The 144,179-nt window shown below is 45.6% G+C and overlaps 1 protein-coding gene and 1 long non-coding RNA gene across 5 annotated transcripts; both read left to right on the plus strand.

The window, feature by feature from the left end:
• Positions 1-6,548: 6,548 nt before the first annotated feature.
• NR2F2 (nuclear receptor subfamily 2 group F member 2) lies at positions 6,549-19,413 on the plus strand. 4 transcript variants are annotated; one of them, XM_080808497.1, is made up of 3 exons: positions 6,549-6,812; positions 14,612-15,139; positions 17,939-19,413. In XM_080808497.1, exons 1-3 carry the CDS (start codon positions 6,770-6,772, stop codon positions 18,211-18,213), a joined length of 846 nt encoding a protein of 281 aa, XP_080664623.1. In that variant the 5' UTR covers positions 6,549-6,769; the 3' UTR covers positions 18,214-19,413. The 4 variants fall into 4 exon arrangements, with proteins under 4 accessions (XP_080664623.1, XP_080664622.1, XP_080664625.1 ...); XM_080808496.1 differs by lacking the exon at positions 6,549-6,812 and adding an exon at positions 12,437-13,027; XM_080808499.1 differs by lacking the exon at positions 6,549-6,812 and adding an exon at positions 13,060-13,109.
• Positions 19,414-35,109: 15,696 nt separating this feature from the next.
• LOC308346365 lies at positions 35,110-74,352 on the plus strand. The gene is made up of 4 exons (XR_013967170.1): positions 35,110-35,264; positions 62,402-62,549; positions 70,242-70,354; positions 73,810-74,352. It is a non-coding gene; the product is annotated as an uncharacterized lncRNA (long non-coding RNA).
• The last annotated feature ends 69,827 nt before the right edge of the window (positions 74,353-144,179 follow it).

Raw genomic sequence — 144,179 nt, forward strand, 5'->3', positions numbered from 1 at the left:
TCCTCCTCCCGAAATTCACCTTGAGTTTGTGGCTAAAGGAAATTAAACCAGATAACCCCCCTTTGTTGTTCTGTTTGTATTTTATTTAAGTACACTGATGCAGTTAATGAACAATATTAATTTATCTGGATATCTGCCTTGCTAACACTTTCGCATTTAAGTGACTGGCAGTTGATATCATTTGATTAATGCTCTTTTTGACATACCAAAAATGAACTGTCATTTTAAAGGTTTCCCTACCAGGCTCTTGCGAAAAAGGGAGAAAATATAGAATTAGATGATCTTCCCTCACTCTGTCTACTTTTAAACAGGAGCTAATGTCCACATGGCTTTAGATGTCTTTAGAACTTTCTCATTAGGAACTGTCTTGCACTGTAATATTGAAAGCATGGATAGCTCACATGAGACTTGGTTACATGGGCAACAAGCCTATCTGTATCTAGAACCTATTCTCTTTTAATTCTTCAGTTCACTGAAAAGTAAATTAGAGGATCATGTTGTTGAATTTTTAAATATATATTACGCAAAAGATGCTCACCTTTTCTTTAAGTGCCCCGCCAAAGCTGTCAAACTGAAAATTGACGTTTTTACTTTGAAGTGTCTCTTTATGATTCTGCGAGGCACAATAGCTTTACCCTTACTAACTTGCTTCAGCTTGTATTTCAACAATAGTGATTCCAAGGAGCTCATTCAAAACTCTTTTTTTGCGCTGCTTTCTGCCAGACCTCGGCAAGAACACATGAGTGACAGCCTCTATCTAGTGCTTGAGTATATGAACCTTTAATCCATCATGGAACTTCTAACACCCTAAGGATATATACACACCCATACACATACACCTTCATGCACAGGACTATTATATAAACTACCCATTAAAATGCCACCAGGTTTAAAGCCAGCAGAATGAATATTTTCCTAATCTCATCCAGATTTTATGGCTATAATTTGGCTACTGGCATGATTCTAAATTAGCTTTTACTTAAATGAAAGAAGGTAAAATATGCAGTAGGTTTTGGGGTTTGAAACCCCCCCCCAATGCTAATCTACTGTTGTAGACATGTTAGAAATATTGTTTAAAGTGAGCTGGGTGGTCAGTTAAATGGAAGAAAATATTTCACTACATTATGTTTTTCTATTCCCTAAAGTCCACCTCCATGGAGTAGGATTCCTTGATGGATGAGACTGTTGTCTCCCTGAATGGAAACCTGCTTTCCTAGGAAGGATGGGGGTGGGGGAGACCATTGAAGGGCAGGGGGCAACTAGAGGGAATTTTCCTTCCCCCCACCCCTCCCTCCTGTCCTTCCTCCCTTCCTTCCACTTTCTTTCTTCTTTGCTACACCCCCTTTTGGTACATGAGTGTAGTTAACCTTCGCTCTGGCCAAGACCAAGAAGGGCTAATGGAGACCCGATTCCTGACAGCCTCAGGTCAGTGAGAGCCTAGAGCTCCCATCCCAGGAATGAGAGGATTACCAAGGAAGGAATTCGAGGCACCAGTCGCCTCACACCTGAACACATCGCTCCAGTCCATGAGGATCCATATTAAAAATAATAATAATAATAATAATAATAATTACCCCTTCTGGAAAATGGTTAATTGGATCTGAAGTTATATTTCCTGTTGCATTGAGGGGCCAAGCAGGGCAACCTGAGCTGAATTCCTCAAGCTGCCAAGAAAATCGAGGAATATTGGGGGGGGGGGGTAGGGAAAAGTAAGTAAGTGAATAAATTAATCTATCAGCTTCTTCAGAAAGAGCAGGGGTTTTTTGTTTGGTTGGTTTTTTTTTTTTTTTTTTTAGGAAAAGGTCAGGTGCTGGAAAAGGAAGAAGAAACGAAAGAGATTCTCCCGTTTCCTCACCTTCCGCCCCTCCTTTCCCCCCCAAAATTGGTGTCCTCTTGATTATTTGCAGCTGTGTCGAACCTCGAGGTTTGTTCATAGGAGCCCGCGAAGACTCCCGCTTCTAGAAGTGAAAAGCCATTTTCACGCCAGGACTTTGCTGCTTGATTTTGGGGGAGGAAGGTCTCCTCTCCCTCCCCGCAAACTGCCTCCCCCAAGCCTTGCTAACTTTAGGGAGCCCCGCAAGTCTTTGCTCCTCAGCCACTTGAGGCTCTTGCCCCCAGCCTTGGGGCCACAGACCGATTTCCATCGCTGGAGCGTGGCTTGATACCCCCCAAAGCTAATTTCCCGCCCTGGAGAGCACGGAGACGCGCTGGCGGCTTCGCTGGTGTGTGTCACCCTGCCCCCGCCTTCCTTCTCGGCCTCACACTTCCTCCCACCTGCCCAGGAGTCCCGAACCTGCCATCCACTAGCGCTGTGGTCCGCAGCGGGTTCCGCCACCCGGCGGCCGCCCTAGACACAGGGTGGGTGGGAGGGACACACAGCCCGCGGGGCTGGGCCGCTGCGTCCTCTTTGGGAACATCAAAGGAGAAAAGGGACAGAGATAAATCAAGGAGAAAGTTAGGGGATGCTGCGTGTCGCGGCTGGGGCGGCAAAATGCAACCCGTTTGGGTCACACCTTTGCTCCAGGACACTGCCTGCAGAGACCGCGCTGTGGGGGAACCCGCCAGCCTCCCCGCGTCGGGCCTGCGTTCCACTCCGGTGGCCACCTGACCACTGTCACTCGCAGCGTGGAGCCCGTGGCCCCCGAACCCCTGGCCCCCGTGGCGGCCCGCGCAATCCTTCCGTGGTGGCGGCCCGGACAAGCCGGGCCGCGGCGGACACCCTGCGGACAGCGGCGCCCAGGCGTCTCCCGTCGAGCAGGGAGGGACGGAGGCCTGCGCCCGGGAGCTCCCTGGCGGTGGTCCGGCCGCCCCCCTCGAGGGCTGCTCCCCCTTCTCAGCCTCGCCAAATCCCTGAAAGCCTGGGCCCCCTTCGTCACCCCGGGGGCTTCTAATCACTCCGTATCGATTTCCCTAACTCTTTTCATCCCGTTGAAGACACATCTTAAAACACTCCAGCCCGGAGTGTGCTCTGGGCTTTATCCACACTAATAAAATGATTTACCCTTCTCTCTGCGCTCTCCTCACAGAGGAAAATCGTTCAAGCCCCGGCTACTTGTGTGTGATCAGTAAATATTTAGTGCGGTGACATCCTCAGCTAGGCTTCGGATCGATTAGGGGACCACCGGGAGGTGCGCACGGTCCGGGCGGGGCCGCGCCAAGCCCGCCTAGGGGGCTCCTCCCGCCCTCGCCGCCGGCCGCTGATTTACGGCCTCGGCAACCAGCAAAAGGGGGCGAAAGCGCGCCGGGAAAATTGGCTTTTCAACCTTTTTACTTTTGACATTCAGCCACCTCCCCAGGCTCTAATTCTCGCCTCTTCTCCTTCCCACCCCCCTCCGCCCCCGACCAAAGGCGCCCTGTGCGCCCCGCGCGCCCTTCCTGCCGCAGCGCGCTGCGCTCGCGCCCCCGCGGCCCGAGGACCACCTATCACAGCCCTGCGCCGCGACGCGGGGAGGCCCAGGCCCCTGCTCCAGGGGTCGTCGCCTTCGGGGCGAGGTGCACTCTGCCCGCCCACACCTCAGAAGGCGGAGAGAGGGTGGAGAGGCCCACGTCTCCGTTCGCAGAACAAGGAGCCCCTCTGGCTACCTTTTCTCCGGCCCTCGGTCATTCCCGTTTCTGCGGCTGGTGCTCGACGCCCCTCGGGCCGGAGGGCGTCGGGTGGGAACTTTCCTTGCTTCGCAGAGGAGCTCCTGTTTCCTTAGAAGCGAAAAAGCGTTGGGACGTGCTGGAAGGGGGTCTCCTACCCAGATCTTGGCTGCCACAGGGCTGCGGGCGCCGCAGTGACAGTGTCCGCGTCCCCCTGGCCTTCCCAGCCTCCCCTGGGCGCACACTCTCACTGCAAGGCCGCGCCCCGGACCTGGACCCCGGGCAGTGGGCCCGACCCGGACTCGCCTGTCCTGCGGGACCCGCCACCTGGGACGACTACACTGTCCGAGTAGGGAGATGTGAGGGCTACTAAGCTCCTGGGTTTCCACCGCTCTTCAGCCGGGGGGGCTGGGGCCTGAAAGACTCCAACACTGTTGTCCACCTGTTAGCGGGCCTGCTCTCCTCTCACCTGGGGCCCAGGCCTCTGCAGTTCCGTCGGGCCCAGGGAGGAAGGTGAGCGACCTTGCGGGGTCCGCGCACGCCTCCCCAAAGCTAGCGCCCTCTCCTTTGTCCTACTCCTGATTTTCTAAACTGCCTTATCTGCAGACTATATCTTTATACTAATGCATACTTAATTGGTCCGTCTTGACTGTCCATATAAAACAATTTAATTAGGGTGCTTTCTTGCTTTGGAGAGCAAAGAAAAAAAAAAAATCTGCCCAGTGCTTATTGTATTTAGCACCAATACAGGCAGAAAATGTAGCACAAGTTTTTGGTTGAAAGAGCACCTCTGTGCCCATTGAAGGGCGTTGATCCGAAAAGACAGAAAGGACAAGTAAAATCGATTTGAAGCGACCCTCTCTGTCCCTTTCACACCATTCAGAAACTCCATTCCTTCTAAGACAAAGACCAGCGCCTTGGGAATTCTCAGGGAAAAAGGACTCCAGTCCCACAAGCCTAAGGCACTTTTTAAAAATCCTCAATATTGCCCTTAAAACCGGCTCTCGGTCCTGTGTCCCCCGCATGTGGGTTTCACAGACACCCCCTCCGAAGCGTCAGGCAGTAAGGCTGACAGCACCCCACTTCTGTGCACTTTCGGCCTTCTGGCCAGGCCAGACAAGGCTTTTAGGGTTAGTGCAGCCCTCACCTTTGACCCCCAAGATCGGAGTGACTGCCACGCTACAGAGCGCAGAGTTACAACTCAGGCCAAAGTTAAAACAAAACAAAAAACCACTTCTCTACTCCCCACCCAGGGAAGCCGGTTCTGGTTCCGCGGCCTGAGCCACCTTTACCCAGTAACCCCCTCCACCTCAACTTTTTTTCCCCCCCTTCTTCTTCTTCTCTTGCCATGAACTGCCCTAGCCACCTCTGAAGGAAGGAACTTAAGTTGTCAGGGGAGCATGGCTGGGTTGCGGTGGGTGAGTTGTCCTCCATAAGGAAACCGAATGCCAGGTTATCCGCCGGGCGCCCAGGCTGGGGAAGACGGTCATCGATCAGACCTGGCAGGGAAGGGAGGAGGGAGAAGAGGAGAGAGGAGGGCAGGGGAGGGGAGAGGCTGGGCCGTGATCACCTTCACCTGCTCTGAGCCCAGCCCCCCTGTTGAACTATCCCTCGACCTCCTGCCAGGATTAAAGGGGGCGGGGGCGGAAGGGAGGGGGCACCCCCCGAGTTACACAAGTGGCCTCCTTCTATAAGAGAATGAGTTCACCACCTCCCCAGAGAAGCTTCACCATCCATCCACTCGATATAACTGATGAGACAAACCACAAGGAAAAACTTCTGTAGCCCATATTTATGGTATTAATGAATAGTTAAAAAAAGATTTACACTTCTTATGATCAATATTCTGAGTTATTTCCCTCAAAGTATATAATTACAGTGTCTTCAGAGTTTTCATCATTGTTTGAGGTGGCAAAACCATTTGTAATTTTCATTAGCCAGTAAACATGTAATTAACATTCAGCACTGTGTTTAACTTAATTCCTGTTTAAGACAAGGACAAGAAGCAGCCGAAGAGCGTTAGTTCCATTTGTCAAGTCTGACATACATCTTACCATAACAGTTTCCTAAAATAAAAGATCCGTGTTTCCCCATTATTCTTCTCTTAAAACAAAACAAAAAAATCCATTAGTTAAAACTGTATTAAAACTGCAAGAGGCAAGATAGTTTATTCTCAATTTTCTCTAGTTACTGTATTCCTGCTTCCTTTTTTCATTTGGGAGGGTGGATGAAGGGAGGGGGTTAATTAAGCATTCATTATTTGAAGACTTGAAATTGGGAACCCCTCCCCCCGAAAGAAATAGGTTTCCTCCTCAGGAAAGTTCTAGAATGGAGACTGGAAAAGGGGGGCACGGATCTGCAGGGGAGAGGGAAAAATCACTTGGGGGGACCTGAGTTAAAAGTAGAAAAATGAGGATTCCAACGGATTCCTAGGAAAAATGTTGCCCTCCTGTTTCAAGTTCTATCTCTGTTCCAGGGTGAGGGGAGCCTGTCTGCCAGGCTGCTAGGCTGCTGCTTTTTCCCCCTCCTCTCCCACCTCTGTTTTTTTCCCAACTTGCTTTAGGATTAGCCTCCATCCCTCTCGACCCCAAACAGTGGAATTTGGCTGTGCCTCGGGTCGTCTTGCTTTGCAATATCGCCTATAGTTGTTGGCGGTTTTCTGCTGCGGCTGAGCCGTTTTGCTCCAGCCTCCGACTAAACTCATTAAGTTGGGAGATTTTTTTCAATTGGACGGGTGTTTTTAAAGTCTCGTCTTTCCAGCCCCAAACAAGGTGTAACAACGCACTCTTCCTTCTAAGGAATGAGATGAGAGACAAGGATCACTCCAGACATCTCCTACCTACGGTTTGGGGTTTTTTTTCTTAAAGGCGAGGCTTGCATTCCTCAGCAGCTATGTACAAAGCTCCCTGAAACCTCGTCTCTCTAAAGTTAGTGTGCAGGGTTTTCCAAGGCTGAGAACGCCTAATACATGGGGAAGCACTTCCTTAAGGTGGAAGATCTCTCCCTTCACCTTTCCTCTTTTTCCCTGCAGGCTAGTGCCTACTTTTTATCAGTTTGCACAATCGCTTAGATAAACACCGAGGAGGAGATTCTCTTTAATTATCAAAGACACATCTTTTCAGGGGGCCAACAAAGCGTTTATTTCACCCGCCAAACTAAAGGAGAGTTATTCCAGTTTAGAAGGAAGATGCAAGCGGTTTGGGACCTTGAACAAGGCAAATATGGTTTTGGTATGTTTACTTACAGTATTTTTTTTCTCTCTCTCTCTCCTTTCTCACTTTTTTTTCCTTGTGCTGTGTGGGGCTGGGGATGACTTGGGGCTTTTCAAAATATCGGTTTGCTAACGTGTATGAAATGCCTAGGACTGTGGTTTCAGGGGTTTGGGGAGGGGGGGGACCGTCAATTCAATGCATTGCCATATTTTATTACAAGTGTGTGATAGGAGAGGTGGTGGAGGGGAGAAGAGGGGGAAAAATACAATTGCAAAGCTGCCAAAATATGATTAAACCGAAGCGTAAAGACTGCGGTGCCTCCCCGTCTCCTCGTCCTGTCTCCTCAAACTCATTTCCTTCGATAGAGCAAACTAAAAGCCAGTCCTATAAGCGTGTTTTTTCCAAGCAACTGACGACTCGGTTTTTCTAGCAAAGGAGCTGCGAGGCTCGCACGAAGTATCAGAATTTACTGTTCGATTTGCCTCTGCGCTTTATTTTGCAACCTTGTGCAACTGACAGCCAGCCAGGCAGGGAGGGAGGAAAGCTCTGCCCGGCGCCCTCGGCCGCGGCTCGGGGAGGAGAGCGCTCGGTAAAAGCTAGGAGGAGAATCGCGACGAGAAGGGTACTCACCATCGGGCGGGGTGGTGGAGCTGGCGTGCGGATTTCAGGCAAACGTTTACCTTTTTGCTGTCTATTGCAACCGCGTCGGGCTGACTTAAGAAGCAATTCTGTGCTCTGTCCAGAACGTTCAAGGAACGGTTCCTCATTTTTAAAAAGCCAGCGAGAGAGACGACAGAGACAGAGAAAGAAAAAGAGAGGAGGGGGTGAGGGGGGACGCACATAAACCCAGTTCAGGGGGAAAAAAAAAAAAAAAATCATCACCTCTCCGCCAGTGACTCGGGAAGCGCAGAGGTGGCGAGATCCGAGTCCGGTCCAACCAAGCCAGAGCCAATTAATTTTAAATCCGGAAGAATTATTTAGATTAAAATGTACAGAACTTTCATTCTGCTATGCCTACGTGAGCTCAAAGTCGTTTCCCTTTAAGAGCTCCTTTTCTTTTAAAGTTGAATTTTAGGCAGCGAGGACTCTTACACTAGGGGGCAGACAGATACTGTACTTGCTCCAATCTTAAGCAATTTTTTCCCTCCCAGCATATGCTCTGATTTAGCACTGTAAATTTTTCAGAGGACCCAACTCTGACAGCCCCTGGTGATTTTCAAAGTACCACAAGCCAGTGGTTAAAAATTGCATTGACTTGGAAGTTCAGAGGGACACAATGGAAGCCCCTTTCCCTATTCATGGAGCTCCAGTGTGGTGGAAGAGAAAAACACACACGGACTAGATTGAGGGAAAGGAGGAATTCAATGAATCCTGGTGGACAGAACTGGTTTCTACTGAGTTCAGAGCTAAACTCGGCATTTGCTGGGGTCTGTATTCATATTGTGATTTAATTTGTGGAGAATTACAGCCGTCAGGCCACTTTCTGCAAGAAAATCATATTCCTGGGTGGGTTTACTTTTCTTTTTTTTTTTTTCTTTTTTCACCAGAGTAAAACAAATGTTTTTCCAACTTTCCCCGGCCAAATTAAAGCTTGCCATTCCTCTCATTAAAATAAATTTACATCTACAATAAAAGACTGGGCTGGATTTTTTTTTTTTGAACACGACATATTGATATTTATCTGTTAGTCTTAGAGCTGTTTATTCAAGGGAAATGAGCATCTCTGAAGAAGATATTTTAAAATATTCCGGCCCCCCCCCTTTTTTTTCCCTCAGTCTGCAGTCTTTCTCTTCTTGTATGCAGTAAAATTAACTATAATTGATAGGGTCATTTATTTATTTATTTGGAATTTTATTAGCATCCCCAGAACTGAATGAATCCTAAAATGCAGAGTGAAATACCTCTGATTTCATGTCAGCCCTGTGGTCATGTGTGTAGCAGGCTTCAGTTCTGTAAGAGATGAGGAAATTCTTCATTTTAAATCTGAGGCCATCAGAGCGCACTTCAAATACCAAAAATCTCTAAGTGTACCATGGAAGCTCTTTCTCCTCAAAAACTTCCCACTTCACTTCTGTAAAAGGTGATCTTGCTATGGAAGTGTCTGCACTCAAAAGGCGAGATTAAGATTTCCCTACAATCAATTATTCCCATCTTCTATTAAACTGAGATGGGTATGCCCATTAGATTTCCTATTTCAACACAGCCCCGCCACATCTCTGCTGAGTTTGCCCCTAATCTACTGACATTTGTAACATTAGGCAATCCCTTGAATCCTAGGGGTTGAAAGGGAAGGGGGAAAAAAAAAAAACACCTTCTCTGAAATGATTTCTTTTCCATCCTTCTGTCCTCTTTAAGAGAAAGTTATATTGTGTCTCTAATCAACCTGAAATTCTCAGCCTGCTTCTCTCTGTGGCAATCTCATTACACACCAGGTTTATGATAGTTCAGTGTCCACTATGTTTTTTTGTGTTTTTTTACAACTTTCAAATAATCCCAGCACCTGCAGCTTTAGTGAAATACGTGATTTCAGCAGAGAAGGGGTGAGGGCTAAGGTTTCAGGAATGAAATGTAAGGGGTGGTGGTGTTTCTCCTTCCCTAAAAACTAGCCCCTGTCTGCCTACATCTTCACTTAGTACCTACCTTGTATTCTGCCTGTGTGTAAACGGTATTGAGTGCAAAATGCACACCAGCACAGGTCAATTATATGTCTGGTTTATTTTTTTTTTTTTAATCTTTCATCTCGTCGATTTTTTTGAACTATCAAGGATGCTTTCCTGTGGTCATTAATTTAGCCTTTATATGTGTTCATGTTTCCTGAAGCTCAGTGTGTTTTATGTCAAATATTTTAATTGTTCATAAACCTGGTTGGCTTCCCAGATTATGGTTTTTCTCGGTGCAAAAATGTGTATGATGGTGTCAAAATTTTGTTCCATAAATGTTGAACAATCACAATTCACTAACTTCTCATAATCAAACCAAAAGGCTACTACGTTGAAATATAGTGTATTCTGTGGGGGCAATTCTAGATGTTTGATGTTTAAAACCAAACGCTCTGGAATCCAGAGACACATCCATGTTGATGACTTTAGCACACTGAGCGGAATGGCTCAGGCTATGAAGTTGTTCTGACTGCAGTGAATCTCTCGAGATAGACCATGGCATGTGTGTGGTTTTTCTGAGTTGTGCTTGGTATTATTCCCAATTTGGAGCAGAATCTCTGGTTGTGTTTTAATGACTGTATGGATGCTTAAAAGGAACTTGAGGAACAATGAAGTTCGTACTCAACTGTTCCATGACCTAGAAGCACAGTCGCTGAAGTCTTTGTCTGTGTACATTGACAAATGTGCATCTGATACATGTGCGCTTACATGTGTGTACAGAGGGTAGGCACAGGGGAGCCTGGGAAGCTGCTTCCGCTTGTCCATCAGCGCGCAGAACGCTCTATTCACCTCTCTCCACGACTGGGTGTGTGGCAGGACGCTGGGCTGTGAGTTAGCTATAACTAATGAGAGAGGATAAAGTTGAGGAAAATTGATTTTAATTGCGTCATGACAATGGGATGAAGTCTACTTGTGCTTCTCAGCATCCGAGATGCTTTATTTGAGCAATTAAAATGTCAGGCCACATACCTGGGAAATGTTAACCCTACAAGGAAAAGATAAACGCTAAACAGCTTTTTTTCCTCGAGAAGGGAAAAAAGAAATAAGCCACGAAACCAAGCAAGTGGTCAGAGTCGATTACGAGAAGGGTCTACCATCACCCGGATTTGACCAAATCTTTCGTTTGGTAAATGTCTCCAAGCTCGGTTCGCGGCACCTTCCTACCCCCCTACCCGCTACCCCTCTGCAAAGAAACCGGGGAACTTTTCTCTTTCTCTGGCATTGTGGGCACAAAGATGCGCCGGGAGTCCCGGGTGGTGCGCGAGCGACAGATTTCGTGGCATCGCCAAGTTGCGGGAGGCGAAGTCCTCGATTCCATCCAAAGCCTCTCGCGGAGCCTTTAAGAGGCGTTGTGTGTGCGCGCCGCGCTCCTCTCCCCGCTGGGGCGGAAACCTCCGGTGCGGGGTGCAGAGAGCTCGGGGGCCGCGTGCCCGGGGCCGGCCCGGGCCCATCCCCCGCCTGGCGGTGGTGCCGGCGCGGCCGCCCCCTCCCCGCCCCCCTTGGCCCCCCGCGCTCCCCGCGCCGCTGACGCTACGCCGCTCGCGCTAGGACCGGGCTGAGCTCGCGGCCGCCATGGCGGGGCCGCCGCGCTCCGGCCAATGACGACGAGGGGGCGGCGCGCGCGCGCCTGGCCAGGCCAACCCCGGCTGCTGCCTTATAAGGCGCGCCGTCACCATGGCAACGTGCGCTAAGTTGCAGCAGTCGTGTCAAAGTTCACTATATAGAGAGCTCAGTGAGCTGATCGCGGAGAAGCCACTTCTGCCAGCCCCGGCGCCTATAAATCGCATTCCCTCCCGCGCCCCCCTTTTTAGCATATTTGATCACTTTGATTCTCTGTTCTTTTCTCTCCGCGGTGTGTGTGTGCGTGCGCGCGTGTGTGTTTTCTTCTCCTCCTCCTCCTCTCCCCGAGTTGCCTCCTTTCTCCGGGTGCCGTGCTGCCTTTTTTCCCTTCTTTCATTCTTTCTCTCCGTCTTTTTCTCCCCCCTCTGCGCACGAAGGATGTGCTTCTAGGTGGTGATCTGCCCTCCTCTCTCTCTTTTATCATTTCTCCCCCGCCGCCGGCGAGTTGACTCTTTCCCTATGTGTGTGAGGCGGCGGCGGCAGCAGCAGCAGCGGCTCCGGCGGCGGCAGCAGCGGCAGCAGCGGCTTCAGCGGCGGCGGCGGCGCTAGACGCGGCGGCTCCGGGCCCGACCCGGCGGCTTCGGCGGCGGCGGCGGCGGCTCCGGCGGCGGCGGCGGCCAGGGCGGCCCGCAGGGAGCAGCGAGCGGCCTCCATCCGGCGAAAGCGGGCGGCGGCGGCCAGAGCGAGCGAGGCGCTCGCCGGGCGCCCGTGGCAGGCGGCGGCGGCGGCGGCCCAGCGCCAGGACGACGCCGCGCAGCGCCGGACGCGGACCACTTTCATGCTGATTCCCCCGGACCCGGGCAGCGCTCCGGCCACTCCGCGGGCCGCCGGCCTCCGCCCCGGCCTGCCCGGCTTTCTGGGCGCGCCCGCGACCGGCGCCTCCGCTCTCCCAGTCCTCCTGATTTCGATGGCTTTCCTGAATGGCTGACTGTGGGCTGCCCTGGACTTGGCCCCCGGACAGTCGCCTCTCCTCCTCCTCTTCCTCCTCCTCTTCCTCCTCCTCCTACTCCAACTCCTCGGCACACCAGCTCTGAGAGCGAGAGAGTGAACGAGAGAGGGAGGGAGAGAGTGAGAGCGAGCGAGATCTTTGGAGAGATTTTTTTTTTTTTTTTTTTTTGCCTCCTACTTCTGTCTTGAAGCCAGACAATCGACTTGCAGCTCTCCCTCCCCTCCCTCTCTCTCCACGTTCTGCTCCCACTCTCTCTCCCCTGGCCCCTTCCCCTCCCCTCCGGGCGGAAAGCCCCCCGAAACCAACAAAGCTGAGCCGAGGGAAACAAACAAAACAAACACACCGGGCCAGACAAGCCATCGACAAAACTTTGCAAAAGCAGAAACAAAAAAGGAAAAACTAATCAACCTCAACCAACCAGCCCCCGAGCCACCCGGGGCGCCCTCCCGCGCCCTCTCGCACCCTCGCACACACAAAAGGCGGCGCGCCGGAGCCCGAGACCCGGGAGCCGCCGCCGCCCGCAGCCAGGGGAGCAGGAAGTCCGGACGCGGCCCCCATAGATATGGCAATGGTAGTCAGCACGTGGCGCGACCCCCAGGACGAGGTGCCCGGCTCGCAGGGCAGCCAGGCCTCACAGGCGCCGCCTGTGCCCGGCCCGCCGCCCGGCGCCCCGCACACGCCACAGACGCCGGGCCAAGGGGGCCCGGCCAGCACGCCGGCCCAGACGGCGGCCGGTGGCCAGGGCGGCCCCGGCGGCCCGGGCGGCGACAAGCAGCAGCAGCAGCAACACATCGAGTGCGTGGTGTGCGGGGACAAGTCAAGCGGCAAGCACTACGGCCAGTTCACGTGCGAGGGCTGCAAGAGCTTCTTCAAGCGCAGCGTGCGGAGGAACCTGAGCTACACGTGCCGCGCCAACCGGAACTGTCCCATCGACCAGCACCACCGCAACCAGTGCCAGTACTGCCGCCTCAAAAAGTGCCTCAAAGTGGGCATGAGACGGGAAGGTATCGGCCTCTCATTTCTCCCCACCCCCCCCCCTCGCCTGGGGTCCCGGGGCCCTGGGTGCGTTTGGCTAGCCTGCTCTGGGTAAGGACGCAGAAGCCCCAAGCTCTTCTCTTCGTATTGCAGTTGAAAGGGGTTTTATACTAGAAACAAGTTCTGCACTGGAACCCAGACCCCCAAATCCGCATGCTTTGGCCGACTGATTTCCTCCTCTACTTTCTCTTCGGGCTGTTTCATTTTCTTTGCATTGATTCCGAGTTCATTCGAGTTCGCCTTTCTACGAGGGATGGGGTGTTGTCTGTTGTTGTTTCAAAGCCTGGTTTACTTCTCTGCCTTTCCTCTCTCTCTCTCTCCCCTTGTTTTTCCTGCATGTTCAACATATGTCCCTCCTCCCCACCCCTCTCCCCAGCCCCCACCCTCTCAAAAAAAAAAAAAAAAACCAACCTGAGATTGTACTTTTGTACAGGAGGTTCAAATTACAAATGGCAATTTTATGCACTTCGCCGTATTAACGCTGCTGCCCGGGCAGCGCTCATGTGACCCTCCGTGGATTAACATTCTGCTAAAAAAAAAAAAAATACCTCTGTTTTCTTTTTTTCCTTTCACTTTTGAAAGGAGGAGAGCGCGCTAGGGAGCAGGGAAGGGTGGGCGAGGGGCCCTCGGCGGCTGCTTTCGCTCTGCGCGAGTTGGGTCTTTGTGATATAAAATTCGCCGAGCGCCGTGAGCCGTGCTCGGCCAATGGCGCGCTCGGCGCCGGGCGCGGGCTCCGGGCTAGGGCGAGCGAACGCCGGGCTTTCTTTGTGTTTCTGCGAGAGCGACTCTCCCGGTCCGGCGTCAGATAACAGCCCGAGCCCCAGCCTCGCCAGCTCTCCCCGGCCCTCTCGGGCCCTGCCCGGGCTGCGCCGGCGCCGGCCGCCTGCTCCCCGCCTCTCCCCGGCTTCCTCTCGCCTCGGCCGGCCTCTCTCTCCGCCCTCTCCCTCCGTCTCTCTTTCTTCGAGCACACTGATTAGGCTGCCGCCAGACCTCGGCTTTCCGCTCCTCTCTCACCGGGGGGTTCCCCGCCGGGCTGAGGCTGCGGGGTTTGGGGGAGAGTTGTTCCGGGGTGGCCGCAGGCCGTCTGGGGTGAACCCTGGTGTCTTTCTGCAAAAGCGTCTCACCCTCCCCCCCAACCCAGACTCGCCCCTCCCGCTCCCTCTCCTCCAATCAATAAGAAATATCAGCTGTTTAGCAGTAAAGAAGAAAGATGCCCCCAGAACGCTACCTCCCGCCCCCAGTGCCGGGGACCCCGAGGCAAAGCGGTCAATTCTGGGTCCTCGGCGGCCCAGCCCCGAGCGGGCCTCGGAGGCAAGTGTGCCGCTCTGGCCGCCGGAGCCTGCTTGGGTGGTGGTTTGAGAGCAGCGCTGCCGGGCTCCCGGCGACTTCCAGGTCTGTGGCCCTGGCGCGCCGGGGAAAGGGGCAGGCCTGCCGGTTGTGGCGCGGCGCGGGGGTCTGGGTCAGGTGGGGGTTGGGCCGGGGCGGACCCCGCCGGGGGAGCTGGGGGACGAGGCTGGTCATTAACGGCGGGGTGTCTCCTTTCCTCCCCGCAGCGGTGCAGAGGGGCCGGATGCCGCCCACCCAGCCAACCCACGGGCAGTTTGCGCTCACCAACGGGGACCCTCTCAACTGCCACTCGTACCTGTCCGGATATATTTCTCTGCTGCTGCGCGCCGAGCCCTACCCCACGTCGCGCTTCGGCAGTCAGTGCATGCAGCCCAACAACATCATGGGCATCGAGAACATTTGCGAACTGGCCGCGCGGATGCTCTTCAGCGCCGTCGAGTGGGCCCGGAACATCCCCTTCTTCCCTGACCTGCAGATCACCGACCAGGTGGCCCTGCTTCGCCTCACCTGGAGCGAGCTGTTCGTGCTCAATGCAGCCCAGTGCTCCATGCCCCTCCACGTCGCCCCGCTCCTGGCCGCCGCCGGCCTACACGCCTCACCCATGTCTGCCGACCGAGTGGTCGCCTTTATGGACCACATACGGATCTTCCAAGAGCAAGTGGAGAAGCTCAAAGCACTGCACGTCGACTCCGCCGAGTACAGCTGTCTCAAGGCCATAGTCCTGTTCACCTCAGGTAGGAAGGAGCCCTGCCCTCTCAGTCCAAGGACTTCTAGCTCAGAGTTAGGGACCAGAGAACTTGGGAGTCCCCAGCCTGAGCCCAGCCTCTCCCCCCTCCCAGCCCCCTTGAAAGGCCAAACTGTTGAGAGCAAACTTGGGAGTGGGAACTCTGTGTAGGTGCTGGGCCTCACCAGGCCTGTCCAGGGCACAAGAGAGGAAGGCTGGACTTCAAGATGATTGCTCCAGACACAGGCTCTCAAAATGGGCCATGGGAAAGCCTCTTGAGCCTGCCAGGCTGGGATGCATGTTCCTGCTCCCTCCCTTAGCCTCCGGCCTTCTGGGCCAGCTGGGCCTGTGCTGTCTCCCCTGCCCCATGGCTCCTTTTCTGTCACCCTGGCTGAGCCTCTAGGAGATGCCTCTGGGCACTGGAGCGGTCCTGGCATCATCTCTGCAGGGGAAAGTTTGCCCCTGCAGGGGAAAAGTTTGTCTGCTAACTCAGTAGGAGTTGGAGCTCCAGGCACATCCAACCTGAGGGCAGCAATTTTAAAAATCATATTCTTATTAAAACAATGCAGACTGCCAGGAGAGGAGGAAGAGCTGTCAGGAAGGGACAAGAGGAAGAAAGGGGCCATCGTAGGTGTCCAGAATGTCTGCGAGGGCTGGAAGACTCTGGCCTCCTGCTTCCTCTGCCCAGGCAAACACTTAAGGCAATTTTCAAACAACCCAAAGTGTATGCCAACTGGGGCTGGATATGAATGTTGCCAGAGATATAAAACCATCATTGACTGCATTATGAAATCTAATTAGTTTGTATGTAGTTTAACCTGTGTGAGTAATAGATCTAATATTAATTAACTCTTGAGGCCAAATGATTTTTGAAGGTGTCTGGCTTTCCACTTTGGGCCACACCTGAGCCTTTTGGCTGCCTCCAGGCTGAGTTCAGCCTACCCCAGGTGGGTGGAAATCACCTCCTCCGCCTTCTGGGTCTAAGTTGTCAGCTGATCCCTTTGTCATGCCTGAGAGGGGAGAGGGGTTCCCAATTCAGAATAACAAACATTTGGGTGTTGGTAGGGCTTGGAACCTAGAAACTGCAGTTTTTACAGCTTGTAATCTGGACACTGGGAGTGCTGAGTAGTTCCTGTGGCAGACAAAAAGATCCACAATCTCTCCCTTATTGTTTGAAGGAAATCTAGGGGCCCAAGTCATTAGCTCAATTGATGGCAGGTTCTGAGCCCTTAACCCACTGTCTGTTATACTTTGCTGTTTCTCACACATCACCCCCCCCACCAACAGCCACCCCAAATTCTGCCTTTGAAAGTCCTCAGGTAACCAATGGAAGGGCAGTGTCTGGGGGAGGAAAAGCTGTGTGGAGAGAGGCTTGGATCTGGAGTATTTTCCTCAGGGGAACTGTCATAACTAGAACATTTGCCGGATGCAAATGTGCAGGCAGGATATTCCCATACCCCACAACCACCTTCACCCCCATCCCACAACCCTACTACGTCCAGCCCACGAGCCCAGATGATGGGGGTGTTGTTAATTTCTCAATATCATTGTTAGCTCTCAACCTTACCCTTGGTCTTTCAAGGAAAGAAATGCCTGATACTGTCGTAACAGTTTAATTTATTACTATTTGCAAAATGTAGAGGCCTGTGTGGAGAATGCAAATCGTCTCACAAAGAGATAAAGGTCCCTCTTATCTGATTCATAGGGAGACACACAGTGTACCAATGCAGAGGGAGGGAGTCCTGTGCAAACAGATCTTTTAATTCCTGACCACAGACACCTATGCGTTCTTTACGTGCAGAGTCCTAGATGCACACAGGAGGAAATTGCATATGTGTTCTGGTTCTTGGGGTGGAGGTAGTGGCGGCCGTTTTCAGATGTCTGTTTTAAGGATTCACAATATGCATGTGTTCACCCCAGTCTTGTCTAGGGAGCCCAAAAAGGTCAGGTCACAACCTGCACCGCCTTCACTGAGAAGCCTCTCATTTCAAAGGCACTTACTGTATTTTTCACATATCCGAAAGAGAAAAGTGTTTTCCTGAAGATAACAGGGGAGGGGTTTCTTCTTGGACGGACCTGGGTTTTATAAATAAATAAATAAATAAATAAATAAATAAAGGGGGGTAAGAGAAAAAGGGAGAGAGAAGAAAAGGGGGGAAAGAAACAGCTCAAATGAACAGAGAGATCACAGTTTGCATGGCTGCCCTTCAATAGGGCTATACTGACAAGATCAGTTTTAAAGGGCCACTTAAATCAGTTTCAAAGACTGGAGAAAAAATGAGTCGCCCTCTTTGGGGAGAATCTGAGGCTGGGTCGTGGACGCCATTACTAGAGGCTGGGCCAGGTTGTTGCCCTCCCCCCCCCCAACTATATAATTATAAGCCAAACTATTATTTACAGACGAGGAGGGGGAGGAGCCCTGGCAGTTTTGGTTTCATCTGTTTGTCTGTCTGTTTACTGACTTGAGCCAGATTTCACCCAATGCACTTTGCTTGGGGCCTCCCAGGGACCCAGCCTGAGGACTGAGACAGTGAAAGCCTGCAGTGCACTGAGCTTGTGTTTGACTTTAAAGCAAATACCCCAGGATCATCTCCTGCTCTCCCCGCCACCACCACTCCGCTCCCCTTCGCCCAGGTTTTTAGCACAGAGGCATTTGCTCCAACTCCGGTCGGGGCAGTTTGACAGCCCTGTACACACACCTCATGTGACCCTTTTCAGACCTCTTAATCTGATGACTGAATTCTCCTTCCCCGTTCTTCTTTTTCTTCTTCTTCTTCTTCTCCTTCTTCTTTTTTTAACTTTCTTCCAGATGCCTGTGGTCTCTCTGATGTAGCCCATGTGGAAAGCTTGCAGGAAAAGTCCCAGTGTGCTTTGGAAGAATACGTTAGGAGCCAGTACCCCAATCAACCAACGCGATTTGGAAAGCTTTTGCTGCGCCTCCCTTCCCTCCGCACGGTCTCCTCCTCAGTCATAGAGCAATTGTTTTTCGTCCGTTTGGTAGGTAAAACCCCCATCGAAACCCTCATCCGGGATATGTTACTGTCCGGCAGCAGTTTTAACTGGCCGTATATGGCAATTCAATAAATAATAAATCAAAATAAGAAGGGGGCAGTGAAACAGAGAGAAAGAAAAGGCAAAAGACTGGTTTGTTTGCTTAAATTCCTTCTGTTAAGAAAGGATATAAAAGGATGTTACAAGTTTGCTAAAAGAAGAGAGGGGAAGAATTTAATGGACTGTGAATTTCAAAAAAAAAAGACTGTCAAATGAACTTTTACAGAATGCATTAAAAAAAAAAAAACTCCTGTGTCGGTCAGAGCAACTTGCTACTTATCATTTTTGTATAAAAAGGAAATTAGTCTTTTTCTTTTTTTGGTAAATTTTTGAAAAATATTGCTAAAAGTGCATTTAAGGAGATTGGGAGAAAATTAGCAGAATGGAGAAAGTAAGTCTTTTTTTTTTTTTTCCAAATTATTAATTGTCCTGTGTCTATGTACCTCTAGCTGTTCTTTTTTGTACTTTTCTGGTTCCAAACCAGTTTATTCTGTGGTTCTATAATAAGTTTTGATATAATCTTGGCTTCTTAAAAACTGTGTATCCTTAAAATATTATGTTCTGCAAGAATTAAAACTGAGTCCATGAAAATATCATAGGAAGACATAAAACTTTAAAAGGCAACTCAGAGATGATGGAAACGCACTTAGAAGTGGTGACCAAAAATTTTAGGCGAAGTTGAGCACTCTTAATTTGAGAACTGGAGGAACCACATACACTTAACTTCCCCACCCTGCCCCCCCAAAAAAGACACCATGACAAACCTAGCTTTTTAAAAATATTTTAAGAAAGAGAATGAACTGTGGAATTTATTGGCAGCCAAGGAATGTGTCCAAGACACATGCTGAGGTTTTGAATAAAAAGTGAACTTTTGTAATTTGAATTGGGTCCCGCTTAGTTCTTGAATTGTTACGAAAATCCTATATCTGTTTGTATATTTGCAAACCCTTTGTATTATAATTGTTGATATTTTCCCTTTTTAAAAAATACCATTGAAATCAGCATGACAAAATAACACTGTTGGCACTTATAGGTAACGTGATTGATTCAGTATCTTAGAGTTTACAGTTTGTGTTTTAAAAAAAACTGAAGGTTTTTTTTTTTAAGTGCAACATTTCTGTATACTGTAAAAGTTATAATAACTGAACTGTTTGGTCGAGTCTTTGTGTGTTATATTCCAAGGAAAATTGAAAGTATTCAGAAATTAAAATATTATTTGATATCTGAAATCTGTTTGGCTGTCCCCACTCACTGTCTTTCTCATCGAGAAGAGCCCCTGTGAGCTCTCGCTGAGCCGGGCCCGGGGGTCCATTTGTTTACTGCCCTCAGTCAGTTTGTTCAAAGGTGGACTAGTGTATTTGCCTGTTTAATTTGGGCGTGGGGGGGGGGAGAAGCTGAAGTTAATGGTTTATCTATGGTTTAGGAAGTGCCATACTGATATAGTAAACCACCCCCATTCACTTAATCCTCCTTTTAATTAAAAATGGATTTTCCAGGAAAAAAAAGGCCCTTATATTTGTCACACTTAAGTGCCTGCTTAGGGAAGGTATTGTGGAAAGTATTAGAAATCTTGAGATCAGTATCTATTTTATGATCAGAAAAAAATACTGTTTTGTATATTTCTGACAGTTAAGCGGAAGACAGTTCTAGCAAGCTAATCACAGCATTGTAAATAGAGGCAGTTGTTTGCAGTGAGTTTTTCCTTAAGTAGGTTTGATTTTTAAAAATACTCTGTGGTTCTCATCTAGCTTGGTTGTTGAGAGGATTTCAAATTCAGTGATGTAGCTTAGAGTGCTGAAGGGTCTGTTTTTTAGTGTATATATGATAACTTGCCGTTCGCCTGCCTTTCCCCTCCCCCCTTTACGTTCATTCTGTGAGAGCATGACCACAGGTCAAGGGAGTCTTTTCCACTGGAGTTATGTACATAAAAACACATCGACATTTTGACATTTCGGATTGTGTAGATACAATCTGTACTGCTCTTGGGATCCTTTGTCCTTAGAAGCCAAATTAAGGAAAAGAAGAGAAAGAAAGAAGGAAGGAAACTTTACAGAGTATGCTGATTTGGAAGTAGTAACTTTTGTTTTGGAGCCCCCCCCCCTTTCTCTTTTCCTGGTTTGAAGGAAGCTCAGTGTGTGGGAGCTTCCAATTTTGTTCTTACTGAGGCTTTCCAGCATCCCCTCCCCACCATACTTCACTATGTTGTGGTTTAATTTTAAGAGCGGGTGGGTAGGGGAGATGGAAGAAGAGGGATCATTTTGTAAAGTGTATTAAACTTTGATACTCAGTTCCAGTCAATACATGCAGACCAGAAAAATCTGTCTGATTTGTGCATTTGAGCAGAGTCCTCCATCTGACCCCCAGCTTCTTTCTGTAGATATATACATACATAAATACAAGTATGTTCTTAGGGCAGAATATCGCTGACCTTTAGCTCGAGGTTTGTTGTTTATTTTCTCCTCTTGCAAGTGCTATCCATGTGAGTGTGTGAAGTTTCTCTAATAAGTAAAACACAGGCCCCTTTCCTTGTTTGTTTTGTGTTAGTTTATTGTAAACAGCCATTTGTTGTAAATTATTATTGGCATTAAATTATAATTTATGATTTTCAAAGCAAAAGACAGTCCCTGTTTTATTATGGTTTAAGCATGTGTTCTAGTCATTGGAAATCTCTCTCTCACTCTCTCTGAGTTTCAGCAATGAGCTTGGGGTCTGCAAGGCAGAAAAACAGGACCCAAAATTTTTCAAACGGTTAAAACAAAACCCCTTGTATATGTTTAGAGTGGCTGGAGGAGGATCTGTTTAGAGTCTTGAGTTTGGTTTAAGTTTATTGCATTTAAAGAAAGTTTTTCTTTTCACGCTGAGTTAGAACAAAAGATCTTTGCTGCAACTGAACTGGACAAAAGACGAGGGCTGGGACCCAGCGAGTGCGTTCTGTGTGAAATTGACGAGATCTTTAAAAAAGCTGCTAAACATGGCGACTCTTTCCCTTTAAGTGTCTCTTTTTCCTTGCTGGTTTGTTTTTTTTTTTTCCTTTTTTTTTTTTTTTTTTTCTCCATCTGATCTGAGCTCGCTTTATTTCTTTTCCCAACCCGCTCCCCCTCCCTCCTCTTGGCGCTCGGGGGTGTGAGAGAACCCAGTTAGACGCGAAATGCAACAATAGTCCGAGGAGAGAGAGAGAGGCGATCGCTGCTTCTCGCCACTTTCAAACAAACCTGGGGGAAGACTGAGCTGGGGGTGTGTGTGGCAGGGGAAGGGGGGGGGGGGTTGGGAATGTAGCCCGTTCGCTCGGCTCGCGGTCGCCCTGCCTCGGCCTTTCAGCATTAGTCCTCTCCGGGCCGCGAGGGGCTGGGGCTCAAAGTTAGCGGGCGAAGTCCGGGGCTGGTTCCGCGGAGACCGCTGCGTTTGCATCCGGCCGGCTTGCAGGGACGGGGGCCTGGAGTTGGCAGCAGCAGCGGAAAAGTGCCTGCCCCCCCCCAGCCCCCGCCCCCCACTTACGTGCGGCGGAATTCCGCCAGCGCCCCCGGAAAGTCCGGGGTGCCGGGCGCGCGGAGCTGCACTCCCTGGATGTGCACGAAGCGGCGACAGGCGGGGGGGCCGGGGCGGGGGGCGGTCAGGGGGAGCTCGAGCGTGTGAAACTCTGCCTCGAAGCTCGCTTTTGACTTGGTCCTATGAGCTGAGCCAACATGGCGTCTCCCATTGCACCGCGAGCGCCGGGCTGCCAGGCACTGCAGGGCCGGGTAATAGAAAACACATTGGTTACCAAAAAGAAAAAAAAAAAAGGCGGAGGGGGGGGGGGCTAAAGGCCATTCCATCTGCAGGCAGAAAACCCTCTTTTAAACTCTTGCTGGCGAGTGAGTGCGGTCCTCGATTGTTCTGTAATTAAAGCAGAAGTCGTAGGGGAAATATTGGTAACGCAGTATCCCCTTCTCTCTCTTGCCACCCCCTCCCCTTGTAATTAGGAGAGTTTATTTCATGTCTCCCTTCCCAACAGGAGCCAAATTAGGAAAAGCAAAAGTCTGTATCCTCAAAGCATCTGAAATGTTTGAATGGTAGCGGGGGAGGGGGAGAAGCCAGTATTTACAGACCTGGTCAGTGCTCGCGCTCATTAATGCAGGGGCTGCGCCGGGGTTTGTGCGGGCCGGGTCCAGCTGGGGGGTGGAGGCTGGGCCGCGGACCCCGCCGGGCGTGGGCAGAACTTGCTGCTTGCCTGTCAAAGTTACCGCAGAGGTGGCTTTCCGGGCCGGGAGCTGACTGGGGGGCGCGCCGCGGCCGAGGGCGGGTTCCGGGCGGGTGGTCGCGGGCCCTAGAAATGTGTGAGCCTGCGTGGACGGCGCCCCTGGCAGGAGCACGCCCGCAGCGGAGGATCGCCTTTCTTTAATAGGTTTGAGCGGGCGAGGCCGGCCGGGACAGACTTGGCCTCCCAGAGAGGGTCTTCGGAGATCCTCTGGAGAGACAGTGGATGGGCCCGGGCCGAGCTCTCAGCGGATGGGGGGAATCGCCCCTGACATCCAGTTCCAGGCCCTGCCCGGGTCTGGAGACCCCTACCCTCAGCCGCCTGGGAGGGGAGCGAGGTACTCTCTGAATTCTGGGCCTCGTCAAGATTTATTGAAGTTGGGTCTTAAAAAACGTGCTTCAGATGATTTTTCCCATTTTCTCAGATTTCAAAGGCTCCCTGCAGTGCGGCTGCCTAATTAATGGTGAAATTCAACTAAATCTAATTATGCAGTAATTTTAAAGCAGTTAGTGCTGGGCGTTGGTTTGTAATAGGACCCCAGTTTTTTAAAGTTTGCTTACTGTGTTGGTTTAGGGGAAAGCCATCTTTTGTATGGCAAAGAAAGACGGGGAAATAGTTTTGCTGCAAGAACCACAGGGCTGAGAACCTCCCCCACCCCCTCACCTCCATCCCCTTCCCAGTCTCCTGTCTGCGCGCGCTCTCTCTCTCTCTCTTTTGCCCTCCCTCAAGGTCCAAAACTGAGCGAGGTGCTCACCGAGCAAAGAGACCCGTTTTCATAGCCAAAGGCGAAAGAGAGAATTTTTCATAAGGAGACACAAAGGGGCTTGGGATCTGCTCTCCTGGACCCATCTGTAAGTGCCCGAAAACAGGGGACTCTCATCTCTAATAGAGAACAGATTTCCTCCCCTTTAACATCCATTGTCATTAAGGCGAAAAGCTCACTCTTGGAGTTATAAATCTTATCGTCCTTCTGATAACACACTTGTAATAAGTTAGCGTCCTATTCAAAGTGAATTGTAAAACTGCCTCATTTAATATGGCATCTGTGTCATTAAAACTTTTATTATTTTTTTTCCCCCTCGCGTTTTGCAGGCCTGGCATTCTGTCGAGCTCTGAGGTGACTGTTGGGCCTCTGGGGTAGGGCCAAGGGGGAGAAAGGTGTGAGAGATGGGCTGCCTGGTTTCAGCCTCTGGATCTTAGTCTGGGGTGAGAGACCCCTGAGGCAGAGAGGGTCTGGGGGGGGTGCTGTGTCCCCCTTTCCCATCCCCCGGAGCGGCCCCCTCGAAATGACGTTCCTTGAAAGAAACATGCTTGTGATTAGCTAAGCAAACACATCTGCTTTCGGAGTTGGGCCTTCGTTAATTAGCTGAACAAAGGGCCGTTTTGCTTTTTACCTTTTGCTGGGGGAAAGTGTGTTATTTCAGGAGTGTCGCGGGCCCTCCTCTTTTCAATTGCAGCCACGACGTTAATTTTATTGGGATTACTGATGGGAAATGAGGTGGCGCAGGCTTCCGAGAGGAAAAGCTTGATCATTACCCCCTTTGGAACTATATTTTTCCACCAACCTCCTGCTCGCGAGGAGGGGGTTGGGGGGGTGCAAACTGCGCAGCAAGTTCGGAGCAATTGGAATCAGGCTCGCGGTACGCTGATCTCGGGTGACAGAGCGTGTGTTGGAGCTGAACTCTATAATTTGCGCTTCTGTTCCTTTATTAGCCCTGGACAACGAACTAATGAGCTTTGGCCCAGCACAGTGTCACTTGTATTTATTTTCTTATGGCAACTTTGAGATAGCGGAAGTGTTCTTACCAAGAGCCAGGGAGGGCCGGGAGTCCTGACCGCTGCCTTCCTGGCCCAGGTCGGTGGCTGCGTCCCAGGGGAGCGAGGGCACTCGCAGAACTGACGGAGCTTGGCTACTGGGCCTTTAGAGGCCTTGGGGGCGCTCGGGAAGGCTTTAGGCCCTTGGGAGGCCCAGGCGTTCCTGCAAGCCCAGCTCCTGAGGTTGAGGTCGAGAGACACATGCTGGGCAAGTCCAGGACAGGTCCCCAGGCACGAGATCCTGGAGGTGCAAAAGTGGCCTGGAGCCCCCCTGGTGCAGGAAGGAGGAGGGATCCATGGGCATGGCTAAGTCAGGCCAAGGAGCCCTTGGAGCACTGGGGCTATCGGGCTGATGGCTGCGGGGACTGTTTTGTGCTGAAGGAAGCCTGGCTCAACTCTCTGGCTTACTGTTTTGGGGAGTGAGAGGATGCTTTAAAGGAACTCTTGGGGTCCTGAAGCGTGATGGCTCCTCTCCCCCTGGTTTGGCTGTTCCAAGCAGTCTCAGTTGGAGAGGCCTGGAATCCAGTAAAGGAGAGGTGGGGGGTGGGGACAGAAAGGGGTCGATGGAGGCAGCGCAAACCTCCCTTGTGCCCTGGTAGAGAGAAAAGGAGACCCCCCCACGCTGCCAAGTGGGTGGAGGAGGGGGGCGCCAGGGAAGGGGAAGCCCAGGGAACTGCCAAGTGAGTGGGGACTTCTCTCTGCTCCGCAGCCGGAGACTTCCTGCGGCTCCTGCCTTGTTCCCCGCCAGGCAGCCTTTGCTAATAATGCCCGGGCTCCGTGCCCCCGCCCGCCCCATCTCTCCTCGCCTCTCCTCGCCTCTCCTCGCTTTATCCCTCTGCCTCACTACCCCCCTCCCCACCTCTTCCTTCCTTCCTGCAAATGGGTGTTAACGTGGGTCTTTATGTTCTGTCTATAACTAGGATGTAATCACGCGCCCCATGCCTCTCTCTAAAAGCATTTAATAAATGTCTATTAAAGCGCTACAAATGTAAGATGAATTTAGTGGCGCGGCTGCCTCCCTGAATCCGAACGGTAATGATGGATTTATCAACGGGGATTCGCCTTCAGCACAGCGAGGGAGGTTTACTCAGCAAATATGTCGGCGAGCACCCACCCAAATACAATCATTTGACCCCCCGCAGGCGCTAGCTGCCTCACCCTTTCTGCCGGGCCAGCGCCGAGCAGAGAGGACCAGAGGGCCATCACCCCTCTCCTGGCCTCTCGCCCCCTCCTCTGCCTCCTCTTGGCCTGCAGGTCTCCTGGCTGGCGTGGGGGACCTGCCATGGAGGTTTGGAGGTGGGGAGCTGGCGGTGACCGTGTTAGATCACAGGATGGAGTGTGGGCTGTCTTGGATTTGCCGGGAGACATCAGTGGGAGCTCTCCTGACCCTCTTGGTTTTGAAGGGGTAGCAGTTTCAGTCTGCAAGTGAGCTCTTGAGTACCCTGACTTTGACCAAATATTAGGTCACGGGATCTTCGCTGGTCGCGCAGCCCAGCCCTGGGCACTGTTCTAGGGGGTGGCAGCTCCAAAACAGAGACCTCGGGCCCCAGGCCCTCAGAGAGGCCCCAGTGTGCCCAGAGCGGGGTGCCTGGTGTACCCACCTTCCCTGGGTTCCCTGAACCCCGCCAACCCAAAGCAGAGGCGGCTGTAATCCAAGGTTACCGTGTACGCTCCAAGGCAGGGGCAAGACTCCCATGTCTCTTCCCCTAAGCAGATCTGGCTTCTCTCCCACCTGCCCCAGCAGAGCCCACCTGGCCGTTTTCAAGTTTTTGTGGCAGTGGATTTTTAGAATTTGGTTTGGACTGTGATTGTTAAGGCACACCGTCCCCAGTGGCCAGCACCTCTTTCTTTTTGTCTTTTATCTTTCTTCTCGAGGAGGAGGAAAGTGCTAGCCTGTTCCATCAAGCCCCGTTCACATTTGCTTTGGCCTCTGATTTCTCTTTCTTCTTTGGAAATTTCATTGAGATGTCTCTGTACTTCGCTTGTCAGTTATCTTTGTTCCTTTTAAATAAAGGGCTTTTAAATGGACTTATTGCTCCCAGCGTGGGTTCCTCTCTCTAAATGTTAGAAAATTGTGCCATCTACCCGCTATGCTGAGTACTGTCACACTCGGAGACCTCGGGGACCTCCGGGCCGGCTTCAATGCTGCCGTGTCAGGGGCCGCCGGCAGCAGGAGGAGGGGGCGGCTCACGTGGATTTTTACAGATCTCCGCCTGCAGCCGGCCCGCGTGGCCACGCCAGGGCACGGCCCGCAACCGGCGCAGTCGCCAGCTTGCTGGCGGCCTCGAACTTGGCGGCGGTGGCTGCTCTCCGACCGAAGCGCAGGCGTGGCTGGGACCCTTCTCTTCTCGGAGATGCCCCGGGCTCTGGAAGGGGCGGGAGGCGGGGGGCGGGCGCGGGGGCTGGTTTAGATGGAACAGCCGCTGGGGGGTCGGGGAGAGCGGGGGACAGTGTTGGTGGGGGGAGCTGCCGGGGAGGGGCAGGGGGAGATTTCGTGGCGCAGCTTTGGCGAGCTCCTGCCCGCGTCCAACTCGCCCTCGCCCTCTCCCTCGGGAGAAGCCTGGCCGAGGCCGGTGGAGAGCAACGGCCGCCGAGTGGCTTCCCAGTCTCGGGGAGACAGAGAGGAGAGCTCGGGCCAGGCATTCTGGCTGCAACTTTCAGCTCTGTTTCCCAGGCTGGAGAAATTTCTGGTGTCTTTCGGAAGGCCAGAACTTGCTTTCCTTTAGGGCACTGTGGTTTAGATGGACCGCGTTTGAGCAAGTCAGATGGCTGATGTGGGGTCTCCTCACCCCGACCCCCCCCCCGCCCCCGGCAAAACGTGCCTCTCGCAACCGCAGGTTCTTTTTTTGAATGAGTTAAAATGGATTAACAGTTTAGATTTTATTATGTGGCTACCTCTCTCAGATGGCTTTTTTTTTTTTTAACCCATTAGGGGTATTAGCTAAGATTTCCAAGTGTCAGTTGGGTATTTATGCTTTGTGGGGGGAAAAAATTCTCCGATACGGTTTATGACTTTTATTACATGTTTCACACTGTTCGAGAAATGGAGTTTTAAACAACATACAATTAAATCTATATTGCTCTTTGGAGAAGGGCCAAGGAACTCGACAATCAATTAGTTTAGATCTTTTGATACTTGTTGCTAAAATCAAAGTGTAAAACTACAACCTCCAGGTATAAGCTGCTCCCTCGTTTCCCCTGAGGTCATGGAGCACCACCGAGTAGGAAATGACAGTGCTTTTTCTTCCTCCCCAAGTTGTTTTTCCTGATCATTGTGCATGGATTAGTCTTTAAAGAATCAGGCTGTTTTCTAGGTTTTCCTTCTTTTTCTCCCTCTTACTGGGCTCTCTCATCTCCTGCTTTTCCATCCAGGTTTCGTTTTTCAAAATACATTCATTTTAAATTTGTATGATTTGAAAAATGAATTTTCCATTCACCCTCTCTCTCATCCACCCCCCCCCACACTAAGAAGGGAAATTGCGTTTAATAACCACAATAATACAGTGGTTTCTAGACAAAGCAAAATTATATTCTTTATAACCACAACATGATGGGGGTAGGAGGATTCTCTCTCTCTCTCTCTCTCTCTCTGTCTCTTTAAATAAGCAGCTTAAGGAGTATAATCTCTGCCATTGAACAGAAACTGCTTCCTTCTTGAAAATGCCACCATTCCCACCGCCCTAGTTGTCTCTGGGCAAATCCCCTCCATTGCCTGGCAGGCATCTGCTTGCCCTTGGTCCTGAGCAGGGATGGGGGTGGGCCTATGGAGATTCCAGCACTCAGGAGAAGGCTTCAGGGTCCTGCCCACCTGTACCAGGGCAGCTGAGGCAGGGCTGATTCCGAGTTCCAGAGAGGGGCTTGCCAATTTATTAAATAATTCTCACTTCCCCTCACCTTCTCCGTGCAGCCACCCAGAGTCCTAAAAGGATGGGGGAGGGGTCTGAAACTACACCTCTATCCCCCCTATTTCCTTTTCCTCTTTCCAGCCCATCCCCCACCCCCATCCCTTCACCAGCCTCATCACTAATTTAAAAACCCTGTGGCTTTAGGACTAAGCAGGCCAGTCATTGAACTGTCAATCTCCACCAGGATGGAATGTCTAGAATATCCTCTCTTCTCCGAAAACAGGTTCTAAACCAAGTGAAGCGATTGGGCAGAGTGCCATTAACCTCCCTCCAGAAGCCTTCCTCTTCCTCCCAGGGAATGAGGACCCTGGGGACTGGAGGGACCTTTGCCTCCATCCAGTGCGGTGGGCCTGTTAGGTCGCCTTCGACCTCACCGTTTGCCCATCCATATGCCACTGCCCTAATTGTAAAGAAGGTCTGGGAAACATTTTCTCTGTGCTAATTTTATATTTCCCCTTTCCCCCTTGCAACATTAAACATAATTTTGCGCTGTCACTGTCACTAAGACTGTGGTTTGTTGATGTCTCTACTTGGAAACACGACCCCTTCGCCTCCAAGAGGGAGTCCTCCCCACGCAGCCTCTGGGAGGCTCCTGCCCCACCATCCCGACTCTTGGGGTTTCCTTGAAAAGGCTGAGGGGGGCAGGGGAAAGACCACAGCCCTAAAGACCGGAAGGATCCCTACCAGAACCCCACGATCATTTCAAACCCTCTTTCCCTATGACAGCAGGAGCAAATGTGTTTTTGATGTGCGTTTGGTTGTTGGCTTGTTTGTTTAATAAAATCCCTGTGTATGCGTGTGTGTTTTAATGTCTCCATGTCTGTGACGTGTTACCACAGCCACTCCACTCTACAGATCTCCTTTTGAATTTCTTTTTTGTTTGTTTTTGGGGCTCTCCTCTCCCAACTTCCCTCTCTTTTCTTTAGCCCTCCTCCCCGCCGTCCCTACCCCACCCCCATATATTCTCTCTGCCTAAGCAATAATCCTCTGGCCCAGTGGCCACGTTCCTAGAGATAAAATCCATTTGTCCCTTGTGTTGCCTTGCCAAGGCCCAGTTATCCGGGGCCTTTGGTGACAGACTGGAACAAGAGAGATGAAGATATTTCTCATTTCCCGGGCCCTGCTCCTCCCTCCCACTAATGTGCCAGCCTACAGGGCTTCCACAGTTGAACACATGCACCCAGTGTCCCTAGGTTTGCTCTCTGGGCCTGGTTGTGGTTCTGCCTTCTTTCATTTGTCTTCCTTGTCTTTGGTTGGAGCTGCTAGTTACTCTCCACAACAGGGTTTCAGAGCTCCTTTGCACCAGGACTGGTGGGTTTCAGAGCGATTATCTCATTTCGCTGGTGCCGAGTGAGGCGGCTTGCAGCCCCTGGGTCAGGCATTCAGGGGAAGGCCCATGTCACAGACCCAACCCGAAGGTTAATTTTCCCTCATTAGCATCTCCATAGTTCTCTCCTTGCACAGGATCTCAGGTCCTTGCCTGCTGTCTTCTCCCTGCCTCCCCCCCCCCCCCCGCAGTTTCTGGTATATTCTCTCTCTCTCCTGGTCCCCTCTACACATTCTGCAGGTTCCTATTGGATCCATAGACTCTAATCATTGAAAACCCATCTCATCAATTTCCAGTTTGCCTACTTTTATCCTAGAGCTCCCTTCCTCCATCCACATCTCTCTTGCTCTCGCTCTCGCTTTCTCCCTCTCTCTCCCCTCCACCTCATTTACAAACGTATTCTGCTTTATTTGAATTAGTTCTCTTCTCCCCTTTTACTTTATCCTCCCCCCCCCTTATTCTTTCATTCACTGCTGGTAAAAGCAAAAGATACAAAATGGCAAAGTTCAGCTGCGTGTGACTGGGGGGAGCCAACCATCCCAGCCACCTAGAAAGAGGCTGGAGATTTGTAATGACAGAAGAAACAACAAAGAAAAGAGAATTGCATTCGAGGCTTAAGTGGGCGAGTGTGTTTGTGTGTCTGTATCTGTGTGTGTTTTTAAGATTTCTTCTGCTTCTGTGCTGACTCCACAGAGTGAATTTGCCGAAGACAGGCACGGTATAGGAACTTTGAGTTAACCTCTTCTATCAAATGAATCTTTTCATTTAGAGACCAATAAATCTCAATCTCTAGCTACCTTTTGTAGCCTGAGCTCAATGAGACAAGACTGAGGCTTATAATAAAGACCAGATAAAGTTTGCCAAAGTTATTCCCTCCTACCACCAACCATCCTTTTTTAACCAATCTAGAAAATGCCCCCATCCAACAAATAAAAGTTGAGGGAAGTAGCAGCTTTTCCTCCGTGAGCAGAAGGTTGGAAATTTCTCTACCTTTTCACAGCAAGCCTGTTGACTGAAGTGGCTTTCCAAGCTCAGACATGGAAATGATTTATAGTTTTTCAACAAGTCATTATTTTGGTGTGTTGTTTAGATGGGGCTGAGACAATCTAATAATCAGTGTAAGACTGGGGAAGGGGATTGTCTGTGACCAAGAGGAGAGTTAACACCAGAAACATGAAAGCCAGTCTGGTCTCCAGGGATGGAATTTGGGAAAGAGCCTGCACACGTCTGCTCCTGGGCTATAAAGAAATACATTGTTAACAACAACAAAACAGACAATGCCCTGAGCTCTGCCTTGATTCAGAGCTGAGCTACTTTCAAGATTTTTTAGCAGCACTGTTCATTTTGATGGGGTTTCTGGGCCATTTGAAATTCAACCTTTAGCCAGCCTGCTCATGGGGTATGGTTACTACCCTTATGATTTACTACCCCTCCTTCTATATTTTCTTTATTTCCTGATGGCCCCCCATGGGGCTAATCTTTTTTCCCCCTTTCTTTTGTATTTCCCAGTTTTGTTCTCCCCACTAACGACTCAGTGTTTTTCCTGTTTCTACTGATCACTCATTTGCTTCCTTTCTCTCTTTCCTTCCTTAAAAGACAAGAAAAATAAAAAGGATGGGAGGGGGATTTCCAAATGGTTCCTCTCTAAGTGTTATTAATTACTGCTACAAGGCAGGCAATTCTTAACTAATAACAAAGTTGTAAATTACCACTGACTTTCAAATATTTCTCATTTGTCAGCTCTGATTAATTCGATTAATATTCCGCTCTTTGAAATAATTTTAGCCACACTTACGATCAGCTTTATCCATGGAGCAAAGAGCAGATCGTCACCCCTGCGCGGGACCCTGCCCCTCTGGTTTTACTCTTCACGTGAAGTTTTCATTTCCATCCTGAGGCCTGCCTGATTTGGACTGGAAAGCAGTGCTGGAAAGGTTCACAGGCAGTTAAAACTGAAGAATGGAGGGGACTGGCATATACCTGCAGATGTTCAGTAATGTATACGTAATTTCAGAAACAGTATCCAGGAAATTAATCCTATTGAAAAACAAACAAACAAACAATATCACTTCCTAGGTCTCCCTGAACATTTTTTTTTTTCCGCCCTCCAGACTCAAGGCTGAAGGAATGGACTTTTAAAGGATTCCTAAATTCAGGAAACCCACCCAAGCCAAGCCCCATCTCTCTTTATCGTACTCCTTAACATTTCTAGGAAATGTTCTCAGCTCCCCTTCAAAAATGGGGATTACTGGTGTGTGTGTGTCGGGGGTGTATATGTGTGGGGGGGAGGGGGGCAGGGCCAAAGGGCTCCCAGGACAAGAGCCAAGGGAAGACCTCACATTTTGGGAAGGGGGTTATATTTCCCAAAGGTCCCTTTCCCTTCTACCGTCATATCCAGAATGCGATGTTTGAAGCTATCAATACACGCTGCCTACAATACCTCTGGAGTTTTAATCTTAATTATATTATTAAGTGAAGTACTGTGCTGTCAGGGAATTGAACATGATTTATGACGTCTGCCTATTAAAGGATCGATTGTGAATATCGCTACTATCATCTATCAATATTCTTAGGCCGGGGGTATTTCTCGCTCCACGGTTGTTATTTGTAATACCGAAATGATAGACTGTAAGAAAAGACTATTTCTTCTTCGCAGGACTAGCTCTCCGGGGGCAGCAGGGAGTCCGTGTGGGAAGCATGTTTCAACCACATCTCACACCCAGAGAGATTCTAAAGATCTTTTTTTTTTTTTTTTTTTTTTTTAAATCTTAAAGCCAGTGAAGTTTCCCTTAGGTCTCCTAGAGGAAGGAAAGCCAGAGTCGTTTTTAGGGAAAGAAGTAGCCTCCCTAGGTCGATATTAGGGGCGAGCGTTTTCTAGCTGCCAGGTGATTTGCAAGAAGACTAGACAGAAAAGAAAAAAAAAACAGCAACGAGGGGGCCCCTTTATACAAGGATATCTAGATGAGGGGTGGCGGGGAGTGCTGGGGGCAGACTATATTTTTGGAGCAGATGCCGAGACCCTGTCTCTGCCCTTGGACTTGGAGGTGTCCAATTTCTGGGATCAATCAAGGCTCTCTACTCCAAGCCACCCCTGCCACGACACTTCCACCTGCTCCCGCCTCCTCTGCTTAGGTGGAGGCGGGTGCGAAACGCGCCGGGGCTAAGCCTAGAGGAGCCTGAGCGCGGAGGCCTTTTGTCTCCAGACAGAGCGCAGAGCCTGCTTTCTTCCACCCTCTCCGGGCACGGCACGGGGTCACCGGCGAGTCTCAGCCCCTGCTTTAGGGGGGATGGGAGGGAGAGGCAGTAAATGCAGCAGAACTCCCGCTCTCGGGAGCGGCCTCGGACTGCGAGCTGGAGAAACCCTGCGGGGTGCGGCGGGGCCGGGAGCGGCCTGAGTGCTCCCGGGGCCGCCAGGCCCGCGCCCTGCTGCTTGCCCAGGGCGCGCACCAGGCCTCGGAGGCCGGAGACGTCCCTCCCCGGCTGCCGGCTGCCGAGGTCCCGGAGTCGGTCAAGCGCCCCCTGGCACCGCGAGGGAGGCGCCCCTCGCCTGGAGCAGTGCGGCCGCGACCTGAGCGGGAGGAGGCGCAGGACGCGGGGCCCCCGGGCCTGGCCGTGAGCCTGGCCTTGGCGCTCAGAGCGTTCACCATCCGCCCGGGCCTGGGCTTCGCGGCCCACACTGCCCAGTCTACTCTCTTCCGGGGTTCCAGTGAGAAGAAGTGGGAATGTCACTGGAACCTGGTTGGCCTTGCCTCTGGCTGGAGACAGACGGCCGCAGGCAGGGAGGGAAGACGCCTTGGCCCCGCTTCTGACAGCCGGTTACGGCCCGCCTCTCCTGGCCGGGAGAATATGTTTTGGGGTAGAAACCTCTATCCCAGCCACCCAGTCGCACCCACCTAGCTACCTGCCTGCCCCCGCCCCCCATCCCTTGCTCCCTGCTCCGAGGCCTACCCTTGGCCACCATGGTTTGCCTTCAGATTTGGAGGCCCCCAGGGGTATGGGCACAATGACTGGTACATAGTAAGCACTCAATAAATGTTAGCTGTTGCAACCACGAGGCTCATCAGGTCTCCTCCGCGGGCATCTCTGTCTCTCACACAGTCTCTCACAGACCAATCACTGCCTAGCTGGGGCCCCCAAGACCCCTAACTCGTGCCCAGGGATTGGCCAGCTACCCTGGCCCCCTATGAGCCCTAGAACCACCGCCTTCCACCCTAAAATGCCCGTAAAACACCGAGATCTCTGCGGTTCTTCCCCCAGGGTGTTTGTCCAGGCCTGGATCACCGGGAGCAGAAGAGACCGAAGCCTGAAGCAAATGTTAGCAGGTCCCTATTGCACTCTGCCTCGGTCATCGCCAGGGCGGGGGAATTTTGGTTAAATAAGAACATCCTGGGACAGGGGATGGTGGTTCGTCGTTTAAAAACAAACTGTAAAAAAGGGACCCTTCGGTGAGGGACACAGAGTGTGTGTGTGTGTGTGTGTGTGTGTGTGTGTGTGCAAGGAGGGGTGGGGATCAGGGGCAGGCTGAGGCAGGAGGAGCAAGAGTGGATGAGTCAGAAGCAGCGGAATGACACCTTTTTCTTCCAGAAACAATTCTTTGGGTGAGCTTTTAACCGCCAGGCCGAAAGGAATGAGTTGTCTGAGACAGCGCCCCTCAATAAATGTACAACGAACGACGTGTAGCCGGGTTTTGTTTTACGACCTTTAATAAATACAATTCCGTCTTCCTGATTCTTCTTATCTTCAGTCATACTGAAAGTATTGTCGTTATTTTGCAAACATTTCAGTTCTAGAGGGTCCTTGGAGCAGGGCCGGAGCCACGCCCAGGACCGGGATCACCTGCTGCGCGGCGGCTGGGACTTGGTCCCCTCATCTCCGCTTCCCTCCCCCACCCCCAGGCTGATGGATATTCTTGGATGTGGACCCCTTTAAAAATGACAAATGTCTTGTCAATACAGACTATCCATCCTCTCTTGCTTTCTCATCATTTTTCGGCGCCGAGGAGGGACCCAGGCGCAGGCCCAGCGGCGCGTGTCACGCGGCCTGCATTGTAACGTAATCGCCAAAACCTTGGCCTAATTTGCAACTAATGTATCTCGAGCGAAGGAGTCGGCGAGAAATCAGTGGCCCAAGGAGCTAGATTTAAGCTTTGGAGGGATCGGAAATTAAGGGACTGTAAGGAGGATTATCATTCTCCCGTCTCCCCCTCCCACACACGACCGTAAGTCTCTCCGCTCGGCCTTGGGGACGCGGCCCTTATCTCTCCGCGGCCTGTGTCCCTGTCGCTTGCTTCTGTCGCTCCCGGACCACTGCGTCTGGGGCGTACTCCGCCTAGCCCCCGGGAGGAGGCGCTGGTGCCCGGGTCGGCCACTGGTCCCTCCCAGCCGGCGTCCTGGAGCCCCCATTCACAAAGCCCGGCTTGGAGAAGGCGACATGCACACACACACACACACACACACACACACACACACACACACACACACAGCGAAGAGGGGAGTTTGATCTTGTCTCATTGGCGTCTCGGGCCTGAAAGGAAAATCGTTTGGGTAAACAGCCAAGCTTCCAGGCTTAACGCCCGGCTCCCGCCCCCGCCCCTCCGCCCCCTCCCGCCTCCCCCACTCGCCTTCAACCCCACCCGCCACCCACACTCCGCTCCGCAGCCGGGCCCCGAGCGAGCTCCGCGCGCCCGGGCGGGAGCCGAGGGCTCCCCGGGTTCAAAGGGCCGCAGCCCCGAGGGAATGCCCTCCTCGCTGTGCCCCGGGGGGCAGAAGCGGACTGCAGGGCGGTGGGACCGGCCTAGGCAACGGTAGGAACCGCGAAACCTCCCGCTTCCCTAAGTAGAGCTCGTCCCGGGGGAGGGCGCCGGGGTGTTCGGAGCCCGGAGGGACCTTTCCGCCAAGACCAAGCAGAGGCCGAGTCCGGGCCGCAGGCTGCGCCTCGGCGCTCCGCCACGGCCCCGGCGGGGCACCCCGGGCGCACCAGGCTGTCACAGGCGTGTGTACGTGTGTGGCACCACCACGGGCGGGGTCCGTGAGCCTCTGCAGGCCTCGCTGCGCTCCGCACCCCCTTGGAGGATACCGGGTCCCCACCTCCTCCCGAGCGGCCTCGGCTCCAGGAAAAGCCTTTAATCAGATATTAAGCGTTTTTCCGAAGTTTGATTCTTTCCAAAGGACAGTTCTTCAGCTAACTGGCTGTAAACGTAATTAATAGTTATTAACGTGCAAAAAAAAAAAAAAAAACCCTCCGTGGTGCTTAAAAGGATATTGGTCTCTCTCTAGTTCATTCTCAAGCTTGGGGAGAGCACTGAAATCTGAAAATATCCTGGTCAGATTATTAGACCCGATTCTATGGTGTTTCCCCTCCCCCCTTTCTCTAATGAAATTCCTCTCTCTTCTCCCTTCCTCCGTCTCTCTTGTTCTTACTCTCTTTCTCCTTCTCCCAGTCTCAATCTCACTCTAATCCAGGAGTCATTAGTAACACCCTCTGGCTACATGTTTTGCATCAGTGAAACACTGCGACATAGTTGTAAGACAAACTCTGCCGCCTTGCACTGCATCTTGCGGTAGGAAGTGTAATAGCAATAAAAATCATTTTTCATCTCCAGGCATTATTCCGTGAAAAAAAAAAAAAACAGAAAATCTGAATGTGAGAAGGGGAGGAGGTGGGAGAGAGAGAAATGAAAGGAGGTAAAAAAGGGGAGGGGAGAGGAAGAGGGAGAGAGGCAAACCTTTCTAATAGAGACTCCCCTTCTCAAAACTGGAGGCAGGTAGATTCAAGCATTTCATTTTCTAATGCTCTACTCTCTTCTCTTTTGGTCCCTGTTCCTCACTGTTGTCCCTCTGTGGTCCCAGGACCCTCCCAGCAGTTGCCTCTTAGCTCCCCAGATCTCTCAACAGCTTCCTTCTCCCCAAGGTAACATCCCTCCAGGCAAGAAGACCCCAAGACTCCTAGGGACCAGGCCACCCCTCCTCAGCTGGCCAGGGTGAGGGATCCTCATTCAAGTCCTGCTAAGAAATTGGGGCCTCTTTCCTGTATGGTCTGTCAAGAATCTCTCTAGCCTGATGGAGAAGGGACAAACCATCAGAAAACCAACTTGTGTGTTTTTTGTTTGTTTGTTTGTTTGTTTGTTTTTTCCTGGCTCAGCCCTGTAGTTTTTGAGCAAGGGTGGGAGGCTTTTTGAGAGTCTGCAAATCTGAAACGGGGAGTGTTAGTTACAGGGCAAAGGAGAACTCCCCCCATGGCCACTCTGTGAACTTACGGAGGGCAAAGACTCAAGAAAGGATCTATATATTGGGTTTGCTCAGGCAGGAAAATGCCCACACTTATACATTACCACGCATACACTGTCCCCCACCCCCATGGTCCCCAGTTCAGGCATCATTCCATGTGGGATCCCCTGAGCTCCTTAAAACCAAAAACAAACTTGTAGTTTAAACTACATTAAAAAAGGGCTGTGCCCCCCCCCAACAACAACAACAAAAAAACCCCACACAAATCCTTTCAGGACCACAAGATAGACTCCTTGCTTTTAACATCATGTTTGGAATCGCCACAGAAAAAAAAAAAAATTGTTCCGTGAAATTTGTTTTTACCTGAAACACTTATCTCTGGAAGGATGCAATCTGAAAACAAATTGAAGCAAAGACTCACCATAAAAGTGAATTAATTTTTCTGTATGTATTTTTTTGTAGTCCTGAGGTAGTCAAATGTAGTGCAATTTGTACCTCTCACCGTTGCTCTTTTACCTGCTGACAGGTGTATATGATTAGGGGTCTGCATTTTGTGGTGATTCTGTCAGCAGACCCCAAGGCTGTGGGGGTCCGAGGTTTGGTGGGCTGGCCACTGGAATGGCCTGGCAGAGCCCCTCTAACGTCCCACCCACCGGAATGAATGAATGAATTTGGGTGCAAATGTAATTGGGAAGGGATGACTTCTTAGGCCTCCTTCGAAATATTTGCGATGGCCCCGGCCCGAGTGGCCTGCACTCAATGGCCCGAACCCATGGCCTCCAAGAAGACATCTCTCATTTATTTTATCTTTCCTATCAAAGCAGCTTCACCACTTAGACTTGCTGAAATTGTACCTACATATTTTTCTCTTTCTCCTATCATTTCCCCTTCGTCCCGGTGCAGACATTGTGCAATATGTCGGTCACAAATAATGGCTTTTAATCGACTGGGAGGAGGCCTTTGCGTTTCGGCTTCTCGTAAGGTTTTGATGAAGGGGAAAGTCCGGCGACGGTCAAGTTAGGCTGCAGAAGGCTGGGAGTGTGGCCATGCAATTTCAGTTTCTGCAGCGAGGTGGCGCTCCAGGGCACCGCAGCGCACCCAGCCGCGGGCCGCCGAGCGCTCCGACCGCGTTCCCGCAGCGAGGCAGTGGCCGCCGAGCCAGGATCCCGTCGGCTTCCTCTCGTTTGGGCACCAAAAGTCGGAGAGCGCTCAGGCCTTCTGGGCCAAGCGGCCCGCAGGGTGGGCGAAGGGCTGAGGCCGCGACCGGGGGAGGCTGGCGGCGGCAGGGAGCCAAGACTCGGCCGAGGCCGGTGCGCACTCCCGGCGCTCTTGCTCCGGGGAATCTGCGAAGTTGTTGGACCCTGGCGGGGCCGAGGCGAGCGTGCGGGGACCTCAGAGCCTCCGGGAACGGCGCGCGGGGCTTCGGCCTCTGCCCAGTTGCGGGGAGGACAGACCCTAACACGCTAGGGAGTCGCCCAACTCCTTCACCCGAGGGTCGGGAGACTTTTCTTCTTTCTTTTTTCTTGCTTTAAGGAAAAATAGAGGAAAGAAAATCTTACGCACTCGATATTGCTTTGTCCTCAAATTAGGCAGTTTTCCTGTTTGCTAGGTTTTTCTTTTTTCTTTCCTGTAATTTTCCTCTCCTTTCCTTTTCGTTCTTTACTTTTCCCCCCTTCCTTTCTTTCCTAGTCTTTCTTTCTTTCCTTCTGTCTTTCCATTTCTAAGAGATGGTTCTGTGTGAGTGGGTGGGAAAAAGAGAAAGAGAAGGGGGGTGGCACCAGCCTGAGAGGACCCAGCATTGGCAAATGGCAGCAAAACTGAAGAAGAAACTATTTCGATTTATTGAACGCACTTCCGTCCTAGCGATTTCGTTTCCACACTTCTGCCTTCCCCCGGTATCCAACAAGCTCTAGGTCAACGATGACCGGCAGGAAGTGCCTTTCACCAGGCCATACCCAACCTGTGGCCGTGGGGGCCCTTTAAAACAGTTTTTGAAGTATAGAAATAATAATAGTAATAGTCAAAACGAGCAGCATTTCCATTCTGCATCAATTTCCTCCTGAGTTTCAGGCTGGCTCTGCGAAGCCGGAGCAACTCGAGCCGCGGGTTGGTTAGGCTGGGCCCTTTTTTCGTTGCACCGGAACGCCTTGACCCGGGAGCCGCCGCCCTCCCCAGTGGCCTCGGGCGCGGGCCTGGGCCGTGGCAGCCGCTGGGAAGCTTTGCTGAGCCTGCACCTACTGTCTACTCCCTACCCAGCCGCACTCCTTTTAGCCGGTCTTTCTGGCCATCTCACTTTCCTTGAAGTTTTCTAGTATAAATGCAGGAATTTTCGGCCCAATTTAGAAGTCTACAGAAACTCAGAGGGTCAGGTCATTAGGAATGTTAACGTAGCAACCAAGAATTATAAACATGATCTAAAAGTCTCTTCCAATTCATTTCTTCAAGTATTTATTTGAGTTAAGTGATGAAAAGTGACAGTTGTGAAATAGACAGCTTTTAAAAGTAATGAAGTCAGATGAGGCTTTAACCTGTCGATTGCTATAAATCAACTTGAAAAAGACGAATGAAGAATATTATTTAGGTGCCTAACAGCCAACATTTGCTGTGCGCGTGGCAGGTCCTGGAGCCGGCCTGTAGGAGCTGCAGGCTGGGGGGACCCCCAGAGGCCCTGTGCCTGGAGTGTGGCCCTGGGGTGGTAGAGCCCCCTGAGACCCGCGGTCTGAAGCCACATTTTGTTGAGGGCGGGTCTCCATTTCCACCAAGACTTTGATCGTGGATTTGGGCCACCCGAGTATGTCTGGGCAGGTCACCCAGCCTTCAGCACAATTGGAAATTCAGGAGACTGAATGCCACGATGTAGACCGGCATTCAGCCTGGGTCCCCAGCTGGCTGAGGGTGTCCACTTCCTCCAGCCCAGCGGTTCTGAAGGGCCAGGGCCTGAATGACACCCTGATCTTATTAACTTTTTGGAAATGGTGGCGGCAGAGGTGGGGGAAGAGGAGGGGAGGAAGATGAGCCCGAAATCATATTTCCCTGAGGCTCTGGGGGTGGGGAGTGGAGGGGGGGGCTTTGGGTTCTCCGTGACATCAAATGGCCCTAATATGGGAGGAAACTCCAGGAAGGAGGAGGACTGGGACAGGCATATGGAGGTCTTCTGATGGGAGAAGGATCTCAATTCTGCACAGAGTCCAGATATGTTTTCTGGAGGGTGAACTGGTGGGGTGTTTTAAAATAAATTTTACACACTTTCTTGTGGATCTCATTTCCCCTCAACTTCGATTTTCATCATAGCAGGACTTGAGGCATGGCCCTCTTCCCAGTGACTTCAACCCCATGTCCCTATCCCATTCCAAGTCTGAACCGGAGAACATGCCCAGGGTGTCTGGCCTTCTGGGTCGGCTAGTTCTCTCTTTCCTCTAACGCTTCCGGAGGTGGGGAGGGTACAGACGATTCCCCCTCTCCTTTGCCACCCACCGTCGTTACTTCTTAGACAAATTGGTCATCCAGTGTCCTCCCTAGACTCCTGGAGCACGAGCAACAGGTGCTGGTGCACTTCCTTCCTTAATTCTTCCACCCGTTTCTCTCTCCATCCTTCTGTCTGGGTCAGCTGGGAGGGCCGGGGGCACCCCCGGCCCTCCTCCCGTTTGAAGGCGGAGAGCAAGCCCGGGCGGGCGAGAAGGCGGTGCCCGCGTCTTTGGACAAGTGCCTGTCTGGCTGGCTCTAGGGACGGTCTGTGGCCCCGCATTCGCCTGGCTCAAAATTCCCAGCTCTTGACTGGAGGCTACCACACCGAGGACCCTCTGAGGATGTGAGACCCAGAAGAAAGTGGAGGTGGGGGGGAGGGAGAGTGAAGTGGACCACGCCCTCCCCTGGGACAGACCCTAGCTTCTGGGGGGCTAACTGCGCTGCTGGCTCCATTCGGCCCCATCCCGGCCTGCGACGTCTCCTCCCGGCGCCTGGGAGCTTGGTGCGGACCTCGGGCACCTTCCCCTCCCCCCTTCAGGTCCGATTTCCCTTTTTCTGGAGACCCGAACGTGGACTGGGAGGCTCTCGCCCTATCTGTGCCCAACTTGCCCTCCGGGTCAGCTGGGGCTGGAACCTGCGCGCCCGAGACTCCGCAGCAGGCTGCGCGGCCACCGCCCCCACCCGCCCGGCTGGCGCCAGGGTGCCCGGAGTCCCAGGCTGGGGCGCCGAGGGCGCGGGGGCCTCCAGGACCCGCCTGGGTGGAAGGTGGGGAGGAGGGACTGCAACTTCCAGCTTCCGGCGGGGCGGGGGAAAACTCGGCGGGGGAGGCCGGTGGAAACTCCTCCTCCACTCCGCCCCGAGGCAGCCGGGACTCGGCTAGCAGCGCGTCTCCGCCCGCCCGAGCGTTTCCATAAATCAGGCCGCTGGCAGGCTGCTAATTAGCTCAGGCCGAAAAGAATAGGAAGAGGGAGAGTCCAGTAGTGCTCGGTGGGGTGGGGATGGGGGGGGTGGGAGCGCAGTAGGTGGGAGATCAGAATTTCCCCAGGACCCGGGGGCGACTGCCTGGGGCACCTCAGCAGCCCCCCGCCGAGGCCACTGCAGATCACTTTCCCCCAGCCGGGGCCTCCAGCCTGGGGCCTCCCGATCACACGCCTTCCGCACTGCGCGCACCCGGGTGTTGGACCTGGCCCGCCCACCCACGCCGAGGCCCCCTCTCCCACTTGCTGAGCAAGCCCGGCGTTAATTAACTCTCCCCTCGCCCCCTGCAATATCGGAAGACTTTCAAAACTCATCCCCAAATGTTTCCTTCTTAAGCCTGAAGCCTGCGTTTGGAACAACCGCCAGGAAAAGAGGGAGCTGGGTCTGGAAGGAGGGTCAGTCACCTCAGTGTTTTGGGGTATCAGCCCCCCTCCCCAAGGATTGTGGGATGGGTTGTGGGATGGGACGCTGTAACCCTACTCCTCCTCCCCCAGTGAAAAGACCAGACGGGTCAATCAAGATCAGAAATAACACTAAAGTTGGATTTATTGATTTCCATGTAAATCCGGAGCAGAGGACGCCGCGAGTGAGAGTGATTTCTGTTTATTTTCTTTCTCTTCCTCCCCCACCCTTCTCCCAGCCCGCCGGGTTTCTGCGCCCCTCCCAGTCCTCTCCGCCCTCCGCCGGGAAGGGACTGTGCGATGACATCACCGCGGAGACCCGCGGCCTCCCCGCCCCCGGCCCCGGGACCCCGGAGCGGAGATTGACAGGTGTCGCTCGCAAGGACAATGCCTTCCAGGTGTCACCGTCACAGTCTCATCCCTCCTAACCCGCCCTCTCTGCCCCCTTCCCTTCCAACTCTCCTACCCACCCCACTCCCCTCCTTTTTTCCTTGGAGGGAAGCGCTCTCCTCCTCCCCCAGCTCTGCGCATCTGGGCACCGGGTCCCGGGTCCAGAGATGCGGGTCCAGAGAGGTCGGCACCGAAGGGCAGGGGTGGCGGAGATTCCGCCTGCTGTTTGCTTCAGGGCGGCTGGGAGATCCCAGAGCTCCGGGAAGGGTCCGAGCCCGACCGTGGGCAGAGAGGGAACGTGCGTGTATTTTAAAGGAACCTGCGCGGTCTCTGGACATCCTACCTTTGCTCTCCATCCGAACCCCCCACACACATAATATAACAGACGCTAAAATAATCCTGCCATCTGGCAAATCCCAAATTTGGCGACCTAGCTACGAAAGCAACGGCAAGGTGTCATCTCCGGAGTAGGTGGCTGGTCCTGCCCGGCTTTTCCGAGCAGGGCCAAGGGCGCGGAGCTCTGCCTGCACCTGCCCCCAGCTCGGCCGGACCGTCCCCCACCCCCATCCTTGCCCTGACCCGCCGACTTTGTGGAGCTTTCCTCCCTCCGGATCTGGGCATCGGCTGGGGGGGGGGGGGAGGCGGGAAAGGACGTGCAGGAGTTAGGGCTTCCGCTCTGGTTTCCACCAATACTGCTCAATGAGCTAAAACCCAAATTCGGCTTCATTATTTAACACCGAATGTAATTTATAGCCGGGCGGCCTGTCGGGGCGATTTACATCATTTGGTGCTAAGGATCACACATATTAGATTTCTTCAAAACCGATGGGGGTTTTCTTTTACTTTCTTCCTTTTTTTTTTTTTTCTTTCTTTCCTTCTCCTTCTTTCTATTTTTTTTTTTTTTTTTTAAGGAGGGCATTTGTGCTAAATTGCCCAGTGCTGGTGTGATAACTGTCAAAAGTTTGACATCAAAGGAGCTAATATTATTCAGTTACCAGAGAAGCTGTCTGTCTAAATAAGAATATCTTAATTACTGCATCACAAAGGTAGGAAAGGGGTCGGATCTGAAAAGGGGAGAGGCATTCAGCCGCTGCTTTTGATGGGCTATCTGTATTAGACCGATGCGCCTCTCCTAATCAGGCCTAGTCCGATTTCCTTTCCTCTCCCCGTCGGTCCTCTGAACTTTATAACTATATGTAAACACGTTGTCAGTGGGGACCTAATCTTCTCGGGTTCTTATTAGAAGAAATTTCCATCCTCTCTCGTTCTAGATTAGGCGGTGGAGTCCTCTCCATCAATGAAGGGACTAAGGTTTCGTGGACAATAATGTGGCAATTGTTGATGGTTTGTGACCCATAAAATGTGGAGGTGACTGTTCTGGCTTTGGTATGTAATTATGCAAAACACTTTCCATAAAGACTTGCCATTCGATCTAATGGCAGTCCCTGCGGTCTATTTCAAAAAGGGAGGGTCTATGTACAGAGAGAGAAAAGTAACATTTGTTTTAACACAGGTTTTATGGGGGGGATGGATGAATACAAACACATCCCAACACCGCCCAAAGTATTTTTTGGAGTCAAATTAAAATAATTACGAAGGGGTTTAATAAGTTAATCATAGCAACACGGCCCATCCAAACGCAGGGTGTGGGGGGGTTCGGGCTACAGCCCACCACCTCCCGACCTGAATCTGTACTTGAGGGTGGCGATTCACCTCCTGCTTGTGCAGGGGTGACTGGCGACACTGTCTCAACTCAGTCCACCTGGGTGCCCAGCTGGGATCTGAAGCCCCAGTTGGGGACTGAGATTGGGGGAGGGGCGGGCCGTGTCATCCACCCCAAAATCTTGTCTGCGGAATTATTTGGCAGAGGGCATGTTAACAAAGCAGCCCTTTCCTGAGAAGCTCCCCCTTTCCCTGGAGTGTCCCCAGTGCCCCAGATTTAGGGATTTCCCCAGAAAGGCAGGTAGGAGGGAGTGCCTGGCTGATTTGGGTGAGAAGTCTAAATTCTGAGCCCAGCTTTAGAGACTTAAGGACTGGGGCTGAGTCTCAGCTGCTGAAGCACCTTTGCAAGGCACCTGAGGTTTTGCTTTATGTGGTGGTTTAAAAATTAATAATAATAATAATAATAATAATGTAAAGAATTTGAAAGGGCCTGAAGAGGAAAGGTGGAATGAGGAGGGTCATCACTGATCCCGACCCAGCTCTGACTGCTAGTTAAAAGCAAGCCTTTCTCTGTCACCTCAAGGGCCCCCATCCCGCCTGGATCGGTGCCCCCCCCCCCACCCGGAACCACTCAGCATCCGGCTCTGCAGCCTCGCCGGCACACAGTGACACTGCAGCGTGAGCCCTGCAGAAGCCGGCGACAGGGGATTTTTCAAGGGGGAAATAATGATTAAAAGAGAGAATCATCTAAATATCAAAGTGACGCATGGGAGACCTGGAAAAAATATTTAAGCTAATGAAAAGCAAATAAAGAAGGAGGCACTTAGGCTGGGAAATTAAATATTATGTTTAAGATGGTGCTTTTGTGCGGGCTTGAAGATTTCCGATTCATGTACACATAATAAACACTCAGGTTTGTCATCTGGAGGTGCAAATCTGAAAGATATTCCAACAAATGAAGTGCTGGCAGAGAGAGGAATAAAGAGATCGGTGCCTGTCAGGGGTCAGGCAGCCTGAGATTGCTTCTAGAGATCTTTTGAAAATTTCACACGATTGAAGGCTTAGGGGCTTCACTGCGCTCGCATTTCAAACTCAGATCAGTGGGATCACAATCAAAAATAGAGGTCTGGAAAATTTTGATGCAAAGATGGCCACGGGCTGCAGGGCTTCTCTCACCAGCTCTCTCTCTCTCTCTCTTCTCTCTCTCTCTCTCTCTCTCTCTCTCTCTTTCCAAGACAGATACTCTGACATGGTTGTGATCCTTTGGATGACAGAGTTGTCAGAAAAGAAAGAGAAAATTGCATCTTGTCTCATAACTTCCTTTTAGTCAAAAGGAACTTAGGGTCTTCTTTCCAATAAAATAGGGGGAAAATTTTTCTGGCTAGTATAGGACCATAGCTCAAGAGTTTGGGATTTCATAATTAATGATTGACTCCTGGACGTTTAGGTTTGGCTCTCCTCTTTATTTTCCTGGCTTATAAAGAGGATTTCTCATTTAGTGTGTGTCCCTGCATTACACTGAAATTTCTTAACCACTGTCCATTGTAGGCAAGATCAGGTGTATAGATCTGAGCATATACTTACATATATGTACGTACACACAACTTTAATCTCTAAACCCGGAGACAGGCCTGGCTGCCTTCTCATTTCGTGGGAGTTAATGCTCACTCATATTTTGCCCACCTCCCAAGATGTCAGCACTTTCTGGTTCAAACGGGACACAGAAAAATCAATTGTCTCTGTGATTGATCCTCCAGGGGAAAGAAAATAAAAGGAATGGGGGTGAAGGGAGGTTCTATGAGAACAGATCAAACTAAGGAACTCAGAAATGGGACCGGGCTTAGCAGAGGCAAAAAAGCTGATTAGACCGCGAGAGCTGGAGACCACTTTCCCAACAACCGGAACCAATAGGAATCACCTCAAATTAGTTTCTACTGGTTTAGCGAACTTTAGGAAGAGTAAAATGAGGACTAATTTATCATCGCTTTGCCAATTTTAATTTTTAGCTGGCCGTCTTAGACAAACAAGAGGCATTCGGGGGAAATAATCTGAATCATAGTTGGGTTTCACTAACTCTGAGACTAAGAAGAGCAAAAGTCAGACTCTCAAGAACTTCCCTTAAGTGTATATTAGGAGATCTCTCCTGGGGAGCGACCCCACGGTGGAGAAGAAGCCAATAAAAAGGTCTCCCGTTTCCTGGGTTATGGACTCAAACTGTTCATAACCTGGGTTCTTTAACAGGTGGGCAGAAACGGAAAAGTTTAAGAGTTGCATTGACTGGTTTTACAAGTTCAAATCCTTGGTTCCTCCAGCGTCTGTCCTTTGGGGCGTGGGCTGAGAACGCCCCAGATTTGAGCACCTCAGGTCGCTGGGCAGTGGGACAGGCCCCAGCTGCTGCAACTCTGAAGGGAGAACTTGGCCATGGGTGCCCTGGGTTTGGTGCTCCTGGAAGGAAGGGGGAGAAAAGTGGAGGGTGCGTGCCTTTCAAGTCCCATATTTAGAGCTTTCCCAGAGGCAAGTGGCCAATTCCAGCAGCAGAACTGCCCGCCCTGGAGGCTTTGGAAAGGGAGGCCCTCTGTGTGCAGGGCGGCCTCTGCCCTCAAAATATGCTTCTCCATCCCTCCCCCTCCCTCAGAACCACAGTCTGGGCATAGAGAGCGGGTTCCAAGTATAACTTTTAGAAACTCGAGCGGAGATGCAAACGAAGGGGAGCTTTCTCTTTACAGAAGGGCCGCCCACAGGGCCCTCAATCTCGCTCTTTCTCGGTCTCCCATCACGGACCAAGCCCCCCAGCTGGGCTTTAAAAAGCGAGGTTTTGTGCCGTGAATATACTACGGGGGCCTTTCCGGGCACCCCGGGAAGCGCTTGGAGTGAAAAGGGGCCGGCGGGATAATCGAAGGAAGCGGGAAGAGCCAGGAAGGGGTCCCAGGCTGAAGTGGGGGGTGGTACTCGGCCTCCTCGGGGTAGGAGCAGCGCCCGGGCCCAGCGGGGAGGCGGCGCGCCCGGGCCAGGGTTCCGCCGACACGGACGCCCCCGCGGGCACGCTGAGTGCCCGGGATTTCCTCTCAGCCAGGCCCGAGAAGGATTCCAGGCTCCTCGGGTGGAATGCGGGAGGTCTTGGGGGGTAATCCTCTCTGCAGAATGCAGAGCTGGCAGGAGCCTCGGTTAAAAAAAAAAAAAAAAGAAAGAAAGAAAGAAAAAAGAAAGAAAGAAAGAAAGGAAAGAGAAAGAAAAAAGAAAGAAAGAAAAAAAAAAAAACCAAACCCACACCAATAGCGAAGCAGTCTTGAGCGCTGCCCGCTTTGCCCGCAATAGAGGGGTTTTCTCGGACCAAGAGGGGAGGTGAAACCCATGAAACTCGGACCTCGGCAGGGACCGGCGCTGAATGTCCTTTCTGTAACCACTTGACTAGGAAATCCAGGGGCGGGGAAAAGGATGACAACTCCAAATCACAGGCTGCCGGTGACCTCTGGTCATATTGATGGGTCCTCCTTTCCCAGCATCGGCAGCCCAGGGAGTTGAGGACACGCGAGTAACCTTCCTGTCTCTGTCCCATTCTCGCCTCACAAAAAAGAAGAAAAAACAACAACAAAAAAAGTCAGGGCCCAGCGGAGAAGTGTAGAGTGGAGGTCAGAGGCTTCAGGGAGCTGGAGAGGAACTCGAAAACAAAGCCGAAAACAACCCAAACGCCTCTGACTGCCCGTGGGTCAGAGCTCAGTTCTTCTAGGGCAGTGCCGGCGCCGAGCACCCTGCTCCAGGATCATCTCGGGCCAAACCTTGGGCTGGGCCCCGCGCGTCTCTGCCTGGCTGGCCTCGCGTTAGGAGACCTTGTGTGCACCCGTCTTTGCAGCCGGGGAGCCTCTCCCGCCAGTCTGACTCTGGGGGCGCCACCCAGGTCAGGGAAGGTGCGGAGCTCAGGTAGAGAACTCAGGGCCACTGGCGGCTGGGCAGCCACGGCCGAAACCCTGTCCCAACGTGTATACTGCGCGCTCTGCCCTCTCCAGGAGTAAAACACTAAAACATCCCCGCGTCTAGCGAGTGCTGGGTAGGGAGAAGCCGAGCCACGGGAGGCATCTTCCCACTGCGTTACCACTGGCGCGGAAAACTGAGTGTTTCCAGCGTTGGAAACCTCCCGTGGCTGCTGCGGGAGGTCCGCCCCGCAGGGTCGGGGAGAAAGTACTCGAATTCCCGCATTGCCACCTTGGCCTTTCCTAAAATGATGTTTTAAAGAACATCACGAAACTAAAAACACCAAGAGAGGCAACGCGTTTCTTTCGTTTAATAGGACATAGATAAAATGCGCTTTTAAGCCATCTTACTTTCTAACTTCAAGGGAGCCAGTGTTAATTTTACCTTTATTTAAATGACTGCCTAAGCTGACTCCTGGAGTGTTCTCCCCAACCCCGTCCCTCCCTCCAGATTTTAACATATGGAGAATAGTGAAGATTTACCACTATCCCGGAAAGCAAGCAGCTCTTTCCGGCCTCGTGCCCACCCCACCCCCCAACACCTTGACTCATTTTTGTGGATATTGTTAATTTCATGGAACTCTATTTAAGGTTTAGCCTGAAATTCACGTGCCATGGAATGGCCAGTGTGTCTGCAATGAACTCCAAGTGTGGCGCCCTAGCATCAGACCCGACCTTTCCTTGGGTGCCTGCAGACGTTGACGCCACGTGATTTAGTGGGCACCATCTCCTGGTAGGAGGCTCCCTGACCTAAGTCCAGCCATGTACCCATGCACGCCCAGGTGGCCGCATTCCCAGGTGGGCTTTGCCACCAGGGACTAAAACTCTGTTCCTTGGAGGCAACAGCTCCAGCGGTGGAAGGCAGATCGAGGAACTTCGGGCGATCTTTTTGACGCCACGTCCAGTTTTTAGGATCTCGTGCCAATTTCTCGGTGTGTTTCTGTCCAGATAGACTAAGCTCTTTGGAGTTAATTAACCTGAGGTCCAGCTACAATTAATAGAGAGCTAAGAAAAGACGGAAAGAGGGGGACTTTGTAGGAGGAGCGGGGAATAAAAAAAAGAAAGAAAGAAAGTAATGTGCGTTTAGCCACATTCCTTTGCACCGGTCGGTCACAGTTAGTTACCGACTTTCCAGCTGCGAGGACGATGCGCGCCATTTACTGTAATTGAATTGCTGTTATAACACCTTTCAGGGACACAGCAAAGCGTTTCAAAAAAGTTGTGTGCTTGGTCTGCGACTGCCTGTCCTCTTCCTGCCGTTGCCAGCCGCCCACCAGGCACGCCGGGACTTGAGGGCATAGGGCTCCAGGCGCCCTGGGCGGAGCTGGAGGAGCCTGGCCCCTGGCGAATCCATCCCGGCAGCGGACTTCCCTAACCCAGCCGGGCACCCTGAGTGGGCTGGAACTCGAAGCCAGGACTGAATGAGGGATGAGGTTAGGACCTGGAATTGCAGAAGCTGGGAAAGTCAATATGTGGTCGGGAGTGAACTCCAAGCTACCAAGGCCTTTGCCCTCCCTGTTCCATTGGTTGTGAATTCTCGAGCTCCCTGCTGCAGCTCCGGGTGGTTTGGCAGTGCTGCCTCCCCCTCCTCCTCCCCCCAGCCTTGGCCTGGCCTCTCTGAGTACCAAACCACCCCGAGAAGATAGGAAAGTTTCCTGCCCCTGGGCTAGGAGTTAAAGGTTGAGACCTGATGCTGAAACACTCCCTCAGTGCTCCCCGCCCCACTCCTCTCAGACTCTGATCAAGCTTCCTAGCCTCGGATTTCTGACCTGCAGGTCGGGGAGGGACGTTGGAGCCCCAAGATTTCATCATCTCCGTCTCTCCGCAGCCTCTGACCTTTCTTGGGCCTGTGGAACCTTCCTTCATCCCTCTCACCCTTGGGCGCATCTCCCTTATCCCTCAGCAGTGTCCTCACTGTGACCACAAGACCAGCCCTTTTCTCTGGAACCACTCACTCTACACTGGCCCCTCTTGTGGGCTGCACACAGCTTTCTAGGCTCAAAGAGCAAAATTTAGAATCATACGACAACAGCCCCCACACCGCCCCCCAGTTAGGATCTCCGGGCCTTCAGCACAGCCTATGCGCGCTCTCCAGAGGGGCGGCAGGTTGAAAGAAGTGGGACAAGTGGGGGCAGGGGAATCTCCCTACCCCAACGCTCCAATAAGATCCCCGAGGCTAGTTTAAAGGCCGGGAAAAGGAAAAAAGCAAGTATTAGAGCCTGGAGTGTGCCTCATAGGGCCCGAGAGGGGACTAGAGTACGTCTGGGACCAGCGCACTGGGTGCCGATGGACCTGAGCATTCTCTGTCTCAGACGCGCAGGTCAGCCAGAGAAGGCTAAGACGTTCGCTGCCACGCTGGGCTCCCTTGTCCGTCCAGGGCGATGGGGGCAGAAATGAGTCAGGCTCCAAAGAACTGTCCAGGGGAGGTTGAGGCTGAAACCAGAGGCAAAACAGGCAAGGAGGGGCAAAGTCTTCCAAGGAGGAGAAGCCACCGTGGCTGGCGCTCTGCAGCCAGGTGGGAAAGCCTTATGGCCTTCGTTTGGGACTCACCTAACCCATGTGTATGTGCGCTGCACGTGCGTCTGGGGCCGGGGGAGGCAAGTTAGAGGACGTGGAGAGGGGGAGCTTGGCATCTACCACACTCATCAACGTGACTCCGATTGAACTTTTCTTTTTCTGAGAGATCCGCAGCCTCCTCTGGGGATTGCTAGACCTAACCTGTCTTCGGAACCAAAAAGTCTGTTGCTTTTGGAGACATCCAACAAGGTGAATGAGCCTGCGTTCTGTGGGCCCCAGAGCTGGTTGCGCATCCCCTCTCCTTCTCCCAACAACGCCACAGCCTGCATCTACTTTTCTGCGAAACCAAGTTCTTTCCGCTTCGTGCATGGTCAGATGAGGTGTACAGTATTCCCTGCACCTGGTCCTCACGGTCTCCTGCGGCAGCGAGCAGGTGGGGGTGGCATTGGGGAGCTCGGTAATATGCAGAAATCGGGAAAGTGGCTTTGATGGGGAGACCTTGGTCCGAGCTGGGGTTAGATGACTTCAAGGCTTACCTGGGGACAGAAGAAAAGGAGGAGCTGGCCCTCATTTGGACCCTGTTTTCTCTACTTGGGACGGTGGGTTCTTGGCTTTGTGCCTCAGGACTTCCCACACCCACAGTGCACCCCACCCCCGCGACCCCACTCCCTTGTCTCGCTCTGCATCTGCGTGGTCTTGACCTTGAGGAGACACCCAAGGGAGGAACAGCTTCAGAGCACGTTAAGAAGTCAAGGGCAACACCTCGTTCTTCTCAGCGTGGGTCAATAGCGAGACCCAGGTGGGTCTGGTTGACAAAAGACCCTTCTCACCCAGGGCCGCAGGCAAAGCTGGGCTTGTGATATGTGCCTTGACTCAGACCCATTGCTCAGCTCCATCTACACCCATGGCCCTTGTCCACTGCCCGGTCCTGATGAAATCTGGATGCCGTTTTGACCCCTCTCCCATCTCTAAACTTTGTCCAGAAGTGATTTTCACCTGGCATTGACCTTTAGCGTTAACCAAAGTTGCTTGTCAAACCACTAGGAAGATTCTTTCAGAAAAGGCATGGAGAAAAATAGTAATAAGGGGACAGAAATGCATCACTGATCCCTGTACATGGCCAAGTCCCTTACCTGTGGTTATCTCTTTACACCCTCACACACCCCTAGACACAGGTACTACTATTGTCTCTTTTTTTTTTTTTTTTTCCTGCTGGGGAATCTGAGCTTCAGGGAAGTTGAGAGCCCTGACCAAGCTTAGCCAGCTAGCAATACGCCAAGCCTCGATGGAACCAAGCAGACCTTACTGGAAGCCTGCTTCTCTCCCAGCCTGGACTCAAAAGAGAAATCAGCTCACTTGGAGAGTGAAACGGAACCTCTCTCTGGGACAGAGCATGACATGCCCTTCCCTGGAAATCTGGTCCCGCCTGCAGGGAGCCAGGGAGAGGCTTCAGTGTCTGAACCCCTCTGCTGAGAGTAGTAGGCAGCCAGGTCCTTGAATCCTCTCCATAGCACAGCCTGCTGCTTCTAGGGCTGAGAGTCATGACCTTGCACTTTCCATATTTGGGAGGATGAACCAGAGGGGCTTACAGTGTCATGTGTCCCTGAAAACAAGGTAGGAGATAATGATTCCTTTTTGAGGTCCCATTAAAAGAGCACTTGCTTTTGTAATATAAAGCAATGAGGGAAGCGTAGAAAGAGGGGAAAAGAAAAGAAAGCACCTGCAACACATTTGGGCATATTTATTCTGGGAGATGGACACAGCTTAGTGCATGGCAAACAGTGTAATTTGTGGCACCAAAAGAAGCAGTTACATTTCAATCACTCCAATATGCTCCCTCTTGTGAGGGGGAGTGGGGAGGCACTGATGTAAATACAAGAACTTCCCCTTTACCCAAAAGTCCCGTTTCCTCTTGGAACCCCAGAGGAATGTTCTTAGAGTGGAACAGAGAGCTGTCCATTTATGTCCCCAGAAGGACCTGTCTGCAGGTGCTAGTGGGAGGACAGAGAGCAAGGAGGACATCTTCCCACTTTTTCTTTTTAATCTACTTCACCGACTTATTTAGGAGCAATGACAGAAAGTCATTAATGATCCTACCAAAGTGCGGTGTGTAGTATTTGACCCAACCATTTTTCTTTAATTTGTAAGTTTTTTCCTTCTTCAAGGTTCTCGTGAGGGTGGTTTCTTAACTAAGCAAGTCCATGTTCAGTGAATTTAATAAAATACTCTCCTTAGAACCCCCCCATTATTCTCTATAATGATATATTTATAGTCTCTCTAAATAATATATAGTCTTTCTAAATATGTATTTGACAGTCCCTGTCAAATAAATAAATAAATCTTTTTTTTTAAGATTTTATTTATTTAACAGAGAGAGATCACAAGTAGGCAGAGAGGCAGGCAGAGAGAGAGGGGGAAGCAGGTTCCCCGCTGAGCAGAGAGACCGACCAACACGGGGGCTCTATCCCAGGATCCTGGGATCATGACCTGAGCCAAAGGCAGAGGCTTAACCCACTGAGCCACCCAGGCACCCCTAAAATCTTTAAAAAATAAATAAATAAAATAAATGTATTTAAAGATATATTGCTTTAAATAAATACATAAACGTATATGTTATATATCATTAAGTAAATAATATATAATAAAAGCAAGCAAGCAAATCACAAATGAAACCTATGGTGGTTGTCCTGATGATAAGCACATAGACCTACGCACAGCAAATGGAAACCAGTAGGTGCTATGAGGGTAATTCCGTCTGTATCGTATACTTCTAATGCTAGATCTGTGGCATCAGTTTTTAACTTTTAGCTGAAGAACCCCTCAGCCGTGGGATCCAGGCATGCTCCCACTTCACTTATTTATGTCATTTATTTGTTTATTTAGAGTGCAGGCAGTGGCGGAGGGGCAGAAGGAGAAGAAGACGGAGACTCTTAAGTAGGTTCCATGCCCAGCATGGCTCTACCTTGAGATCATGACCTGAGCCCAAACCAAGACTTGGCCATTCAACTGACTGAGCCACCCCAGTCATCCTTTTCTATGTCATTTAACTTGACTCTGGCAGCAAACATAGGATGCCATTAGTTATTTTATCCCCATTTGATAGATGTGGGTCCCAAGGCTCAGAGAGGTTACGTAATATGCCCAGGTTAGAACCAAGACTGTTACACCATAGTTTCTGGTAATGAAATCAATATCGCAAAACTGTCCATTTTGGCTATCTGCAGAAGCATGTCTGGACTTCAGGATCTCTCCTTTTGGGGGGATGGCTAGTTCGAAGAGTGGAAAGTGTGAAGATAACTGTATTCCTCCTTCCCCCAGTTGTCTCAATATTCCATTTTGTGATTGTCTTCAAAATTATTACTTCCTTTGGAGAGCCGCATGTTTTTTCCCTGTCTTCAGTGCAATGACCCGTGTGTAGGTCTCTACCAACTCTCAGAAGGTTGGCTGAGTTTTTGTTTTTTGCTTTTGTTTTTGGGTTTTTGTTTTGTTGTGTTTTACTGACCGCTTGGGATCATTTTCTCATCAGTGAGAGAAGTCTTTGCCTGTCTCTTACAGGCGGGGTGTGACTGCACATGCAACCCATGCTAGAAGACTGCCCTTGAGGGGCGGGGCGTATTTGATGCTGAGACGCTAAGGAGCCAAAGCCTTGTCCCCTGGGGTAACTGGTGCAGGTGTCCTTCTACCAGCGCCCACTGACTCAAATTGACGTGCCTGCCTTGGTTCACAGAGGTAGGGCAACCCCAGCTCTTTCCCCGTATCCTCTTTGTCAGATCCATGGGGCAGCGGGAGCCCACTAACAGTACACATTTAGCCAAATGGAAGGGAGAGTCCAGAGCAAAACTACCTGGTGATTCGGATGGAAATTTAGCAACCTGGTGCAAGCTGTAAGTTACATCTCCATGAGACTAAGGCGTCTCTAGAAGGCTGGGCATGTCATTAATATTTTGGGGGGCCACTCTAGAATCAATGTACCTAGTTAGTCATTATGATGGTTCAAAAGAGCGGGCTGGCAGATAGTATTCAAATCTTGAGTTTGCGGGAAGGAACCATCTGAGTGGGTTCCTGGTCTGGAGGGAGATTAGGTTAGCTTGGGCCAGCCAGTCCTTGGGGAACACTGAGAGGCAAGATAGGCTGGGCCTACCTGCTTATTCCCCAGGCCTATATACTGCATTTAGAGCTCTCCCTGGCTTGGCAAGTGGGTCCTGGGAGGACGTAGAAGTGTGAGTGGGGTATGGGTGTAACATGGAGAATACAGAACCTAGTAGAAAGGGGAGGAATGGTTATTTTCCTGCTCTTCCGGGAATCTTTCTCATATATATATATATTTATTTATTTAGCACCCACCTACCGCGTAGGTAATATGTTCACAGCCTAGTGCAAGGCCCTTGTAGATGCAAAGACTAGCAAGTCATGGGCCCTGGCCTCAAGGCGTTTTCAAGTTTGTGGGGGACAGGCAAGAAACCGTGACCTAATCCACTCAGACAACTTATACAAAGAGTTTTGGAAGCTTGAAAGAGAGCGTGGTCTCTCCAGCCACGGAACACTGCTGGGAAAGACTTCATCATGGAGGTGACCTGACCTGAGACTCAGCAGATGGGGCAGGTGAGGCAGAGCTGGGGTGGGAACAAGAGGGAGAAATAGGAACGCCATGGAAGGAGGCACAGGTTCTGCTTTCTCTGAGGGACCGTCAAGGTCATTGCTCCCTGGCTTCCCGGCCTTGGCGTGAAGAAGCTGTAGGTTTCTCACATAGTTAGTGTATCTTCTGCCTCCCTGTCTTGTTCCTGGCAGGGAGGAGTGGATGAAATTGTTTCCCAGAGGATGGAGTTTCTTTTCAATCCAACCGACCAGCCACGTTGAGACCTCCTTCTAGAGTGAATAAACTCAGCCACTTGGGTCCTGAGAATTTTACTGAAGGTTTAAGACAGAGAGAAGGACCCATAAAAGTAGATAATGTCATGGAAATATCAAAGAAGATTAGAACACTGAGCACTGCAGAGGAAAAAAAAAAAAAATCCTGCCAGAATGTAATCCTAACTTTGCAAGGACGCCAAAAAGTCCTGGTGTCATGGACTTCCTCCTGGGTGCCTGTGTTTCTATCAGAACAGATGAAACATGCTGTTTTGGTTAGTTTTATGTGTCTCTCTCTCCCTTGGGGCTGGAAGCCCCTTAGAGGCTGGGAGCTTCGCTGATTCACTTATGTTCTCAGCCCCTGGTACAGTACCAGGAACAGGATAAGAGCCCAATACCTTCTGAATGAAGGAGAGATGGGAGTTTAAGGATATTGGTTTTTCTTTGGTGTTAATGGTAGTTGGAGCATATGAGTTTTTTAATTAAAAAAGTTTTATTTTGGGGCGCCTGGGTGGCTCAGTGGGTTAAGGCCGCTGCCTTCGGCTCAGGTCATGATCCCATCGTCCTGGGATCGAGCCCCGCATCGGGCTCTCTGCTCAGCAGGGAACCTGCTTCCTCCCTTCTCTCTCTGCCTGCCTCTATGCCTACGTGTGATCTGTCTGTCAAATAAATAAATAAAATCTTTAAAAAAAAAAGTTTTATTTAAGTAATCCACACCCAGCATGGGACTTGGACTCAGGACCCTGAGATCAAGAGTCACTTGCTTTTCTGACTGAGACAGATGGGTGCTCCTATCATTTTGGGTGTTTCATTGTGATTGTACAAAGTAATCACTATTAAAACTAGTTCTTATAACACTGGTTTTTGTTTACAGTGGGACTAGCTTGTTGAAGTGAAGGGCAAAAGCACAAGAGATATTAAACTGTGTCCTCTGCCTTGACCTTGGACGGTCACCTCCAAGAAACTGTGCTAGAGGCTTTAAATTCATGTCCAGTGTGTTGCTTTAGTTACTTCTCAGCATGATAGGAAGGCTCGGCCGTAGTCTCTATGCCGGTCTTTTTAAGGCTCAGAGCAATAGTAAAATGTCATGTGACCCAAACTTGATTTATTGCGGTTGTTATCTGTCATTCCATGTATAGTCTGTACACTGGCCAAGATACTTTCTCAGTTGGGCTAACGTGTGGTTAAGAAGACATCTTGTTCTTCCTATGGCTTTCACATAGCTTTGTGTGACCTAAGGAATGACAATAATTGGGATTCTTAAAAGTCAGTACCTTATGGCCACTTGCCCAGGGAAAGGGCAAGATCTATGTAGGAAGACAGATTCATCTAAGATGTTTTGATGCTTTTCTTTTTCATACCGCTGTTCTGTATTAACATTCTCTAACATAGTCACCAATTAGATCTTGGAAGCAAGCATGAAGAAAAGCATAAAATGAGATCAAAACATGATCAGCTCCCTTTGAATTCTGCCTTATGTTTTAGCCAGTCTATTGGCTCCTTGGCTTGGAGAAATTTCAAATTCCCACTGGTTTAGTGGCAAGACATTTTCTCATTCTTCTTTTCCAAATACGTTCTCCCTTAGAAAGAAAGAAAAGTCCTTCCCGCCACCTTGTTTCTCTTGTGAATTCTCTTCTTAGAATTCATATTGCAAAGGAATTCACACTTGAAAGAGATCACATTTTTGAACACTATGTTTTTACTGTTGTTCATTGCTCCTGGGTGAGGTAGGAGTTCTCAGTAAAGGTGCTTATAGCTTTTGTTTGCTTTGAGTTGAGGAGGCCATTTTAGCCTTGGTAATCATTTCAGGGATACTGACCTGTGTCTTGGTACCCAGACAACTGAGATACTATAAAAATATCATCCAGCTTCCAGCATATGACTCAAAGAAAGACAAAACGTTGAGGGCTGTGGGTCTCCAGGGGCAAAGATCAAACTTTCCTATTAGCAATATTAAAATATGTTCCAGAAAGCCCATGCCAATTGATTCCAATGGGATTGGACGCACAAATGCAAAAGATGGTAAATCCAACTTTTGGCTGATTGCCAGCCAGTGGCTCTGTGGACACCACCAAATGTAGGGACTTCACTTTTGAGACTCTGATTGCAAGCCAATATAATTCCTTCTTCCACTTCGAAGAATTATGTTCATGCATACATGACTACACCTAAGAATCTAACTAATTATTACAACAAATGTATTGATTCCTAATTCAAGCATTTCCCAGAAAAGGAAGGGAGGAAGGAAGGGTTACTACATCATTATGGAATAATTACAAATAACATTCTTCAGCCCATGATGCTCTTTATTAGCTGCAAAAAAAAGTGAGAAGAAAATGAAAAATTTAGGGGCGCCTGGGTGGGTCAGTGGGTTAAGCCTCTGCCTTCAGTTCAGGTCATGATCTCAGGGTCCTGGGATCAAGCCCCACATGGCGGGGGTGGGGAGTCTCTGCTCAGCAGGGAGCAGAGACCTCACTCTGCCTGCCTCTCTGCCTACTTGTGATCTCTCTCTCTGTCAAATAAATAAATAAAATCTTTAAAAAAAAAGAAAATGAAAAATTCAGTAATCCTTGAATATTGACTATCTAAATGTTCGGAAGTTTTCATATAAATCATGGAACACATTTTCTACTTTGCAACCAGAGGCTTGGCTTTGTGCACGTAGATCCAATCTGTTTTTCATTGAGGAACAAAACAAAGGGAGAGCTGACACTAACTTCTGTCTCTTCCTAAGAAAAGCAAAGCTGAGAGCAAATAGTTAATATTTACCTGTCAGGAAAGCCAGCATTTCAGAGCCATGAGCTATTATCTTGGCGTAAATGTGAAACTGAAAAAAATATGGAAGTGGAGTGAGTTATAGAAAGAAGGTTTTCTTGGATTTACCAGGTTTGAGGCAGAAGCCCTTAAAAAAGGCACAATGTCTGCTATCTAGAGAAGGATTTTGGGTGAAGGGACAGCTATCCCAAGCCTCAAATTACAAATGTAGAAATGAAAAAGCCAAAGATTGTTTTAACTTAAAACTTGGGCTGCTAATATATTTCCTTTTGTATGAAGTATGACTACCTGTGCTGTCTTTAAATGGTACGAAACTGCCTTTAATAATCTTCCATGGGAATCAATGAAAAAATTCTTCCTATGTTGCCAATTTAGTGAGAATAAATTACCAGGAACTTTGTATGGAATAAATTATATTCTTAAGCCTTCTCAGATGTGCAGCCAATAGAGATTTTAAAGCGGAGAAGGAAATGCAGAACTTCGCTCGAAGGGGCATTGGCTGTATTTGGAAGCTTCTCGGGAGCTGCTTTCTCTCTACCCCTGCGAGGGGATTACAGGGGCTGTGTTCCAACCTGAGGCTTTCACAGCTACATGTGGCTCTTCAGAAACCTGCGTGTGGTTTTCTTCTTGAATTTGAATAAAGCGACAAGGAATACTGCAAAGTGAATACGTTTGTGGGCCCAAGGAGAATAAATGAGGAAGTCCCCTTGAGTCACAGACAGGACAAAGAGGGCAGGTGTCAGAGACCCCAGATGTGCCATTACCTGACTTTGGTGCTTCTGTCGAGAACCTTGCGCTCTCACCTTTTTTTTTTTTTTTGCAAAACCATTGTAAGTGCAATTCATGGGCACTCATAAATGCAAGGTAAGTTTAATTGATTTGTGGCTTTCCACGTTGCTGACAATGAAGTGGTTCTTTGGCTGTTGAAAGGTGAGGGGAACTTGATTTCCTTGCGGAGGCGAGATGCCGCGTTCTCCAAACTGACAGATGGATATTCTGCTTCAGAATTCATTATTTGATGTGAAGGACAATGGTGAAAATCTGAATCTGCGAAACAGTTCAACAGGTCAAAATACAGACCATTAAAAGTTAAATGAATTGGAACGTTGAAAATCATTGGCAAACACATTTATGTGGCAGTTTCTAGCTTCCCTGATGATCTTTTTTGATAGTCTTTTCTGTGTCATTTTGAGCGTTCCCCCACTCTTTCAGCTAGCTACTATGGGGGCCCTGACTAGAACTTTGGGTTTGTGTTGTCCCTTGACACTGAATGGAAAATAACATCCCTCAGCCAAAGACACCAAAGGTCTTAACCGGGGAACTGATGCTTTCTTGGTCTCCTGTAGAGAAAGCGAGAAAGAAGAAGATGCTTAGTCCCTGGACCCATGTCTAATTAGTCTGCCTTCACATCCCAAGCACGTGGTCCTATATCGTTTATGAACAGAAAATTAAGTTATAAAATAGCACAGGGTAATTGTAGTTAGTCAGAACATGGACGAGTACCTAAAGCGAATTTTATCAGTTTCCTCTCCAATCAGCTCCCCTCCATGGTTTTAAAATGATATCCAGGGATTCTCTGATGTTTCTGTCTTTGAGAGGTGGAGCCTGATTTTCAGACGTGACACAGAACGACTGTGGAGCCTAGGTGATAAAAAGCCAACTGTGGCTTTTGGTTTTGGATGTATGCTCTTTCTTTTTCTTTCTCTTGGATCACTGGCTCTGGAAAGCCTTACAGAAAGCCCCACATGGTAAGGAACTGGAGTCTTTGGTAACAGACAGCAAGGAACACCCAGGTGAGTGAATTTGGACCCAGATTCTTCAGCCTCCATAAGTCTTTTTTTTTCTTTTAAAGATTTTATTTATTTATTTGACACACACACATACACACACACACACACACACACACAGATCACAAGTAGGCAGAAAGGCGGGCAGAGAGAGAGGCGAAAGTAGGCGGAAGCAGAGAGCCTGATGTGGGACTCGATCCCAGGACCCTCAGATCATGACCTGAGCCGAAGGCAGAGACTTAACACACTGAGTCACCCAAGTGCCCCCAGCCTCCATAAGTCTTAAGATGACCTCTGCTCTGGTCGATAATTTGACCACAACCTCCTGAGAGACTGTGAACCAAAAGCACCCCTCCAAGCTCTTCTCAGATTCCTGACCCTCAGAAACTGTGAGAGCGTAAGTGTTTGCTGTTTTAACTTGCCAAGTTTGGGGTTAATTTGTTACACAGCAATCGATAATGAGTACATCCCTAAGAAGTAAGTTGCACAGTGTCTGGGACTGACTAGGAGGCTAATAAATATTTGTGGAGAGTATGAATTAAAATGAATAAATGAAACGTTTCATTTATATCCTTCCACATCTTTCCTTATCTTACAGCCTCTTTTAAAATAGCTTCATGGAAGAGCATTTCCAAGGGAGGATCTCTTTAATTATTAAAAGTTCAGTCATTCTGCAAATATTTATTGCTGCTACTATTTGAACCACTCTTTAACTATGAAATTCTTGTGAGCCCGTTTTGGACATCTGCCAGGCTTTTATAAGGAAATATTTATTGAAGCTCTCTTTGCAAGTCTCTTTGCTTTCATATAAGTTAAAACCCAGATTCTTGGTTTAGGTAAGTAGACACAACTCACCCGAATGAGTAAAGGGTGAGTGGAAGGACAGAAGCTATCTGTACACTGATATACTTAAGGTAATCATGGGTGAGGATGAGACCAATCACCAAACTGAGGGATATGAATAATGTAAGGCATTTAACAGTCAATGAGAGCAACTTGTAGAGGGATATGGCTCACCCATACTCTCTATGGTGTGATATGTGACTGCAGTTGGCCTTTGGGTCAGATAATCTGGCTCAGAATCCCACCTCTTTTATTTACCAACTGTGAAAATTGAAGAACTCACTTCATCCTTTGGAACCTCATTTTCTTCGTCTATCAATCAAGCAAACACAGAGTATGATTTAGGATTTTTTAAAAGACAAGGTATGAAAAGGTTTAGCTTACCACCTGGCATGCAGTACGTCCCTCAGAAATTGTTAGCTACCTTTTATGATATGTTTTCTATTTCCTCCATTGTTAGACCACTTTCCTGTTCATGGGTGCCTCTCTGTCTTTAGCTATTAGCAGTATGGTGGGATGGTCTGAAAAGCTAGAGATAAGAAGTATGACTAAAGCACGGCTGGACTTCTCTGCTACCCCAAGAGGAGCCTGGTGAGATGGGATATGTTAACAGTCTATAGGACTGGACTCTGGAGAAGATGCTGAACCTTTAAGCTACTGTCCTCTCAGCTCTACATGGCCTTCCCTCCAGCTTTGGTTCTGCCTTTTGACTGGTCTCTCTTAATACATCTGGAGCCTTCTCTTGCACCACTCAAAGTGACCTCAATGGTGGGTCCCCCATATATCTAAGTTGCAATTCTGAGGCTTGAGCTCTATAGGTCATTGCAGGAATGGCTCCACCAAAAGATTTCAAAGCTATTGAGTGAGGGGGTCAAGTAAAAAAGCGGTTCTCTTGCTCATCACTAGGTTGCTTCACCTTGATTATATGAGACTCCATGCATATGCTCTTCTGTTTTTTCTTTATCATGTTCGCCTTGCTCACTTTGCCAGTTTCTTCTTCTACTCTCATCCACTCCTGTAATGTCCCTAATTTTCTCCTTCCTCTTCCCCTCCTACCTACCTACCATGCATGATGAAGTAGGGGAGAATAAAGCCAGGAGTAGGTCTGGAATCACTTTGCTTCCTTCCTTTCCTGACTTTTACTTACTCATGTTGTGTGCTTCTGTTGTAAAGGCACACTGAAATTTGCCAAGCAAACGAGTTTGTTTTTTAGAATGGATCCAGCTGTATTTTATATTTTAGGTAGAAGTCTAGGGCTTCTATGAATGTTGATAAAAAGCACATAGGTCTTCAGGTAACATGGGCAAAATATCCTTCTTATTTGACTTGCTTCCTTGCTCCAAGTATACTGTTATTCTCAGTCTTTTTATATTTTCCTTGAGTGCATCTTCTGACCTTTTGGCAAAACAAGAATACATAAAATTCACCGTACCAATAACCAGTTTGAACAAACTTCTTGGCTTTGAGAGTAAAGATATAATGAGCACAGCCAGGAATATGATGATATTTATTAGATTTATTAAAATGTCCTTACTATGCAAGTTTCTTGGGCCACATGTGCAAATAAATGTGACTAATACATTAAAGGTAATATCTAATTATGGTAAATCCAATGTGTCTATTCGCTACACATTTACATTAACATGTGTCTTTCAAGTTTGATATCCATTAGTAAGATAACCACTCCTTTTAGTTTAGTGTTTCTTTCTTTCTTTCCTTTTTTTTTTTTTAAGTCCTGGTAGGAGAAATTGAAAGACGCACTCAAGGAAATCTTTAGAATGCCCTCTCCAGAGGGCAAAGAAACTCTATGGATTCTCCTTATCCCCATCTCTTCCTGTAATTATAAAGGAAAATATCCTAGCAGATCTATGGGGCTCATAGCTTCTTTTTGCTTAAACCCATTATTTCAACATAAGAAACATATATGCAAAGCAACTATAGCAAGTGAGAGTGGAGACCAAAAAAAAAGGCAAAATTATTTTATTGTTCAGGATAAGCTAGGTTATTCTGCTGTAACAAATTAGCACTATTTGCTGTTTCACAGAACAAAGGTTTATTTCTTGTTCATTCTTCATACCAGTTATAACTTGGCAAGAGGACTCTGTTCCAGATACCCACCCAAGGGGCTGATGATGGAAGCTCTACCACCTACAATTGAATTCATGGCAACCTCTCTGGCTCTAGCAAAGGAAAAGAGTATTGGCATGTCTCCTGCCCAGAAGAGACATGTAAGTCTTCTGCTCATATACTGTTGGCAAGAATTAGTCACCTGGCCAAGCATTACTGCAGAGTCTGATAAATATAGTCTTTCATGTACCTGGAAGTGAGAGGAAAACACACCAGTGACTCCCATCACATTATATAATTCAGTCTGTGAGATCTAGGGATACCTGTGTCCTAGGTCACAAAATAAGGTAATGGCACTATTTATTTAGTACTAAAACTCAGCTTTTTTGGGTACCAGGTATCAAAATAAAAAAAACCCAAAAACAGGTATCCAAAAAAACCCTACTATTTTTATAGTAGTTAACTCTTTTCTGTATGGAAGTTGATGGCATAAAAATGTTGCCGAGCTATAGCATAAGCTAGAAAAATCATCAAGTATGACTGAAGAATGATGACTTTACTGTGTTCTTAACTTCTTTTCTCCTCCATCTTCCTTTCCTTTCCTTTCTTTCCTTTTCTCTTCTCTTCTCTTTTCTTCTTTTCTTTTCTTTCTCTCTTTTTTTCCTATCCACCCAGCCAAGGCTTATTTTCTGGTTGTGGCTTGGGGAATTTCTAAGCCATATCCCCTAGTACCACGAAGAAGGAAATATTCTTACCAGGCAAATGCAAATTTTTGACACTAGATGTAGTCATAATATCTTCCATGTACCAAAAATTGTACTTCAATTTTACAAATCACTTTTTTAAAAGATTTTATTTATTTATTTGACAGAGAGAGAAATCACAAGTAGGCAGAGAGGCAGGCAGAGCGAGAGGGGGAAGCAGGCTCCCTGCTGAGCAGAGAGCTGGATGTGGGCCTCGATCCCAGGACCCTGAGATCATGACCTGAGCCGAAGGCGGAGGCTTTAACCCACTGAGCCACGCAGGTGCCCCTACAAATCACTTTTAAATATATTTTCTTGTTTGCTTCACACATAACATACCAGAGATAAGCAGGTTGAATCACTGACTTGGTTTTATAGATGCCCAGGGAAATGGCATGATATGCTCAAGCTCACACAGTGAATGAACAGGACTACAATCCCAAGGCTTTGATTTTTAAGATCAATACTAGAGCACAAGCTAGGTTTCTTCCCCCTTCCTATTTTCTAGCATTCTGGATTTTCTGGCATGAAAGAATGATTAGGTGACGTTCTCCAAATTTCAGTAGCTTTCCAGTGACAGAATGAGGAGCATAATTGACTCTTAACCAAAGTCTAGATTCTTATGTTGGTACAGATACAGCACCTGTTAACATCTGGAAGGTGTTACATTGAGGCTAAACTTCTGTTGCAAGGGCTTGGATGTCTTTTGAAACACTGAAAGGAATTCTTTTTGGTTTCCTTAATTGATACAGTGAGGGTAATAATTATACCAAAAACATGGGATTAAAAGAATACCTGTCATTGTGCCTGTGCTGTATAACAGCCTGTTTGCTGTTACTGTCACTCAACACTCTGGAATAATCAGGAACAGAGAGAGAAAATGAAACAAAAGGAGTAAATCTCAGCTGCACAAATTCTTTTTTGATCTCTTCTTCCTATTTCTGAGAGGTTATCAGAGTCCTGGTGGACAAAACGTGTAATTCGTAGAAACGTTGCACAACTGATAACTCTCAGTGGGCTAGTGAGATTGCTTCCACTGCAAGTAACAGAACCTCACTAGAACATGGCTTAATCAAGAAGAGAATGTAGTAGCTCACATAATGGGAAAGAACAAGGGAGAGATAAGTGCTCCAATAATGCCCTTAGGAAATATCTATCTATCTATCTATCTATCTATCTATCTATCTATCTATCTATCTATCTATCTATCTATCTATCTGTCTTTTGGCTCCACTTTTCTTTGGGTTGTCCTTAAGTAAGTTCTCTTCAATTGGCAGCAACGATGACTACCAGCATCTCAAAGATGATATCTTACAAGGTTAGCTTCTTTCTCAGTAGTTGCACCAAACATTCCAGGATTAATGCCCAGAGTCTTGATTGGGTCCCTTCAAAAAACAAACAAACAAGCAAACATAAAACACCATTACTTTGACTGGTCAGGGTAGGTCACCGGTCAACCAAAGGAAACAATAGGTGAAGTCAGCCCCAGTGAAATCTTAACGACTGAGAACAGAGAAAGAGGCTGGTGTCTTAAAGGAAAATAGAAGCACTATTACCTGAAGAGGGAATGGATATTGAACAGAGAACTATTCAACAAGGTATCTATTCGGGTGCTCAACGATATGCTTGAGTATGAGAAAATAAATTATTGCAGTCAAGGGTATTATTTTATGTGAAAAGCAACAAGAGTTATGATGCGAAGGATAGGTGGAAAATCTGATGGATGAATTTGGGTCTCAAATTACCTTCTTCTCTTTAACACTACATTTCCCCGGAAATGTAATAGAAGTGGATAACGTCTTTTGCATTTTCATTTCCTATGGAAAAAGATATTGGGGGGAAGATGTATAGGTTATAAAACAAAATTTTGAAATCTTATAAAGGATCAGTCTTCTCCAAGGAAATAAATATGGAAATGCTGGTCTGTTCTTTAGATGAGATCATTTTTTTTAATTTCCAGGAAACCCCTGTTATTCAAATGGATTTGCCTGTGCTTAATCTGTAAACAGCTCTGGTCCCAACACAACTGTGTTCGGAAGAGGAACCTTGTCTTTGATGTTCTACTCTTCTGTAGGGGCCAGTTACTATTTTCCCAAGCCTGGAGTGCATGGCTATAGGACAGACACTTCCTTTTTCAAACCACATCCAGGTATCTATGTGGGCAAAGTCCATCATTTTCATCCAATTGTCATATCTGGTTTGGGTAGAACTCATTTCTGACTGTCACACATAAAATATTCCCTAAACATGAACTAAATTCCTACAAATCCATCAACAGACTACCCTGGTAAATAAAACCTATCAGCTGATATTTGTATAGCACATTCCTATTTCTTAAGTTCTCGCATGTAAACTATTTCATCGGATCATCACGGGAGCTGTGGAAGGCAGGTGGGGCGGATATGATTATTCTCATACCACAGATGATGAAACTGAGATGGAGTGACCTACTCAAGCTGATAATTAATGCAAATCTTCAGATTCCAGACCTCAGCTTTTCCCCACTGCATCTCAGTATCTGAGATGGGGTGAGGGCAGTAGTGTAGGCTAGAAGCTAATAAGAAAATTCTGGAATCAAATGACCAATGGTTTGAAGACTGGCTCTGCTGATTGTTAGTTGTGTGTGACCTTGGGCACAGTTCTTCATCGCTTACTCATCTGTATCATTATAATTATTCCAAACCTCATAGGATTCCTGTGATTATTAAATGGCATAATACATGGACAGTGCTTAGCAGAGTTTCCTTATATGACCCCAGCTTGAATAAGCTAGTTATTGTTAGAGTTGTCATCACGTATCTTGAAATGTAGTTTTAACCTCCCAATCACAAAGAGAGAATAAGGACCTGAATCATTCATCTGTAGTGTTCTATGCTTCTGTCTCTGTCTCTGTTAATTGCAACGTGCAGATATGGGTGCAATGGGGGGGGGTGAATTGCTTGATGAACTCCCTCAGTTTCCTATGTTTGTCTTCTTCTTCCTTGTCATCTTCCCCTTCTTCTACTTCCTCTTCCTCTTCTCCCCTCCTCCTCCCCCTCCTCCTCTTCCACCTCTTTCTTCTCTTTTTCTACTTCTTCTATTCAAGTAAAGTAGTGGGAGTGGAGAAAGAACAAAGAAACCTGTAACTGGCTGTGATCAATTAATTGTAAACACCATTGCACTCTGATCAGTCTATACTTGCCTTCTAATTGCTTGATTTATTTTTTATTTTCATTCCAGTTGCCCACCACAAAGCCAAGTATATGCTATCTGTACTTAAAAGATTACGAGGTTAGGGGCGCCTGGGTGGCTCAGTCATTAAGTATCTGCCTTCAGCTCAGGTCATGATCCCGGGGTCCTGGGATTGATTCCCACATCGGGCTCCCTGCTTGGCAGGAAGCCTGCTTTCCCTCTCCCACTGCCCCTGCTTGTGTCCTTGCTCTCATTGTCTCTCTCTCTCTGTCAAATAAATAAATAAAATCTTTAAAGAAAAAGATTATAAGGTTAATATTCTTTGCATATCCTTGCAGATAAATGTGAACTCTGCAATATGATTGAACAGTTAAGTTTAGATTTATGTAAAAACAACAGCCATTTGAGTCTTTCTTCTTAGACTAAGCCCCAAAGAAGGCTGCAAATTCATGAGCATTTAACTCTGTTTTGAGCCTTTCCAATTCAGAATGCATTATAGATTTTCCAGTATTTTTTTTTAAGATTTTATTGTTTTTAAGTAATCTCTACACCCCCTGTGGGGCTCAAACTCATGACCCCCAAGATCAAGAGTCACATGCTTCTCAGACTAAGCCACCAGGCACCCCCCCCAATATTAGTTTTATAAAAAAAAAATAAACCACTTAGTTCCACACAACCTGGATATTGGTTCTTCTGGCACATTGGATCTGAATCTAATAGTCGGTATAGCCATTTCTTGTAAGCAGACCCCCATCAACACATGATTTGGCCGAGTAAAGGCAAATGAAAAACGGAAAGCACGGTTCTTCGGTGGCGGGGGGGGCAGGCTTCTGTTGTCTTGGTTGCCTCTCTTAGCCATTTGGGACTTGGAACAGTATGTCAGAAGTGGAGCCCAGTGGTGGGGAGCAGTAGTGAGGGCAACAAGACCCAATCCCTGCCTAGTGGAGCTTGCATTCTAATGGTGGGTACGGAGAGTAAGTGGAGAGTGAGCAGTGGTGATGGGATCCTGGGGCGTGGGAGCGAGTGTGTGAGGAGCACCTAACTCAGATCTGGGGAGTGATGACCATCTGAGCAGAGGGTGATAGATGAGCGTGAGTGAGCCAGATTGGAGTTTGGTGGGGGAGAGCAGACAGAAGGAGGCGGGGGGAGGAAGAACACCTAGCTGGTGGCAGAGTGCAGAATTCAGGAGAAATGTGGCAGCAGAAGGGGCAGAGGAAAGGGTGGGGGCGGAAGGGGGAGGAGTGTAACCATGGAAACGTCTCACTCTCTTACTCCCAAATCCACAAGACAGGAAATGACCTCCACTGTTCCTCTCTCTCTTCCAGGGGAAGCAGGACTTCCCTTAAAACCCAGGCTTTCTGGGGATCGAAGGAAAATAACAACTTCTAAACACTTATTATGTACCAGGAAGGGTTTTTTTTTTTTTTCCACTTGATATTGATTTAAATTTACAACAGCCCTATGGAAGAGGCTATATTGTTCTACCTATTTTCCAGATGCGGATCTCAAGGCAAGGGGAGCAAAGTGGTTCTCTCAAGGTAACCCAGTGGATGAGAGGCAGGGCCAGCATCCTAGGGTGGCTCCAGAGATTTTCCCCTCCACAATGATGAGGTGTCCCATGAGCTGACTCAGGAATGCCTTGGAGAGCTTCCAGCACCGTGTCATGGCCAGTGATAGAAAACTTTTCTGACATTGACATGGAGATATAGACTTCCACCTTTTTTAGTCTTTAGTCAGGATGATGTTTTAATAAAATACACTTACGAAAACAAGGATGTCTTTAAGTTCAGATTATAACAACTATTTCAAATTGTGGTGGTTTATCATGGGAAAACTTCCAGATGCCTCTTATCTTTGTGTTTGCTTTTTCTTTAACGCAGGTAATACAACTAGGTAGGCTCTTGTCCCTTAAAGTAGGTAACACTTCCTGGTTCTCAGGAGGGGACAATGATGCCCTTTCAGCACTGCACTATTGAAATTCAAAGACTAGGTTTTATGATGACTCATCCAGGATTTTGTTTTGTATTTTTGTAAAGCACAATTTCCCCCCCCTTTTTTTTTTAAAGATTTTATTTATTTATTTGACAGAGATAGACACAGCGAGAGAGGGAGCACAAGCAGGAGGGGTGGGAAAGGGAGAAGCAGGTTTCCTGCAGAGCCGCATGAGGGGCTTGGTCCCCGGACCCCTGGATCATGACCTGAGCCAAAGGCAGACACTTAATGACTGAGCCACCCAGGTACCGCTCACAATTTCCCTTTTTCATGGATTGTGTGAAATTCTTTTGTGCCCAAACAAAAATGCAGGCTCCAACCTCACCTGAAATATCTTTTTTAGCGTCTCTCTCTGAAGCCCGTGAATTAGAATGCCAGAAGTCTGGTGATTTGCTTTGTTTTGTTTTGTTTTAATTTAATTTTATTATTTTTTAAAATTTTTTAATTCTTTAAAATTTTATTTATTTATTTTTGAGAGACAGCTCACTTGTGCCTTCACGAGGTGGGGGGAGGGGCAGAGGGATAAAAAGACTCCCTGCTGAGCAGGGAACCTGACCCAGGATTTGATCCCAAGACCCTGGCATCATGACCTGAGCCAAAGGCAGATGCCTAACTGACGGAGCCACCCAGACACCCTTAAAGATTTTATTTTTAAGTAATCTCCACACACAATGTAGGGCTCGCGCTCACAACCCCGAGATCAAGAGTCACACGCTGTATGTACTGAGCCAGCCAGGTGCCTCTGTTTCTCCTCTTCCTCCTTCTTTTTCAACGTACTGTGTTCTTTTGGTTTCAGGTGTACTGCATAGTGACTCAGCAATTCTGTACATTACTCAGTGATCGTCATGATAAATGTGTTCTTTAATCCCCATCCCCTCTTTCCCCCATCCCCACCCACCTTGCCCTGGTAACCATCAGGTTGTTCTCCATAGTGAAGAGTCTGTTTTTTGGCTTTTATCTCTTTTTTTCTTTTTTTCATTTGTTTCTTAAATTCCATGTATGAGTGAAATGATATGGTATTTGTCTTCTTCCACAATGTTGTTTTTCATACATATGCTATAGTGCCAAGTGATGTCCCAGAGACTACACATTTCCAAGAAAAATAAGGTAAAAAGGTGAGATACTGATTCCAAAAGAAAAAGATGCTGGATTTAACCTGTGATAACTTTATCAAAGGAGTTTATTACTGACCATCATGACAACATCAAAGTTTCCATTGTCTTGTTCATATTTCCAGTGTACTCACAACTTTTGACTAAACTCTGCTTTTCCATTGGGAAAAAGAGAAGTCATGAGTGTTAAGTGTTTTCAGGTTTGGTAGATGTCTTCCAAGAATACTTGTCAGAGAATCAGATTAAAAAACAAAAACATCATGTAATATTTATATTACCAGAAAAAAAAAATGCTTTGATGAAAAGATATTTTAGCAAGACCTATAATTAGTTCCTGGATTGATCTTTGTGTTCCTTAATGCTCCGTCCCTGTCAAAAAACATTTGTCATATTGGATCAGGTCATTTGATCTCTATATCCTATTTCCTATTTCTTTCCAGGACAAGTGAGCATGGGCAAACACTTTTTAATTATCCTGATCAAGAGCAGGGGACATCTTTTCACTGACCCCACTTGTAATCAACTGTGATCTCCTAGAAGCAGGCGAATTGATTGCTTCTATCCTTCCCAACTAGCCAGAAGAGTGGGTCATACATTATCCTGCCCCTTTGAAAAATCCAACTCCGTGATTGATTTCATGACTGCCTGTGGCAGTAAATTCCTCAGAATGAATTCTACCAGGTGAAGAAGTATTTTCCATAACTTGCTTTACATTTCCTTGGCATTAACTATGCCGAGGAGCGCAGTCTCTCTTGGGACGATGTAATAAGGATCTATCAGTTTTACTGGCCAGTACCGATCTTTAATGCCTAAGTAAATCTCTCTTATTTTCCAGCCCAGATTTAATAATTCTAACGTTTGAAATCTCCTGTCATGAGTGAATCTACCCTGCACTCGGTTTCTTGCCCTGCTCTGGAATCCTGACATCCTTGCACCACCTTCCTTCAGGTGAGGAAGTAAAAGGTGACGACAAGAACGCAGGCAAACGTGTAGTGTTCTCCTCGGTGATGCTATTCTTTCTTTCTTTCTTTCTTTCTTTCTTTCTTTCTTTCTTTCTTTCTTTCTTTCTCTTCTTGATTTCTTGCACACAAAAAGAGAAATCTGCCAAAGCAAAGGAAAATTTCTTGGAAATAATTTTATCTAATTCATCCCCTGGGGTGCTTATGTGGCTCAGTTGGTTAAGTTTCCCACTCTTGAACTCAATGTGGGTCTTTTTTTTTTTTTAAGATTTTATTTATTTATTTGACAAACAGAGATCACAAGTAGGCAGAGAGGCAGACAGAGAGAGAGAGGAAGGAAAGCAGGCTCCCTGCCGAGCAGAGAGCCCGACATGGGGCTCGATCCCAGGACCCTGAGATCATGACCTGAGCTGAAGGCAGAGGCTTTAACCCACTGAGCCACCCAGGTGCCCCTCAGTGTGGGTCTTGATCTCACCATCATGGGTTTAAGCCCTGCATTGGGCTCCAAGCTAGTCATGAAGCCTACTTAAAAAAAAAAAATTAAAAATAAAATAAAATATCTAATTCAGGGGTGCCTGGGTGGCTCAGTGGGTTAAAGCCTCTGCCTTCAGCTCAGGTCATGATCCCAGCATCCTGGGATCGAGCCCCACATCAGGCTCTCTGCTCAGCAGGGAGCCTGCTTCCTCCTGTCTCTCTGCCTGCCTCTCTGCCTACTTGTGATCTCCATCTGTCAAATAAATAAATAAAATCTTAAAAAAAATATCTAATTCATACACTGTGCAGGGTCTCATCTTATAGCCCTCTATGGCTTGAGACTTTTTATCCCACGGGAAATGTCCTGAAGGAGTTCGACACAACTCTTTTCCAGTTTGGATATCTTCTGGGTGCAACAAAGTCTACTTTTTACTAAATAAGATAGACATCACTTTATCAAGTAAATGGACACTTCAGGCATTAGTTACTAATACAATAAAATTATAAGTAAAGTGACTCTCCAAAGACCACATTGTCTCTAGACTTTTGCTGAGATGTGCCTCATCTTCACCTGCACCCACAAATAGTATGATTTCTGGTGACTTCTTTTTATTAGTTTTGCAATGTCATTGTCAAGATGGAATTATTTGGTGACTTAAAACTTTTGTAAGATTTTCAGAACGTAGATGAAAAATTATATTTTAATAAAACACATTTTGTCATTTATTTTTATTGAGATGTGTGTGGGAAAGACATGATATTTCATGCTTGTTGACTAAATTGGCTTTGAAAGATACTTGCATTGTGGGGGCCCACAATGACAAAAAAAAAAAAAAAAGGATCAAATTGGGGTAAACACTGAAGCAGGAATGACTTCAACTTTGTTTGAATTTTGGTATTTCTGTCAAAAAGGGAAAATAAAGGAGGGAGGAAAACAGAGGAGAGAGGCTCATGCGTGTGTGTGTGTATAGTGAGTGGGTAAGGACAAATTAGGAATGTCTCTACAGTGACACACTTCTTGTCTCATTTGTCTTCCCTCCCTCCCTTCTTCCCTTCCTTCCTCTGTGCCTTCCTGTCTTCTCTCTCTTTTACTCCCATCGAAGATTATTGAGCGCATAGTACATGCAAATATGGTGCTAAGCACTGAGGTACAACTGTAAGCGGTAAGCTGTAAGCCGGAAGTAGAGCTCACAGACCAGGAACCAAGCGCTTGAGAAACAAGGCAGATGATTAACCAACTGAGCCACCCAGGCACCCACAAATACAAGAATAAATTCTGAAACTTGGTTGGGGAATCAGAGCAGGGTCCCACACCATCATTTCATTTCTGGCTTGAACACCGTTTCATGACCAGAAAAAAAAAAAAAAAAGAAAGAAAATTGAAGCAGAGGTTGTATGCCAAATTGTTTTTTTTTTTTTTTTTTTTTATTTAAAGATTTTTATTTATTTATTTGACAGAGAGAGATCACAAGTAGACAGAGAGGCAGGCAGAGAGAGGGAGGGAAGCAGGCTCCCTGCTGAGCAGAGAGCCCGATGTGGGACTCGATCCCAGGACCCTGAGATCATGACCTGAGCCGAAGGCAGCAGCTTAACCCACTGAGCCACCCAGGTGCCCCAGTATGCCAAATTGTTAAGCAGCCATAATTTAACCGTATCTACACAGTGGCAGACAGACGCAAGCAGACAAACTGTGTATTTGGAAGCATGTTTTCCTTAACGGATATCTAGGACACAACTCTCACCTAGATATATTTTAAAGCAGTTGGCAGAGAATATTTTCAAAAGACTTTGAACAGAAATTATATTATGAAAATACTATATATATATATATTGGTTTGGGGAGGAGAGGGATCAAGATAATACATCTATTAATTTAGATTCAGAGGCCAGGCTTTTATTTTGAGGGACTGTCTCCAACTTCACATGACATCACTTTAACTGGACAGTTGTGCTGGTGGAATTCCCCTGGTAGGCCAAGTGCTGGTCAGGCAGGGGTAATGTGGTGTTCACCTGGACCCTGGTTCTCAAAATGCATTTGTTGAACTGAATTAAATGGCAGACGTGGCACCACTGGTGGCATCCGAGGCTACTGAAATACCCAGCTCTAGTGTCCATGGCTGAACCCTGCTGTGACTAATCCTTTTCCTGCCTATTTCCTGTTTTAGACAGAAAAATATCCATAACTGGCTAGTCAACTCAAATAGGAACGATGGCAACAGTAATGCAGTAAAAACCTAGACTCAGCACTCACTGTGCATCAGAGACCACGCTGGGCCCTGTTACTTTCCGAGACCCTTACAGCAGCTGGAGGGAAGGTAGGATACTGATCCCATCTGCATTTCACAGCCAAAGAAAGTGAGATTTAGAGAAGAAGGGCTCAAGTCATAGAGCGAGCATGGGATGGACCCAGAGCTCAAGTTGGTTTCTGTTGTCTGATCTGGATACTATGCATTAATCATGATCCAGACTCATCGGACTAGACCTTGAGGCACAGAGGGTCCTAGCGGCACCTAGGTGGCTCAGTCGGTTAAGCTGCCAACCAGATTTCAGCTCAGGTCATGATCTCAGAGTCCTGGGATCGAGCCCTGGGTTGGGCTTCACACTCAGTGTGGAGTCTGTTTAAGGATTCATTCTCTCTCTCTCTCTCTCTCCCCCTCTGCCCCTACCCTGCTCTCACACACTCTCTCTCAAATAAATAAATAAATTTTAAAAGAAAAAAAATGCATAGGAGTTTCTAGAACAGAAGAGGGATTTCCCTGGGCCACAGCATGTACTCAAAGCAAATTTGTAGTGGGATATCTCTTCTGGGGACTGACTCTTTCTTTCTTTCCTCTGTTCTTCCCTTCCTTTTCTCATGACCCCACTAAGCAGTGCTGGGATGGTGAGGCCCTTGAGTAGGGTGGGAGAGAGGAACAAGAAAGACCCTGCTAATTCTGACCCTCTGCCCTCTTCCTGTTCTCCCTCCCACAGGACCGATGGGCTGGACAGTCTTAAAACCTGGCTGTGGCCATCGATTTGGACGACTCCAGCAGACCCACATGTCCTACGTTCAACTTTTCAAACCTACCCTGTTTGTAATTCCTCAGCAGGATTCTGAGCTCTGCTGGGCATATTTCAGTTTTACAGATAATCAGAAAGATTTTGCTCCAAATTTGCCCTTAGTGTGGGGCTTTCTTAATGTGATAGGCCTCATATCAGTGAATGCCTGCTTTTGAGCCATATGCCCTGAGTAAGTTATCAGGTTTCATTGTTTGCTCTTGGTTAAAAAAAAAAAAATTCCATATACTCTGACCTCATGACACCTAAACCCTGCCCGTGCAGTTAAAACAGGAAAACTTGTCATCTGATATCATGAAGGCAAATCAGCTGGTAGATGCCCTCAAATGTTTCCGTTTCCACCAGTGTGTGGGCATTGTGGGTAGCCATAGATTATGAATCAGGAATGCACAGGAGAGGATTTCTTGTTTGTGTGTTTGTTAATTTCCAAAATAAACTCAGTACAAAGAGATAGAGCCCCAGTGCATTTATTTTTCATTGTTAGCACATATCATTATGTCATCATGTAAGAATTGCCCAAAGAAATAGAAAAAAAAAATTACCACATGGATTGCTTAATGCCACCCTCCCCCCACACACAGCCCGCCTGTGGAGTTGTCTGAGAGAGGAAAAACGTGAGCATTAGTCAGGCCCTCGGGGTGAGGCGGCTTCTTACTGGTGCCAGGTTAGTCTGGGAGTCGGCAGAGCAGGCTTTGGCAGGCCACCAGAGAGAGGGCATTTCATAATCTAGGACTCACCCCAGAGCGTTCTGAGCCAGCAAAACACTAATGGGAATCCAGGGTGAGAGGAAAGTGAGGGAATTTATTCTGTGGATCAAAACCCTCCACACTTAAAGACGTTGCCTCTCTAGCTTTGATTTCTTTTTATTTTAGCGGCTACATTCCCCCCCCCCCCCACCACCAGATTATATAATGTATCAAATTGTTCTGTCTTTGGATCCCTTGAATGCACTATTACACGGAATCATCCCTAAAGAATACTGACTGTTTGGGAAGGGGTTGTGGGAAAGATGGTGGTTTTGTAAGAAGATATACAAAATAATGAACATTTATTAAGCACTTACTTTTACCAAGTGGTGTGCCAAAATGTGTATGGGATATCTCAGTAATTCTCAGAAACCCTAGAATCTGGTTACTGTTACCGAGCCTAATTGTAGTTGGGGAAACAGAAGCATGCCGAAGTCACAAAGCGAGTAAGTAGCCAAGGCAAAAAGTATATCCTTGTAGCTTGATCAAGTTCATGTTCTTATGGTTGACACTGTTTCCCTGCAAATGGTGGCAGCTCTTGTCTTGGTGTCTACCAGGAGCGTCTGGCGGGGTCTGGGTTTCTGTCTTTGCTAAGTACGTATTCTGCTAACTAATATGTACTTTAAAACTACTGAAAACAAAAACAAAACAAAAAACTGCCCCATTGGTCTCCTGTATTCTTTTCTTTTCTTTTTAAGATTTTGTTTATTTATTTGATAGACAGAGATCACAAGTAGGCAGAGAGGCAGGCAGAGAGAGAGGAGGAAGCAGGCTCCCCGCTGAGCAAGAGCCAGATGCGGGGCTCGATCCCAGGACCCTGGGACCACGACCTGAGCTGAAGGCAGAGGCTTTAACCCACTGAACCACCCAGGCGCCCCGGTCTCCTGTATTCTTGATGTGTTAGAAATGCCATGGTTAGGAATGACCCACTTGGCTAGAGGGTAGCTGGGTTGAAGTCCAAGGGCACAAGGTGGCAGTTTCTTTCAAAACTAAATATATTCTTACCATATGATCTAGTAATCACATTCCTTGGTGGTTCTGAGTTCCATATGAGTTGAAGATTTCTGTTTACAGGGAAACCTACACGTGAGTGTTTCTAGGAGCTTTATTCATACTTAGGAAGACAGCCTAATACCGATCAAGATGGCCATCCATGGGTGATTGGTTAAACTGTTGTATATCGGACAATACAATATTATGCATCAGTAAAAAATGAGCACTCAAGCTACGAACAGACATGGAGGACCCTTACATGCATACTGTTAAGAGAAAGAAGCTAGTCTGAAAAGGCCACATGCTCTATGACTCCAACTATATGCCTTCTGGAAAAAGCAAAGGGTTGGAGCAGCAAAAATGTCAGACGTTGCCAGAGGTTTTGTGGAGGAGGGAGGGATGAATAGGTAGAACACAGAGGATTTTTTTAAAGATTTTTAATTTATATACTTGACAGAGAGACAGTGAGAGAGGGAAGACAAGCAGGGGGAGTGGGAGAGGGAGAAGCAGGATTTCCACTGAACAGGGAGCCTGATTTGATGCTCCATGCCAGGACCCTGGGATCATGACCTGAGATGAAGGCAGATACTTAATGCCTGAGCCACCCAGGTGCCCTGAACACAGAGGATTTATAGGGCAGTGAAACTATTCCATCTAATACCGTGGTGGTAGATAAATGTCATTATACATTTGCCAAAACCCAAAGAACATACAACAACACGAAGAGTGAACCTAATGTAAACTGTGAATTGTGGCTAATAATAATGTATCAATATTGGCTCATCAAATCTAACTAATGTACTACATTGAAGCAAAATATTAATAATAGGGAGGAAAGGCGGAGAGGAGTGTAAGGTGATATAGGACCATTTTAAACTTTCCACTCAATTTTTTTTTAAGATTTATTCATTTAATTTTAGAAAGAGACAGAGAGAGAGAGAGAGCAAGAGTGTGAGTGGAGAGAGGGGCAGAAGGAGAGAGAGGGAGAGAATCTCAGGCAGACTCCCCTCTGAACACAGAGCCCAACTGGGGGATGGGGGGCTCAATCCCAGGGCACTGAGATTATGACCTGAGCTAAAATCAAAAGTCAGATGCTTAAGTGGTTGAGCCACCCAGGTGCTCCTCTATTAAATTTTTCTATAAATCTAAATTGCTCTGAGAAAGTCTATTAATTAAAAACAAAAAAAGAGCATGGTAGTTTGGATGGGACGGGCTGGAAAATAGGACTGAAGGTTGATTTTTCACCCTTTCTTACCTTTTGCATGTCTTGATTACTTATTTAAAACAAATTAAAAATTGGAAGCCAGTAAAGGAGAGAATTATCAACTTGGGTATGATCCCAAGACTATGGCATCAAATTTGGCCCATTTCTAGTGGTAGGTATATATATAAATTTATATATATATAAATATATATAAATAAATATATATATAAATATATATATTTATATATATAAATATATATATAAATATCAGAGATATTTATATAAATTATTTATATATAAATTTATATATATATATAAATATCAGAGACTATATACAATATATATAATAAATATATATAAAATATCAGAGAGGACAAGAAACATATATATATATACATATATATATGAAATTTATTTTTTTATTTTATTTTTTTAAGAGAGAGAGGGTGGAGGGGGAAGCAGGTAGGAGGGGCAGAGGGAGAGAGAGAACCTTAAGCGAGGAGCGTGGAGCCTGACATAGGGCTCAATCCATGACCCTGAGATCATGACCTGAGCTAAAATCAAGGGTCAGAGGCTTAATCGACTGAGCATGCAGGTGCCCCATTGGTCTCCTGTATTCTTGATGTGTTAGAAATGCCATGGTTAGGAATGACCCACTTGGCTAGAGGGTAGCTGGGGTGAAGTCCAAGGGCACTAGGCTGGAGGTTGCTATAGGTCTTCATGCTGCCTGTTCAGACTCTTCCCAGGTTCACACACTTCCATCTGTCCCTTAGATATTCAGTGGAAAGCTCACTCTGGTGAGCTAGTTTGCACTCTGAGGTTGCTGAGGTGAGACAATGCTTGGGGAAAAGGGGAGGAGAAAAAGGAAAGAGGGAAAAAGAATGAAGACATAGAGGACAAGAAACAAAGGAAGGAAGGAAAGGAAGGTGGGAGGGAGAATGTAATTTTGATGGGGCAGTCAGAAGGCTGGTAGAGCTACCCATCAAAGGTCTGGTCTTGGCAAATAATTCTGGAGACGGCAAGAAGGGTGCCTTCAGATCTTCTAGCGAAGAATAGGGCTGGAATTGTTCCTGATTCCTCTCTCCTTCAAACCTTGGAAGGAACACTGAACCAAAGAGGGGTCTAGCTCATGTCTGCCGCCATTTTCTGCATCCTCACCACCAGGCCTGGTAGATGCCATTAATCACAGGATGTGTCCATCTGTGTGCCTGTCATTTGAGCTGCTCCCTATGGTCAGAAAAGCAGATGACGGGCAAATGCCAGACACTTGGCTATGTGGGTCTTCTGTGGTGACTGGGTAGAGAAGTTATTTCTTCTTGCCTACATTTTAATTTTTGCTAAATCTAATTTATGCTTACAGAATGAGGCAGTTATGTTTAGAGAGAATGGAGTGAACCCAATTCCATTTGGCTTTCGTGCTGAACTGAAGACATTAGAGGTTTTAAATATCACTAGGCAGTTGATAGAGTGGGAAAACACACACACACACACACACACACACACACACACAACAAATCTGATACCATGAGTCAGCAATGGGGTCTATCTGAACAAACAGGTTTTCTTTTTTATTATTATTATGTTATCAAACTGGTTTTCTTATCATTCAAAGAGTGTATGGTTTTATATGTGGAAATATTATACACATCTAATACAAGCATTTTATTTAGTGGTGTTATACATAAATGGTCTAAAATTGGAAATTTCCAGTTCTTGCCAACGGCCCTGGCCTCCAGGGAGATTATATTCATGAACTCTGATGTACAAGAGAATCTCCCAAGTTATGAAATATTATTTTCAACATATATATATTCAACATATATATATATATATATATATATATATATATATATATTCTACATATATATATAGACATACCATCCCCAAGGGCCCAAATCAAACTTAGTTATTGGCTTAATGTGAAGTTCCTAGAGAACCAGGACTGATGGCTCCTTCCCAGGCAGAACAAATCTTCCCGGAACAGCCAGGATCTCTGCAGGTACTGGAGGCTGCCAGCTTCAGGGTCCCTTTGTGTTCCTTCAGCATGAATCTTCAAGTGGCACCTTAGTCTATCCTTATATACAAACTCCAGAAGGGTTTGATCCTATACGTAGAAGTGAATTTATAATACCAGGAAGTAAACAATATATTCCAATTCTGTATCTATATTCTCCGTCAGCTCTGAAGATTCATCTACGAATCAATGAAACACATTCCCTGAGTCTCATTTCATCTGTTTCTTCAACAGTAGAGGTAGGCTTGGGTTATCTACCCCAACCCACTCTGGCGGGGGGTTCTCACCCTAACCCAGTGGGAGGAATTCATGAGAGGGCAAGGTATTGAGTTATGGTCATGGGACAAAGAAAGATAACTGGGCACTGTTCTCGGCTTGGCTTCCTTCATGCCACCCTCTACCAACTTAGCCTCTAGATCCAGGCATGAAGAACCACCAAGTGGAACTCCTAAAGAATGAATTTCTTTCCAAAGTGAGTCCTTCACTTACTTCCAGTGGGTCTCTGAATGGGACAACCTCCAACCACCACCCGTTTACTGAAGGTCTGCTTTGGTTTAGCCACTATGCCAAATGTCTCACACATGTTACCTACAACCACATTGTTATTATTTCTGCTCCACAGATGAGGATTCTAATACTTTGAGAGGTGACACTATCATCTTAAACAGCACGATGATGCTTTACACCGATTGAAGACTAAGTCCTTTCCAGAAACGTGGAAAGCATGGTATTTCACGAGCCCTCAAACAAGTTTGTAAATTAAAGACTATTAATATCCCCACATTACAGATGAAGAAACAGAGGCTCAGAGAATTGTCGGATGTGCCCAAGGTCATAGAATGCATCACACGGAGGTGTAAGAACCTCACTCCAAAGCCTTTGATCTTCATTGCTACAATTTCTGGCAATGTGGAGGAATAGAAATGAACTAAAAATTGATGACAGGTTTACACAGATATTTCATTAAGAAGAGACAAGTCAGGATGAAGGAAAAGAATGATAAAATCTTCTGACTGGGAGCTTCACATTTTTAAATTTGGAAAAACTAAAAGTTGTGGCTGCTTCAGTTTCATTGGCCCAGGTGTATCTTTTTTTCTTTTTAAAAATTCTTTTTAAAAAACTCTTTTCCCCGACTTAAAACAACTTTAACACTTGTGGAAGTAGAGGTTGGACAGTAAAAGGGATGGCAGTTCCTGGGGAATTACAGTGATTGTTTTTTTTTTTTTTTTCTTAAGACTATGACTCGTGCACTGTTTCTTAATAACGTTCAGGATATAAAAATCATTTGCATAAACAGTAACTTGGGATGGTCAGGAATATATGTAAAGGTGAAAGGAGAGATGAATACGTTCATAGCTGAAGGGCACCACGAAGGTGTACTGTGATCAAATGGGACGGTATCCACTGAGGTTAAGAGGGAGACTTCTTAATTTGATCAGATATTAGCAGGTACAGCTTCTTAAAGTTACAACCTCCTCACATTTGGTATTAAACCCATGTAGTTCATCTGACCTATGGAGGAGGGGATAACAACAATGAAAATAAATAACATAATAATAGTAAATAAATAATTCAAAAGAGTAAAAGGGAAGGACACTTTTCTTTCTTTTGAGAAAAGAAAGATGTGTGAGAATAAAGCGTATTTAAGAAGATGTAAAAAACTCCTATTTTAAGAAGATGTAAAAAGCTCCTCTATTTTATTTTATTTAAGCCATTGAGACCAATAAAGGCATCCTAAGGAAGGCTGAATGCCTTTCATGGACTTTCATTTGTCCACTTAGAGTATAACATGGTCAAGCACAAGATGGGCTTCAGGAGAGATGCGGTTGCCTATGGCGCCCTTCAGAACAAAAAGGGCATTAGCCTGCTTAAGTTTCAAGGACCTGTATCAATCCTTCTGCTTCCAGCGTCTCCATTTCTGCCCCCTCCCCACTGCCAGCACTCACATGTGTGCACGAGCATCACAGGAGGGAGGGAAGTTTATTCTCCATAAACAATTCGCTCTTTGGCCACTCTTTGAGCGTGCCAACCAGGTTGCCAATTCTGATGTAGACACCTGTCCATTTGGAACAGGAATGAAAACAGCCACTCATTTCCTAGAAACCATCAGACACCCTGTCAGCGAACAACAGCTCTGCGTTAACTGCAATCTGGGCAAGGCATGAATGGGTCATATTGATAGCCAATTACCAATCCTCCAAGCCATTCGGTTTTCCTCAGATTGATGAAAATTTCTAATTCCTTTGCTACAATACAATTTGAGGAGGATCATCTTCTAATCACAGCGATAAGCTGCTGAAACTTTAATTTGGGTTATGTAATTGGGTCTTTAAAACGGTTTTAACCAGACCTTGCTACTAGGAATCCAAGGTCAATCCATATTTTAAGGTGGCTTCCTGAGTGATATCGCCATTGTTCAAGTAACAAGGAAAATGATTTCCAACCACATTGCTATTGGATTCTGGAAAATTTCAATAATTTCAAATGGAAGCAAGTATATTTTCATGTGTGTGTGTGTTTTGGGGGGCTCTTAAGCTTTTCACCTGTTCTTTTTTTTTTTTTGTAAGATGCTGGTCCGGTCTTTCTAAAGATGGCATCCTCAATGAAACTTGGATGAAAAATATTTTAGGTTAGTGGCACTCACCACTTTCAAATGAAATGTCCCCATCGAAGCAAACTTTCTGAGAAGCCTGGGTCCCATGTTTAGGAGCTCCTGCCTGGAGGAGACTGGAGACTAATGTGGGCTTAATGTTGTTATGAGCCAGGAGGCTGAGCAGAGTAACAATACGAGTCTGTTGGACATGTCTTCTGGGTTGTCACGTTCAATTTGCACATGACCTCCTGGCCAAAAAATGGGAAAGAAGTGGTAGAATGTGGGACTGAAAGCTCATATTATTGCTTTGACAGCTTCACTCATCTAGAAGTAATGCAAAATGCAATTTATATTTATACACTCTGACCTCCTGCGCAGAGAGGGAGAGTATCTAATGATGGGCGGAGGTAGGGGAGGAAGAAACAGATCTCAATACAGCTGGAATTTGTCTGCATTTTTGCTTTTCAACCATTCAATTACAGTCAAAAGATAAATGAAACACGAACAGGGCACCGGTGAGGTAGTGACACAATTATTTTATAGTGACTGGGTTCTGGCTTTGAGTCTTGGCAAAGGGGGCTGCAACACGCCTTATTTCACTGGAGACAGATAATCTGCCTGTTCCCACCGGACAGAGGCCCTCTGCTTGGGGGTGCATCATTATGTCCATCAGAGAGGAAAAAAGACACCAGAGAGTCAGTGACACTCCAGATCTGCATTTGGAAATTCTTGAGAGGGGCTGACACGTTAATCCTATTAACCAAGATAAATCAAGTCAGGCCTGGTGGTAACTGGAGCATTATTCACTTTCGAGTGGAAATAGGCAGTGGGCAGAAAGCACCATTTTCTTTTGTGCATCGGGAAATTTACTGGCTTTTACATGCCCCCAAATAGCTTCATTCTGAATAGAGCCTATGAGCTAACTGGAAAGAATGGGCCTGTAATTGTCAGAATCCTCAAATATGTCCTCAGTGTTTCTGAACAGGGTTTGAAATGAATACCGTGTCTAGGGTTTATAGCCTCACAGTTTGTACAGAAGTAGGACACACGGGGGAAAAGGATTCTGGCTTTGTCCAGAGATTAAAAGGGACAGCAATAATCACCTTCATAAAAGTGGCAGTACCCACACAACCCACGGCCAACTACAGACGCCCAACGACAACGGGGGCCATCCTGGGGACCCACACATCAAGCTTGAGAAATAAAACAAAAAGGGAAGCTAGGCATGGCAATCAACCACACAGGGGAGTATCTCCAAAACGACTGCTCCAACCCAAATGCATTTTCTGTCTTCTTGCTATTTTTCTTTTACTTTTTTTTTTCTCTTGGGGAGGGGCGATTAAAAGCTTCCATTTCTGAAGTTTGCCCAGATATATGAAACTTCTCCCCACCAGATCTCACCAGCGCCTGCGGGGCAGAAGACAGAAATGCATTTGTTTTTTCTTAACTACACAGAATGGACTTTTCTTGTGGAGAAATCCCAAATAGCCCCTAGTCTCAAATCAAATGTTTCTATTTTCCCATCTCTCATCATAGTTTAGGAAACAAACTCTTCCTTCTCCCCGACTTCTCCCCACCCCTCCCCCCTGCAAAGAAAAGGAAATTTTCTGCAGAACAGCTGGCCATTTTCTGCAGGTTTCCTTGAGGGACTAGAATGTGGTTTGGGTTTCTCAGGTACTGTTTTGAAGGTTTTACTAGCTTCTGGGTGTAGAAAGAAATTAACGGGAGAGTGTGTGAGTTGGGACAGAGGGTGGGCACCGGAAGTCTGGAATCTCAGTCTGCCAGGCCCGAGTCCGGGGACATCTCTCTTGGAAAGGCCCTTGAGAAGGTCAAGGCGACAGGCCTAGGGAGCATCATAAGGGTAGGCTGTTTCTGCTTCACAGATGAATGAGAATAACTTCTCAGCTGCCTCCTCATTCCGGCAGGACCTGGATCAAGAGTTCTGGGGCTGGATATGTGGATATGGGGGCCTCAGGGGTCAAGGAGGGGACACTCACCCCCATCTCCATGACTGGCTACCCTACTTCCTTCTTTCAACAAATACACCAACGACAAAATAAAGCACCACGAAGATAGTTGCAGGGATTCTGGTTTGGGTCCTCTTTCCCAGTCCTGTCACCCTTGCCTCCCTTCCTAATCCTCCTCCCCAATCGGGCGACATCTGTCACGGATCGTGAAGGATACTTGAAAAATATTCTATTCCATGTCTCCCCTCGGCGACCTAAAGGAATTCCAAGGTGACCTCTCTGGGTGGATGGGTGCGTGGTGGGCAGTACTCAGGTTGGACAAACCGGGAGAGGGGGTCCTTCTCAATACAGAACAGTGGCTGCTGGAGAGGGGGTGCCAGGCCACCGCGGACCCCGGGGGGAAAATGCGCAGCCAGAGCTCGCTTTCAGGGGCGCTCACCCCTGCGCGGAAGATCGCGCAGGCGGCCCGAGGGACACCGCAGCCCCCGGCCCTTTCGCGCTCCCCATCCCGGGCGAGGTTACATCGCAGGCCGTGGGAACCCTTCACCTTCACACATCGGATAGAAAAATATCGAATACATGTTACGAAAATAACTACAGGATGGGTCTAATTACGGGAAGGGTTCGGACCAGTTAAATAAGCAGCCCGGTGAAAAGCTCCCAGGGTGCCGGCCGAGGTGACCTCGGTATCATTCTATTTGTCCCCATCCCGTTCTGTTCCTGGGGATCACCGCCCCCCACACCCCATTAAAAAAAAAAAAGAAGAAACGAAAAGCGCAAACAGGCTCTTCTCATTTTCTGGAACACGCCTCAGCTGCACGTGTATGCACCGCCCCAGGAGCCCAGAACTTTCTCCCGGAGCCGGGCCCAGGGGGCCGGAGGGGGGCGGAGGGGCGCCTCGGGGGCGGGCACCGCCTCTCCCCCCGCCCCCCCGCCGGGATCTCGGGAGGGCCCCCCCCCCCCCCCCCCCGGCCGGCCCCGCAGGAGTTAAAGCCCGAGGCAGACAAAAGGGAGGCCGCTGCGGCTCCTTTCCTCGGCTATCAGTTGAAAATAGAACCGCTGCCCTCTGGACTCTACCTCCCGCCAGAAAGGGCATTTTATTACAGGTTATGACAAGTTGCCGAGAAACACGGAGAACTCAATAAGAAGGAGCGGCGAGCGGAATCACAAATGCTCGAGATGTTTGGAAGACAGAGCGAAGATGGCTTCAAATGATAGGTGTGAGCAGGACTCGAGATGGAATGTGTGGGCTCGGCCTGGGTGGGGGCCGCGGCGCGTGGGTGCGCGGGGGGGAGGTCGGGGGGGGGGGACCCGGGCCCCGCCCGCCCAGCCCGAGAGTCCCCCCACCGGCCCCCGACCCGACCCTCGCTCCAGGAGCCCCGCCGCGGCCCGCGATCGCCCCGAAAATTCACGCAGCCTCCCTCCGCCCAAATTTGTGTTTTAGGTTATACGCAGGAAATCTGCATTTCCCTCTCTCCGGGACACTGTTTCTTCGGGGACCTCTGCGACAATAGGATGTTCATCCCACAATCTGCGATGTGCCCCATGCACACTCGCGTTAGATTTTCTTTGAGTTGTTTTGGTTTGCCTCTGAGTTTACATCCTGTCGCCTAGTTAAAACCGAAGAAAAATGCGATCAAGCCGACTTCTCTTTTCTCCGAGGTGGGAGATGCGTCTTCCGGGGTTTCCGCTAAGTCAGTACCACAGCCGTATGGGAGGGGGGCTCAGGGTCCCTCCCGAGGAGCTCAGTTTGCAGGGTGGGGAACGCGTCCTCCTTCTCCCTCTCCCTGGCAGCTTTTCAAAAGCTTTTCATCACCCATCGCCAGTGGAAAATAGTTCTGTCTTTGTGAGCGCTCAGACCTGCAGAGCCTTGTCTGCCCTCAACTCAAAGTGGGATAGGGGACCCCAAACGGAACACAAAGCCAGCGCCCCAACTGGAAGTGAGCTGGCGAGCTGAGCTTCGGGTTGGTCTTCAGATGCCCGCTGAGTTGGGGGCGGGGAGGGTAGTTATCTGGAGAAGTCCGGGCAGAAAAGGTGGGGGGAAACGTTATATCCCCACAAGTGGGATATGTTTATCCAAATTCCATTCCCATCTCTCAAATCTAGAGAAGAGGTGGCTCATAGTTTCAAAAGGAAGCCTCGGTGTAAAATTCGTTTCTTTGAAGGGCTTGAGTTTCCCCAAAGTCAGAAAACTAGAAACTTTCTATCAGCAATACTTAGCACACTATGGCAAAATGCTTGAAAACAAGAACAAAACCCCCAGTCCCTACAGATCCTTCTTTGCCTCCTCCCCACTCCTGGTTAAAACAATTTGCAAATAAAATATGAACCTCTGTCCTTGAGGAGGAAGAGAGAAGAGCTAAACTGCAGATAGGTAACAAGTGTCCAGATAGGTAACAAGTTCCCCCTATCGAAAGAGGGCTGGGTCCTGAGGGGTGTTTGAAAAATGGCTCCGGTGCTTGCCTGATGATTGAAGCAGATAAAAGGTAACAACCCCACAAAGTTGTAAGGAGTGGTTTTTAAAGAGGCGGTTTCTTGGAGTGATGATCTCGGACAGATCTCACCCCTCCCCCGCACCCTGCAACAAGACCAGGGCAAACAACTTAGTTTTTCCAACTTCAACCCAATCTTTTACTCTAAGTGTCCCCCCCCCAAGAACTGTTTATTCTCCTCATATCAAAATATGCCTGATTTTTAAAAAATAAACCATTGTTTGCTGTTCTTCTGGAACTTTCATTTCACCCTTCCCCCCTCCCCCAATAGCTTTGTCAGACGGACAAATATACAGCTTTGGCTGTATTTCAGTATTATGACTACAAGTTGGGAAGACTCATAGCTGAAAAACAAATCGTGAATGCCCACGGTGGGCATCTACCACAGAAACGTGCTAAATCTAAAGAGCCACTAAACTGAGTGGGCAAGGCACCGGGAAAATAGATCATTTTTAGAGCACCAAAGTCACAAAATGAATGGAATAGGAGACCCTGTATTTCTGTCATGACGTGTGCCATTACTGATATTTGTACCTTGAAGATAAAACTGCGTTTGCCCCAAGGATCGATCGATTTACTGTGTTCTTTTTGTTTGAAAACTCTTCAGAACCGAAAAATGCAAAATAGTTGTTCCTTATGGGACTGGCCATCGGCAACCCATCAGCTAAAAGGTCTGCTGAACTCTTGGGTTCTTTTCACAGAATAAGTCACACGTAGAAAAAGTTTGAGCCTGCAGGATGGAAAACCTTCCTCTGGTGTTTGGCTTTTGAAAAGACTGGGAGGAAGAAATTGTAAACGAAATCAGTCCCTGGCTCGGGCTGTGTGAATAGGAATCCTTACAAATCTGCTGGGGTAACAAGAGCAACAGGGAAAAGCAAATGCACTGAACAAAATGCTCATTTCTGCATTGGGGCAAAGTCTTAGCATATAAGAATCAATCTATTCAATCTTCATCTTTTTGTTCTCTCTTCCTTTTTGAAATCTATCTATCTATAGATATCTCCACAAAGACGTATCAATTTGTCCTCCAGGATCCAACTTAAATATGCTTAAAACTTCATTGATTTCACATGTCCTTGTCCTTTCAATATACCGTGTCCCTCCCTCTTTCTGGAAACAGCCAATTATTGAGAGTAAAGAAAAATCACACATCTCTAACTTCCCCCCACCCCCAACCTTCCAGAAAGAAAAAGGATTGAGATTTAAGTAGAAGACATGTGAAGCTGTCACCAACAGTGCCACGAGAAAAAAAAAAAAAAGTTTTAAAAATAAGAAAGGTCCTCTGTAAGAAAGTTAAAACAAGAGCCATCATCTGTAACTGAAATTGACCTGGCAGAGGTGTTCTGTATTGTGGCTAAAAACAACAACAACAAAACAAAAAACCGGAACAGAATTGCCACTTGGAAGAGAGTTAAGAATGAAGGCAGTGGGGGGAAGAAGCATGGGGACAAATGTTTAAGGAGAGGTAAAGGGAAATAGGCAAAGTCCCCAGGAACCGGCTTGGCTCTCCTGTCTTTACAAATCTTCCAGGCAGCGTGGAGAAGAGCTGGAAAGCAGGGCGAGAGCAAGGAGGGACAGAGAACTCTGAGAAAGGTTTAAATTGTTTTAGCCCCTTTGTAAGAAGAGCGGGGGACATCTCTTTTTATGGTTTTCCTCCCTTCTGAGGCTTAGAATAATAAACTCAAGTGGCTGCCCGTCAGCCCCTGTCCATCTTCTTTAGCAAACTTGACATAGTGGAAGAAATATGACACGTGAATTATTAAAGAGGAGCTAGTTGACTTCTAACCCTGATTGCTTTTCTCAGACCCCATTACCTGCACATTTATCTAGCAACATACAGCAAGAATTACAGGGCGTGCAAGCAAGAAGGGAGGAAAAAGCGAAGCCAGGGTTTGTGAAAATATCGGGGAAAAGCAGGGTGTTTTTACCTTCCCATTTGCCCCACTCCAGGGATGTTACAGAAAAAAAAAAAAAAAAAAAAAAAAAAAAACCAAACAAAAAACCAGTCTTCCAAGAAAGAGTTCAGTTTCTCTGTCCAAGGACACAGAGACAGAAAGGATTGTCACCATCACCCCTGTCATCTGATTCCCGTTCCCTTTATGAAGGACTTCTCAGGCTTTTAATTTTATCTTTAACCTGATGGAAATCAGTTCTTAACTTTTGAGCAATGGCCATATCCAGAACTCCTCTATTCCTCCTCTCCTTTCCAATTCAACTCGTGTTTTCGCAGCCCAGTTGCAAACACTTCTCAAAAAGGGAAGAAACGCATCCTCTGCACTTTGAAACGTAGCCCCAAGATCCTGAGTTGGGTGTTTCCAAAACTTTAGAAAATATCCAGATCCTGTTTAATTTAGGCAACCGATCATATTATAAAAATCAGCAATAATCATCCAGGCATTCAAACAAAATTTTCTTTGTGTCAATTAAGCGCCCATTATGCTGTGGGCTTGAGTAACTCAGCAGCTGTTGGTAGGCTAAAACAGGAAAGGGGTATTCGAACACTTAGGGGCTTCTTACTTTAAAAAGAACAAGGGAGATGCAGGCAAAATATAATAACAGTAACAGTAATAATAGCAATAATTTGGTCCTTTAGGCATAGATTTGTATATCCCGTTGCCAAGGTGAAGGTAATAATTGAATCTATCCCAAATCTGAGTGATGCAGTCGTCAGAAATGACTCCATCTGACAGAAGAGCCAGGAGGCAAGTGATGGATACTATTGTCCAAACGTGACCCTCCATTAACACCACCTATCAGCATCTGGATTCTGTCACTGTGTCCCATCCCAGAGCCAAGAGGGCCGCCTGGCATATTCCAAGTGCTTCAAGGGTTTTCAGGCTGTGCTCAACCCTGCATCAACTAAATGGGTGGGGAGGCTGACCCAAACCTTGCTTTCTCTATCTGCAACCGCCTTATTACCCCTTTTCCAGGCCCATTGTTGGGCAGGTGGTGGCAATTTGCTCCTTATCGCGCCTCTGTTTACGAGGGCTTTTTTAATAATAACAAAAGGAGAAATGGTATTAATATTAATTAACACAATAGAATGAAACAGTTTTGGGAACCCACCAAATGAATCATCTCCTCGTCTAATTGGAACTGGAGAGAAAGGGGAGGAGGAGGGGAGGGGAGGGGAGGGGAGGAGGATGGGAGGGGGCAGGGGGAGATACAGATGACCTACTGGGTGACAGGCACAGGTTGGAAGGGTGACATTTTATTGTAAGCCTCCCAATGAAAGGAAGAAAAGGAAGGGACCAGTCAATTTAATGCAGGGACCAAGAGTGCAAGAGTGTTGCTAAGAGACAGAGATGCTGCTAAAGTTCTATCAGAAGCACTACTCTGACCTTATGCAAATAGAGGCGGCCAACTCTTTGTGGAACGGCTGAAAATTCCACCCCTGTGTCACCAATACCTGGCATCGAGCCTTTTATTCAAATGTTCTCTAAAAACACACACAGAGGATGTGACAAAGCATGACACATTTAGGGGCAGTAAAGAAAAAAAAAAGACACAGACAAAATTGGGGGAATAATAATAATAGTAATAATTTTTAAAACTCGGGGAAAAAAAAATCAACACCAGATCTTCCTGCGGAAATGTCACCCATCTTTACCTTCTGGTACTGTCATTTTCCTGTAGCTGAAAAGTAACCTAAAGATTCAGGAATTGCCTTCTCATTGCAGAAATAGGAGCCTATTAAGACACCACCATCGCTCCCTAGTAGTGCCATTTGCACCCCAGGAGCATGGGGAGGGATGGTGAGAGGGCGGGCAGGCAGGGGTGTGTGAAAGCCTGATGCCCCTGGAGAAATTACATCGCATGCACCCCTTAGCAAAATAAAGTATGATTTTGCTTCTATTTTAACTAACCCCTCTAGGATAGGGTTAAATGCTAGAGGCGACAGGGGTCTGGGGGCTCCCTGGGTCTTTCAGGAAGTTGCCTGTCCTTACACAGGCACAAACCGGGAAGGCCAGATGCATTTGGAAGGGTGGCTTGAGGGCCGCAAGGCAGCGGGGACAGGACCTAATCCATTGGCCTGGGAGCCCTTGCTGAAGGGGGAGCTCTCTCCCGCTGCTCCTCTGGGTCCCATCAGGAACCTCCAGCCCAAGCTCAGTGTTCCACTCTGGAGAGAAACCCTGTCCACTCTGGCCACTCAGTGCGGCCATCTTGGAGCCTCCGGGTTTGACACCGTCTGGGCCACTTAAGGCTGCAAAAGTTTGGGGTCGCCTTTCTGCATGATCACTCCCAGCAGTCCAGGCCAGCTTCATTCTCTTCCTCCTCCCTCCTTCGCTTTTCACTCCAAGTTAGCACGGGTCCCTTTCTGCGAGCTTGCACAACTCTGGAAAAGGAGCCAGGTTTCACAGGACAATCTACCAGAAACTCAGGGCGCCAGTCCTAAGAAGTTGTCAAACATGATACTCACCGTTCTCAGGGGAATTTTTTTTCTCCCTAGGGTCAGATCGGCGCTGCGGCTTTTCAAACTTCTGGGGCTTAGAGTAAGGAGTGGGGGGACTCTAGAAGGTCAGGGCCGCCTCACACACCTGCACCCCCGCTCCCCGGCACCCCCCCCCCGCCCCCCTCGCCAGGGGCCTCCACCTAGTAGAACCCACTGCAGCCAGAAACCCACAGGACCTGGAGACTTCTGCCCAGCCCTCACCTGCCTGCTTCCCTGGGCAGGGCTAACTCTAGAGCAGTGCAGACATCCCTAAGTGAGGGCCAAGCACCAACAGGCGCAACTTTGCAAACTCAATTTAACCAGCGAGATTTTTACCTACTTTATTCCCTCCCTCACTTTTGATTTCAATATTGACAACAGACCCACCGTTTCACATCTTTATGGTAATGGGGGCAAATGAATTCATTTAACGACTTGGGGGGCGGGTGGGAGCGGTTCCAGCGTTCAGTGGAGGATAACTTCCCAGGGCAACTTCTCCCTAGGACCCTCCCACATCCCCTCTTAATGGCGGGACTTTTCATAATGTGCACAATACTATTAAAATTTCATATTAGCAGTGTGTATGGTGAACTTTGTAATGGGAAATTCAATAGCTGCTGTAAATATTAATGGAATATGAAATGAAGCCACAGCCTCGACCAGCCCTGACAGTAAAACGGAGCGAGCATGTGGCGGCCCCGGGGCGAGAGAGGCCTTTCCTCTTGTCGCTCTCGCTTTATTACATTAGCGCGGGCCTCCCCGCGCCGGCGTGGGCTCAGAAGCCGAGGCGCCGGGTCACCCATGACAAATGTCCCCGTGTCTCGCCAACAGGCCCCGCCTGGCCCTGCCACTCCATCTGCCCAACAGGTCCCCGGAGAGTGCTTGCGGGTGTCAGTTTCAGGTAAAGAGCTCTTGAAATCGCAAAGTCTCCAAAAAGGTTACAAGGATTCCAGCGCCTCCTCCAGTCCCCCGAGCCCCTGTCGCCGCCACCGCAAGCGGAATCCGCAGCCGGGGGGTGGAGGGTGGCGGGGGAGAAGGGGGGAACCCCAAGCGAGTTTTCTGGGACTGAAAGCGCTGTTAGGGCAGCCGGATTCCTCCTTCTCTCCCTCCCTCCCTTGGATCCCTCCCCGCCTCCCCGCCCAGAGGACCGGGCCTCGGAACCGGAGATGGGGCTGGCGGGGTGCGGCGTCCCGATGCGAGACGCGTCGGGAGCGGGTCCAGGCCGGTCGTCCCGGTCCGGGCTCGGTGCCGGGTCTCGATCGGTCGCCTTCAGCGCCTACGAGGCCGGGGCCGCCGGAGCGAGCCTACCGGCGACCGGCGAGGGTGGGGGCGGGAACCCGGCTCGCGGTGACCTAGGTCGCTCGGACCCCAGGCCCCGGGGTCTCCAGAGCGGTCCCTCGCCTGCGCGAGTCTTCGGGAACCCGGCGGGGAGGGCGTGCGCGACCGAGGGAGGAGCAGCGCTGGCGGCGGCCACGGGCGCCCGGATTGGATTGGTTCCGAGCTCCGGTCGCCGCGGAGGAAGGTCCGGGGCGGCCCGACGAGCTGACAAACGTGGCCGTCAACACCTCGAGCCGCCCCGGCGGGTTATTTCAACAGGCTGGGAAAGATCGGCATTTTGAGTGGCAGGCGACGCCTTTCCTCACTCCCAGTATTTCCTTTGCCGCGACGGCACTTAGGGGAGCTTAGTTTTAGATGGGACATTAATCTTCACTTGTTAAGAGATAGCCTGTCAGCATTTAGCCGGGGCTCTCCCCCTCTCGGCAGCCGCGGCCCTCCCCGGCGCTCCGCCACCCTCCAGCGGGACGCGCCACCCGCGCGCGCCGGGCCGCGGGTCCACGCGCGACCGCGGAGAGGACCCCAGGCTTAACCTGGGGCCGAGGGAACCTGCGGCAGAGGCCGGGCGCCAGCGGGAGGTGAACGTCAGCATCGACCTAGATCACCGGGCAGGCAGCCTGGGCCGGCGCTCCGGAAGGTCTCGGCACCCACCCCTGGCGTATTGGCCTGTTTGCAGGTGGGGAGTGTGGAGACAGGCGTTTCCTGAAGCCACGAAGAACACGGCCGCTTGCACCCTCGCTAACTCAATTTCCACAGTCCTGACCCCCCCCCCCGCCCCCACGCCAAGTTTCACCCGGCGTGAAGTCATCCGCGATCTCCCCTTTACCCCCAGCTCTACGGCGGTCACTTTTCTAAGTTCACTGGAGCCCCCCATCTTTTAAATGATTTTAAAATCATTTGCTGTCCAGCAACCACCCCCCCACCGCCTCCACCGCCCTCAATAAATCCAGAATAGTTCCCTCATCTGCACCGGATGCAGGCAAACCGCAGAGCTGAAATGAGCTGAACGGAGAACGGCATTGAAATAACTGCGTTTGCTTTTTGCATGACTTCCCTGCAGGAGTATTTGCAAAAGGGTGTCTAGGTTTTTGAGACCCGTGGCAAAGCTTCAGGTGTGATTTGCCTTCTCCTGGACCCTCTGGCCAGATCCCCCCACCTCTGCGGGCTGTTATTTGTAACCCCCCTGCTGAGACAGCCGCTTCTCTCTGTTTCCTTGGCTCCATTAAACGCCTTTCCTCCACCCGAGATCGCGCAACTTCTTCCCCGTGCCTTTTAAAAGAGTTACACTTTGGAAGAAGACTTAAAAAAAAAAAAAAAAGACAAGAAATGGATATAGGTTTTGTAAGTGTTAAATAACTTTCTCAGCGTGTATTAAAGGAAGATTGTATTTTATCAACAGCTGATTGATGCAGCCGTGTGATCCTGTCGGTTTGTCTATAGTATCATATTTATTTAACCTGCTGAGGGACTGTGTTCAGGGGCAGCCTGCTCATGCTGACAGGAGCACGCACATTACACACTACCCCAGGTATTTTGATTGATTGTTCCCACCCCAAAGCCTTTGGTTCATAATTTAGCACAGCGGGTTCTGCATCACAGACTAGGTTTCAAAAAAAAAAAAAAAAATCCTGTAAGAGATTTCAATGAACAACTACTGCCAAGAAACCTTTCTCCACCTGCAACCCCCAAATATTTTAAATACCTTCTGAGACGGTTCTGTTTGTATAATTACAGGGCACACAAACTTTATTTACCCTGGTTTCCCCAGTGTAATCAGATTATTCATTTTAATGTGTGGCTGGACCAACATTTCCATAACTGGGGGGTGGCTTGGTGGCGGGGTGTGTTGGTGGTGAAAATGTCAAATAGTGTGGGCTCCTCTTTTTCTTCTCCTTATGTCTCTTTCTTTCAATAGCAGGTTTGGGATGTGAAAGCAGGAGAAAGGCAGACAAATGTTTGTTGTTGTTGTTGTTGTTTTAAAACGGTCTCCTGAAGTTACATTGGGAATTAGGTCCTGAAGTCCTTTAGCAGCAGATTTTACTGGTCTTCAATGACCAACCCTCCCCCCAGACCCTCACCCCCCTGGGTGAGGAAAGATCCCCCCCACACACACAAGTACAAACTGTTCACGAACTTCCCCAATATTTGGGTCTTCTCAAGTAACTGATATGAATAATCTGGGCACAGCCTAGTGGTTCTGAAATTAGCCTTACCTACTGAAGGACCAATGAATAATTACTTCCTATGAGATTTCTGGAGGAAAGGAACTTTCTCCTTGACTTTCTAAAAACTAACACCAACAGAGTACAAATGGGTATGTGTACCAACTCATTTGTGCTTGAAAAATATTTCCAAAATGGAACATGCTTCTTCTGTGCATTAATCTGGTTAGCAATGGTTGTGTGTGTGTGTGTGTGTGTGTGTGTGTAAAGGTGTAAAGTTTCAGGGGCGCCTGGGTGGCTCAGTGGGTTGAGTCTCTGCCTTTGGCTCAGGTCATGATCCCAGGGTCCTGGGATGGAGCCCCGCATTGGGCTCTCTGCTCAGCAGGGAGCCTGCTTCTGCCTCTCTGTCTACTTGTGATCTCTATCAAATAAATAAATAAAATCTTTAAAAAAATAAAATAAAATCTTTAAAAATAATAATAATTACAAATGTTGCCATTGCTGCCATCACTGAGGTATACAGATTTTTTTTTTTTTTTCCTGCAATGTTAGCGGAAGAGCTGATGAGAAAAATAACTACTTTAGATGTGCTGACTTATTGGGGGGGGCAATTATGTACTTCACATCTTTTTAAAATGCTATGAATTCTCACGCTCTGGTGCAGCATTATACACTTGTGCAACTAACTACATTGGTAATGACCTTCCCAACTGATCTAGAATGACAACATGAAACTGATGGACAGAGATTCATAACAGTGCTAGGACTGCCGTTCTGGGCTTCACGAGTCATCCCAAGAGTTTCTAAAGGATAAATGTAAAAGTACCAAACACAATAAAAAACAGCACCTCTATTAGTGAAAAATAGCACATATCTGAAACTTTATACCTTTTTTTTTTAAAGATTTTTTATTTATTACTTTGATAGACAGAGATCACAAGTAGGCAGAGAGGCAGGCAGACAGAGAGAGAGGAAGGGAAGCAGGTTCTCTGCTGAGCAGAGAGCCCAATGCGGGGCTTGATCCCAGGACCCTGGGATCATGACCTGAGCTGAAGGCAGAGGCTTTAACCCACTGAGCCATCCAGGTGCCCCAAAGATTTTATTTATTTATTTGACACAGAGAGAGAGACAGAGAGAGGGAACACAAGCAGGGGGAGAGAGAAGAGGGAGAAGCAGGCTTCTCGCTGAGCAGGGAGCCTGATGTAGGACTCATCCCAGGACCCTGGGATGGTGACCCAAGCCCAATGACTGAGCCCCCCAGGTACCCCAACCTTTGTAATTAAAATTTCCTTCCTCTTTCAACCATTCATCCACTCATTCATTCATTTCCCTTCTTTTCTTACTGTTGTTATTCACAAAAATGCATCTTTGGGCTTGATTGTGTACTTTATAATGATGGTAAGGAGATTAATCAAGTGTGATCTATACTTTCCATTCCAGCTAATATTTTCTTGTAAGTGTCCCTTAGATTTGGGGCAGGTTTGGGGGACTTTGATGGTATACCTTCTGTGCTGATAAAATCATGTTCAACAATTTTTTTTTAATCCCTTAGTGTTACTATTTATCCCTAGATAGTGTTCAATGACAAAAACCAAAATATTTGCAAAACTCCAGGACACGCATCTTTCCGCAGAGAAAAACAGTCATTATCAAAAGTAAGTACAGACAGAGTATCCAACAGAAAAAGTGAAAGGTAGGCTGACAAAGGAAATATTTACCTTTGACAGAGTGTTAGCCAAGGGGTACCAAGGCAAACCAAGCAAGGTGAAGAGAAGGCCAATTTGTGGCAAACAAAATAAACACATTTTAATTAGTTGAGCTAAGGAGTTTTTAGAAACCGTGTGAATCATTTTGCAGCCATTTTCCAAAATGCTTTACAAATAAATCATCAGTCTGCATTGAAAATACACCTTTAGGGGCACATGAGTGGCTCAGTGGGTTAAGCCTCTGCCTTCGGGTCAGGTCATGATCTCAGGGTCCTGGGATCGAGCCCCACATCAGGCTCTCTGCTTAGCAGGAAGCCTGCTTCCCTCCTCTCTCTGCCTGCCTCCTCTCTGCCTACTTGTGATTTCTCTCTCTCTGTCAAATAAATAAATAAAACCTTAAAAAAAAAAAAAAGAAAATACACCTTTTAAAAGCCATCCACCACCAAGTTTCTTGAATAGAACACAATGTATATTACTCCTAATAATGAAAAAAAAAATATTTCCACATCCATCTCCTGGGGAGACAAATAAATTGTATGGGGCACCATTTCTTTTCAGGGGGAGCACTTTTATCCTATTTAATACATATTCACACACAGACACATCTACAAAGGAACTTCTTTGAAGTTTGGCCACTTCTTAGCTCTACAGCCTTGGGCAAGTTAATGTATTTCTCTCTCCCTTGGTTTCCTCATCTACTGAAGTTATAATAGTACCTGTTTCAGGTGTTGCTTTAAGAAGCGAGTTAACACATGAAGCTCTTGAAGCCACGTCTGCCGTCTGTTTCCTACTAGATTGTCATATATGCATCAGGGTCTCATTAATGTTATTATTGACAACAGTTATGGTCACTCAGGATGTTGTGCCTAGACTCCACAACTTAAGCCCTAAATATCGAGTGGTTCTACTAAGGCGTTGTCCCTTAAACTTGGGTTGAGTGCAAAACTGCCCCGGGGCAAAGTGATTACTGTCCTTGTCCCTGTCTCCTAAGATACCTTCTTTGTAAACAGCCCAAGTAAAATGAAATAGCCCAAATAAAATGGGACTCCAGGGCGTGGCTGGTATGCCACTGAGCTGTTTGAACATCAGATCACAGGGAAACTCCACGAAGAGCCTAGAAGAAAGCAAACAGCTATGTGACTAACTTCTCAGCCACTCATTTGGTAAGGACGATGGCACAATCCATCCTCATTTTACTTGGCGTGCCTAAGTCCTTCATGGCATATTTTAAGATCATTTGGGTTTTATGATATTCTTTTTTTTTAAAGATTATGTATTTATTTGACAGAGAGAGAGATTACAAGTAGGCAGAGAGGCTGGCAGAGAGAGGGGGAAGCAAGCTCCCCACGGAGCAGAGAGCCTGATGCAGGGCTCCATCCCAGTACCATGACCTGAGCCGAAGGCAGAGGCTTAACCCATTGAGCCTACCCAGGTGCCCCTATGATACTCTTTTTGTTTGTGGTAGGCACTATTCTCTATGAAACTGTTGGAGTTGAAATTTATTTTTAGCAGAGAGGGATGTTTCCTCCGATGTTAAAATGTTGATTATAAACCAGGATCTTGATGTGAAAAGAGAGAAATAAATAATACATCATTTCAGGGTTTGATTTTTTTCACATGTTGAGTTTTGAAATTAAGACAAAGCCCGTTTCAATGGGGAATAAAATCAGCATTACTTTAACTATGAGGCAGCCTTCTTTATGTTTTTGAGCTGCTCTATTGCCTTTCCAGATAGTAACTCAAGATCTGAGCTGAGAGAAACCGGAGTCCTTGAAAGGAGGCTTGCGGTGCCCCTCCCCACCGCCTCCCAGTCGCTCTCCGTGGATACAGATATGACTTGCTTTTGTTACCGTTGGATCACAGAACCTCAGGTACGAATAGTTTTCATTTTATGTCACTTCCCAAATGAAATCTTGCAAACAAGCCCAGACAGGAGCTGGTGTTTTCTTACACATGTTAACATTGACCTTGCCACTTTGAACCACACCCCTCATCTCTTTAAATCAGCATTCCACATCCTACTCACATCTTTTCTTTTCAACCTGCTCCTTGGTGTAAGACAGTCTGTTTCCACTCTGCACAAGGGCCAGAAATAGGCAAAGTCCTGAGAAGCAGGACTTTTGGGGAGGTTAGGATGCAGAAAAACAGGCATTGTATTTTGCTGATGTGCTAAAATATAGAGAAATATTGCTAAAATATTTCCTCCTAAGTATCATCTGTCATTGCTCTATTTGCTAAGAGAAGTGAGTCTCAGATGTTTCCAATCAACTTCAGGATTAGATATTTTCTCCCGTTTTAGTTAATTTACTCTTTTAAATCAGGGAAAGGTAACTTTAGTGAAATATACATAACTTCCTATGTGTCTTTTTGTGTTTGTTCCATAGGCCTTGAAGGGATCCTTGACTTTCTCATATTTGGACAAACAACAGCTTCAAAGTTGCCTACAATGTACTAAACAAAGATAGGAGAACTGCCCCAGATATGATGAAATTGTTTCCTGTATGTGAATGTTGAGATTTAAGGAAATGTCATGATTCCCCTTTGACTCACATGTAAATTTTTTTTTTTTTGAACGTTACTGCCTTTGAGACTTGCAAATAGTTAAACCAGTTTACATAGTTCTTTTTTCCCCTTTCTTTTTAAGTACAGCTCTTAAGTAAGCAGACACTTTAACTTGCCTTCTTATTAGACAGCCTTTTCTTTATTGCTTTTTCATAGCACAGCTATCAAAAATGAGATAATGTGCAAGATCTGGGACCTAATCAGCTTTCTAGCTGAGTTTAAAGAGTCCAGAGCCTGTTTAAAGGTAGCTCTGGTTATGTGTGAGGGCCTACTGCAGTGTTTGTCCTGCCACATTTTGATGGAGAGGGTAATGTGTTTGCTAGATAAGGCAAAAGGGACCAGCCAAAAAAGCAAGGCTCTGTTTGATAAACCCTGACATAGTTAGCCATTTTTCTCCCACATGAAAGGAAGCTTTAAAACCCCAAGGAAAAAAGAGGTGTCCACTCAAGCACACTAATGTTTATCGAGACAAAAAAAGTAAATAAAGAAAATTGGCATCTTTTAGTCTATTAAATTAATTAGCTCTAGAGCTTATCATGGAATTGAAAAGCTGGATAAAATACAAGTCTACTTCTTGTTGCTGTTATTTGATGTGAAAGGTGAGTTCTTTACGTCAGTGTACATTGAAAAGACAGTTACTTTGTTTGGCTTGTCTTGCTCTGGTAGAAGACTTGAACTCTACAGGAAGGAGTTCATGAGCCGAAGTTGCACTTTTATAATGCTGACTGGTGTGGACTTGGGATGAGAACTCAGTCTGACGTTAGTGTTAAACATACACGATGACATTCTCTGTCAAGTGATCTATAGCCTGAAAACAGGTTTACAAAGCCAGAATAAAAATATGCCACCTGACATCTACTCATAATTAGAGGTCAGTTCCAAAAGTTCAATTAAAATAAGTTCATACATAAAGATGTTTGAAAATAAAATGGCTTTACAATCTAGAATGATGTGAAAGTGCTGGAGGTGAACTATTGGCACAGGTGAGACACTTATAATAATTGTCCTTTTCTAGGAAAAGTAAAGGGACAAAATATCAGAAATCTTCACAAAATAGAGCTGTTTCTCAAAATAAGAATTTAAATGATGTAAGTTTGAAGATCATTTGGGGCTCGATTTTTATAGTGTGATCACTTTCAGCTAATTTAGAAAGAAATATCAATCCTAGGTCAATATCTTAGTAAAACTTTCTACTTTTTTTCTTTAGAAAAGATACTCCTCTGATTTCTTGTTTTTCTAAATCCCAAGTATTTGATAAACCGAAAAAGTGGCCTCGGAAGATTACTTCATCTATAGGACATCTTATTTTATTTATTTTTAAGATTTTTAATTTTTTTTATCTTTTAAAAATATTTTATTTATTCATTTGACAGAGAGAGAGAACAAGCAAGGGGAGTCTGCCTAGAGGGAGAGTGAGAATCAGGCTCCCCAGAGCAGGGGGAGTCTGATGTGGGATTCCATCCCACGACCCTGGGATCACGACCTGAGCTGAAGGCAATCGATTAACCAACTAAGCCACCCAGGCGCCCTAAGATTTTATTTTTTTAAAGTAATCTCTACACCCAATGTGGGGCTTGAACTCACAACCCTGCGATCAAGAGTTGCATTCTCCCCTGACTGAGCCAGCCAGGTGCCCTTATAGAACATTTTAAAATATAATCACTTGAATCTTTAGAACTGTGTTTCTTTTATATATTAATCATTTCAAACATTTTTTATGGCTCTGTGTTAATAATCTATATGAGTGTAGATTTTTAGATGAATTTAATGTCAACTAGGGATTAATGTGAATTAATTAAATTGACTGTTTCTTCTTTAATGAGAAAAAAAGGATTTAGTTTTAATACTGATGATCTTAATAAAGCTTCTCTCTACTTATCTGTATTTTCTCAACATTAGGAATTATTTTTATTAGAAGGTGAATTAATTTAATAACGGCAGGGTGGCAAAACTTGAAATAAATCAAGTGATTGCAAACTGACTTTGCCATTGTTCTTGAGGCTGCATAATTACACCAAGTAACTTTCAATTAGAAAAGACTCAGTTTGCTGAAGCTTTTTAAAAATACAAACATAAATTGGAGTTCACACTGACTCTTCTTTTGAAACAACCATCCAACAGAATTTGAAACAGTATCTACAACGTAAGGTAAGTAATTGTTCCTCACACATGACTCCAATCTGTAAATAGCTAAAAAGTCATTATCTTCTAAACGCATTTCCAGTAAAAGGATTGTCCACAAAGATGTGGTACCATAGAATAAAATCCTAGGAGAAGTCTGTGAGGCCTCTGAAATGAACTCATCACTCTGTGACGAAGACACAGAAATGCCAAGCACATTATTTGGAATGTGTAGGTTTCATGATGTCTCCTGTATATGGTAAGATGCAGAAAGAAGACCAATGTTAGCCGAGCATACCAGACCACCACTCTGTAGTTCTTAGTCTTTATTTTGGGGGTGAGTCACTGGAATTATAGACTACAGTTCTCCTTTAAATTAAATTATCAGGGGTGTCTATGTAGCTCAGTCAATTAAGTGTCCAACTCTTTATTTCAGTGTAGGTCATGATCTCAGGGTCTTGAAATAAAGCCCCGTGATTGGCTCTGTGCCGAGTGTGGAAACTGCTCTCTCCCTCTAAAAAAAATAAATTTTCATTTATTTATTTATTATTATTATTTTTAAAAGATTTTATGTTTAAGGAATCTCCACACACAACATGGGGCTCAAACTCATGACCCTGAGACCAAGAAGTGCTTTCTCTACCAACTGACCGGGCCAGGTGACCCTCACTGATGGATTATTTTGATTATTTATTTATTTATTTTTAAAATATTATTTATGTATTTATTTGACAGACAAAAATCACAAGTAGGCAGAGAGGCAGGCAGAAAGAGAGGAGGAAGCAGGCTCCCCGCTGAGTGGAGAGCCCGATGTGGGACCCCATCCCAGACCCTGAGATCATGACCCGAGCTGAAGGCAGAGGCTTAACCCACTGAGCCACCCAGGCACCTTGATAGATTATTTTTTAATGGGAGATGGAGGATGAATGCAAGGAGAACAGGAAACAGCAAAAATAAAACAAACCAAGACCCAGACCGAAGGACAAACAAAACAATCCCCGCTCTTCCCCTAACCCCAGCCCCACCCCGTTTTTCACACTCCCATATACAGCCTATATTTAATGGTCAAAACTTACATATAGTTCCCAACCCCTCATGAAGGCTCGTCATCAATGAATACTACGCTGCCCTTTTCCCTACTCTGTCAAGAGTCCAGTCTTGTGTTTAAGGCCCTGACAAGCTCATTCCCGATGCCGTGGCTCTTATGTGTGGCCTCAGGGATCGACTGTGCTGTGGCCTCAGGGATCGACTGTGCATTTGGCAGGGTGACGCTGGAATCTTCCCCCTTTCATCATCCAACCAGTCAGAGACGAGGCTGGGTTTATTGGTTTATTTATTTTTTAATTAATTAATTAATTAATTAATTTGAGAGAGCAAGAGAGTGCATGAATGGGGGTGAAGGCAGAAGGAGAGGGAGACGCAGACTCCCTACTGAGCTGGGAGCCTGACTCGGGGCTCCATCCCAGGACCCTGAGATCACAACTTGAACCCCAGGCAGACACTTAACTGAGCCGCCCAGACACCCCTGAGTCTGGGTTTAAAATAAATTATGCAATGATATGCTTATTAACTTTAAACCTGGAAATACAGTGTTCTAGACCAGGAAGCTCTCCGTTTAAAAAAATTTGTGCCCAGATCTGGTTACCAAATGGTGCCAGGCCAACACAGCTTTGACACAGCACGACCGCCTTGGACCCAGTTCTGGTTTTGCCGGTGAAAGAATGGGTAATTGAATTCACTCTCCGTCTTGTTGAGAATGTGAGGGAAGGGATCCAAAGTTCCTAGCTCTGTGTCTGACATAAAATAAAATATTCGTAAAAGACTAATCTCATCATTGCTCCAAAGATCATGACCGCAGTGGATCTCAGTTAGGAAACAAAATAAAGATCAGTGGAGACACTGTTGGGGTGGGATGTGCAAAATGTCCTAAAAGAGCTTCCAAAGGGAATCAGGTAGAAAAGAGGCATTGCAGGGAGTGGGTTTCAGCACAGCTTTCCAATAATTCAATTGGCTTGAAAAACATTTTAAAAAATGACCATCCCGTCTGTCAAGGGTGGCAGAGAGAGGATAATTGGATTATGTGGTGGTGGAACGAATCCGTGTTTCCTAAACCTGGTCGCATGAAATGGAATCACCTGGGAAACTTTAAATATCCATGTATACAAATATGTGAGAAATGTCTTCCAGCACAAATACCAGCATACCATTTGTAAGTGTAATTTCTGGTATTTGTTAGAAATGAGACCCTTTGGAGGTACCTGGGTGTCTCAGTTGGTTAAGCATCTGCCTTCGGCTCAGGTCACGATCTTGGTGTCCTGGGCTCGCTGCTCAGTGGGGAGTCTGCTTCTCCCTCTCTCTCCGCTCTCCCCCCACCACTTATGCTCTCTTTCTTTCAAATAAATAAATAAAACCTTAGGAAAAAAAAAAGTAAGAAATGAGATCCTTTGACTAGGTAATACTGAAACAAGACGTAGTCCATGTAAGAGCGAAACTGTTTGCTTTTTGGATTATTTTCTGTGAAATTCAGCAAATCACTTCGTGTCTCTCTTTTCCAAATAACGTTCTGATGTGGGAGAAATCTCATGAAAATAAACATCAAGGCCAGTCACAAGGGAAGCAGACGCAGAACCATAACACGGAGGGGATCCCCAAGCCTGGGTTCTGGTTCAAATAGTTTTTTCTTTTAATAAACGATATTATAACAACAGCTACCATTTATATAAGACGTTATTCTGTTCCCACATTGCTGGCTGACTTTTCCTAAACTTTCTGACACGAGCTTTACTTTTCTGAATGGGGAATGGAGGAGTTGAACCAACTCTGGACGGGTCATTCCAAAAGCACACGGGGGCCTGACGGGATCTCTAGGTGGGTGGTGGGGACCCATGATAATTGGGACTGGTAGGAACCAAGACAAAATGGAGGGCACAGACTATTCTTAAGAGGGGTGCCACTCTTTGATCCTTGTTAAATGTGGCCTCGTGGAAAGGCAGATTTAGTTTTATCACAGCTTTTGATTTTTCAAGATAACCTAGCAATGCCATCTGTCAAAATGTGAAAGTGGCTATTTAAAATATTATTTGCAGTTCTGGATGGAGAATCTTGGAGGCGAGATGTGGCTTATGGGGTCACTGACTTCTTCCGTCTAGACTGGCGGACGGCCACAGTTACCTTCTATCGTTAGCATTTTCCGGAAGTAGTTCTCCAACCTTTTTGTGCCTGAGAATCACCTGGAGAGCTTGTTAAGTCAAGACTTCAGGTTCGGGGCGCCTGGGTGGCTCAGTGGGTTAAGCTGCTGCCTTCGGCTCAGGTCGTGATCTCAGGGTCCTGGGATCGAGTCCCGCATCAGGCTCTCTGCTCAGCAGGGAGCCTGCTTCCCTCTCTCTCTCACTCTGCCTGCCTTTCTGCCTACTTGTGATCTCTCTCTGTCAAATAAATAAAATCTTTAAAAAAAAAAAAAAAAAAAAAGACTTCAGGTTCCACAGTAAGAGACTCTGATGGGCTTTTCTTACCAGGTGCCAGTTGGTACTGAGACCCACACTGGCTAGTGACCCTGCAACCAGGGAGCCAGTCATAGTACGGCCCCCTTTGCCTTGATTACTGTTGGCTATTTATTTGATTTATTCCTGACTCCTCTTCCTCGGCTTCTCCTATTGGTTCATTCCCTGTCTCGAGATGACACCTTAGGGAAGGTCATAGCTGGCACTTTCGCATTAGGACAAGGAAAGACATTCAGTACTGATGGGGTTAGATTCTGCCTTGTTCACCTGGCCAGAAATGCTCAATCCTGTTTATTTATTGTTATTAGTAAGCATTTGGTAAGCTTAAGGTGTACAACATGTTGATTTGATGCATTCAGATATTGCAACATGATTACCACCCCCGCATTAGTGAACACCTGTATCCCATCACATAATTATCATTTCTCTTGTGCTGAGGACCTTTAAGAATCCAGTTTCTTAGCAACTTCGAAATACATAATACAGTATTGTTAATGATAATCACAATGCTGTACATTAGCTCTCCAGAACTTATTCCTCTTCCAGCCACAGGTTTGTACCCCGTGACCAACATCTCCCCCCATTTCCCCTACCTCTCAGCCCCTAGTAACCACCATTCTGCTCTCTGTCTCTGATCATACGGTAGTTCTATTTTTAGTTTTTTTGAGGAACCTCCATACTGATTTCCATAATGGCTGCACGTAGGTACATTTCCCACTAACAGTCCACGTGTGTTCTATTTTCTCCACATTCTCGCCAATACTTGTTACCTCCTCTTCTTGAGTCTAGCCATCTAACAGATGTGAGGTGACATCTCACTGTGGTTTTGATTTTCATGTCCCTCATGAGTGACATAGAGCACCTTTTCATACACATGTCAACCATTTGGGTGTCTTTGGAAAAATGTGGTTTTCAGTTCCTCTGCCTGTTTTTAAAATCGGATTGGTTTTTTGGTTGCTGTTGTTGTTATTGAGCTATATAAATTCTTTATATATTTTGAATAGTAGCCCTGTACCAAGTATATAGTTCGCAAATATTTTCCCCTAGTATCTATATACTTTATTCTCTATATTCTCTATACTCCATATTCCCTTTTCATTTTGTTGACAGTTTCTTTTGTCGTGCCAAGACTTTTTAGTTTGATGTAGTCTTGCTTGTTGCATTTGTTTTTCTTGCTTCTACTCAATCCTATTTAGAAGATGGGTTCACCCCTAAACATTTGTGGACAACCAGCTTCATAAGTAAGTATATCCAATGATACATGGGTGATTACTCAGTACCAGGCAAGGTGCATGGTATTTTATCTATGCTACCCTTGGTACTGACAAACTTTTCTGAGGTAGATATTCTCATTTCTCATTTCTCATTTCTAGTTCAGTGACTTTCAGAGAAGTTAAATAACTCATCTTAGATCACACAGGTACTAAGTAGACAGGAAAGAAATTTAAAGGACGACAGCATGATTTCAAAGTCTATTCTCTCTCTGGGATATTTACAAATTTATATGCACACGTAGTAGTGTAACTTGATATAGTATAATTAATATAACAAAAAATCATACCTTGCCTCATAAAGGATGCAAAATGATTAATGAAAATATAAATTATATTGCTAACTAAAAATAAAGTAGAAGCAAATAAAATAAAACAAGAAAGAAAGAAAGATGAAGTACAAAATGGCATGCCATAAAGTCTTATTCCCTTGCTAGTAGTGGGTCATGATTTGACTCGGAACTCATAAAGTAAGGGTAGTCTCCAAGAGCACCGTAGTACAGGGTGATATGGGCCACATGAAGGCAGGGTGGTCTCTATCCTTAGTCCAGGATGCCCTCTTGGGCTTGTTACTGCCTGAGAAGTCTACTGAGGAGCTCAAGGATCTACCCACATCTGAGATCTATGAAGTCATGGGTGATGCTTACGAAGAACAGTCATTGCTATCGACCCACCTATGGCAGCCTACATGGTATTGTAAATATGAAGCCTGGGAGCTCATCCATTTAATTCCATTTGTAATCTGTCTGACACAACACTGTAGATAGACAGGTTTTGGTTAAAACAGAATCATTAGATTGTTGATAATGCTTCAGATCAATTGCTTTAAATTACATACATAATCATGTCCTCCATACACTTCAACACTGGAAGTCTGTCTTTGTTCTTCCATTTCATTTGTTTTAGAGTTCAGTGCATTTGGTTGCTTGATGCAGAGGGAGAGCTTTGCGGTAGATGATTCCAGAAGAAGAAGAAACAAAATGAATCATGGGAAAGAAACAAGATTAACACAGAACAGAAATATGTCTTGTTCAAGGGCAAGGAAATACTCTCACATTGTAAGTAAAATTTCTACAGAGCTTATTTGCAAGTTTGTTTATCTGGGAATGAGGAGGTTGGTGTGCTATTGACCTCTAAGTTTCTTTCTGGCCATACCACTTTGGAAGGTATGATGGGGACCGTGATAAGATGGCATTGGGGTGGGCACAGGAGAAAGAGGGAGTCATCCTCACAACACCACAGCCGGCCATCCATCTGAGATGTGGTTAGATAGCTCATGGGAAGAGATGTCTCTCATTCTCCTCTGCCGTCCTACACAGTGAAGATCGGCTCGCTAGCTCAGAGCAGGGAGTTCAAGCTAGGCTGGGATACATTTCCAAGGAATTTAGATTTTCTGCCAACTGGATGACTTACGTCATCTCTTAACATCTCATTCTAATTATAAAGCCCATGTGGTGTTGTCAGGCATTAATAGAGAGACTGGCCTGGGTTTTGCTCTGGGGTTTGTACATCTGCCACATCCATGTTTCCTAACTTCATCTGGGTTCCCAGAAAATATTTGGCAGAAGTCATTCCCTCAAGCACTTGGCTTTTTAAATTAAGTTTCTGGTAGTGACTTCCCAATCTGAAAACACACCCCCTTCTATTTTGGTTTAAGCTTGTTGTTTGGTTGGTGCAAATCAAGTTGAAAAAAACAGAAACAAACAAAGTACGTTTCGAGGCTCCCTCATATGGCAGGTGCCATAGTTCGTCCTCATGAGATTGACCTTTGGCTTCTCTGATGGCTGAGCTCGCTTGCTGGGTAGTCCGCAGACCATGCTCGGGGATCCCGGAGATCACTACATGTCTCTTTCATGCTTTGCTTTGGATGCTGTTTCTGTTTCAGGGTATATAAGCAACTGGATGGCTAGATGTATGTTTTAAAGCAGATGAATTTTTTTTTTTTTTTTCAGTAAAAGATAGCATCAAACCTCCAATAAATCAAAGCATACGTATCCTCCAGCCTGTTTAGTTTGGGGGCTATTCTGGTCGGACGGTAGATATATGCTGCATTACTAACCCCTTTTCCTTTTAGCTTCTGCTGGTTCTAGCTCCGTCTCTGATTTTCCTGGGAAGCCAGCTCTTCTCTACAATCGGTTCTTGGGGCTCTGGTGTAGCTGTCTTCATCATACTTCCTTGACCATCGAGATTGGTCCTTAGCAAGTAGTCCATTAGAGTCAGTCAAAGCTTGTATCCATTAGAATTAAGTTTGGTTTTCAGTGGAAGACATCCAGAACAAGAGAGGCTTGAAAAAGATACATTTTATTTCTGCCTCATGGATAAGTCCAGAGATAAACTCTTTAGGGCGAATGTATTAGCTCTGCTCTAGTCTTTCTCCTTCTTGTCCTCCTCCTCCACCTCTTCCTCCCCTCCCCCTCCTTTGTAAAGAAATTGACATGCTGATTCTTTTTTCTTTTCTTTCTTTTTTTTTTTTTAAGATTTTATTTATTTATTTGAGAAGGAGAGAAACAGTAAGAGCACAAGGGCTGGGGGAGAGAAAAGCAGACTCCCCACTGAGCAGGGAGCCCACCACGGGGCTTGATCTCAGGATGCTGGAATCATAATCCGAGCTGAGTGCAGACGCTTAACCGTCTGAGCCACCCAGGTGCCCAAGACATGCTGATTCTGAAATTTACATAGAAATGAAAAGAACCTAGAATAGCTAAGAATATTTTGTGGAAGAAGAATATTGTGGGAGGACTTTCAGCCCTCACTTTCAAGACTTACTGTAAAATTACAATAATTAAGCAGTATTGTATGGTATAAGGTAAGACAAATAGACTAATAAAACAGAGTCCAGAAATGGCCCCACTCATATATAGTCTATTAATTTTCAACAGGGATGCAAAGTAATTCAGTGAAGAAAAGGAGAGTGTTTTCCATAAATGATTCTGGAACAATTGGATAGGCAAGTGAAAAATATAGTACTTACCTTATACCATATACAAACTGTCATTCCAGGTGGATCATGGACCCAAAGTACAAGCAATAATCATAAATTTCCAGGAAAAAAAGACACAACCTTTAAGCATATGGGGTAGGCAGATATTTCTCAGGATTTAAAGGCATTTTCTTTCTTTCTTTCTTTTTTTTAAAAGATTTTATTTATTTATTTGTCAGAGAGAGAGAGAGAGCGCGCGAGCGAGCACTGGCAGACGGAGGCAGAGGGAGAAGCAGGCTCCCTGCCGAGCAAGGAGCCCGATGTGGGACTCGATCCCAGGACGTCAGGATCATGACCTGAGCCGAAGGCAGCTGCTTAACCAACTGAGCCACCCAGGCGTCCCTTAAAGGCGTTTTCAAAAGAGATAAAAATTAAATGTAAAAAAGACTAATGACTTCATCAAAGTATAAGTTCTATTTATCAAAAGACATTATTAAGAAAATGACTAGCATCTGTTTTTATTTCCATCTCACAAAAAAACTTTAGTATATTTGGGATTCTTTAACATTTAGTAAAATGTATAGTTTTTTGAACCTTGCAAGAAAAGGTATTTTTTAACTTGCTTTTTTCTCCTTAAAACTTCCTTTGCTTTCTTTGTCACTATGAGGCATCTATATTGCTCTGTGCCTTTTAGCTCTCAAACCCCAAATTTGCTAACCTTGGTATCATCAGAATATTATTTGCTTTTCTACATGTATGGAGTCTTAGAGCCAATTCATTTCATCTATGCAATTACCCCTTTGTCTATAAAGATCTCCACTGGGATTTCCCTGGAAATATTTCTGTGATAGCTTCATTTTGCAGACAAAGGAAACTGAGAGAATAAAACATTTCCTGGAAATTTGACAGTCTTGGCGTTGAAAAGTTAAGCACTGTAAATTTAACAGATGCAAACAAATTAGTCCTCCTAATACTAATGTCAGAACATCCCCTGAATTCCTGTGTGACTGAGGCTCCAGAGACAGGCCTCATTGGAAAGCGTTTCCATTGTGAGTTTCCTTCTTTGTGATACCTGAACATTACCAATTAAAGCCATAGGATTATTTTATTTGTAGGTTTATAAAATGGGGCCATTTGTGCATGTGTATTTAACATTCCCTGAGGATACGCATTCTTTCTAACTAGAATTTCTTAAAATTCTTCAGATTCAAAAAAATTCTTTAAAACTCTATTTTTGCTGTGATGGAAACATGATATTGTTAGAAGACAGTTGGGGCACCTGCGTGGCTGTTAAGCCTCAACTCTTGATTTTGGCTCAGGTGGTGATTTCAGGGCCGTGAGATTGAGTCCTGCATCAGGCTCTGCGCTCAGCAGGGAGTCTGAGATTTTCTCTCTCTCTTTCCCTCTGCCCCTTGCCCCCATCCTGTTGTCTCTCTGTCCCTCCCTAAAATAAATAAGGGCGCCTGGGTAGCTCAGTTGGTTAAGCGTCTGCCTTTGGCTCAGGTCATGATCCCATGGTCCTAGGATGGAGGCGCGCATCAGGATCCCTGTTCAGCAAAGATCTGTTTCTCCCTCTGTCCTTCTCCTCCCTGCTTGCACACACTCTCTCTCTCTTTCAAAAATAAATAAAGTCTTCAAAAATAAATAAATAAATAAATAAATCTTTTTAAAAAATAAAAGACAAGATAGATTTTTTTTTTTAAAAGATTTTCTTTATTTATTTGACTGTGTGTGAGAGAGAACACACAAGCAGGGGAAGCAGCAGAGAGAGAGAGAGATCGAGAGAGAGAGAGAGGCAGGTTTCCCGGTGAGCAGGGAACCTGATACAGGGCTGGATCCCAGGACCCTGGAACCATGACATGAGCCAAAGGCAGACACTTGACCGACTGAACCACCCAGGTGCCCCAAAAGACAGGAGAGTTGATAAGAGAACCATGGCTGAAGGAAGAGAAGTCTTAACCACTTCTTGCATGTAAATTGTATGCAAATATGGTGTCTATTTCTTTCTTTCTTTCTTTTTTTAAGATTTTTCTTTGTATATAATCTCTACATCCAGTGTGGGACTCAAACTCATGACCTTGAGATTGGCAGTGGTGTGCTCCACTGACTGAGCCAACTAGATGCCTCATGGTGTCTATCTTTCTAATACATATCTAGTGGGTCTGATATATCACCTTGCTTTTGCAGAGTGGGCTGTGTTTTTGAAGGATTTTCACAGACATGGTATTATTTAATCCTCAATAGTATCAGAACTCTACAGTTTTATGACGTCTTCTGGTTTTATGTATCCTTTCCCAATATGAATCCTTCAAAAGATTGCGGTTGCTGAGGGGCGCCTGGGTGGCTGGGTTGGTTAAGCAACCGACTCTTGATTTCAGCTCAGGTCGTGATCTCAGGGTCATGGGGTCAAGCCCCACGGCAGGTTCTATGCTCAACAAGGAGTCTCTTTGACATTCTCTCCTTCTCCCTCTGTCCCTCCCCTTGCATGCTTTCTCTTTCAAATAAATAAAATCTTAAAAAAAAAAAATACTGTGGTTGCTAAACTTCCCTAGGAAGGAGCTTCATTGCTTCCCCGCCATTATATTTTATCTTCATGAAGTTCCATGGATTCTTCATGAATTTGACTGTGACCATCCCACGTTGCAAGGTTGTCCAGAATCCATTCACTTCTCACGGCATCCATCCCTTGCTCTGGGACTGGTATCCTGCCAGCACAGTCCAAAGGGGGCACATTTTTCTTTTCTATGTCCCAATACAGGCAGGCTGAGACACGTGTCCTAAGCCTCACAAACAAAAGGGAGAAGGCCTGAGACCATCCTCACTAGGGGCTTCTGACCAGGAGATTCCTATACAGTGAGGGGGGTCCTGGTGGGCTCGCTTCCACCCTCCAGAGTTGCCTCTGTTCCTGTCTGCTCCCGAACCTGGTTCTACAGTCTTCTGGTTCCTAATCTCCTTCTAGAGATTTTCTTCACTTGACATTAGCCAAAGTAATTTTTCTGTTGTCCTCCCTCAAAGCCCCCATCTAGGTCAGTTCTCTTTTGGAAAACTGAGCTGACAGCCATCATACTGGCCAAAGTGGTTGGCCAGTAGGAGTGGGTGAAAATTTCAATAGCAATACCTCAATTCCCTTGAACGGAACGGAGGAATTTGCCAGAGGACAGGGCTTTATAGACATTTACCCAGATGACAAGACTCCTGTGCTTCCATTTTTCTCATTTCCCTACCAGAGATGAGCTAGGCTGTAAGGATATATGTGTACAGAATTCTGTTTGATATTAACTTATGCATGAAGCTGACCACTTCCCAAACGGAGTAGGAGGTAATTGCGCCTAGGATTTTCCAGGCGTCCAGGGGTTCGGTAAGCACTACCTGTGCATTATCTCATTTAATTCTGAAAACAACATGATGAAGCAGCTACCATTATTGTCCTCATTTTACTGATGAACAAACGAAGTTAAATCGCTGGTTTGTGGCAGAGCCAGCATCCAAACTGAGGGACTGAGCCACACTCCCTACCAACCACTCTAAGCTAATATAAAAATTATGCCCTGGATCACAAGACCTGCTCCCTGATTGCACAGATTGTGGAAATAGATAATTTTTATTCTTAATGCTTATTCTCAGCACCAGTCACACATTTAATTAATAGATTTCATATTTATTTTATTTGTTTATAAAAAATGCTTTGCTTTTATGATTAAATGACTAAAGTGGCAGGGACTATAACTTACTTAATTACATATTGCTTAATTGGCGTATTAGTTAATTAGATGGAGTTAATTTTTTAAATTAAGTAATTGTATTTTATAACATGTTACTTTTCCGATGTCAATCATATTTCTCTGTTAATTTTGAAATTTTGACTCAGGCATTATTAAATGTATAGTTAATTTTAATACTGAATTAGTATAAGTTATTAGTGATTATATACACACATGCACACAACACACACAACTCCAATCTATTAACATCATATATTTACAAAATAGGCAAAATATATTAAATAGGAAGAAAAATCTGCATGTAACTGCTAGAAGTGAGCCTCAATCTTGAGATTAGCTTGGAAATTTCGTTTAATTCTGGCATTTCTTAGTCTTAGTATTCTTTCCTATTATTTAAATAGAAACAATTCTAGGTTGAAAACCCCACTGTGAGAAAATGACTTAACTATGTTGTCAACGTCTTTAGGAGAGGGTCACTGTTTTATATTCTTCACGTGGAATAGCTTCCGGCACAATAAATGTTTGTTGAATTTGAATTTTGAATTTAAGTGAAATGATGCTGAAAATTTTACATTAGCTACCGCCATCCATCTGAATTTAAGCCAGCAGTTGCTATCTTCCATAGGGGAGTCCTTAATGAGGTTTCCAGTGAGATTATTTTGGTGACAGTACAAAATGAAACATTTGTGTCTCCTCTGAGTTTTGTTGCAGTCATGCATGGCTTAGTCTTTAGACGAGGGTCTCTGACTCAAATGAAAATTATAACGTTTGTTATCATTAAGATTTCTGACTCTTTATGGGACATGGAATTAGTAAATTCAAACTCCATCTCTGATCTTTGTAAGGACAAAGACACTGAAGCCCAGAGAGGTTGAGTAATTTATTAATGTCACCCAGCTCCTAGTACTAGAAGTGGCTATTGAGTGTAGTGACTCTGGGTCCCAGTTAAGAATTTTTTCTACTGCACTGATCACAGAACATCTCAGTAAGTGATTAGAAATGAGTTATTACTCATTCCTGAGCTTAACACTTCTCTGTGAGTTTCTCAGTTTAGATCCGTATTCAATGTATGTGATGCACAATGAAAACAAAATTTTGTAGTGGGTCATTTCAGGATAAGAATTTCCTGTGAAGTATTTAAGGCATTTCCAACACTCAGAATGAGGACAGCTTAGTACTCCAATACACTGCTATGGAAATACAAGTTGGGATAACCTTACAGAGAGAGTTTAATAAGGGATATCCACAACTTGAAAAAAAAATATTCCCTTCAATTCAGCAGTTTCATTGCTAAGATGTGATCCAAAGGAAACAAATCTGACTAAAATACTGACACTCACACATAGGTGCAAATGTGCATACCCATATTTGTGATAGCATGGTTTATTTTAATTTAAAAAAATTCTTTTAAATATTTATTTATTTATTTGAGAGAGACAGAGAGAGTGAGAGAACACATGAAGGGGAGGGGCAGAATCACAAGCAGAGTCTTTGCTGAGCGTGGAGCCCCAAGCAGGGCTCCAGCCCACGACCCTGAGAGCATGACTTGAGCCTAAAACAAGAGTCAAATACTCAACCAACTAAGCACCCCCAGGAGCCTTCTGGTAGCATTGCTTGAAATAAAAAGTTAGAAGCATGCTGAATGTCCATCAGGGAAGATTGGTTCTGATATCTACTAACCATGGATATGCAAATAAAATGTAGCCTTTCTATTTCTTGATATGCGATTGGATGTTTCCATGAAGGTCTAACCCATTGTAGGGTAATAGTGGGGTCAGTGGTGGGTGATTGAACTTTCAATATGCCTCTTAGTGAGATACAGTCTTATCTACTTTAAATTATCTGGAAAACTGACTCTTTTGGGCCAATGCATGATGTTTTGGGTTTCTTTCCTTCCTTGCTGCTTCTTTCTGGAGTAGCACTTCAGATGACCTTGCAGTTGCCAGGGATGAGGGGAACTCACTGTTGAAATGTACAGGCTTAGACATTTGCTCTTGGTCTCAAAATGTGACCAGAATCAATCCTTCCCATTGTCCCCTTCTTTACTGGTAAGCATGTTGTGTGGCTGTCCAGCCAGAGACTAAATTCCCCAATGGCTCTTTGCAAGGAAACATGCCCATGTGAGTGACAGAGAGTAGGACAGAAGTGATGTAGGCCACTTCATTGCTTGGGCCTTCAAACATTGTACTCATGCTCCCTTGAATTTTCTTTCCTTTTCCCAAGACTTGGAAAACTGGTATGATGGTCACCCAGCTTTGGTCTTGAAATAATGACTATGAAGGGAGGTGCATAACCTGGGTATCTGAATGGAATCACAGAGCCCAACAGCAGCCGCCATCCTCCCCACTTAAGACTGTTATGGGGGAGAGAAATAAACATCTTCATTTTGAAAGTAATTGTATCTCTTGCTTCCTGGGTCCCACATCTTTTCAATTTGTTTAGTCCTTCATTTTGGTGGAACAGAATGATAGCTTTCTAAGTAAAAGTTCATGGAAGTAAAATTTTAGATACATGTCTAAAAATCTCTTAATTCTAGCCTTTAGATTTATACTTAGTTTGGCTGGGTATAGAAATCTAAGAGATCATTTGCCTTAGATATTTTAAATATTTTACTCCAGAGAATAAACTTCCAGTCCTTTCTTTCTAGGGTGAGGGTGGGCTAAATTTTTGGATGTGTGATCTGATGAGAAGGTCTAGAGATTTGACTTGTTCTTGTGCTGATTTCTAAAACAAATTTGCTTATTTTACTGTCCTCATTTTCCCTTCTCCCTTCACTATAAGTTCCAGAGATACTTGGTGCCATCCATATTTGCATCCTTGGGTATTACTTTTGTAATTCATATGAGCCCACAGATTCCAGCATTGTTGGCTTATGATTCAGTTTTCCAGGATCTGCTAATTCAGTGACCAGTCTTTCACCTGCTTTCTAGATTAAAAACTTTTATTGCTTTAATATTATCTTTCATTCTCCTATCCTTATAGACTTATGTCTTAAAAAAAAATCCCTTTCTAGCATTTGGTGAGTTGGAGAAATGAGCGGATGCCTATGAGCTGATCATGTATAATACTTGCTAAGATGGTTCCTCATTTTCTTTAAGATTTCTGCTGTATTATAATGTTAAATATTTTATTGCTCAACTGTAGAGGTAAAAGCGTATTCAGCGGCACCTGGTTGTTTCAGTCAAGAGCATGTGACCCATGATCTCAGGGCTGTGAGTTGGGGGTAGAGATTACAGTAGGAGGAGCGGCAGGCAGAGGCAGAAGCAGGCTCCCCGCTGAGCAAGGATTGCTGATACAGAGCTTGATCCCAGGACACCGGGATCATGACCCAAGCTGAAGGCAGACGCCCAACTGACTGAGCCACACAGGAGTCCCATCAAAAACCATTTTCTTAATGAAAAAACAAAATACTTGAAGGTATAAACTTTTCAGCTCATGAGATCTTCATTTTCTCATGTGCTTTTTCTGTTTTGCCTGATTCTGGTTGAGAAAAAATAATTTGGAGAATTGTTGCATCACAGAAAAACAGGGATTGTGAATATTTTATGAAGAACCATATTTACATATACATATAGTCTTTATTATAGTATGTATGTGTATATATATCTATATATATAGATATACACACACACAAAATAAACACATATATATTTGAAAATATGTTTGGTTATATATAATATGTATTATATATATATTTGAAGAACGATTATTCTTCTAGTCCCAGAGAGTACTTTTTTGTTGTGTGATGCATCTGAACAGATCATGCCACTGTCTCATTCTCTCTCTTAGGATCATGGCATGTGAATTTGCAAACATAGAAGAGATTGGGGTTGTGGACCTGGGTTATGCAACCATGTGAAATGGAGAGTTGGAATGCCATCACCAAAAGTCTGACCTCAGGAGTAACACTAACTTCTCCACAGCAGTAATGAACTCTAGAGTCAACAGCATTCTGCCTTTTTCTTTGGGAGTCAAAGTTCCTTCCCCAGTGTTTTGGAACACCATAAGCTACAGAGTCTGTGGGATTTTCCCACTATTGGGGATGACTGTCATTTTTCTTGGTGACAAATGTATTTGTAGGGTGATTTAAGGATTCCACAACTTCAAAGCTGGAATGAGATTTTTGGAGCATGTCCAGTCTCACTGACTTTCAAATGCTGAGATGATACCCACAATATGAATGCCAAGACATTTTATAGGCAGAGATGAAAGGTGTCCAGTGTAAATACATTTCGATGTATAGTCAGGTAGATGTTGTCTCTGAGGGTCAGGTAGATGTTGTCTCTGAGGATCACAGATTCCCCTCTCCCAGCTGCCTTTACCTTTCTGACACACTAAGCAATGGGCTCTTGTTCTTTGGCTCTGCTGAGTCATATAAGGAAAAGATAAGAGTATCCACTGTTACCACTTTGGAGATTTTATGCATTTTAATTGGGGCTTTCAGACTCCAGAGCGTTCATTTTCTCCTCTGTCAAATGGAGCTAATATGGCCTGCAATGAAGAGCTGTTTAAACCATTGGAATAAATAATAAAAAAAAAAAAAGTCCACCACTGCAATGCCTGACAGTTACCACTTTTTTTTTTTTTTTTTTTTTTTTTTTTTTTTTTTTTTTTGAGAAAGAAAGGGCACATACAGGTTGCAGGGAGGAGCAGAGGGAGAGGGTGGGAGGGAGACTCTCAACCAGACTCCATGGTGAGCCTGGGCCTGATGTGAGGCTCAAACTCACTATCCAGGAGAACATGACCTGAGCCCAGACCAAGAGTCAAATTCTCCACCGACTGAACCACTCAGCCCCCCTAACTACCACTATTGTTAAGGGAGAAAATTTGTGGCTGAAATTATACCTGTTCTCTCTCCTCAGTCTGGGCTTCTGCCTGCTTGCGAGGCTATCTGGGACTGCAAAGAGAAAATGATCAACCAAGATCGTGATGCCTGGTTTGATAGAAGCCTTACAAATACTTCAGATGCCCAAGTTATTCTTGAAAATATGTGTTTATTAACCAGTTTAGTGGAATAAAGCCTCTTCTTATCACAGGCACAGTGGAATCCTGGTGAGGAAGAGCACCACAAGGGAAAGGCAAGGCCTGAGTTTGGCTGATCAAAATGTAAAACACAAAAATGAACATTTTAATTAGTCTTTAGACTTTTTTTTTTTTAACAGATATAGGAAAAGCTAATGAAATAAATCCATCCCTTGAAATCAGGGAAAATAAGTAAAAAGAGAAGCCAAAACCAAATCAATCACAAGGGTGAGTTTATTGACTCCAAAGGTGTCTCTGCACATGTATGTGCAGTAGACAGCGTCTTACAAACCCTGTGGGAGACCGAACGTGTGTGTCCTCCCCAATTTCAAGTGTTGCCATTCTAGCTCCAGTATGATGGTATGAGGAGGTGGGTCTTTTGGGAGATGATTAGGTCATAAGGGTGGAGCCCCATGAATGAAATTAGCGCCCTTACAAGAGAGCCGCCAGAGAGTTCCCTCACCCCTTCCGCCATGTGAGGGTGCAGGACAGCTATGTTTGCACCAGGAATCAGGCTTTCACCAGATACTGAGTTTGCCAGTGTCTCTACTTCTCCAGAAGTAGAGCTGAGAGAAATACTTTTCTGTTGTTTACAAGGCACCCCGTCTGTAGTATGCTGTTATAAGCACCAGGAGGATGCCCCAAGGTGGAACATATGGTAGTGGTTGCAGCCATCTTTCCAAAGCAGACTTATTCTATGTTTCATATTCTAAGCCACTTGGAAAATTAATATTCGATGAAAACTGAATTGGAAATTATTGTGTCCTTGATATGTTTAAAGAAATGAAAGTTCTAATTACTGACGGGGTTAGCTATTCGAGAATCATTCTCGTCTTTCAGAATCCGACCCAGTTGCATTGGTCTGTTTACAAATGGGGAAAGTTGACTTTACATTTGATTCAGAGGAAGACTGCATTTAGAAGGCTCGGTTCTCTAGTGTTTAGACAACATTTCAGAGTATGGGGAAATAATCCTACAAGTTAAGTGAAAAAAAAAGTTAAGTAATATTTAGTATGCTCCCAGCTTTCTCGAGAATCTGCATTTGTATATGAGGATAGAACAACAAAGCTGAAGGTTTATACTACAACATGTCTACACTGGCTTTGATGAATATTTTGCTCTTTGTACATTTTTTTTTGCATGTGTCATATTTTCTTTTCTTTTTCTTTTTTTAAAGATTTACTTGAGGGGCGCCTGGGTGGCTCAGTGGGTTAAGCCGCTGCCTTCAGCTCGGGTCATGATCTCAGGGTCCTGGGATCGAGTCCCACATCGGGCTCTCTGCTCAGCAGGGAGTCTGCTTCCTCCTCTCTCTCTGCCTGCATCTCTGCCTACTTGTGATCTCTGTCAAATAAATAAATAAAATCTTAAAAAAAAAAAAAAAAGATTTACTTGAAATAGAGAGAGCACGAGTGGAGGGAGAGGCAGAGGGAGAGAGAATCCTCAAGTAGACTCCAAGCCTGATGGGGGGCTTGATCCCAGGACACTGAGATCATGACCTGAGCTGAAATCAAGAGCTAGATGCTTAACCACCTGAGCCACCCAGGTGCTCCTTTTGTCATTTTAAAATAGAGGGAAATCTTTTCCTCAATGATCTTTTCTTCATTTGAAAAGCAAAGTGATACAATGCACCCCCTTATGTGGGAAATTTAAGCTTTGGAGAGAACTTTCCATACCTCACCCACTTTAGAGGGAGGTGCTTACTTTTGTATCCCAAGCATTGAGGGTGGTAGTTCAAAACCAACGCTTTTTATTCTGAGAATGAGTTTTTTAGTAACCTATGCAGTCTCAGTTTTTTTTTTTTTTTTTTAAGTTAGTTTTGGAACAATAACTCGGGCTCCAACTCCAGAAGTTCTGGCTTCGGGTCCAGTTTCTCACCTAATGACCTCACAAACTCATTCAAGTTGTTTAACTTCCCGGGTTATCCTAAGACAAAGAGCTAAATGGTGAAATGATAATCGATTAAGGCATTTCTTTAAAGAATACTGTAGGGGCACCTGGGTGGCTCAGTGGGTTAAGCCTCTGCCTTCGGCTCAGGTCATGATCTCACGGTCCTGGGATCGAGTCCCACATTGAGCTCTCTGCTCAGCAGGGAGTCTGCTTCCCTTTCTCTCTCTCTGCCTACTTGTGATCTCTCTCTCTCTCTCTCTCTCTGCCAAATAAATAAATAAATAAACGTCTTAAAAAAAAAGAATACTATAGAGTTCAACTTGTCACCTTCAAACGGATCCCTCAATCATTTCAGCTCGAGCTGCTTACGTATTCTGCCTCCAAAGTAGAACTCCCCTTCTCTCTCACACAACCAACATGCTGACACGTGCACCCTTCCCTTCTCCTTTTGCTTCCGAATTCCTCACTCTAGGGTGACATAAGCTGCCATTTACTGATAGGTACTCGTTGGGTAGAAGGATGAGCATCTTGAAGAACCAGATGGAAACTCAGTTGGAAAATCACAGAAACGATCTAAATGAGAAATAGCTGAGTGGGGACAAGGACACAGAGTGAAATGTAAGTGTCTGTGTCTGTGCAAGGCGCAACAGGACCCGCTACATTCACACCATTATGCCATTCTCTTTGCAGCTGTGTGGCTCTCGAGGTCTCCTCTGGGGACCGCGCAGAACATTCCCTGGGGGAAAGGGGAAGGCTGAAATCCTACCCAGCCGCCTGGGCCCCCGCTTGCTGAGAGGGGTCACATTTTCCTAATTGGTACAAAGCTATCAGGGGGATTAGTGGCAGAGCTGGTCTGAGTATCAGCAAAGACTACTGTGAGTAAATATTGAGTCCCAGACAAAGAGTTGATATTTTTCTAGATAAGGCAAGGCAGGAAACGCCTAAATCGTACCAGGGAGGGAGGTTAGATCAGGCGGTTTTGAAGGAAAAGATAAACTGCTATCTTTCTCAGATGGCTCCAGATCAGCAATAATGCTGGCTTTAGTGACCCAGTCATTTCTTTTGGGAGACCGTGAAGTCATTGCAACAGAATTTCACGAGTCTTTGTTTCTCCTGTTTGCTTAACTACAACCTAAGCCATGTTCCCTGTTTAGACAGCAGAGCAAACCGTATGATTGACACTTCACTTACATAAAAATTCTGAGATTTAGTGGCTCTGAAATCTCACCACCGATACATAAAATACACAATGAAATATCCCCAGCTACCGCAAATACGGAATCTCCCTTGGCTTCCATGAGTGGGGTGTAGAAGGAGCTTCCTCCCAGCCACGGGCCCTGCGTGGCTGTGACTGTCCCTTGGTCTGGTTACTATCTGCCTCCGATCTTTTCAAAGGGTCCCTGATGCGGTTTAGTTAGGAAGCAGGCAAAAAGAGGTCAAATAAAAGTCAGAGTCAGGTGGGCGGCCCTTGTTTCCCTGCATTCCAGATAAGGAGGGAATGGAAGGGTTAACTCTAAAGTGTTCCACCTTGAACCCCCGCACTCTCTTTATCTAGCGCGCCATAATAAAAGATCAAGAGTTCCTGCTTATTATCTTATTTTTCCTGCTTGCTTCACCAGGCTAAGGCCCAGTCTGGTTATGGATTAACACGGTGATCAATAGTAAGCCTGCTGTCTCTCTCTCGGCAGGGGAAAATGAACTCAAAACGCAGTCAAACTCTTATTGATCAAGGATATAGGTCTCACTTTCATTACCTCTGTCTCCTGATAACCCACAAATAATGTGATGAGTTGCTAATCTCTCTGATTTTCAATGGACCCTTCACCCCTCCTGTCTGCACATAGCAGCTTTTATTTTCGTCTTGATACACATTCTGTGTCATTCATGTAGCACTAACTCTCCCTCTCTTACCGCCAGCCCTGGTCAATCAGAGCTAATAATATCACTCTTCACCCGGGCTGGCGGCTCTGGCGAACTCAAGATATGGAGTCTCCGAACACCGCAAGGAAATGCGATGTGCGGCGGACTTCTTTCGGGGGACAGAGAGATGTGAAGTTTTCTTGGTGCAGCAACGTACAGAGGGGTTGTAACCTCCTTGGGATCTGGCCTGTTTCTACCACAGGAGCCAGACTTACAAGTGTCTCTGGTCAAATCTCTCATTTACTTATTTGGTCATCTCTACACCCCCAACGTGGGGCTTGAACTCACAACCCCGTGATTAAGCCTGGCATCCTCTACCAACGGAGCCCGCCAGGCTTTCCTGGTCCAATCTCTTGTATGGCTAATCCTGCCTTGGATTCTGCTTCTCAGTGGATCTAGGCTGCTGCAGATCCTGGCTTTTTACCGGTGGGAAGACTGGCTCTCAGAGGAGTCATGGACTGTGGAGTCATGGGAGGAGAGGGTGCCCTTACACTTGGTGTCTTAATGACCTCAGAAAATTTCTGTTAAATACCGTGGGCTAAACCTAGAAGAATGAGGGTATTTCAACTACGATATTGTGTTGATTTCTTTAATTGAAGGTAGTGTGGTGTGACAAAAACAAGATGGCTTTTGAGTCAAAAGCCCAACTCTTAGAGCTCTGGTTCTCTACTTAGGGAAGTAAAGGTGTTGTGCTTGGTGAGAATAGATCACCTCACTGTCCTCTAGAAAATTGCTCATCTCTTCAAAGTTATGTGAGGAAAATAGAACCAAATCAGAGTCTTAGGAAAACAGCTATTTTTAGAAGCAGAGTTATTTTCTGACTGGCTAATAACTCATCATGACTTTACAACTTTTTTTTGGGGGGGGGAGTCTGCAACTTATTCCCTTTTTTAAAGCAAAATACAAAAAGAAAAAGCCAACTTCTGTCATGTGTCATGTCCTTCCCATTGCTTTGGCATTCAGCTTGTGAGAGATGCTCAAGTCGAAAAATGGTTATCAAACATGAGTATAAGAACGTTTGTACCGAAATTCATCACCTCCTCCGTCCAGTAGTTGGAGTTGAAGAAGCCAGAAACAGTTGCTTTTGTTTCTCTGATACAAACTCAGTGAATGCTCACCTAACTGAATCCCTTTCGTGAGGACACTCTTCATATTCTCCACAGCCCGTCTGATTAAAATGACAGGCAACAAGGGGGAATAAAGTCCCCTTTCTTGGAGAAAACACCCAATGACCAATTGCCAAGAGAGGAATGAATTCATCCGCTTTCACTCAACCCCTTGGGGCTGAATGGAGTTTTCCAGCTTCAGTCCAAACAATTTGTACACCTGTTGAAGAGAAAATAAAATTTGACAGTGGTACAAAGTCCGGGGGATTAACGTGATTTGCACTGAGCTCTTAAAGCTGAGGTAATTGTAGGTCTCCATTTCTTCTCTTGTTCTGTGAGCTGCATCTGAAGTTTGACAAGGAAGTCCCCCCCGTTGTCACCCCCCCCCTTTTTTTTTGCAAGGGACTGCATGGCAGTTTCACCAGATCTCTCCTTTTCTGCTCGGCTGTGTCTTCTCGGAAACACTCTGGTCTCCCTTGGCTTCACGGAATGTGGTAAAGCCAGAACCCATCCAGTGTGGACTTTTGTTGACTTGGCCGGTTCTGGAACTGCATTCGGTGGCAAGCTCTTCTTCTACCTGTTGTTTTCAAGTCCTGAGCTCAGAGACCTGGGAGGATGAGAGGAAAGTGGGCCTGGCTGTAGGCTGGTGAGAAAGCTTATCCAGCTTTTTTGTCAACATGGAGGAAGAAAGCACCCAGAGAGTCCCTTTCCGCTGTGTGGGTCTGTGCTTTCCCTTGCGGTGTCATATACATTCAGGCTCTGATTTGCTATACTTCTTAGGCTGAACATATGCTACTGGATACCTTTGATGTTGCCATAATTGTGTGTGTGATCTTCAATCACGGATGTCATCAAATTTTATTAAACTTAATATAGATAAAACCAAGACATTATTGATTAGTTCTGCCATGCAAACCTCCCAGGCTTCCTCTTAGAGTGGTTTTCTTCTGGGGAAGCTGTCTTTATCCTTTCGATAATACTCATGCCCTCAGAGCCACTGTGGCTTCTGAGTTTTCTTTTGAAGCCCACATCAATCATATAATTAAGACGTCTTAATACAACTACAGCAATCCCGCCATATTGCAAGGCAAGCTCTCTGGTCTGCCGCCACAGTTTTAATTCACGCCCCTCTTTCATGTGGTTGTAATTACTGCTGTTCTTTGTTTAGGGTTGTGTGTGTGTGTGTGTGTGTGTGTGTGTGTGGCGTATTTTCAGTTGATCCAGATTCAACCAGATAGACCCCTCTTTGGAATTAAACTTTTCCACCTTATTAATAAGATTAATTTGATTTCGACAAAGGAAGCCATTTTCTCTTTCCCCATCTTCTTAGCCATGTGCCCCATACTTGATATCTGGTGGCGTTCATATGATGCTAAACATTCAGATGGAAAAGTGTAAAATTTGGACAAACTTTTGGATGTCCCAGATGACCTGATGTTTGATATCATGTTGGCAAAGCATCCAGGTCACAGGTTTGTTTTTTTTTTTTTTTTTTTTTTTTTTTTTTTTTTAACAATCATTTTTCATCTGGGTGTTTTGTTGTGAGACAAACATGTGAAATTTCTAATTTCCAATTCTTCTGCCTCTGTCCGTTTTTTTTTTTTTTTCTTTGCCACTGTTTTCAAATCATGCAGTCTGTTGGTTTTTTTCTTCCTTTACGCCTTCCCTGTATTCCTGTTGCAAGTCTAATCCTAACATCTAATATGAAACTGTGGAAAGTAAGATGGTGGGGGGGCAGTGTGGGGACCCCAGTTTTGGGAGTCAGATCTGGAAATGCTGCTGGATTTCTAATTAGCCTGTTTCTTCGGTATAAGACATATGACGCTGGGTCTCAACCAGCTATCTGAATTTCACAAAAAGAATTAGACCTACATTTAGATGAAAATATTAGATCTCTCTGAAGAAAAAAACCTTTGGCTTTTGTTTGAATAGGGTTGGCCTCCTTCTGAACTTGAAGAAAAAAAAATCTTACTCTGAAAAATGCAAGCAATGGATTACTAGCGTTTCTTCCTGTCCAGTGTTGGAAGCATATGGTTTCTAGCTTAAATAAGATCATAAAATATCTTCACTATAGGTTCTTGTTAGAGAATTATCTCATGAGTTGTTGACAATTCAGCATCTGCTAGAGGCTTGTTCAAATATCTTATATTCATCTAGCATGATAGATTCAAAAAAAGAGGGGAGGAGGAGGGAGAGGAAGAAGAGGTGGGGCCCAGCCATTTTGCCTAGCTTCCGGGAGTAAAGGGTTCCCTGAGTTGCATACTAATGGTGTGGGACTGGTGACTTATCCACATCTACAGGAGAACATTTGGACAAAGTTGTGTGCACTGCTTTCTTGAAACTGTAGTTGACATTAATAACCTTCCCCCACAAAACCCTTAAGAAAGGATAATGCACTTCCTTCTGCCTTGAGTTTAGTTTCTGGACAAAATGTGATCCGTGAAAACTGCGCTTACCCTGTCTTTTAAGGAAAGACAGGAAAACCGCTTACCCAGTGCCTGTCCCGTTTGGCCTTAGCTACTAAGAACCTCTCTAATTTGTCATCAGTACCGAGCATCTGGGACGGGAGAACATCTGTTCCCTTTGCTGCCTTTGGAAAAGTGGTTTTCAACTGTCGCTGCATATTAGCGTCGCTGCATATTAGCATTTTCCAAGCAGGTTTAAAAAAAAAAAAATTGAAGCCCGAGATTGGCTCTGCCAGAAATTCTGAGTGCATTGATTTTGGCTTATAGCTTATTTGGTAAACTCTTCTGGAAGTTGGTGGATTAGATTGGCATGATACACGAGCTATCTTAAATCACATTTTAAGAATAAGATATATAAAAATATACAGAATACCGGTAAGCAACCAAAGAAACTTGCAAGGGGGTCCCCCGGACAAGCCACTTAACCTGCCTGACTTTGCCACCTCCTTATAGGGCCTCTCTGTGGCCCGGGGTCCCCCTCCAACCTTCCCCAGACCTTGGCCTCTTATCCTCCAATTGGCCCAATCTTCTGTGCTTCTGATAATCTTTTATGCCTGCTGTTTCCATTCTCCCTTTCTCAAGACCCTCAAATGACTTCCCATTAGCTTCTGGGTCATATTCAAATTATTACCTATTGGTTTCAAGACCTTTAGTCAGGCAATCCCTTTTTATGTCACTTTTAATCTCTCCCTTTCCTGTTCCCTTTGTGGCTGTCAGAATCCTCTTCACCAGGCAACCCTTGCTACTGTTTATCTCTCTTCTTCTAAGCACTGCTTCCTATTGGGCAAAACATTCTAGATTATGTGCACCTGACCTAAGCCATCTTTCCCATCATCCTAGTGTTTAACCCTTCCCGCAGACCTGTTACCTACTGGTGCTTTGTAACCACGGAACAGGGTTTTGCTGGCCTGAGGACAGCCAGAAAGTCACCAGGCAGTTGTCCAGAGATGTCTTTAGCTCAAACCATGTAGAGGTGACCAAACAAGAGGGTGATATTAAAACAAAACAAAAATGCAGATGGTGTGATTTCTATACCCTGTCCAGGTCACTTGATGGTTCCCCCAAATTGCTCATCAATAAATCCATTTTCCCCTCTTTCCTCATGCATTTGTTTCCACTACTACTAAGTAAGTCTTTAAAATAAAGATAGAATTCAATATTCTAGACTTGGGGCTCCTGTGATTAATTTCTTGTTGCAAAATATATCAAGAGGGAATGCAAGAACAAAACTGTTATTGGAACATGAATTCAGATCTCCAGAGATGGATTTTCTAGCTCTCAAGCGTCATTGACAATGGGTTCCCATAGTTCCTGTTTTGAGTTTATTTTGTAATTGTCCCTTAGGTAAAAGAAGAGGAAAGAAATTCATCTTCCATATCTTGTAGCCTCTGGACATCTTCCTTTACATATAGAAAGCATTCAATACTTTTTTTTTTCCCCCTGTGGATGAAGTAAAACCATCTTCAAAGCTTTTTTTTTTTTTTACTTCTTGGACTACTAGTAACAAAAATCACCGGTTAGGGGTTGTGTATGTGTGTGTGTATGCCTATAGGGGGTGCCTCTCAGGCTCACTCAGATTCTAAAGCCTTACAACTAGATTTACTGAATTCTCATAAGCACTCAGAGAATGTTTATATACATTAACATTTAAAAGCTACTGCCTTATCAAAATATTCATAAGTACTTGGCTATAAATTTCACCCAGCATTCAGAAAATTCAGCCCAGATAAAACGAGTACTTAATTAAGGGCTTTTTCTACATCCTACTCTTCCACCCACATCAACAGGCAGTTCCTAAGACTCAGAGAAGTTAATTTGTCCCTAAATCTTTTGTTTACATCATTCACCACATGATAGGAATAAAGTTGGAGTATGGTCCAGCCCATTAACAAGCTTACTTGTCTTTTGGTCCTGACATTCTATCCTCGAACATCAAATGGTACAAATAAAACAGCATGCCCCACCAAGTATTTTCAACCTTTCTAATTCTTGAAGACTTCATATTTTAAAGACAATACATAAAAAGGGCAATATGTTCAAATTTATACTGATTGGAAACTAACAACCGTCAATAACTATAACATAATAAGACTTATTGATACAGATGAGAATAGAGATTCTGATTGTCCTGGTAAAATGTTCCTTCTTAGGCTGCTCCTGAAGTGGGTCAAGATCAGGCAAATGTAGATTTTTGTGACCATGGGGATCAGTGTTATGCTTTTTGCTTTCTGGCCTGTGTTGGGCCACTTGGGACAATGGGGAGATTAAAAAAAAAAAAAAAAAAGCTAGAAATACTACATCTATACACATTTATGTCTAAAACCGTATCAGTGGTTTCCCTAAGATTTATACCCTTTGGCTAGTTCTATAGCCTGTTTGAAACAGCTGCCCTATTTATACTTCAGCTGCCTTCACCTGAGTCTCCAGAGATCCCACTTTGTTGTTAAGACTTTGCTTTCCATGTTGGCCACCCAACTGGGAATTTTGTTTTAAATAGTTAAGGGTTCCTCAAAGACCCTTTAGATCTCAGAGAGAGAGAGAAAAATAGAACCAAATGGAGCTGTTTACAATAAATGGGTTCAAAGTGTGCTTGATGAATTACCAGTTTTGAGTGAGGTACCAAATATAGGATGTTTGTCTGTTTTCCTTCCCTCCCTCCTTCCCCTCCCCCCTTCCTTCCTCCCTCCCTTCCTTCCTTCTCATCATCTACCATCTATCAGTCATATCAATCTTCTATCTACCTACCTATCCAACCATTTCTGGAATGGAATGCACGTCATGAGGTTATTGTGAATATCAATAGGAGTGGGTCACCGCCAAGGGCTTAGTGCTGTGTATGCCTTCTAAGTACCTTTCCTAACACAGAACCATTCCTATTACTGCTGTCTTTATTGCTATTTTGCTATTTCTCCTCTTAATTAGATCTTCAGCGTATAAACCATACAATATAAATTGTCCAGTGTGATTTATTTAAAACCATGCTGGATTTCAAAGCTGAATGGTTGAAAACTTCAACAATTGGTGCCAAGACAATCCTGGATTTAAATTTTATTGTTCCAGGGCTGGGGGCACACTCAACAGGGCCCTGTCATTTTCCAGGTGATTGATAAAATTCCCTCTCTGCTGTAATGGGAAACGGGCAGAGATTTTACAAGAAAGATACCTTTGTGTTCTGGTTCTACCTGGCTAAATCATGGTGGGATTGATTCCCTGGTTGTGGAGATTAGGCCACCGGAGGGGCAAAACCTCCTTTCTCCCCAAACCACGGGCCCCTGTGTGTAGACTGACTTTCAGTGCCAATGACTCCTTACAGTCTTTTCTTTCTTTCTTTTTTTTTTTTTTCCAATGCATTGCTTTTATTTTTGTCAACAAACTGTGTCATTTGCCACAGTTAGAAAACTCCTGTTGTTGCAGGTTTTTATCAGAGTTCCTACAAATCAGGTTAATTGGTGATCAACAGAGCTTTTCTGCCTTTAATGAGGCCTAGTAGCCCAAGGCAAGGCCTACCTCTTGATAAGGGACTTTCTTTTTTCTTATTCTGAACTCTTTGATCACTTAAAAAAAAAAAAAAACCAAAAAAAAAAAACCCAAAAAAAAAACAAACCCAACCCAGGAAGAACAACCACGGGGAATGTCATTGTGTTTTAATTGCCTGATTACCAAATGTTGGAGATAAAAGATAGATGTTCTCAATTAATAACATTTACATAGATTAGCATCACTAACAAGCCTCATTAGTAGCTGCTGATTTTTGTTTAGATGATGTCCCCTGTCATTTGCTCTCTCTCTGGTTGTGCAGTGGAAAGCACCTTTAGTATGACAAACATTGCCTTCTAATCTATTTCCATTAATCAAATAGTAAGGCATTTTAATACGCAGTCAGGTTTTTAATTAATTGAAAGTTAATATTACCTAGTGTAGATTAACGAGAGGTTTCGTGTGTTGATAAAGTCCAGAAACTGTTTCTAAACTCTGGCTGTCTTATCTAGAGTCTAAACACCTTCACTGGGTTCATCACAACAGAAACACATCTGCATTCATGAAAAGCACCATAGAAATGTGCTCCCTATAGTGGGGTGCCCACCATGTGCCTGACACTCACATACCATTGAGTTAATCTGCCAACTGTCCCATGGAGGATGGAACAGAAGCATAGCCACGGGAGGAGGTAGAGGAAGTGCCCAAGATCACTCAAACTGAGTTTTATGTCCACTATCATGATACTACCTTTCTGTCTGCACCTAGAAAAGTAATTCACTGATGTTCTGAGCAGAAGCAAACGTTCAAGATAACCTACAACGAATCACGAGCTCTATTTTAAGCCACATTGTTCTGTTTTTTAATTTATGAGAACAAATGGAGAATGAACAACTGAAACTAATCAGTAAATGTGTCAGGATCCTCAAGTCCTCAAATGGCAGGATTTGAGATATCTACATTTGTAGTGATCAATGCATGTAAAAATACCTAAAATCTGAAACTTACAGATCACAAAACAGACACAAATTTTATGTCACCATAAGTGGAAAAGCATCCTATGTTTTTCAAGAAAGATTTTTCTCCTTAAATATTTTGATAAAAATGTAAAATTATTGTGGTTTTTTTTTTTTTTTTTTTTTTTTTTACATCTCATTGGAAAAAAGTACATGTCTAATATTATGCTAAATCTTTCAGGCAGTTACAGTATATTTTTGGACTCTCTGAGATATCAATTTAAATTTCTTACAAAAAAGAATATGGAAGCCATAAAATAGATTAAAAAACAGTCGATAATTAATTAAGACTTCAAGGGAAAGAGACATTTGAAAAGACCAAAGAAAGACATTTTAATTTAGATCCCAAGTTTTAAAAACGTTGATATGGGTAGTGCAAAAAAGGATATGGGTTTTCCACCACTAGTGTGTCATTCTTGTGTGGGATGGGGGTGGGGGTGGGGGGCATGCTGATTTTCTCTGCATTGTTCCAATTTTAATACATGAGCTGCTGCAGGGAACACTCCACCGTGAGCTTAAGAGGGTCCTGATAGAAATCATCAACTCCATTTCAACATAGCAGGTGAAATTTCATGAGGGGCCTATCAGGGTGAAATTTTCTAAAGGAAATGAGGTCTTTATTTTATTCTACTTGGAGTAAGTGATATTTCTCTGTAATTATTAAGAGCAGAGATGACAATTTTGAAATCCTGCGGCATAACTTGATCAGTGTTTTCTGTTTGAGTTTACAAAGGATTAGGGTTAGGGTTAAGGTTACCCTACCCTCCTCCAATTTTCCCTGTCTTAATAAATGGCACCACCATCCACTCAATGAATTAGACAAAACAGACAAGTCATCCTTGATTCTTCCCTCTCTCTAACTTTCTCTACATCCATTTCTTCAGCAAGCCCTATCTGCTTTATCTTTCAGATATACAGAAATGGAACCCTTGACCCCAGGCACTACATCCCCAATCTGGGCCAGAATCAAACCAATGCAGTGGCTCTTTAACCTCACCTTCCAGTTTCCACTCATGCCCATCCATGAGTCTTTTCTGCAGAGTCATTTCTATATTGGCTCCTTCTCCAATGGCTTCCCAGCACCCGCTGAATATCCCTTTATGATGAGCTCCCCCACTTCCTACCCTTCACCCAGGGGTTGTTGCCATTCTGCCCTCATGACCCTCTCATAAGTTTCTCAGACATATCAACCTCTGCTCAGACTGTCCTTATAGCTCTTCCCCTTGGTCAGACTCCCCAGACCATTTCCTCTTCTTATTTTTGCCAGCTGTATTGAGATACAGTTGACATATAGCATTGTGGAAGTTTGAGGTATACAAGTTGTTGGTTTGATACACACATATCTTGCAAAATGATTAACAGAGGGTTAGCCACCATCTCCATCATATCACATAATTACCACTTCTTTTTTTGTGGCAAGAGCATTTGAGATCTATTGTCTTAGCAACTCTCAAGTATATAATATGGTATTATTAACTATAATCACTCTGCTGTGCATCAGATCCCCAGAACTTATCCAGCTTTTAATGGGAATTTTATATCCTTTGGAAAAGATCTCCCACTTCCACCACCTCCAGGCCCTGGTAACCACTATTATATTCTCTGTTTCTCTGAGTCTGACTTTTTTGGATTCCGCATGAGTGAGATCATATGGTGTTTGCCTTTCTCTGTTTGGCTTATTTCCCTTAGTATGGTGACCTTAAATTTCATCCATATTGTTACAAATGGCAGGATTTCTCTCTTTCTCATGGTTGAATAATATTCTATTACACACACACATACACACACATATATGAGTATGCAATGGAGTATATACATGTATGTGTGTGTATGTATATCCATATTTTTGTTTCTCAATTTCTTTATTCACACATTTGTTGACAGACACTTCTGTGGCTTCCATGATTTAGCTATTGAGAATAATATTGGCGATAAACATGGAGGTATGGAGGTATAGCAACTTCTTTGAGATCTTGTTTTTATCTCCTTTGGATATACACCCACAAGCAGGTTTGCTGGATCATACCATAGTTCTACTTTTAATTTTTCAAGGACCCTCCATACTGGTTTCCATAGGAGTTGCACCAATTCACATTCCTAGCAAAAGCAGACGAAGCAAGGCCATTTTCTCTTTAGAGCATCCCCTTACAGTGCTTCATTTTTTTTTCTTGATATCTATCGCCACATTACTTTTTTGTCTAGTCTTATAATTCTAGAACCTTGGAGAGTGTCTGGCACATAGAACATGCTAAATCTACATTATATGAATAACTGAATGATGGCCAAGTTCGAATGAGGAAATAAATACACACAGAGGTTCAGACTTCTCTGAAGTTTTTGTATGTGAGGAACCTTACTATGTACCTACCTCTTCTGTCTTGAAAGTTTCCATCCAGACTCTGATCAACAGTGACCCAGGCTCTGGATGCTTGGAAAAATCCTTGAGCTGCCTTCCCAGCCCTGGAAACCACTCAGACTCTGCCTTCTCCTCCTCCATTTCAAATCCTCTCTCATTTGTGATGCTAGGAACCCAGATTCTTTTTTCTGCTGGTCAGATGGCAACAGCCTTGCTCTATAATCTGTGAATGGGTCAGATTCCCACCGTGCCCAGGAGAGCATTTCAGAGTCATCAGACTTCATTGCTCTTTGTGTCTTTCTGCCTGGCTTTTGTATTTCCATTTGGTTAGATTTTTCCATTGATGCATCTCACTCCATTGAGACAGGGAAATATGAAAATGCACTTGGATTTTTAACCTTCTCTATGTTCTCCTTAAGTTATGGCCCTGAAACCATGGTATGGTGTCCATTTACAATGCTTAGTACTCGATTTTCCTTTATTAGAGCATACTGGGGCTCATGTTTGCTCTAAATCAATCATAAAATATATTATTGCTTATTTGTTTTCACTCTAAAAGTTTTTCCATGAACATTAAATTATATTTTGATTGTCAATAAAAGATCACAGCTTCTCAGGGACTTAAATCAGAAAACGATGTTTTTCAATTAGTTTAACCTGGTATTTCTCTTTTGACTTGCATTTAAAAACTAAAGATCATTCATTCATTATGAAATCAATACATGCTCATTTTAGAGAAAAAAGGCAAAAAAGCAGAAGATGGAGAGATCAGTTCCAGCTAGTCCCACGACATGTACATAATCACTATTAATAAGTACATGTATTTCCATCTGTTTTTGCTAGGTGTTTGAAACTTAATTGTGATCTTATGAGACATATATATTATGTGTAAGAATAAAAAATAATGTGTACTTTTTCTGATCATGCATATATTTATTGCATATAAAGTTTAGAAAATAAATAAAAGAACACAAATCCATGTTCTTAATTATAAAAATTACACATAATCATTTTAGAAAATTAGAATATTTTATAAAAACAAACACAAGGCATCCAGAATTCCACTCAACAGAATAACTCCTTACATGTGATATGATATGTACCATTCCAGACATTTTGTTTTGAGTATATTTGCAGAGATAGATAGTAAATTTGAGCTCTAGAGGAGAACATACCATATATATATATGAAGATTTAAGCATCGTTTGTACATTTGAGTCCTACTCAAAGGTGACATGCAGAAGGGCAAAATGACAGAAGTATCTACCACAGATGTTTTATTTATCTTTTCCTTTAAAAATAAAACCCTCTAAAACTAATGAAATGGCTCTACAATGAAAGTTTTAACACTATAGAAAATCCTTGTTTAAATTCCTTGGGAGTTGAATTAGATAATCTATCTTGTAGGTAAATCTATTTTGTGATTGGGGAAAAGATTTATTATTTATTTGTTTGCTTGTTTGTTTGTTTGTTTTGTCTAAAGATTCTCTTGGCAGAGTTCCCCAACCTGTTGAGCTATTGTTAATTTTTTTTTTTTAGGTGTAGATTTTTGAGAAAAGTATAAGATGTATTATATTTTGAAAAAGTTAAAAAAAAATCTGTAGGGTTCTTTAAGGCAACAGCTGGTCATTTTCATTTTTGCATTTCCAGGACCTTAGCCCAAGCCTGGCTCAGTATTTATTTATTGCAATGAATGAGTCAAATAAGACATCATTTGTAAAGTGCTGTCGATATCTTTATTGTCCTCTTTTAATGATTAAATTAAGATATGTTGGTTGTAAAATATCAAACTGTACAAACATATATATTTAACTCCAAAGGTGAAAATACCTATACAGTGAAGTCATTATGAATGCTTTTACCGTTTTCTTTCGTTTTAGCTCCACTAAATGGCTAGAACCAGTGGCTACATGCCAAGAGTTTATACCCGTTTTGGCTCTGCCTAAGCGTCTGGGCAGCCATGTTTACCCAAGCCCACCAGCAAGACTTTTGAGTGAACCCATTGACCTTGGCATCCCACCTCATAGTCTTTGCATCAGAGAGTGATCACTGCTAAAACATCTGGAAACCTGGCCCAGTTGCTTGGCCTGAAGATACACAGCTCAAGCTCCTCACTAGCTTTCTCTAACCCCAATTTTTCACTTGTACAAATACTCTGTTTCTATTAAAGAAAGACACATCCCTCCCGCCCCCCGCCAATTAATGTCATTTTTTGGAAAGAATACAGAATTTAAAAACTATATAAAATCCAACTGACATTATCACTTTAACAGATCTTGGACTTAATATTAGTATAGTTAAATCTTCTTTTTACTTTTTTTAGATGAAATAACTAGTTTCTGTGATAGCAGTTATACTCAAGATCTCTATATTACGCAACCTTGAACACATATGTACAACGTCCTGATACTCGAAATTAGCTTGTTGCTTTAATTAGTTATCTAATAAAGACAGCAATCCTTATTCTCAGACTATCGTGTCAGAGGTGGGTACAGAAAAACCTTCTTTTCTAATTACTATTTTATTGAATCAGCAGTTGCTACCAAAAAAAAGGGGGGGGTGGGGAAAGCTATTTAAATTGTCTCATGAAGAAACATCTACCTGGAAAATAAAAACGTAACAATCTTCTAGAGCCTCAAGGGGCCAGGTGATTTGCCGAAGGTCGCCCACTCAAGATTAGGAGACAATTCTCCTGGCTCCCAGACAACTGCACTTTTGACTTCACCGCTGGATTGGCTTCACTTGTAATGGTTGATAACTAAGCTTTGGAAGTTCCTGGATCAGACCATCAGGGTCTCTAATATAGGCTGTGGTCTCCAAGCTAAGTATCCTCATGAAGCCATGGGAGAGAAGAGGAATGAAACTGGCTGATAAGTTGAAAGCTGTTAAAAGAGATATTCCTTTTATTAAGTGCATTCTGGAATTGGGTATGTATGTGGATGTCAGTAGTGAATGGACTGGGCAGCTTCTGTCTTCAGCATCTGTAGTTCATTAGTTGGGCAATGAAATGAGCACCTTTTTATAATTCTAAGCCTCACCAACTCCTGTGTGACTTCCAGTTCAGTAATATTCAAGGGCGTAGTTGATCTCATGTCCTATAATGCATCCATCTAGATTTATAGACTAAAATAAAAGAATTAGATAAAAATTAATTAAATTAATTAATTAAATTAAATTAATTAAAAAAAAGAGAGAGAGAAACTGGAATGTGGTGAGCCTAGTTCTGAACAAACTGTGTCAGGAGATGCTGAATGAGTCTTTGCTGTGGTCCTGGGCAGGACCTCCTAGTTTTTTCTCTTATTATGTATGTGACCTGAGTCACTCAGTTTCCCTAGTCCCAGGTTCCTCTTCTGCAAAATGGGAGACGAGTGATACCCATCTCAGAGAGTTATGGTGAAGACTGAGATATGATATGGAAATTGATTAGCACAGTTCCTTCCCCGTAGCAACTAGTAAGTAACAATGAACAGCTCTAAATAGCCAATAACTAGTATTAATATAATTAAGTATTGGGATAGATGAGACAACCCAGACTGCAGCTGATTACGGAGACATCTATGGAAAAACGCTTTAGATCAAAAACTGATCACAGGGACCAGCTTCCAGGTGACAATTACGATGGATTTTATGAAGTCAATGGATTGCTGCTGACCTCTTTGGCAAGGATTATTGAACTCTCCAGTCTCTATTACCTCCCTCTGTTTCTGGGCTGGAAATTTACAGAAGCTAAAATAGAATGAAAATTAGCTAAAATAATTCTTATTCTTTTGTAGGCATGGCAGCACCCCCACCCCTGTGTGCTACTCTGCTCTCAGATTATGAATGTCCCTGACATCCATGAATGCCCATGGCACACGATCCCACCCATTTGCCTGATGTATTCAGCGATGACAATGGATTTGGAGGTTGAAAGTCTTGCCTCAGGCCTTGGAGCTAGGTACATCAAAGCCACTTGAGTATAAAATTCTATAAAAATTTCCTACTTATTTATCTAATAGTTTTGAATGTTTGTGCAAGGACATGGCTCATTTGGTGAGTTTTTTAAAGAAATTTGGTAGGCTTAAAAACATGGCTCTGAGGATGCTGCAATTAAAAGAAAAAAGAACAACAGAATTACTCGGAATGTCGAGAAATGATCCCAACAAAATACAAAGGTTTAATTTCATCAGGGAATTTCTAATTAATGATGTTTGAGTGGGTTTTAAATTCCCCAACCACATTCCCACCATCCTTACTCACCACTTGGGGAAGGTTTAAGCCTTAGGGCATCTTTTAGATGAATACTAGTAGCCACATTTATGCTGAATGGAACAGCACCAGTAATGCAATTATAGCAGAAAAGAAACCTTGCATTCCCAGGACACTCGCTCAAACTCCATTACAATGTCTTATCCATGTTTCTTTGTTTCATCGCATTAAAGAGTAATAGCAAACGGCTAACGCAAAATATAAAACAAAGTCTTCATTTAATATTTCCCTTGAATTATCAAAGAGACACTCCCTTATTTCTGTGTGGGTGCTGCTTAGCCCTGATACCTACAACTACTTTTCTAACAAATGATTTCAACAGCAGGAGGCTGTCTTGCCTGTGAAGCTACATTGGGCTGATCCTTCAGTAGCAAACCTGGGGACGATGCATTCAGTTCCCTCTGGGATTCCATTGTGGGTGCAAAAGATTATTTCTAGAAGGGTCTTAGTGTCCTAGGGGAGCTGGCTCCACTCAGCGGGATGAGCGGCTAACACCCATACAAGGTCCATTTCCTCACTGTAAGATTAGATTTCTGTTTTGGCTGCCAGGAATCTCTGAACCAGCTCACTATGTGGGCACGTAAGGGAGGGGGAGCTTCTTAAATTATATAGAAATTCAGTAGAAAATGGATTATAATCAAGATTAAAGGGAGATAAAAAAGTGCATGACGGGCTTAGGCCATAGGAAGTATGTCCACATTTCTTCTATGCTCTGAACATCTCTATAGAAGTGTATTTTTGGAAATTGCCACATGTATTACATTACAAACTTATAATTTCTAGTTCAGAGACTGGCTTTGTGACCCTAAATTGTCTTTGTTTATTGCAAGGGTGGTGGGAATTTTTTTTTTTTTTTTTTTTTTAGAGTTTTTATTTATTTATTTTGAGAGAGAGAGAGAGAGAATGAGAGTGAGTAAGCATGCGAGGGGGAAGGTCAGAGGGAGAAGCAAAACCCCTTTTGAGCAGGAAGGGAGCCTGATGCGGGACTCCATCCAGAGGCTCCAGGATCATGACCTGAGCTGATCAGTTGCTCAACCCACTGAGCCACCCAGGCACCCATGATGGGAAATTCTTAAGCTGAAGTTATTTTTAATAAATCATACAAGAAATGTGTATATGTCCACATGGGCTCTTGATGATATTTTAGGAGGAGTTGTTTTCAAAGCCATCTAAGACTGGTAAGTTGTGGGGGCATTATAGAAGTTGGGCAAAAGAAGTAATCCTCTAATAGCGAGATTATCAAAATAGCAATAAAACTAGGAAGGCAGCAGTTGTCAATATGGAATTAAAAATACTGTGAGTGGAAAAATACTAGTTAGACATATATACATATATTTGTATACTATGAAAAAAATTACAATATATCTTTAGAATGTTTATTGGTAAAGGAGTTAACAACAACAACAACAACAAAAAACTATTCAGAGCCTAGAAAACTTCCTACTTTCCATTGCACTCCACAATTGTACACCATCATATTTAGAAGATGTTTTATTCTATCAACATTTCCCAAAGATTGCCCTAGACTGGAATCACCAGAGACAAAGCTGTAAATATTCAGAGTCACGGACACTGCACGTCCTGGAAGTGATGAGATTGGGAATTCAGTATTTTCTAGAAAGTTCTAAAAATGGTGATTCTGATGGGGAGTTGGCTTCAACACTTCCGGGCCTTGCCTCCAAATTCAAAAACAAAAACCAAAACAGTCCAAACAAGGTTGTTCAATAAGAAAAATAAGTAGTTATGTTTGTTTAACAAAGCACTCCAGGTAGCTTAGAAAAATCTATTTCAGGAGATCCTCCAGACAGCAGAATAATTTATAGTGACCAATGGAAGCCCATTTGGTACAATGTGTAGATGTGAGTGACGTCAGCTGTTTTATCATTTTAGAAAACAGTAAATCGTGGGGTTACTGCTTGGGTATGTCATTTATTTATCTACTTTTATTTTTTGAACTCCAATCTTCTCATCTCTTGGGAGTAAACAGGTCTCCCAACACCAACCAGCAGTGATTCTAGAAATCTATAATAAGGTATATTTTAAATAATGGAAAAATTCAAAGTAGTGGATGCATTTACCCAGACATGTATTGAAAAGGAGTCAGGAGAAGTTCTTATTTTGGAGAGAAGATGTGTCAAGAAAGAGGAAGGTAGGGGGGAGGCTGTTAACAATATTTTGAGCCCTAAATATAGGTTAGGTCCAGGACTAAGCACTTTGTATAAATTATGCAATTTTAATCTTCATGCAAACCCTAAGAGGTGAGGTAGGTCTATCAAATAAGAAATCAAGGTGTAATAAAGTTAAGCAATGTTCCTAAAGACACCTGCTAATTAGCAGCAGAGCAAGAATTCAGACCAGCAGGGTTGACTTAGTGCTCCAAACTGCATTCGTTTTTAGGAACAAAAATATGTACATTTGACAACACAGATTGGACTCTGTGAGTAACTACAGACACTGTCCTGTGCTCCCTTCAGATGATAATACTACTTGGTTTGAAGGAAATTCATAATTATTTTTTTCTGTGATTTCTCCCCTCCCCGCCCCCTCTCTAATACCTCAGAGCTGTGGCAGATGATAAGGTTGCAAAGCACGCCTTGTTTGAAGCTTACCAACATGGTTTCAAATATCAGTCTTATTATTGTGCACCTTGCTGCCAAATGGCTTAAAAAAATTTCTTTCCCCCCATCTGTGACATATTACTATGGTCAGATCATGAGCTTGTTAAGTTTGACAACTTTCCTTTTGATAATTATGTTGAAATTATGGTTCAAATGATTGAAGAAGTCAAGGCATTAAATAACATGGACACCATTAAAGAGGAAAAAAAAATTATTATTTAATTAGAGGACTACCCTTTCTATTGTTACTTTATTTTCAAGTTCTGTGGAAATAGGATCCCTGCTGTTTGCAGTTTCTGGCTATCTTAATTCCCCTCATTATTAATTCCTTTTACCCCTCTCCCTCTAATCAGCCCTCTCCCTCTAATCAGCCCCAGTGCAGTGTGTTTGGAAGCCTGGTTTTACTGCGCATTTCATTTTGGATTCCAGGCTGACTGGTAGACCCAGCAAAGACTCAGTCAGTAGCCAAGGTCAAGGGCATACCTTGTGAACACCACAGCCACATCTCACATACAGTTTATGCAATTGTTACACTTCAGTGTCAGAGTTCATTGAGAATTTCCATAAATCTGATGGGTAATGTGCCAAATGAGATTAGAGAGGGCTTCGTGTGATCACGGTCAAATGAAAATATCTTATGTTAATTTCCTAGTATAAGCTTGAGGCAGGTAGTTAATACTTTCTGTGAAGAGCTAGAGACACAGACAGGGAGGGAACACGAGCTGTTGTCCACATAGATGAAGCATGTGAGCGTCTCAGATCAAAAAATATAACTGCTGGAATTTGCAGAATTTTGTCGTTAGGTTTTAGTCCTTCTCCTTATGTTGTTTTTATATTATCTGTTGACTCTTACCCTAATTGCTACCTTCAAACCTATTTTTCACTTAAATCAATTTTATAGGTTGCATTTATACACTTGGATGTCACCACATTCTTCAAGTTATTTTGTTGCAAAATAGAAAACCAAGAGGACAAAAGAGCATTAGCAAATGGAGGGCTGTTTACAGATTTAATCTCTAACTACTTATCCATACACGCATTTTTCTTTTAAGCCTTGACCTGTAGCAACCCAATTCTGAAAAGTACATTTTCAACCACCCATCTTGGAATGGATACAAAAACATTGACTCACTTATAGTTGAAAATAAAACAACATTAATATTTTAAGGAAGATTTAGGAAGAGGACTTATGAAAACAGACCTGTCAGCTATCCCTGGGCTTCTGGTCACCCAACACCACGGAGAACACAAGAGTCTTCACCTTAGTCTTTGGCGTTCATTGAATATGCTGAGAAGAGCTCAGATGTAAATACAACTCAAAAAATAAATGCAGGGGGCTGAAGCATCTATTATTATTATTATTTTATTTAATTTCTTTTCAGTGTAACAGAATTCATTGTTTATGCACCACAACCAGTGCTCCATGCAATATGCGCCCTCCTTAATACCCACCACCAGGCTCCCCCTGACGCATCTATTATTGATGATCGGGACTGTTAGTATTACAGAAATTTAATTTAATTTGGCATGCATTTATGGAGCACCCACTCCGTCCCTCACAAGACCTCTGGAATTATGGGTGTTGTGGGGAACCTCAGGAAAAATCGGATGGCTTCTGCAGAAAGCCTGTAAAATCTCATTAGGTCTTCATAACAAACAAGTACGTAATGAGGCCAGAAGTCACGTGATTAAAAGGTGACATGGCAAATACAGGCAGGATCACTTCAGACCAAACCCGGGAGGAATCAGAGGAACGTAATGCGCTTGTGGAGGAAAGTTCTAGGATGGCTTTGGAGCAAGGGGTAGGATTTGAGTAGGAAAAGGCGAAAACCAAAGGCACTTTGAGGTGGTGAGAATAGCATGAGGTCAGGTGGGGCGATGGACCTGGTTTTGTTCGAGATTCTGTCAGCCGTGGAAGCAAAAGCTCAGGGAAGACAGGAGACCCCAGTTCCTGTTCTGGCTCCGACATTTCCATCCTGCGAGGCCACGTAAAATTTAGTTAACCTGTTTCTTCACCAGTGAAATGAGAACATCAGAGCGGCATCTCCAAGATTCTTTCCAGCTCTAGAGCTCAGTGGGCCCTGGAGCTCAATGGCTCTGATTTTGTGTCTGGAGACAGAACTGAATTCTATTTCCAGCTTTAACTAACTGTGAGAACTAGTTTCCTAACTACAGGAAATCTGTTACTCACCTATAAAATGAGGGCAATCTGGCATAAAAGTAGTTGAAAAAAGTGAATATGTTTGGCAGATAGTAGTGCTTAGAACAAGTGAGTGAGTTTCCCAATTTTATGAAGAATGATTTTTTTTTTAGAGGGACATTTGTATAGAGAGTATAGAGAGGGGAGGTTTGAAGATGAATCAGTGTAATCTTATGTAGGCCCGGGGAGGAAGCTTACTTAGATGTGAAGCTACAGAATTTCAGGTATTGGTGGGCATAGTGACTGCCTAGAAGTAGCTAAAATACAGAGTTGATAAACTTTGTGAAAGCTGGAGATGGGACTCATGGGCCACTGATCACAGGTGTTCAGTGCAACTGTGAGAAGGAATGAATGAGTAGAAAACTGTGCTCCCCAACCTGGCTGCCTGCCTGCTCCCGAGTCCTGTTGGAGGTACTGGTGCCTTGGATTCTTCCCCAGACGATTCTGATATAATTGGTCTGGGGCGTCGTCTGGGCATGGAGATTTTTAAAACCCCACAGGTATAGAGAGAAAAGAGCAAGATCTCAGCGTGTTCAAAAGAGGGAGAAGCATCTGATGAAAATTTACCCACTTAGGTACCAGGCTATGGGCAGGGGGCTTTGCTTCTTTGTTATCTTGTATGGAATTCACACCTGTTCTCTGGTTCTCCAGGTAAGGGACTCCAGGTAAGTCACACCAGCTTGGGACTCAGAAAGGCAGTAGAACACAGAAGTCCTGCCTGTCTTGACTCTCCGATGACTTCTTTTAAGGGAATAAAAGGGAAGAACAAAAATTGGCTAGTGTGACACTTCATCTTTCCAGATCTCACTAATGGCACACTTCAAAGCTCTGAAACCCATAATCTAAGTCTAACATAACAACAATATCTGTAAATATCCTAAATTCATTTAGTTCTTTACTTTGCTCAAAATGTTTCATGGGATCACTTGGAAGCTAAATGTTTCAGTTTTTTTGCTATTTGGACCACTTCAGTGATCGGGTTTACCATCTCAAGTCAATAACAAGTAATAATTTTGGAGGGGAAAGGGAGATTTGGAAGAGCCAGCTGGTAATCAGCAAGCCAAGAAAAAGGCTTGGAAGTAGAAAAGCAATATTTATTGAATCCGTAATTATGTGCCAGGTACCGTGAGAGAGGCTTACTGTATATCCCCCTTTTCATTCTGTAGGAGGTTCATTGTCTTTCCAGCAGCTGAACCCATTCTTCTTTTGGAGTATCTCTGTGCTGTGGGTTTTGAGGCTGCAGAAGCATGTGAGATGGCAGAGAGACAGCTAGACACCCGTCAACAGACATCACCATTGTGCCCCATCACGGCTGCAAAAACCTGACAGTGGCGTGTCTAGTGGCGTGTCTTCTAATTGGACAACAAGTAGCCTAGCTTCTCCTGTCCTCTCTGTTTCCTAGCTTCTTGGTTCCTCTTCATTTTCCTTGTCTGATTTTCCATATTTCCCTTCCCAAATGCTTATTCTCCACTGAAAGTACCCAGAGTCCCTATCTCTCCTTTGCAACTAAGAACGTTGACTAGCACAAACTAGCATGAGACAACTCTGAGAAACTGATCTCATCATGTCCCTCTTGGAAAGGAGGAAGGCAGTTCACAGAGGTTAAGCAACGTGTCCAATGTCAGAGAGTGGAGAGGGGAGGAGCTAGCGTCCCCTTTGGGTTTTTCCTGCATAAACTGTCCTATAAGGAGCAAACAGCCCTAACCCTTAAAAATCCCGGGGACTTTATTCTATCATTTCATATGAAACAATGAGATTCCTTTGACCTTGAGGTACCGTTAAATCGTAACATATTAATTTCAGAGAAAAGAGGAAGGTTTGCCATCCATTTTCAAGTGACAATGAAAATCTGTTTTAAAAGATTTCAGGGAATTTGCTTTGCCAGAAGAATTATTTGAATACTTACAGGTAAATTCTTCCATTATCTGGAAAGGTCCCTGATGTAGAACGCCTCGACAGAGACAGTGGAAAGTTTTATGCCACATCTACCGTAAAAAAAAGGAAGCATCCCCCAATGCATGGATTTCTCCAGAGAGGCACGCTTGGAGGATACTTTTCCTGTAGGCGGGGCCTGTTTGGGTCAAGGGCGAGCAGTTGGATGCAGTGGCTGAGAAAATGTGTGCAAGCAGGAGGTGAAGACATGTGTGCAACTCCCGTCATTCTGTGTGCCGCTCTCGGGCAGCCCTAGAAGTGGGTGTCGTGTTCCTGGAACCCTCAGATGGTGATTATGACCGATTACACAAGATGCCATGTTCCCTAATCATATCACTTACATTCCTGCCAACGGTGGTGACAAGGGTTTGAAGGGAGACGATCACAGCTGTCTAATAATAATAATAATAATAAAATCAGATCAAGCAGACAGCGGTGCAGCCGGGAGATCACACACTGGCCGGAGAGGGAGGCTTGGCTGATGGGGTTTTGTCCTCTTTCAAACCCAGCTTACTCCTCCCACCCCCCAGTTCTCTTGTCTCCAGAACCCCTTGGTGGCACAATGATGGGAATTGGGCAGGTGTGGTTTCCACCCGGGATTTATTTATTTATTACATTGGCTCAGGCTCCCTGTTCTGTGAAGTGAACATTGTCACTTGGGTGAATTTGGAGCTTGTCACTGCCAGTATCTAAACAGCTCTTGTGAATCAAAGGAAAAGCACCAGGCCACCCCCGCCCGCCCTGCTCTTCTCTGAAGCCGCCTGAAGCTTAAGACACCACCTCTCTATTCTGCCACTCCGTTTTTAATCTGTCTTCAAAGGGAAAGCCAACTGTCTTGAATTAAACACAAGGCAGTTCTTGAAGTCATGGGTGATGAAAGTGATTAAATAATTAATTCAAACAAAGGTGACTCTGAGGCAGGTTGGAGGTCAGGAAAGAAAGTCTTGATTTAAAGCAGCATTTTCTCGGCATGCTAAGGCAAAAAAAAAAAAAAAAAATTAATGTGATATGAAATGACCATGCTGGAGAGTATTAACCTCTCTCCTTGCTGCCTTAGCACCAGACACATGGGGCTCCTGCTTCTCCCTGAACAGATGAAGGCTGTTTTTCTCTGTTTCAGGGACTTTGGTCCTTCTCTTCCTTTTGCTGGAAGGCTCCTCTTCCTGATGTTTATCTGGGTCACTCTTTTCAGGCACGTAGGTCTCTATTCAATTGTCAGCTCCTCAGAGAAGCCTTTCCTGAGTGCCCTCGCTGTAATATTGCCCCCTTCCCTCACCTAGCTTATACCCTCCTTTTACTTCTTTATTTTTTTTTTAAGATTTTATTTATTTATTTGACAGAGATCACAAGCAGGTAGAGAGGCGGGCAGAGAGAAAGAGGAGGAAGCAGGCTCCCCGCCGAGCAGAGAGCCCGATGCGGGGCTCGATCCCAGGACCCTGAGACCATAACCTGAGCCGAAGGCAGAGGTTTTAACCCACTGAGCCACTCAGGTGCCCTCTTTTTACTTCTTTATAATACCTATAGGATTGCCTGGCATTCTGTCATGTATGAATTCTGTTTCATTGTCACTCTTCTCTACTAGAACTTAAGATCCAAGAGGATAGCATTTTATCTGTTCTTATCTCCCTACAATATTCCCAACACCTAGAATAGTGCCCGGCACGGAATTCCTCGGAATAAATAAAGCAACAAATGTGCGAACTTGAACACTGACATGTTTCCATCCTTTCTGAAATTAAAATGAGCTCTCAGAGATGCTTGAGACAACAAAGGCCCTATGCATAGTTCTTCTTCTTCTTTTTTTTTTTTTAAAGATTTTATTTATTTTTTTGACAGACAGAGATCACAAGTAGGCAGAGAGGCAGGCAGAGAGAGAGAGGAGGAAGCAGGCTCCCTGCTGAGCAGAGAGCCCGATGTGGGGCTCGATCCCAGGACTCTGGGATCATGACCTGAGCTGAAGGCAGAGGCTTTAACCCACTGAGCCACCCAGGCGCCCCCTATGCATAGTTCTAAATGATGAAGCCCACCCCCTAGAATTATAAATTCAGATTTAGGCTTGCACTGAATTCTTAAAAAACAAAAGGGAGCAAAGCTAATGCTTTCAACTGGCTGCTTTCCTGGCTTTGAAACAAACCACCGGTGCTTTTGAGATTCTTTCTCCAAAGAGTCAAGAATGTTTATCAGAAGGCATGTATGGCTTCCATTTTGTGATGAAATATGTCCCATGAGAAGCCTACCTCCCCATGTGCTCTGCTGGGTGCGTATATCTGGTTTATAGCAAGTGAGCTGAAGCAGA

The sequence above is a fragment of the Martes martes genome, assembly GCF_963455335.1.
Source record: "Martes martes genome assembly, chromosome: 7".
Classification (NCBI taxonomy): domain Eukaryota; kingdom Metazoa; phylum Chordata; class Mammalia; order Carnivora; family Mustelidae; genus Martes; species Martes martes.

What these genes read in the sequence shown, in the direction of transcription:
- NR2F2 (XM_080808496.1), top strand. Translation starts at nt 12,586, where the DNA reads ATGGCAATGGTAGTCAGCACGTGGCGCGACCCCCAGGACGAGGTGCCC. An exon ending in AGTGGGCATGAGACGGGAAG is followed by an intron (nt 13,028 to 14,611) that starts GTATCGGCCTCT and finishes TCCTCCCCGCAG; the next exon opens with CGGTGCAGAGGGGCCGGATG. An exon ending in CATAGTCCTGTTCACCTCAG is followed by an intron (nt 15,140 to 17,938) that starts GTAGGAAGGAGC and finishes ACTTTCTTCCAG; the next exon opens with ATGCCTGTGGTCTCTCTGAT.